The following is a 123,496-nucleotide window of genomic DNA, read 5'->3' as shown; positions in this document are numbered from 1 at the left end:
TCTTTGGGAGTGTCACTGGTTGCCTCTACCATATGGAGATTCAGGGTGGGTAGGTCTTTCCTGGGACGTCCAGTCTCAGATCAGGGGAATTAACGGCCGCGTGCCTGTCCTGGAGCCAGCACTCCTCCTCACCTCAATCGATGTGCAGAATCTGTCAGAGGAGCTTTATGACTCTAAAGGCAGAAAACCACTACCATGCTTGGAGGCTTGACCCGAAAAGGAAGTTGATGAAAATCTAACTGCCTGCCTCAGTGCCTCCCCTTTTGAAGCAGTTGCTGGAAAGTATGCTTTTACTTAGAACTTCTAATCAGCTGAGTTGTAAACTGAACAATTGGAGGAACAGATGGATTCTGGATGGAGCTGTAATCTAGAGGTGGAAACTGATTTCTTTTGATAGTTTCAACCCTACATTTTTGTCAAGAGGAAATAGTGGGAACTCTTCTGGGAGAGTGTTCTTTTGATAGTTTCAACCCTACATTTTTGTCAAGAGGAAATAGTGGGAACTCTTCTGGGAGAGTGGAAACTGATTTCTTTTGATAGTTTCAACCCTACATTTTTGTCAAGAGGAAATAGTGGGAACTCTTCTGGGAGAGTGTTCTGTCCCAGAAAGAGGAGAAAGTTTCTGTTCTGACCACTGAATAAAGGGAGAATTAATCTAGGCAGAAATGACCTGCCTGAAGTTTAGTAGATTTCATTATAAAAAGGCTAGCAGATTCCAGTGGAAGCGAATGTAGGCGATTTGTATTTATAGACAGGGATTAAATAAACCAATCTGACGGGATTCTCTGCAAGCAGTTGTTTGGGAATAAGGTAGATCCATCTGCATGCAAAGAATTGTGAATGAATAAAGATCCATGGCTCAGTGGGCAGGCGGGGCATAGGGGAGACCACCAGTCCAGATAATCAGACATTCACATTTCCCACTGTTTTGTTCTATTGTATCAAAATGTGAGAAGCTGCTTTCCAGGCCCCCACATACAAAGCTCTTTACTGGACTTTACTGAGGCATGATCCTGGCTGTTTTACTCAAACTGCCAACCTCAGAAGGAGCTTTGCTTGATGGCATCTGACAGCTCAGTTGTGCCCCCAAGTAGATTTATGAGCTGAGAAAGATGGTCAAATTCACACCCTAAGCATTCCTGATAGAATTAGAAGGTCGGAGGTATGCCAGCATTTGTATACCACCCTGATGCAGCACACCATCTTTGTGTCTTCCCAGCCCTCCTGGGTGGGGTTTGGAGGGGGTGAGCAGGAGGTGACACCCACAGCCCTCTCCCAGCTGGCAACACAGAGGGTCACCAGGAGATTACAGATGATGTTATTTGGCATTTAACATGTTCTAATGGCAGCATCTCTCAATCAAAAGGACTGAACTCTTTCAGGGCTGGATACCCGTCCATGACTCCCTCTGGAGAGAAAGAACCAGTCTCTTCTCTGGGGTGGGATTGACTCCTCCAACCGTCCTGACAAGTACTGGGGGTGGCCCTTAAAACATCCATTTCAGTAATATTAATTACTGATTGTTGTGCTTATAACAGTAAAGCACATTCGCTGTGCTTTCACATTTACACATTCAACAGTAAAAATCACCCATCATCCGTCCCATTACTTAGAAACAGCTTAGCATTAACATTTTTGTGTATTTATTTACAATCTGTTTTCTATGCATATAGACAGGAAATTTGTTGGTTGTAACAAAGCCAGATCATATTGTTTAACCTGAATCTTTTAATATTATATGCAGAGCATTTTCCCATGTTGCTAAATATCTCCTTTTGGAAAAGCTTCTTTTTAATCACTGCATCCTGTTCTACCATGTAAAGTATCTCAACTTAGGTTGCATTACCCAGAGTAATACGTTTTAATTCAGGGGACAATGTGCATGAATAAGTGTGTGACACACAGCAAGATGCAGTGTCAAGACTCTCCCCCCGAATTTGCACTACCTGATTCTAAAACATATTACACGACTATAATAATTAAAATATGTGCTATTATTATAAGAAGGGACCGTGAAAGTTATTGAAAGAGAATAAAAATGGTATTTCCAATCAATAGGGAAATAATGAATTATATAAGTGTTCCTAATAGAAGTAATTAATTGTTTAGGAAAAATTAAAGTTAAATCTTTACATCATAATCTAAAATAAATTCTAAGTGGATCTAAAAGTCAAATATTTTTTTAAATAGAACTAAAAGATGATAAAGGTGAATATATAATCTCAAGATGAAGAAGCGTAAAAGCAAAAGTTGTAAATCAAAAGATTGAGATGTGATTGCATTTTTAAATTTAAATTTGATATGTAAAAAATACATAGATACAAAAAAAGGAACACAAAATAGATCAGAAATATGACAGGAAAAAAAGTTCAACACTAGAACTAATAAGATGAATGAAAGTTAAAATAACTTATACCAGTTTTATCTATCAAATTGACAACTTTTTTTTTTTAAGAATGATACTCTGTGGTGGAGGTGCTAAAAATGAGTATTTTTTTAAGCTGCTGGTGGGAATGTGTATTGGTGTAACCCCTTTGTAGATTCATTTGTAAATCTGTAAATCATAAAACAGCATTTTCCAGCCTTCCTTTTCAGAGATTAAAAGAAATAAATACCACCTACTGTGAAGTGTTACATATCAGACTCCTTACCTAAATGATAACCATTAATTTTCATAGCAGATCTATGAGGTTTTATCTATAATGATGCCCAATTTATAGATGAGAAAAATGGGGGTTAAATATTTGTCAGCTGGGGACTTCCCTGGTTGCGCAGTGGTTGAGAATCTGCCTGCCAGTGCGGGGGACACGGGTTCGAGCCCTGGTCTGGGTAGATCCCACATGGCGCAGAGCAGCTAAGCCTGTGCGCCACAGCTGCTGAGCCTGCACTCTGGAGCCCGTGAGCCATAAGTACTGAGCCCTCGTGCCACAACTACTGAAGCCCACGCGCCTAGAGCCCGTGCTCCACAACAAGAGAAGCCACCGCAATGAGAAGCCCGCGCACCGCAACGAAGAGTAGCCCCCACTCGCCGCAACTAGAGAAAGCCTGCGCGCAGCAACGAAGACCCGATACAGCCAAAATATAATTAATTAATTAATTTTAAAATATATATATTTGTCAGCTGTATGTATTTCATTGTTCTGACACTAATTCCCATGTGTTGTTATTTTTTCTTTTGGTCTGATTAGACCCCAGTAGAGATAATAAAAGCATTATTCCCCACACCCCCAAATAAAGTTTAAAGGAAAATCCTTATGCATAGTCCTTCACCTGCCTTCTGAAATCTTCAGAGCTGCCCACTAGAGAGGGTGTGGGAGGAGTGATAACTCTGCAGTGTGAGGCCCACTGACTGTAGAACCATCATCATCACAGCAGCACACACTTGGGCCCCCAGTCATAGAGACAAGAAATGACTAGACGGTTATCTGTGTAGTTGAAATTCCACTGGAACCCTCTAAGGAATGGATGGAGGCTATGAGAAAACCCTGTGATTTAAGAAGTTTGGAAAATACTTCTCGATTCCCCAGGACTCTTACCACCAAGGTATTCCATCCTGTCTCGTGGATAAGCCCTGATCACTCTATGGCATGTTTTAATATTGTATGCCTGCCACTGGATATTTTTTAAAGCATGTATTCAGGCTTCTTGTCATTTATTTCAGGATTAAAGTGTTGTTTGTGGTATGAAATGGGGTTTCAGAACAGTGCCCTAGTTCCTAGCCTTGTATCTATAGAAAATACTTTCCATTTTTATGATTCAATTAAGGACTGTCATCTAGGAGTCATTTAGATTGTATTATCAAATAGGAAGTTGTGTAACTCTTGTGTTAGGGGTTCTCAGTCCTGGTTGCCACTAGAATCACCTGGGAAGTTTAAAAAATGCTGCACGGTCCTCACTTCCAGATTCTTATTCAGTTTGCCAAGAGGGGACAATACAAGAATATTGGCATTTTTAAAAAAGATCCCAAGAAATTCTAATGTGCAGCCGGAGTTGAGAGCTGCAGTATTTGATCCCTTGTTCAGTTGCCTTTCCAGCTGGGCTACTGGCTCCATGTAGACAGGGACCATATCAGTCTTGTTCGTGACTGTCTTCCAGCATCCTGCCCAGTGCCGTGGACACATGTTTGAAATGAATGCAGTGGTATCCTTGGGAGTTCATTGATTCAAGGCCTGAGTGGCTTTTGGGAGGATGCTGGAGGCTCTGAGAACCAGTTTTTGCCAAGCTTGGAGGTAACTGGAGGAAGCAGGTAAAGATAAGCACATGATGGGTGACCAGGGTATGTGGGGGGTTTACCAAGGGTTGGGGGCAGGCTCAGCTAGCCTTGAGTTTGAAATGACTGATTTAGTGTGAAAGGCAATTATTTATCCCTTGAAGGACCCGGGGACGTCAGCTGTGTGAGGACATTGAGATGTGGCGCCAGTTACGAGCTTGCAACAGAGACAGGAGTTGGCCGACCCTAGGGAGTTGTTGGGACACCCCCGTGTTCAGAGCTGTGCTTCTGCTTTCCTTTAATTCCAAGCACGAAGTTGTGCTGTAAATCAGAGCTCTGGTGGCTACAGGCCCAGGGAAGATTGATGAGACTTGAGTAAGGGGGACAGATAAGAAAAAGGGGGGATTAATGCTAGCATGGAACAGTTCTGAAGACTAGGAAGCTAGAGGGAAGAGATACTGCTTTGGATTTTCTGCAAGTCGCTATTTGAAAGGATGAAGGGAGGCCCGAGGACTGGCTTCTTTAAAAGAGTGTGTTGTTCTGGCCCTGAAGCAAAGCCATAATGGCCATGCTGGTATAAAGGAGGGTGAAGCCAAAGTGTAATTTTTATGTGTTTGTTTTAAAACATTATTTAATTTGAGTAGGTATTATATTTACATGGTTCAAAAATATTAAAGTATAAAGATATTCAATAAAATCTCTCTTCTATCCCCATTCCCGTCACCCAATTCTCCCACATTAGATAAATGCTATTATTTGTCTCTAGTGTACCCTACCAGAGATTTTAATACATACACAAGCAAATATGAATGTATATATGTATGTACATATTTTAACACCAAAAAAAAAAAGCTTCAGTGAACAGCTATATGGCCATGTCATGTTTTGAATGTGAGTAGACCTGTTTGATCAATTCCCAGAAGTGGAATTGCTGGTCAAAGGGTCAAAGGGAGTGATGGGGGATACCCAAGGGTAGTTTAAAAAAGTAAAATGCACATAGTGAAAATCAAAAGGTAAGAAAAGGTAGAGCATGAAGAGCAAGCCTCTCTCCCAAACCACTCCCTGCCACGCAGTTCCCTTCATTGAAGTAACTAGCATTATCACTTTTCATACATGTATATGGGTTCCTTGTTTCTCTTTTCTTTTTTAACACAAATAGTAGTACACAAGACACCTTGCTTGCTTTTCTCTCTACATTTCTCCAAGATCCTTCTGTATCAGTATCGTGTTCCCTCAATCCAAATTGAGGAATTTAGAATTTTCTAATCCTACTCCAGTGTGCTGCAGTTGTAATCATTCTTTTTTAAAATTTCTTTTCTCATCCAGCTAGAAGGCAGTTTAGCTCAAGTCTGAGACTCTCACACCGTTGAAAAAACTCTTAGAGGTTACATCCGTTTTTAAGACGTGTGTGATTTGGGAGTTGGTTTTATTTGCATCTCCATCTCTGTGAGCCATGGTGTCAGGGAAGAAAGGTGATTCAAGGAGGTAAAACTTTAAATGAAGCCTCGCGTGTGCTCTGCACTCTCTGACTTTCTAAGTCCTGGTGGACACCTGTCATATCAGACTTCCCCTGTTCTATACATTGGTCTTCAACATAACATATTGTTAGAAATAAGGATTTGGATCTGATATACCTTCTTGGATTTCAGAAGAGGGTAGTGAGGCCAAGAGAGGTTGAACAACTTATTTAAGTCCACCCAACTGGTAGGTGCAGGAACAGAACGAGGGTCTCCCAAGCAAGGTCCACACCCTTCTCTCCTCATGCCGGGACCCTCATCCACCTTCTCAGGACAGCTAGTGTCCTAAGTTGACAGCAGAGTGTTTAACCAGATAACACCTGTGAATGTTATCACCACACCACGCAAACCTGAAGAACTTCCTAAAGAGTGGACACGCTAGGCATTCCAGAAGAACCACTGGGAGGACTTCAGGGGAAGGAGGCAGTAGGTAGACATCTGACCTGTCCAGCAGCACACAGGGCTAGTTGGTGCAAGGCCAAGGAAACACTAGACCCAAGAGCTCATAGGAACCACGAATCAAAGTGAAACACTCCGGGGTCTTGTCTGGGTAACAAGTTACCAAACGTGATTCTTACCAGAATCGCTTGGGCAATCTGCAGGTTAAAAATAGTCTCCCCGGTGCTGCCCCAGATGGTCACTTTCGGAAGATCCAAGTGTGGTCCAGAAATCTGTATTTTTCATGAGCTCTGTGGGTGGTTTACAAAGAGCTACTAATGTTCAGCCCAGATTTGAAGAAATGCCATTGAGTGGAAAGAGCACTTTAAGTCAGACATGGGTTCATGGGGCAGCTCTTCCCTACAAGACACTCGCTCCGAGCCTCAGTTTCTCACAATGTTAATTGGGGGAAAAGATCACGCATGCCCTGCCAACCTTACAGGGTGGCTGTGGGGCTCAGATGAGGTCATGTCTGTGAAAACACTTGGCAGATTATAAACCGCATATACATGTGAGGGGCATTACTTCACTGTGCCCAAGTGGGAAAGATATTCGGAAGAGCCTGGTTGATTCTCAGGGCTCAGCAACAGCTCCCAGCTACCCTTGGGCAGACTGCTGCAAAATCCACACTTGTTTTCCTACGAAACATCCTCTCCTTCCTTGTCCATGGGCTTTGCCTGGGACTAGCTTCATTTTAGGTCAGCTTCCATTTTGCAGGGGTTTGTGCTGATAGGTTGGTTTCAGAGGCTCGGACCCGTTATTGCATCAGGTATGGGACTAATGAAAAGAGTTCTCTCTCTCCAGACCATTCCTGGCCCTGTCCCCTCAGAGTCCCCTGGATTGAGGAGCGCCTTTGTGACTTGAATCTAGGTCACAGGATTGCCTTTGTTAATCCCATGGGGTCACAGTTGCACCCGGTGCTTGGAGGAGGAGCGATGAAACGGAATAAACGCCTTCCCTTTGACTTCCCGCTTTCCTACAGAGAGATGCGAAGGTTCCTAGAGGTTAATAAGGTAGAGCACTGTGGGGTTCATTCCCTGGGGCTCTCCTTGAGTGGTGTGACATCATGCTGTTTCCTCGGGGCTACAGTGGGTCTCCTAGAATGTCCGAGAGTAGCACCCCGCCCCTCGCAAAAAAAAGGAGTTCATATTCTGTAGTCTGATCTACTGAAAGTGCAGCCTGCCTCAGCCTGGATTGAGGTTTTCTTCCCCCTACCCCTTTTAAAATGCCTGTAGGCTTGGAACTACCATTTAAAACAAGAGGTAAATTGCAAGAGGCTATTTCATGCTAAGGTAGAGTAGCATCTCAAAGAACGCTTAGGTAGGAGAGCGTGATGGGAAAATCCTTCCGCTCCCTGAGCAGGCAGGGAAGGTGGCCCGTGGACGGAGAGAGCCCTAGCTTCACCCCGCACAGCTTGCCTACACTTACTTAAAGGAATATTCTTTCGAGTGGCCTCCTCCTTAGGCTGTTCATGATTAATGTACTTAATTAATGTAATTAATGTGATTAATTATTAATAATTTTGGCAGGCGTTGTGCTTTTTTTAATAAAGAAGGGGAGCCATTTTCAAGATAGAAACGATAGTCCTTTAACTGTTGCGTATGAAGCGACAATTACAGCATTTTTTCCCCAGTTGTCAAAATGTTGCATTTTGCCTTCTCTTTAAGGAAGGACCTGCCATTGTAAGTTTCAGACCCCAATTAGTCCACCGGCATTCCTTAGGAGGGCCTGGTTTTCTTATACATCCGGATTTTGATTCGCTTTTTCTCCAACTTCAATAGACATTTCCTGAATGTGTCCTAGAGGCAGGCAGCGCAGAGGAGATGGAAACAAGAACAATGACTAGCAACTACTACATGCCTGCTGAGCAAATGTTTTCCTTCAGAAAACTAAAAAACATCAGCTTCCCTCCCTTTGCCTTAGTAATTCCCCCAACTTTGCTATACATTGGGATTACCTGGGTTTTAAAATAATTTTATTTTTTTTTTAACATTTATTTATTTATTTATTTGGCTGCGCCCGGTCTTAGTTGCGGCACGCGGGTTCTTCCTCGAGGCATGTGGGATTTTTAGTTGCAGCATGAGGACTTCTCAGTTGTGGCATGCATGCAGGATCTGGTTCCCCTACCAGGGAACAAACGCGGGCTCCCTGCATTGGGAGCACGGAGTCGTACCCACTGGACCACCAGGGAAGTCCCTTAAAATAATTTTTAAAAACACTGTTGCCAGGCTGTCACCCCCAGACGTTCTGATGTATGGGAGTGTGACCTGGGCCACAGGGATTTTAAAAAGCTCCCCAGGTGATTCTAATGTCCACGAAGTTAGGGAACCCCTGGCCTAACTTCTTTTCTCAGGTTTCAGCTCAGTATTTCTTCTTCAGGAAGGCTTCCTGATTCCCCCTCTCTGACACCTCCAAACACACCCATGACCCTGACCCAGTCCGGTGTCCCTGCAGCACCCTGGGCTCCTGCAGCACCTGGTACTTACTCTTTCATAATACTGGCCACCTCAATCAACGCTCTTCCTCAGGAATACTGGGAGATTCTGGAGGGCAAGACCGGTGTTCCACACACTCTTGAATCCCTAGCGCCTGGGGCATGGTGGGTTCTCTAAGTACTAGTTAAAGGAGTGATTTAATTTTCTATTGGACATTTCCTTTTACTCATTCTGTACATGCCAATTTACTTTTTCTGGTGATAATATCATTTTGTATTGCCCACTTAATCACACTTTCTCTAATTTTCATGGTAATTGGATAGGTGATAAAAATAAAGGATTTACATTATTTTATGTTTTATATATTTTATAAAATAGTTTAGGAAATATTGCCAGCTGAAGCTATTTTTAAAATATGGTTTTTACAGAAAGAAGAATAAATTATTAGATTTGGTGGAGCATTATTTATGAAAATAATATATTCTTTTCATTTAGGTTTCTATAAACTTAAAACCCAGTTCTTCTATTATTTAAAAAAAAAGTTTATATTTTATGAGAGGTGCTTTATAAGATTAGACAAGGGCAAATCAGGAAAAGTGTATCTTTTTTGTTTGATTCATAGGGATTTAATGAAAGGGCGCGCGCACGCGCACACACACATTTCTCAAGTTGTACCACGCTTTATTTCCAAAATTCAGACAAAGGAACAGATCTGCAAACACAGGCCCCCTGTCACATCACGAAAGGGGTCAGATTACTAGGCTAGTCGACGACGGGGGCCTTAAGAATCACGGTAATTGTCTCCACGTTCCTAGCCCATCATTTCTAGATTCTGCGACGACGTCCACAGACTTCTTAATGTCCCGCTTTGTAACCCCCGTCGGGCCGCGTGAATGGTGGGGAAGGTAACGTGACTGCAGAGTGCAGGGTCGGCCCCGGAGGGGCGCGAGCTTGGCCAGTGGGAGGGTTGGATGCGGAGCCGCGACATCACCCCACCGGCATCAGGCCATCGCCTCCATTCAGCGGCGGAATGTGGGCGGGCAGAAGATGCGCGGGCCCCTCGGCCTGCAGTTAACCCTGTGTGCGCCCGCGGTGGAGCATCACCCGGCGCGCGGAGCATCACCGGACGCACAAAACATCGCCCGGGTCGCGGAGCACCGCCCGCTCCCGAGCACCGCGCGCAGTGCTTTGGCTTGCCAAATTCATTTTCCTCTAAAATATACTTGTGTTCGTGGCTCTTTTTTTTTTTTTGCGGTACGCGGGCCTCTCACCGTTGTGGCCTCTCCCGTTGCGGAGCACAGGCTCTGGACACGCAGGCTCAGCGGCCATGGCTCACGGGCCCAGCCGCTCCGCGGCATGTGGGATCTTCCCGGACCGGGGCACGAACCCGTGCCCCCTGCATCGGCAGGCGGACTCTCAACAACTGCGCCACCAGGAAAGACCCGTGGCTCTTTTAGTCTTTTTTTTTTTTTTTTTCAATCTTACCATTTAATCACCATGGTTACATTCCTCAGGACCACATTTTCTCACTACAATTCAAATGTAGAAAACATTTTAAGGTAATCGTGGGGCCTGGGAAGCTTCCGTTGCACAGAGCCCACAGGAGCGAAGCCAGCAAGGCAATGGCTCTGTCTCTCTTACTCTCTCTGTAACTTTATTATATTCCTAAGTAGAGGCGTGATCAGTTTCCAGTTAGTTTTTCTTCAGACTTCCTATTTAGGAAATATTCAAATCTACAGAAAAGTTGAAAATGTAATACAATAAGACAGATGAACATTCCTCTACCCTTCATCTACGTCCAACACTTGTTAGCTTTTGCAATTTAGCTTTATCATATATCTGCATAGAGAGATTTCTTTCTCCTGAATTACAAGTAAACTGCGCATGTCATAACTGTTTGCCCTGAAATAATTCACATGCAGGAACTAGGCATAAGGACGTTTTTCTTCATAAACACAATACTGTTATCACACCTCGGATAATTAACTCTGCTTAAATATCATTTAAAATATAGGCCATATTTAAATGTTCTCAGTTTTTCCCAAAATGCCTTTTAACTAGATTTTTTTTTTTTTTTCGGTATGTGGGCCTCTCACTGTTGTGGCCTCTCCCGTTGCGGAGCACAGGCTTCAGACGCGCAGGCTCAACGGCCATGGCTCACGGGCCCAGCCGCTCCACGGCATGTGGGATCTTCCCGGACCGGGGCACGCACCCGTGTCCCTTGCTTCAGCAGGCGGACTCTCAACCACTGCGCCACCAGGGAAGCCCTAACTAGATTTTTTTAAAAATTCCAGAATCCAGTAAAGTTTCATGCATTGCATCTAGTTATGTTTTTTCTTTTTATAGTAATTTTGTTATATATTATTATTGTTATTATTTTCAGCCTCCCTGGCATATTTCTGGAGTTTAAATTTGTGCACTGTGCCCTACAGTGCAATATGGATCTTGAATATAGTTCCCTGTGCTATACAGTAGGACCTTGTTGTTTATCCATATTACACTTTATTTTTTAATCCCTTAGATCACTGAGAATGAGTGTTAGTCAAGATTGTAATAGAAAATATCCAAATGGAACTCATAGCAGAAAAAAAGCTGAAGGAAAAAAGGAAACAGAACATTTTCAGAGTGATCTGTTTATTTTTTAAACCCTAAACTGTAGGACATGACCATATAAAATGTGCAAATATGACATTAGAAATTCTTTAATGAATATTTAACTACTTTTCAAAACAATGAAATCCAGCTAGAAAATTACTCTCATCAAATCTACAGCTCGAATAAGTAGATGAAGGTCTCTGCGCCTCCAAAGTCTTTACTAAGTGGAGAAGTAATGACTAATCAAAGCAATGAAAAATTTTAAAGAATTATTCCTTTTAAATCACAAATCAAAACTTCAAATGCTACTCTGGACTATTAGCTGATAAAGAAAATTACATTTAAAATATAGGCCATGAAATCGGCAAACTAGATGAAAAAGAGGAGACCTCTGGAACGATTTTGGGGGGTTAGGATCCTGGAAAATGGCCCTCACATCCTTCCAGCATGAGGATGTTCCTAGCGCTACCCCCCAAAAAAGGTTAAGTTCAAGTAAATGATTACCCAAGTTTAATATTTCATTGTACATAAAAATTTCTTCAGATGGAAAAACTGACTTTTAAATTCTAAGCACAAATGCAAAGTATTCTGTAGCTCCTCTTACATGTTTCACAATTATGTCATAATTAGCTTTGACCAATGGAGGGACTTGTGAAAGGACACATTTAGATGCTCTATTAGAAGAACATGACTGTCACTTGTGCATTAAAAAAACAGACACACACAGACATGCAAACCCTAGAACTGAAAAAAAAAAAGCTGAATAAACAATTAATAGTATTTCAATAGCTGATTCACTTTGTTATACAGCAGAAACTAACACAACATTGTAAAACAATTATACTCCAATAAAGATGTTAAAAAAATATAATTTCACAAGGACAACTAAACACCAATATAAAACATCCACATAATAGTCATAAAATAATAATGCATATCCAGTATTCAGCTAGACACGATATTTTTCATGGCACTAACAGCACAATATTTACAGAAAATAACAGCAGGTTTCTGGATTTGATTAAAATGATTTCAAAAGTTATAGCCAGAACAGTCCAAACTAATGTTTCATTAGTTTCACACCTGTTGTAAAAAGCACAGGTTTTCACTCAAGAATTGAAGAAACGAAAATAAAATGTCAACTGTAGGTATTGATTTAAAAGGTTATTGGGGACTTCCCTGGTGGTCCAGTGGTTAAGACTCCAAGCTTCCACTGCAGGGGATGTGGGTTCAATCCCAGGTCAGGGAGCTAAAATCCACCCCCCCACCTCTCCCCCTGCATGCTGCTCCAAGAGGACTAAATAAATAAATAAAATAGGCCTATACCATCTTGGTTAAGGGAAAGATGTGCAAACCAGAATTTTGGACAAAAATCCAGAAGCATTCTTGGTGTTCTACACCAGCACTGTCCAATAGAAATATAATACCAGTCACATATGTGATTTATTTTTTAATTTAAGGGTTTTTTTTGCCTCACCATGTGGCATGCAGGATCTCAGTTCCCCGACTGGGATCGAACCCGTGCCCCCTGCAGTGGAAGCATGGAGCCTTAACTACTGGACCGCTGGGGAAGTCCCACATATATGTGATTTTAAATTTTCAAGTAGTTATATGAAAAAAACAAAAAGAAACAGGTAAAAGTAATTTTAATAATTTACTTTCTTCAACCTAATATCTCTAAAATATCACTTCCACATGCAAGCAATATTATAAAATTTTTTCATGAAACATCTTACATTTTTGTGTTGTAGGGGGAGGGGTACCAAGCTTTTGAGACCCAGTATGTATTTTATACTCTCAGCCCATCTCAATTCAGACTAGCCACATTTCAAATGCTCAGAACCTCATGTGTCTAATAGCTGCTATATTGGGCAGTGCAGTGCATAGTTTGACTTTATTTCAGGAGACAGGGTCTCAACTGTGCTAGTAGCAATGGCATTCTTTGGAACAATTCAAAGATTATATGCTCTATTTTCTGGATCGGCCCAGAGATGTCACATCTTGATGAAGTACATATTAAAATTGACCTTTCTGACACACAATGTTAGAGCCTATGAAATGGTGTTAAAGCAATTGGACTTAAGCTAGATAAGACAGAACATGTGTGAGATGAGTTAAGTGAAACAGATCTTCAAATGAAGAACAAATTGTAGTTGGTGATAGAAAATGAAATTAATTTAAACTGTGCTCTCTCCGTACTTATTTTTGGTATATCACTTGCTATTAATAAGGTTATCAAAAGCTTATAAGAACAACATATAGATTCAAGATTGCCTATTTCACTTTTTAAAAAATTAAAAATACTTTTTTAATTTTAGTGAAAATTGGTTATTTAAATTGAATGAAACCACATGTGACATATGAACAAAAGTGACATTCTAATAAAACATAAGGAAATCAAAATGGAAAAGAATGTTTGCATGACTTTGAAGGAAAAGATTTATTCATAATTGACTCTAAACTAATTTCAATAGAGCCTATTTTCTGGCCTTTGTAGAGCAAGGTATCCTGTCAACTGAAGAGATTTGAACAAATTGGAAACTTTGAATTTGATATTGAATGGTTCTAGATATTGCTTTAAGAGATGAAACACTGAAGTATAAGTGATAGCAATTTATAGGATTAAATTTAAATGTTTTACAAATATATTAAATATTTTATGCTACTTTCTGTAATAATGTTAATTATCATTTGCAATTCCAACACCAGTGCTTGAATGTGATTTATAAAATTTCGGGTTCATTTCTGAATCTAAGAAATTCATTGACAAATTCAGTTGCTACTGCCTCAGCAGAATGAAGTTTCTCAAAATCGAAATGAATAAAAAGCCACCTAACAACTAAGATGACTCAAAAATTATTATGTAATTTGGCATTTCTGGCACAAATCTTGCCGTTATAATCCAAACAGCATAATTAGCAATTTTGCTGAAATGAAGACAAAAAATTACAATATAATAACTTGTGAATTATATAGGTCACTATTATTCATCCATCATTCACCGGCCCATCAAGAGGACCCCAGACATGCACCATGATCATTAAGTTTCATTGTCTTGGACATTTTACCAACTTTCAATCGTATAAAAATTATTGTTTTCATACGTATATATTTATAATTCTGTTGTTCAAAGGTATAGCCAAGATAGGAGAATAGACTATATACATTAGCTTGCGTTACGATTATTTAATATTTAGACATACCATATGTGGACTTCCCTCCATTGGAACTCTTGCCACAGGCCCTGCAAATGTTGGAGGAGGACCTAAAGAGGGAAATGCTACTTGGAGTGATGCCTCTGCCTAAATAATCATAGTATTCCCACCCCTATTTCTACAGCTCTGAGAATCAATCCCTTACTCCCAAGGGGTCCCCTGGTACATTTCCAGAGAAGCTCTAGTGGGACAGACCTTCTTTCAATGTGCTCCTGGGTTTAGTGCAACCCACCCCTCCCTGGGGACCTGGCACGCTTTCCTGGGGGTTAGGTGGGAAGTCAGTTTGAGCAATACCATGTAGTGCAGTGTGCCTTTGATCCCCACCAGCTGTTCCGCCTGGGAGGTTAATAAGCAGCCATTATTCCCCAACACATGCGGAGTTCAGACTTGGGAACAGGCCACCAACACAAGTTCACAAGCTCATTAACCCTTCTCACTCTTAGATCTGAGCTCTCACTTTCAATATTTAACAAGGACCAGGAAGTCTATGAATTTCAATTAGGATTTAATGGCAAACTTTGAGATAAACAACAGAATGGTAAACAAAGGGACTTTTATGTTATTGATATAGAATTTTGTGAAACTGCATTCATTACCAAAATAACGCACCAGTCATGTCTAAATGGTTTTCTAAGTTATTTTCAAAATTCAAGAAGATCATTGACATTAAACAATAGCTATTATTTTTTAACGGCAAATGAAACTTCATGACTATTAAAAGAGAAGGCCTCCTCTACTATTTTGAACAAATTTACCATTAAACAGTAGCCAAATTTCGAGGTTGCAGTCGAAGCGGCTCAGTCGAGGCCCCTTCTGGCCCATCCCCTCTTACATCCTACCATGAGGCTAATTATCCCTCCTGCAAATAACTTCAGCTCTCCAGCCTTCAATCTGCCCCTAGCCTTCCTAAGGCAGCCCACCTGCTTTTAGGCATACGTGCTGTCCTCTTACACTGAGGTCCTTCATTCTCGGTGACTCAAAGTTTTTATAACAGTGTAGGTGCCAGCCATTCACAGTTACTCAAAGTGATTTCACCCTCCAGATTTTCCTGAGGGTTTATGTTGTGGATTTTAACAGGGCTTTGCAGGAACATCCAAACCCATCTGAGAAGCTGGTTGCATACCCACATGGTGGAGACTGCTGGTGTGAGCTAAGGAATGAAAGACGTGACTGTCCTAATCAACTTCTTTCCTCTGGGCATACTGCAGGCAGTAAGTTTTCAAAATACTCCAATCCTCTGTGTGTGTGTGTGTGTGTGTGTGTGTGTGTGTGTGTTCTGTTGTGTAGTGTGTTCTTTTGCTTTGCTTTTTTAAAATTTAATCGAGAGCCCTCCCAAGCCTTAAGTAATAATAGGAAGGGAGAAAAGAGAGAAGGTAAAGAGCTACCTCTAAATGCTGGCAAACATTTCATCCTGTGGCACTCCCAAGGAATACTAACACATGATTAAACATAAACTGTGACATCTCACCCTCTTGGGGATCCCACACTGGCCATCTTCCCTTCACCTCTCTCCCCACATCTTAAAATCAATGCATAAGGGCCCTCTCCCTGTCTCGATTTGGAGAAGAATCGTTCTCATTGTGATCGTTATGCATGGGAACAAAAGAACATATGGATCAAAGGTTTAGGGTCCTCAGCCCCTCCACGATCACATGACCACCCAGCTCAGAGGCAGCAACAGTCAACTGAAGTGCTGGTTGGAAGCTTCTGGCCTTCTATGGAGAGTCCCTGTGGTTACCTAGAAACAGTCCACTCACATCATTTACATTGTTTTGCAGTGTGCTGCCAGCAGTCCTTGGGGAGATTCTATATTTAACCATTTCAAATTGTACCCTTAACCTCAATGAAAGCATCCTTTTTTTCTCACTCTCTGAAACATACAACCCTGCACCCCTCCAGTCCCCAAATTCGTTTTGGTTTTCCTTTGGAATTTTAGAATCAGTTTGCCCAATTCTCACACCAAAAAATCCTTTTGGTAGTCTGTTGTTATCATGTTTAAATGTACAGATTATTTACAGATTGACATTTTTAAATGTTAAGACTTCTTTAATCATAATCATAATCATAATCCACACATGTTTTCATTTACTCAAGTCTTTCTGTTCTGCCCTCAGAAGTATTTCTGTGTTCTTCACATCGCTCTTGTATATTTTTTATTGAATTTATTGAATTGGATTGCTATTATTAATGGCACCTTACATTATCTTTTTCTAACTGCTGTTGTCTGTATATAATGACCACCTAATAATTTTAATATGGCTGAAGCAGCTGTCTTGCTTTACAAAAGGGAAAGGAAGGCTTTGGTCTGCTTTTAAAAATTGAAATGGGGAAGAGTTTGAATGTGGTGAGCCAGAGGTCACAGGAGGGACAAACTTGGGGTAAGTTCATCAAAGCTCTGCAGCTGTAAGCATCGGGCAGGAAATAAGGAGAGATGCTCTTTGAAGTTGTAAGAAAACCATGGAGCTGGGAGGGCAGCTGTGGTCCCCAAGCCTCGAAGACCAGAAACATTCTCATCTCCTTTCAAGTCGTTGTCATCGAAGGACATCACACATACCCTCTTGCTTACGTGTCAGGGATGCGAGCACTGTATTTTGTTCTCCTCATCAGATAATTCTCCCTTCTACAACTACATATTTCTTGCTTATTTCTTTTTATGTGGCTCCCAGCTGAGATGGAGAGTTTCTGATCACCATTTTGTGTAAGTGCCCGGTAAGGCTGAATCCCTTTGGGGAATTCCCTGGCAGTCCACTGCAGGGGGGCCAAGTTCGATCCCTGGTCGGGGAATTAAGATCCCTCAAACCTTGCATTCCTATCTTTAGGGGGTGGTCTCAAGCTACTCTGAGCTTCCTTTCCTTGGCCAAGAGGAATTTTATCTAATGGTCAATGTTACTCAGAATGTGATTCATAAACGTGGCATGAAACTATGGTCAATCTGAATGTTTTGCCAATTGTGTGAAGAATGTATAGAATAGGTAAAAGATAGTTTACATCTTCTAGGGGCTGGTCAGGGAGGAAAAAGTTCAGGAGATCTTCAGTATCTGTAAGATTGTTGCATTTACCATTATTTTAAAGGAGAGGAGGTGAGAAAAACAAAAGGTCAGCCAAAAACCCTTATATCTGGTGGTGGCTTAAATGTCTCATGGGTTCAGCCCTGTAATATAAATGAATAAAGTCAATTTATAAGACATGCAGCAGTGGGAAAACCCAAGAAAATATATCTAATCTAAAGAGGTCAGCCAATATTCAGCATCAGCCAGTTGTTGCAATGTGGAAAGATGTGTCCAATGTCATTAGATCTAATTTTACAAGAGAATTCAGACATCTGGCTTTTTATATGAAATTATCTAATTTTTAAATGCTAGCAACAAATCCCAATTGGGAGGGAGGGAGGAAGAGTGGAAAAATGAGAGAACTGCATGCAGGCCAAACACAGCAATGATAGGACCCAGGGTTTGTCAGTTGGTGATTTTTCTCTTATGCAGACTTGTTCTTGTCTTTCCCCAACAATTCAAGATGTTTTTAGGAACTAACTTCAAGGTATACTCAGAACTAGATCAAATGCAGTCAAAATTTCCATTGTCCTGCCAGTTCTTTAAATCTAGCCATACAGTTTTTATTGAGCACCTAACACATGCAAAGTCTATCATTTCATCTTATTTAAAATGAAATATGTTAACAATTAATTACATGAGACAGAGAGATGACTTCCATAATGGTCCAAATGACTCTGAGATATGTACTTACATTTTAGCTTTTTTAAAAAATACGATCAAATACAAAGAGAATTGTTTTTTAAAACCTACTGGAGCACTCAACTCTTATAATTCACTTCTGAATTTGGAAGGTTAATAGGAAAGTTTCAGAACACTAGGCATCACTCTGTTTAAAAGCAGCACTTCTAAAAGAATTCAAAGGCAATCATGCTGAAAACCTTTTCACTGGAGTCAGTTTTGAGCTCTGAATGGCTTCGATCCCTATAGGGATCATCTATGACAGGAGAGAGCACCCAAGTTCATACTAATTCCTAAAGAGAAAAAAAGTTGGTAATCTTGTCAGCTGAGTAGGTGAGATGGCACTGAAAATTCAACCTGGCTCAGGTTATCAGCTGCTCATGAGTATATTTTAATAGAAATGTGTTGAACAGTGTACATTGTATCCTGCTTCCCACACGAGAGTCACATCACTTTAGTCAATTTTTCCCACTCATTTTTTCAGCCTCTCTCTGTACCCGTCTCTCTTCCCAGTCTACATTTTTTGCACATTTAGGGTATGCCTACTTCTGTTTCTACTAGTTCTTCTGCTCTTAATCAGGGTCGACTCCTTATAATTTTTAACTTCCCTGCTGTCTCAGAGACTCTCCATAGCCTTTATACTCTCATCCCAAGCCCCACCTCCACCCCCCCAGACCCATTCTAGAACCTGGACTCTTCCCCACTCTCTATGCAGTATCTTGTGGCCTAGGATGCCCTTAGCTTCCCTTCCCGGGCTGCGCACAGATCCCCTCCCTCCCTCTCCCCTTCCCTCCCCAGGCCCGCACCCTCAGCCATTCCAGATATTGACAAAGAAGTTGCAGAGGGAATGCCACTTCTCAGCACAGTAGGTCTCCGTGAGCTTCGCGTTCTCGTCCAGCTCGTCGGGATCGGGCCGGGTCCCCAGAGATCGCTCCTCGTCTGGGTTCCAGGCAGCCTTTCTCTTGCCTCCTTTGGTCTTCTTCTCAGAGGGCTTCCCTTTGGGCGGCGCGTTCGGGGGAGGCGGGGCCCCTACGGTGGGGCTGCGCACGGCCTCTCGGGGCTGCCCCCGGCTTCTGGCCCGGAGCTTGGGATCCCGGGGAAAGCCCGCCCCAGTAGGGCTGACGAATGGGGATGTATGGGGCACCAGGCGCAGCTCCGCGCCCTGGCCCTTCTTGCCCGCGCACAGGCGGGCCTTGAGCGGCGCGGGGTCGTGGCAGGGCCGCCGCTTCCTGCGCAGCCCACCCAGCACCTGCTTCCAGTAGTGCGAGCGGCTGGCGGCATAGACCGGGCAGCGCCCCGGCTCCCCGCGGTAGGCACACTGGTGGCGCGCCCCGTCCGGGCCCTGGCAGCGCAGCGCCAGCTCGCTGCCCGCCGCGGGCCCTGGGGCGGGCGGCAGGAGCTGCCAGCTGCACGCATGCCGCTCGGGGCTGACGAAGCGACCGGAGGAGCCGCCCGCGGGGCCCGGGGCTGACTCGACCGCGCTGCCGACCGCCCCCTGGTTTCTCCCGGCGCCCTCGAGGAGGTAGCCACCCGGCAGCAGCAGCAGCAACGAGAGAGACGCTCGCAGCCTCAGAGGACTCATGGCTCGTGGTGTCTGCACTCAGGTCGGCTTTCCAGGTACCCCTGAGCGCTTCAGTGGTAGCAGGCCCAGGATAGCAGCATCCCTTAGACCTGGGGACAGAGGCAGAGACGGCTACGGACTGAGTCGAGCACAGCCCTTGGCCCAAGCACAGGCACCTGCCAATCTTCCTCCCCAGACTTTCTGGGCGTCGGTTTTCAGTGGGCAGCAGCAGTTTGCGAGTGGCCCCTCTGAAGATGTTTCCTGGGAAAAAGCCAATTACTGTCTAATCTTTTCGAAACTATTTGCGCATTGAGGTTTTTCTCCCCATTGCAAATATGATAGCAAAGCGATGCCTGATAATTACCACCTCCACCCCTTCCTCCACCCCCCTGTAAATTATCTACAATGTCATTTCAGATTATTCTTTGGAAAAACGCACTTTTACTGCACTTTGAACTTACCGAGTTCTGGGCGAGGTGGCGGAGCCTTGTTAAGATAGAGGGAATGACTGCAAGAAGGATTATTCTGTTTTAGCCGGCTTCCAGTGAATGAACGTGTTATCAATGGAACGGAACAGGCCTCCCCGACTATGCCCCTCCCAGACTTCTCTCTCTCTCTCCCTGGGAGACTTCCCACCACCGTGCCACACACACACACACACACACACACACACACACACACACACACGGACACACAGACACACAGATGTATGATAGAAGTGGCAATGTAACATGAAATATAAATCTTTTTTGCTTCCAGTGTTTAAAATAATCACGCGAATTTTAACAAATCATTCTTTTCTTTCCTTTTACATATTTTACTTGAATTTTATTTAATTGAATTATAGTTGATTTACAGTATTGTGTTAGTTTCAGATATACAGCAAAGTAACTCAGTTATACATATATATATTCCTTTTTAAAAAATTCTTTTCCATTATAGTTTATTACAAGATACTAAATATAGTTCCCTGTGCTCCACAGTAAATCTTTGTGTATCTATTTTATGTATGGTAGTATGCATCTGTTAATCCCATACTCCTAATTTATCCCTCACCCCCGAACCACTTGTTTTCAATGCTATTTTAAAAATAGGCATTCATAACTATATTTGCAGTATTAGAAAAAAAGCTTGAATAGTGCTTCCTTCACCTACTTTTTATTGAGATATAGTTCATATACCATACAATTCACCCATTTAAAGTGTAAAATTCAATGGTTTTTAATATATTCACACATACGCGCAACTATCAACACAGTTAATCTTAGAACACTTTCATAACCACAAAAAGCAACTCTGTACCCTTTAGCTACTACACCCCCCCTCCTTTTACATATTTAATCATGTGAAGATAGAAGTTAAACAGAAAGATCTAAGTTTTAAGAGTTAAATAAAATGAAATTAAACAAAACAACTGTCAATGTCCTTAACTGGGCACGATTTACACTCTATTTTTTATATCATTCTGAGTTCTATATTTTCACCCACCATTTCTGATAGTTTTTCTCATCCTAATACTCTTAATCCTAATAACTGTTACTACTAATAAAAATGTAATATCCTCATTTATTGATGCATTATAATGTCCAGCATTTCATCCAGCGGTGAGCATTTGGTCTTTTGATTGTTTTTAGGTATTATAACTCAATTACAAACTTCTTACAAAAATTAGAAGTTTAAAAAATTATTTTGATTATAGTGTAATATTACCAATTCAAATGGTTAATCTTTAAGAATCAATGTGTTCTTGAATCTTAAGAATTTTACAGGTAAACAAAGCAATTTTTCTTTTACACTTTAGGATATTCCATTACCTTTTAAAAACTGTTCTCAGTAGTAAATGTGATCTTTTTTATTTCAAGAGTTTATACCTCTGACTATAATTGTTTAATACAAGTATTTTCCTAAAATACTCCCTCAGGACATCAAGAAGTCTCATTATATTTCCTAATGTCTTCTTGTGGGCAGTATTTTCTATTACTGAACTCCCATTGGTATTGTATTTCAACAGTTACAATTGGATTACTACTATAAAAACCAAAATATTTTAGAATTAGAATGTACTTAAATATGTTTTAGCACAGAGCAAATATACGGTAGTGTATATTGACCTAAGAAAGTATGTTTCTACTACTCTGGTGAAATCAGAGAGATTAAAGGACTTACCCAATGTCACACATCATTTAGTGGTAAAGCCACCTGACTTTCAATGATAAATGATCTTTACATTTCAGCTTTGCGTTTCACTATCACTTACAAAGTTAGTTATGTCTTAATTACACAAACTCAATTTATAGTGAAAAACAATTAGTACCAATGAAGTTAATAAACATTAACATAAATCTCATGAACAGAGTAGCTTATTAATACATTTCACAGATGGAAACCTTCTCTTTCCCAGAAAACCGTATTTGTATGAGCAAAGCACTATATACAGGCTTTTATCTGATGCTCTGTAATTACTTATAGCTATCGGCTACTGAACCAAATTGGAATAGTTTTTCAGCTAAAGAGTGACATCTAGTGACATTTTTCCCTAATTACAGTGGAAAAGTTTGCTACTGGAAAGTCATAATTATTAAAGGAGACATTCGAGACCATGCTTTCTGTCATAAACATTGCCCCCAAAACAAACATAAGGGCACACAGATGTGCTATGCCATGTCAGAAAGGGGTAACGTCTTACTAGAAGTTACTTTTTATAAGTTGTGGTTAAATACACATAACATAAATTGTACCATTTTTTTCTTCTTTGTATTTTGTTTTTAAAATTAACTTTTATTGGAGTATAGTTGATTTACAATGTTGTGTTAGTTTCTGCTGTACAGCAAAGTGAATCAGCTATACGTATACACATATCCCCTCTTTTTTGGATTTCCTTCCCATTTAGGTCACCACAGAGCACTGAGTAGAGTTCCCTGGGCTATACAGTAAGTTCTCATTAGTTATCTATTTTATACATAGTATCAGTAGTGTATAGATTTCAATCCCAATCTCCCAATTCATCCCACCCCCAAATTTACCATTTTAACCATTTTAGGTGTACAATTCAGTGACATTAAGTACATTCACACATGGTTGTGCAACCATCACCACCATCCAGCTCCAGAACTTTTTTCTCCTTCCAAAACTGAAACTCTGTACCCATTAAACAATAATTCCTCATTCCTACCTTCCTCCACCCCCCCGGGCAACCACCATTCTACTTTTTGTCTCCATGAACGTACTACTCTGGATAAGTGGAATCATACAGTATTTGTCCTTTTGTGACTAACTTATTTCACTTAGTATAACTTCTTCAAGTCTCATCTATGTTGTAGCATGTGTCAAATTTTCCTTCCTTTTTAAGGCTGAATAATAATCCATTGTATGTATAGTGCAGTTTGTTTATGCATCCATTGGTTGATGAACACTTGGGTTGCTTCTACCTTTTGGCTATTTTGAATAATGCTGCTATGAATATGTGTGTATAAATATTTGAGTTTCTGCTTTCAGTTTTTTTAAATAATTTATTTATTTTTATTATTTATTGTTTTATTTTTGGCTGTGTTGAGTCTTCGTTGCTGTGCACAGGCTTTCTCTAGTCGCAGCAAGCGGGGGCTACTCTTTGTTGCAGTGCGCAGGCTTCTCATTGCGGTGGCTTCTCTTGTTGTGGAGCATGGGCTCTAGGCATGTGGGCTTCAGTAGTTGTGGCACGTGGGCTCAGTAGTTGTGGCTCGTGGGCTCAGTAGTTGTGGCTCGTGGGCTCTAGAGTGCAGGCTCAGTAGTTGTGGCGCACAGGTTTAGTTGCTCCACGGCTGCTTTCAGTTCTTTTGGGCACATACCCAAAAGTGGAATTGCTGGATCATATGCTAATTTTATTTTTAACTTTTTGAGGAACCTCCATACTGTTTCCCATAGCGGCTGCACCATTTTACATTCCAACCAACAGTGCACAAGGGTCCCAATTTCTCCAGATCCTTGCCAATACTTGTTATTTACTTTTTTAAAAATATAAATTTATTTATTTTTGGCTGCATTGGGTCTTCGTTGCTGCGTGTGGGCTTTCTCTAGTTGTGGCAAGTGGGGGCTACTCATTGTTGTGTTGTATAGGCTTCTCATTGAGGTGGCTTCTCTCCTTGCGGAGCATGAGCTCTAGGTGCGTAGGCTTCAGTAGTTGTGGCACGCGGGCTCAGTAGTTGTGGCTTGTGGGCTCTAGGGCACAGGCTTAGTAGTTGTGGCGCATGGGCTTAGTTGCTCAACGGCATGTGGGATCTTCCCGGACCGGGGCTCAAACCCGTGTCCCCTGCATTGGCAGGTGGATTCTTAACCACTGTGCCACCAGGGAAGCCCCTGTTATTTACTTTTTCTGTTTGCTCTCTTGTGCACACGCGTGTGTGTGTGTGTGTGTGTTTTATAATAGCCACCCTACTGGGTATAGTTTTTTTTCTTTGTCTGTGTTGTGTCTTTGTTGCTGTGTGCGGGCTTTCTCTAGTTGCAGCGAACAGGGGCTACTCTTCCTTGCAGTGCACAGACTTCTCATTGTGGTGGCTTCTCTTGTTGCGGAGCACAGGCTATAGGCGCGCAAGCTTCAGTAGCTGTGGCACGCAGGCTCAGTAGTTGTGGTTTGCAGGCTCTAGAGTGCAGGCTCAGTAGTTGTGGCTCATGGGCTCTACAGCGCAGGTTCAGTAGTTGTGGCACACGGGCTTAGTTGCTCCGCGGCATGTGGGATCTTCCCAGACCAGGGCTTGAACCCATGTCTCCTGCATTGGCAGGCGGATTCTTAACCACTGTGCCACCAGGGAAGTCCTGTCATTGATTTTTGAAGCCACCTTTCTGGGGATAAAAAAAAAAAAAATAATAGCTACAATTTATTTAGCATTTAGTATTTCTTAAGTGTATCATGTATCAACTCATTTGCTCCTTACAACAACTTTACAAAGTACAGGTTCATGATCCATTATTTACAATTCTGGAATTGAAAGAGGTCTGAATATGATACTTTAAAAAAATTCATCTGGCAGCAAAACCTGATCTAAACTGCCATGCATCTATATAGAGTTTCTTATTTAGTCCTCTTAGTATGGCTATTCATATGTTTTGCTGCAGAACTATAAATGTACTTGACTATGGGGTGCTGCCCTAGAAGCTGCTAGGGTGTGACATAATATGCACTGGATTACCTTTCAAAATCTAAAAAATTCTAAATTCAGAAAACCATCTCTAGCCAGGGTCTCAGATAAGGGTTGTGTACCAGTACTAATATTATCCCCATTTCACAGCTGAGGAAATTGAGACATGGAAGGTAAGTCATTTGCTTAAGGTTGCATAGTTAACAAAAAGAACGCTCAATGTAGTTAATAATGTTTTTGAGTGCTTAAAGTTTCAGTCACTGGGTTAAATGCTTTATATTCATTATACCCTTACCATAACCCTATAAGGTGCTATTATTGTCCCCATTTCCCAGAAGCAATTGAAGCTTAGAAAGGTTATACAACTCCCTGGACACACAACTGTTAAGTGTGGTGAGGAAGGATTTAAAAACAAGTCAGTCTGACTTCAATATATTTGATTATTACACTATGCCTTACCAATCTGTAACACCAGCCTTTTCTTCTCTTCTATATGTCCTTTAGAACTATATATCTAATTACCTCTTGGATACTAAAGAGTAACATTTTTTTAAATGTATATCAGATCATTTTACTCACATGTTTAAAACCCTCCTATGACTTCCTATTGCTTGACTAAAATCCAAATACCTTACAATGGCCCCTTTCTACCTCTCCCATCTTGTCTCCCAAGATAGCCAGTTTCTCTTAGGTTTTTACACTAGATGTATCCCCTATCTGGAAGGCTCCCCAGGTTTTCACATAGCTGGCTCCCTCTTGTCCTTCAGGCCTCAGATTAAGCTCCTTCTTTGTTTCCCCCTAATCACCCAGTCTGGGGTCTCTAATCACCCTCTCTATCCCATCATTCTGCTTTCCATAGCATACAAACATGATATTTTCTTGTTTATCTGTTCGCTCTCTTTCCTCCCATTAGAATGTAAGTTCAACTAGAGTGGGCACCTTATCTGTTTTTGGTTTCTTTAGAAGCCCTAATCTCTAGTACAGAGTTTAGCATGTGGTAGGTACTTAATTTTGGCTGAATAAATGAATGTAGTGTACAATCAGTAAATGTACCTGCTTGTTAGTTTCAGTGGTGTTAGATGAACTGAGAAGGCAGGTGGGAGGAGGCTGTGAAATATGAAGACATGTGAACATCAGCTTAATCAGATATTGTCTAATAGTATAAAACAGTGCCGAGCAGAGTGTCTGGCATAGAGCAGGGGCCAAATTAATGTTTGTTTAAGAATGAACAGTAAATATTATTAGTAGCTTGGATCTTGGGCAAATTACTTAACCTTCCTGAGCTTTAGTTTTCTCACCTGTAAATGAAGATTAAAACTTACTTTACAGGGTTGGCCTACAAATTATATGAGATAATGCATGCCAAATGCCTAACACATAGGTTCTTAAGTTAGTTTCTTTCCCTTTATGCTTTATAAACTCTTGTAAGCTTTTCTAGATACATGACCTCATTTTATTTCTATAGTACTTCTCATTAGCCTCATTTTATAGATGAAAAAGACTCAGGGTTGAGGCAAAGCTTCTACAGATAATAAGAAGCCAATGGATAAGTTTTATAAGCAGAGGAGTGACACGGTGAAAGCAGTGTTTCATGAAGATTAATCTGCTGGAGGCCTTTAAGATGAGCTCAGTTGAAGCTGGAGAAATATTACTTTGACTACTATCATAAAAATCAAGTTTAAGGTGATAAGGGCCTGCACTAGGTGACAGAAGAATGTTTAAAAGCCTAATTAAGCGACTGAACAGCCACATAAGCAAATAAATAAATACATAAATAAATGGCTGAGAGTTTTCAAATATGCTTGAGAAAATCATGGTACCAACAACACAAGCAATTAAGAAATCAAACATGACAAAATGGTTGACAGAATACCTTCCCTCCAATACCTAGGCAGAACATATGGCAGATAGATGGCAAACATTCGAGCCGTGTCTTCAGTGCCGTTGCAGATCTTTCTGGATTTCACCCCTCCCACTGGCATCGCCACCTGGACTAGAGCATGCTATGGTCCTGTGGATTCTGCTTTCTCTAGAAGCAGTCTGGTGAGATGGGGATCGGGGCAGTGAGGAATTAGAAGCAAAGGTTTTAACTCCCAGAACCTTGGCTAGATCGCTTCTTTTCCTTCCCTAGAAAATAAGTGGACTCATTTCTCCTCTCTCGCCTCGTATGAAGACTACGGACCCCCTCTAGATGAGCAAAGACAGCTTTTTTTGGCGGCGCGCGCCGCCAGGCCGTAAGGGTTCACACTCCTACTCAGCGGCGGAGCGGAGCCACTGGCGGTGAGCGGGCGTCACTTCCGGCGCGCTGACGCTCAGTCCGGCGTGTCGACGCCTGCGTCAGCAAAGAGCGGGGTTGGGGGCACCCGGTTTGAAGTCGTGCGGGTCGGCGGAGTGCTGCCTCCGCCGCCGTCTCAGACCCCTGCTCCCGGGCCGCGGCAGGGACGAGCTCTGGTAGGCGGCGGGGCAGATGCCCGAGGGTCCGCGCCGGGACATCCTGCGCTGCACCGGCCGCTCCTATCTGCTCCGTGGCCTGGGCCTGCGCCGCTTCGCTCCCTGGAAACTAGCGCCTCGGCAGCGCGTCGCGTCGCTCGCGGAGAGCTCCGAACCGCCGGCGCCCGGCCATGGCGGTTTCCAGGTGGGTCTAGCTTCTCCCGAGCGGACGGGAAGGCGGCCCGGGCGAGGCACGGTCTCCTCTCGGAGCCCCCACTCCTAGAAAGGAACGGTTCCTATTGTCACTGGGCTCGGGCGCCTTCCTCCCCAGACTCCGCGGTTCGCCCCTCGGTCTGCGGGGGTTTGGGATCGGGTTACCCTTCGTAAATCGGTTCAAAAATGTCTTTTTTGTTGTTGAATAGACCCTTTGGCGCGTTAGGGCTAGTTTTTCTCTTTCCTCACCATGTTTCTCTTCTCTGGTTTCTCTTCCCCCTTTCAGTTCTGGGAGAGTCTCTTCTCTGTCTGAGCATTTTAAGGCCGATCCCTAACCTCCATTTCACGGGAAAACTTGGTAGCAACTGTCGAAGTCAGGGAGATTTTGAGTGAATATTATCTACGTGGCCTTCTAATTATGTTAAAATTTTGCGTTTACGGCTTTAGGGATATGTTCTTTCCTGAGGACTTTTTCCTTACATTACAGTATAATTCTTCGCTTTGTTTGACAGTACACATTCAGTCGTCAGCATTGTAATCTTTAGCAAATTATTGTATTAGCATCATCCTCCTCACCTAAGGCGTGAAAGATGTATCGCGAGTCTTAAACTAGTTTGAAGCGATGCCCATCGATAGGAAACTGTAGAAAGGCCAGCAAGACATTTATTTGTATGGCTATAGAAGGAAAGTTCTCCTTTCCTCCAATATGAGAGAGTGGGGAGAGTACATTTTGTCAGAGGCTTGAAGTTAGTGGACATGTGTGTGTGTATGTAGTCCCTCTGATAGCAGTCAGGATTCGCCAAGTTTACTGTTAGTTTTCGTGAGAAATGGGTCCTTCTGCCACATAGACTGAAAGGGGAAAATGATGATAGTTCAGAAGACATAGTTTTTGTTCATTTTTCATAGTTAACTGAACACATTCCTGTTTTGCAAATGAAATGATAACCCATCCCTCACAGACTCCCTAGATAACTGATAAAAGAGTGCATGGGAGAAACCCATGGGAGTTGGGTGAAAGGGCTCCTAAGATACCTGTAGTGGGGCATCTAATTTTTATTTCATAGATTAGTTGAATCCGTTCAACGTGAGGAAATTCTTGTTTTGTGATATGTAAAATCGCCTCGAGAGTATACAAGTAGTATTTTCAATTTTTGCAAAGACAGAAAGGTGTACCATCTAATTTGTTACCCCCATATGAATATATAAATACACACTTTATAAATACATTGATATACAAACTTAATATGGTATTCTGTTTATAAGGTGGTAAAACGTTTAAGGGAATGAGTAGCTCTTGAAATTTCGTTCCTGAGTAGACGGTATATGTTCACAGTATTGGTTATAGTTTTATAGAGACAAAATGAAAGATTAAAGAGCGCCTAATCTGCTTGGCCAATGTTAATCTATTTACAGAAGTTTAGAGCACCTAAACTTCTGAATGAATGAGTGAGTTTTGAAAGCAAGTGCTTTTTGTTCTTGACATAGGATTTCAAAGGGTGGTGCTCTTTTTTTCTATAGATCTTTTTTATTTAGCTTGCCAAAATTCTATCAAATTCTGCTGTAAAAAGAAAGCCTGTCATGGTTTTATGAAAGAGCTAGTCCTGTGCTTATTTTGGTAATATAATAGGTTCACAGAAGACACTTTTGAGACACTTTCTGGTTTGGGGATACTGTCAGTCCTTGACTTTTTCATCTGAGGGTTCACTTTGGATAGCAAACTTTAATTTCAAGCTGGTCTTCTCCATGCACTGAGCACCTAACTTTATTAACTAAATTTCCTTTTGGTGTGGAATACAGACTCATTTTAATACTTTATTGTAGAAAAGGTGGAAGATGGTTCAAGAGATAAAAATCATATTTGCTAGAACCAAATCTAAAATATTTTTTGCACTGTTTATATCAATGTGTGTAACTGAAAAGAAACTGTAATGTTTTTAGAACCTTGTAAGTATTTCCAATAGAAGGGAAATATTAAGTTCAGATTGCAAGATCCAGAAATCTAGGAATAATATTTGACTTTGTTCTCCCTTCCTTTCCCCCAGTCTAGCTAGTCCCCACATCCAATCTTGTCAGTTCAACCTTTCTAATCTTTCTCTGGCCAGTCTTTTTCTTTCCATACTAATTACCACAGTCCTCCTCCATACCACTATCATCTCTAATCCGAGATACCTGTAACGGCAGCCACTCTGCTCTTCCTGCCTCCCATGGCATCTCTTTCTAATTTATTCTTCATTTCAGTTATATTATTGTTTGCTAATATGCTAATTTTAATATGGCCTTTTTTCTGCTAAAAACCCTTTAGTTTTCTGTTGCCTTAAGATAAAGGCCACATTCCGTAACCAACACATCTTACCAGATCATTTGTGATCTGGTTCCTGCTTTACCTTTTTAAGCTTCATTTTGTCTCAGGTTCTCTGCATCTCTCTCTCTCTCTTCTCCACTCCCCTTCATTCTGAATCTCTGTTCTCACCTCCAAGTCTTTATCTCTGGAACATTTTTCCTACCTCCCCCACTTCCCCCCAAGTCTGGCTAATTCCAACCTTAGTTTTTAGGTCTAAACCCTAAGCCTATACATATGTCACTTTGTTTGGGAGACCTTCTCTGGTTTTCCTTCATCTGAGCTCTTTGCACCAATGTGTACTCCTATCAGTCATATTTATCATACTTTGTAAGTGATTGTTTAATTGTTCTCTCCCCTGCTTGAGCATCAGTTCTGTGAGAGAAGGGAATGTCTTTGATCTTTCTATCTCCAGGAAAGTGCCTCCTTCCTGGTAGGTGTTCAATACATTTAAAAAAAAAAAGGAATAAATGAGTGCTTTTGTTTCTTGTTTTAATTCCTCTCATGATTTTTCTGTAATTTATATATAGTAGAGTATTTCTGGTGTTTTTCAATGAGTGCTTTTGAGTTTTACAGTTTTCCCTGAGGGAGAAAAACTTTATAGCTTTGACTATTAGCCAGAATTATAATTTTAAAAATATAATAAACATTGTCAGAACTAGTTTTTTTTTTTTTTTTGCAGTATGCAGGCCTCTCACTGTTTTGGCCTCTCCTGTTGCGGAGCACAGGCTCCGGACACGCAGACTCAGTGGCCATGGCTCACGGGCCCAGCCGCTCTGCGGCATGTGGGATCTTCCCAGACCCGGCACGATCCCGTGTCCCCTGCATCGACAGGCGGACTCTCAACCACTGCGCCACCAGGGAAGCCCCAGAACTAGTTTTATAAATTTATATAACATGGTCTTTTATAATGCAAATTGGATATAATGTAACCCTGCATTTTGTGTAATCAAAATTTTTAGACCCCACTTAGTTTTATAAAGGCCTAGTTTTAATGTACTTTGAATTATAAGAATGTAGCAGATCATGAAATGTATGGTCAACTCTTGATCCATGGATGAGTTAAATCTTGCCACAAACAAACACCCCCCCCCCCGAAAAAAACCTTTGTGACTCTCTAAAATTGCAAATACAATGATAGCATTTGAACTTCTCTGTAAAATGCAGTGAAATACTACTGAAAAATGTACGACTCCTTTAGACCCTAAATAAAAGAGAGCATACACATGTAGGAGAACAATGTTGCCCTTAAGATGTGAATACTGGAAGGTCAGCCAAGCTCACTCACTAGCTACTTGACTTGCTCCCATAAAATCAACCTCAGCAAAAAAACAAATTAGTATATATTACAGGCTTTCAGTGTTATTTGCAAACAGTTTGAATTATAATTGTTAAATCTTTGAATACTGTTTTGTAGAGGCTCACAAGAGCCTCTCTCCCTGTATTATCTGTCATCTAGTTGGGGTTGAGTCACCAATAGTAAAGGCAACCTTAGAGGGGTTGTTAAAACTCATGCTCATTACAGAAGGTGTAGGTGAAATGTGTGATGATGTTGGGTTCCATGGCTTAATACAGATTTTTTAAAAAGATTGTTTTTGATACCTTTGCCTGTTTATGCCACAATTGATTGACTGTTGTTATACATTGATTAGCTATTATGAACTTAGTTTTTCCTTGATGATATAGAGAAAATGTAAAAATATAATTTAGAGAATTTTTCCTGAGTGATCTCTGCTGTAAAGTTCATGTCTAAAATGTCGAGACGGTAATTATGACTTGACTGTTTTAGAAGTCGTGCCTTAAGTCTGTGACACATATTCTTTGCATTTAAAAATGATGCAGTGTTCAGAAAAGATTCAGGGGAAAAAAGGGAACATACCCCTTCTGGAAGAAACAAATTGCTACATGTGAGCAGAACTTTGCTGGGTTTTGATAATTCTCTCTGTGCATTGCTGATACTTCAGAGAAACATTGTTTCAATGGCCTGTTCTGCCAAGTAAAAGGAGGTTTCATGATGCGGGGGCAAATTACAGTGGGTCATTGCTCTTGACAGGGAAAATGCTAAAATAATCTTACCTATAGGACAGCACAGGTTGCTTATGTTTGCTAGACCTATTCCTCCATCATTGCTAATTTCTATCCATTATAAGATTGACAGAAGGCACTGTTGTAAATTGTAATGTATCAAATATTTTGTTATTTAAAAAATGTAGGGACAAAAAGCTAGGAAAGGTGGAGGAGGCATTATATGTGTATCCATTTTAATCCCTGTGGTAAGTTCCTCCCTGTTTTAGTTTATTTCTTAAAGTACTACACACATAACAAAATTCACCGTTTTAAAGTGTATAATTTCAAATGAAGTTTTAAAACCACAGATATTTTTCCTGCAAAACCTAGATTTTGTCTTTAAGATAAAGTCATGCAAGAGGCGGAGATTAGAAAAAAATATGGCCTGAAGGACATAACGCAACTTGGTTGTCCTTTTTCAGCACTCATTTAACACGTATTTACAGAGTGCTTTTTATGTTCTAGGTGCTGGAGATACAGCACAGAACAAAAATGGAGTTTCCATTCTCATGGAGTTTGTTTGTGTTCTACAGTGGGAGTGGGGGGAATGTAAATTATCTAGCCACACCTGCCCTTGCACCTGGCTTTGGTGTGGTTTCACATCTTCATATTTGTTCTTAGTGTCCTATGTGGTATTTCAAATTAATCTACTTTCTTGTTTAAAAAACATAACATTAACATAGTTTCAAATAACCCACAGTAGGAACTAGAAGGCATACATTTTAAAACATCAGTCTAGACAATTTCTTGGAAGTTGTTTCTTTTGACCATAACTTCCTTGCTTAATGATATTATGTAGGAATAAGTACAGTGTTCATATCAGCTATTTATTTTCTTATTCCCTAAGTAACGCAGAAAAGTAAAACTTCAAATAGTAAATGTAAAAAATGTATGACAAAATGGACAAACTTCACTGACCAATCCCTTTTAGTTAAGATTACAAAGCCATCTGCGTGAAGTATTCTGCCAGTAGACCTTCCATACATTTTCAGAGTGATTAAATTTATTCTGAGAATATTGAGACTGGAAGTAGATTGAGGAAGTTATATCTTATACTTTTTTTTCATCCTCAAATGGCTTAGGAGTGGAAATGCAATATATATATGTTTATTAATGATGAAGTAGTAATCTAGGACACATTTTATAGTTCAAAATGCATATGATTTCTTTTTATATTTTTACTTTATGAATTATCATAATGGGAACAGCTGAAGTTAGATCACAGTTGCCAGCATAACCTCTACAAACTCCCACGTACTTTCCTTTTTCTAGGCAGTCTTTTTTTTTAACAACATTTTTTTTAAATTGAAGTATAATTAATTTTCAACATTATATTGGTTTCAGGGGTACAACGTTGTGATTCAGTATTTTATAGATTATACATCATTTAAAGTTATTATGTGCTGTACAATGTATCCTTGTTGCTTATTTATTTTGTACATAGTTTGTGTCTCTTAATCCCACACACGTCTTCCCATTCCCTCTTCCCTCTAGGCAGTCTTTAGAGCAGTTTTCTGAAATCACAGGTTTGTAAAATAAACATGAATCATATCTTTTATAGTTATTTCTGTGAATTAAAATCCAAATTGAAAATGGGCCAGATTATCATCATCAGTAGATTCATAACCAGTGGATACTGTCAAATATAATTGCCTTATGTTTTATTAAAATTATTCGTCTACAGTCTTTGGTACCTTCCATTCGGCTTGACATCTGTTACCTCTTTCTCCTCCATCTGTCTATCCTTCGGCGAATGAAGAATGTCATTTTTTTCTATTAGCTGTTATGCAACATAAGATTTAGCCAAAAGAAGTATCGTGGTAAGTACTGTGTTCCCTCAATCAGCCCTTCTTTTAACTTCGTTTTTCTTTTGATCACCTAGCCTTCAGACCTCTTCCTCATCAAGGGCCCTGTCTGCCCTCCAACATAATACTGACTCTGTCTCATGCCCTTTCCTGTCCCCTACCAGTTCATCATACCAGCCTTTTCCATTGTGGCCTGGCGCTGATGCTTACCCTGCTTGCCTCATAGCTGGCTATCTTGGAGTAATAGGTCAGATTGCCCTCTTGTGAGATCCTGGTCTGCACATCCCTTTGTTCTTCCTTTTGTGTGGCATCTAATCTGTTGTCCTGGAGAGAGGAATGGAGAACTCCAAAAGGGGCTTTGAGTCAAGAGGACTAAAGAAGCATTCTTGGGTCCCCATTCCTCTATTCAGGGAGGCAAATTTGGCTATCAAAAGGTGGGAGATGTGAGAATAAACAAGCCTGGAATTGGATGAGAGGGTGAGCTGATCTGCTACCCTCAGGGCAGTTGGCTGGTGAGGGAGCAGAGCTGACATGACATGGCATTGGGATAAAAGACTTCGAAGAAAGCAGGAGGAACTGTGTGGTTGTGAGGCAGAGTCAGCATTAGGGTACAGAGGAGTCGAAGGTCTTTGAGCAGGATATGGTTCTAATGAAGCTGGGTAGCAGAGGACTAAAGGAAAGTTTAGGAAGGGTAGAGGTTATTGAAGGAATACAGTGCCTACTGTGCGGTCTTTTTCCGCTTGCTCTTTGGAGCAAGTGTAACTGCCATGATGTTCAGATTGCTAAAGTACTGCTGTGTTCATCTTTTCACTTACTGAAACATTCATTGCCTTAGCATCACTTCTGTTATTTTTATAACTTGTTTTTATGTAATATAGCTATGACAGATTAAGGATATTTCTTGAAGGAAGCAAAAAAAATTGTAATATAACACCCTCTTTCTTTGCTTAAAAATGGTGCTTAAACCTGTCCCAAGAAACTTGAACTTTTCTTTATCTATAATTTTAATTACAGTAAATACCAAGTATTCAACAAATATTTGACTACTGTGCAAAGACACTGTGCAGAGTATTGTGGGGGACAAAAAAGAATCATTGAAGAAGGTGAAGCCTAACGAGCATAAGACAACATGTGACAAATTAATGTATAATGCCAAAAAATGCATAATAAATGCCAAAATGGTTATTTAAGATGAGAATCCCTGTGGATTTTAGAAGAGGATATGATAGTATAGTAGTCTGAGATGGTTTCAAGAAGGTAAAGGACTTGAACTGAACCTTGATGGGTGGGAGCTAGCTGAAGAATTGGACCAAGAAAGACATTCCAAGTAGCGGAAACAGGGTAGACAAAATTGTGGAAACCAAAATGGACCCTGTTTGGGAGATACTTTTTTGTTTTTGATTGCTATCTGGTAGGTAAGGGTGAGCCATTGAAAGTTTTAGAGTAAGGTAATAATTTGATCAAAGAGTGCTTTAGGAAGTAAATTTAGCAATGAGATCACATTAGTATTGAGTTATGCTCATCAGGCAGTTGAAAGTGTGGCACTGGAGCTCCCAGATGGGCTAGGTTTGAGGATTATTTTTACTGTGTTATAGTTTAAACAAATTACAGTTTCCTACAGGAGAAATGGGTGAGAGATGGGCAGCCAAGGATTGAATCTAGGAGAATGTTCATATTAAGAGTGTTAAGAGTAGGGAAACCACAGAAGGAATTAAGAGTTCAGAGAAGAACAGGGTAACAGAATGTTGTGAAAACTTAGGAAGGAAAATATTTTAAGAATGGGGTACTTGCTGAAATCACATGTCATAGAAGATTCATGAAAATTGGATTTACAAAAAAACACAACAACATTAGATTTGGGGCTTAGAAGTTCATTGGTGACCTTCAGGTGTGCTATTTTAGTAGTAAAGAAGGATAGAAACTTGATTTATAGGGATTAAATTGGGTATGGTGAGGAGATAAAAGAAGTGATTTTAAGCACTTGTTCAAGATGCTTGGCAGCAAAAAGAAAGTGTTCTAGAAGATGGAAGTCAAGCAGTTTATCTTCTCATTAAAGATGGACCTCTGGATATTTGAAGATAGAAGGGAATAGATTACTAAGGCAGTGATTTAAGATACTGGAGAAAGGATAATTGAATGAGGGTAGAAGGAGATGGTAAAAAAAAAAAATAGCGGGACTTTATGTAAGTCTTGAAGAAGAGTGAGGATTGTCTTTTCATCTGAAATTGAAAGAGGTTAAGTGTAAAGACCTTTAGAGGTAGTGAGTAGAGAAAAAGATAGTTCTTGTTCCATAATCTAGAGATCTACTCAGTCCATTCCTTTTTAAGGAATAGGGAATGGCAACTGGGACTTGAGGTAAGTGGAAATGATTGGGGAAAACTATCAATTTTATTTTAACTTTTTACACATGGATTTATAAACAGGTTAGTATTGTCACTTCCTTAGAGTGTTCATTTTGCAGCCAGCTTTGCTTTTAGTCACAAAAGCAGAAACTCCATCATCAAAAAAGGAATTATGGGGGCTTCCCTGGTGGTCCAGTGGTTAAGAATCCATCTGCCAATGCAGGGGACACGAGTTCGATCCCTGGTCTGGAAGATCCCACATGCTGCAGGACAACTAAGCCCGTGTGCTGCAACTACTGAGCCCGCGCACCATGACTACTGAAGCCCGTGTGCCTAGAGCTCTTGCTCTGCAACAAGAGAAGCCACTGCAGTGAGGTGCCCGCGCACCACAACGAAGAGTAGCCCTGCTTGCCGCAACTAGAGAAAGCCCGTGTGAAGCAACGAAGACCCAGCATAGCCAAAAAAAAAAAAAGGGAATTATGAAGTAGTTTAAGTCTTTCCAGAGGTGCAGTCTAGGGAACTTTGCATGAAGTAAGTCAAAGATATGACAAACACTGTGGTGTATAAGGGAAGAAAAACCTATTAAAACAAATACAGTGATGTGAAGCTATAAAATATGGCTAAATCTAGTTTAACCCTACAAAATAAGAGGTTAAGCAAAGTTAAGTGAGCTTCTCTAAGTCTTCTAACAAGTGACAAAAGTAGTGCTTTGTCTCCTAACTTCCAGTCTAGTTTGTTTTTCCATTTTACCACTGTTTTCCTGTAAGAAAGTCCTGGATTTATGTGAACTGTACACATACAAGAGAGCCCGATATTGTTATAAAGAATGCATGCATCATATGCAAATATAAGTCCACTGTTGCATAAATTTGACCTAAGACATAATTTTTATAATAAAACATTTAATCTTTGATAATTTTGCCTGCCATAGAATATAGATTTAAAATGAATATTTGCCTTGATAGAAAGTTGTTTATAGATTATTTAAAATTTCTTTTTGCAAATTTCATTGAGCAGAGGCATTCAAAATCAGAGTCATGGAAATAGGCATTTATTTGTTGCGAAGGTTCTGAGAGAGTTTCAGTAACTTTAACATCACAATCAGTTATAAAGATGAAAATACGTCAAAGAGCATTCTTAGGGTTATGTATGGGATGTATAAGGGAAGACATTTTATGGGGAAGGGATTTGGGGTCTGACTTAGTGTTAGAACTTTAAGAAAACCAGCTGTCAGGAAAATTTCTTTTTCTCCCTTTTGTCCCATTATCTGTGAGTCACTGTTCATCAAATCCTGTAGCAAGGCCTGAAGAATGAATGGGTAAAGACAAGTATTTAGATAGCCTTGAATGGATAAGGAGAAATATTGTGTCAAAAGGTGGGGTGTGTCTATGCACAGTGTATAAAATAAATTGATTTTTGCATGTTTTTTAGAGATAATTTCTGTAAAATCACTCTGTGTGCCATTCAGTATATTGGAAGCAAAAAATGTGTTGTATTACTCTCTTTTTTCCCCTTTATTTTGCTGCCTTTAATTACCTCAGATATTTTTCTTGAAACATGTCCTTCTTATACATACCCTTAACTGTAAAATTTGAACCTCACCTCTTAGTGTTTTGTTCTGAAGCAGTTGAAAAGTTTTCATAGTACCCTTAGCCTTCTTGACTGAAAAAGATCTATTTTAGTTATATATATATATTTTTTACCAGTTACAGTGATTTTGTGCTTATCAGTGACTGGCTAGTTTTATAAATACTACCCCTTCGAAAAGAAAAAGTAAGAAAAGGAAAAACCCTGCTTATTTCATTTTGCCCCCTTATAGCTTTATATTTTCTCGTAAAAGGTTTTTAGAGCTTTGCTTTCTAAGTTTTTAGCTCTTTGTGAAAGAAAAATAATCCCAGAAGTAAAATACGAGTCTCTCTGCAGTTTATTAATACTTAATGCTCATGCTTAACTTTGGGACCTTGCTTGCTTTCTTTTCCTCATTAGATGACATTTATAGGTGTATTCTCTAAATCTCCCCTCATATAGGATTGGGCACAATTAATATAACCTTGCACCTTTTCACCCTTCATCTTGCTTGAAGTACCCATTTATTCTGGATATGAAGCCGCCTTCCTTTCATTACCTGTGGCATCCATTTGCCTCATTGAGCCTGATGAGTACTGTGGTGGAAGGGCTAGATCTTCTACCATGTGGACTGCTGGTGGTAGTTACTGGTTTCTTTGCCTTTTTAAAATCTTAGGATTTTTCTGTATCTCAGAAACAAAGGGACACAGTTTTCCATTTCTCCCCACTTATTCCAGGTATAAGGCATTGTGGTTTTATTCCAAACTGTTTGTTGGATAAGTGGCAGAACTGGGATTTGAATCGTGGGGCTGTGGCTCTGGAATTTGTCCCATTATGCTATTTATCTTTACAAACTCTTTCCTCAGAGATCTTATTGCTGTATCGGTCACTTCTATACGAATGACTCATATATCTATATACCTTTCGTCTTGAATTTCTCCTGAACGTCAGATCTCTATTTCAACTATCCTTTTTGGTCTCCCCCAACTTTCCTGTCCCTGCCACTAATAAACTTGTCATCTTTTCTCAATAACATTTCTTCCACTAGTTATTTCCATATCTTTTAATGATATCTTCATTTCTAAAATTCAGAGTCTCAGAATCCTTTCATTTCCTTGACATTTCATGGAATTACTATACTGTGGTGTTTTACTTCTGCAGCGTTTTCCCCAACTTCTTTCTAGTCTTAGATTGTAGTTCAGGTGTGAAAGTTCTCTGAAAGTTTCCTTCCATTTTACTTCATGCTTCACACTGCTGCCAGACTAATCTCTCTAAAGCATAGCTCCAGTCCCATCACTTTCTTGACCCAAGACTTTCATGGCTGAGCTGTAATTCAAGGGTCTTCACAATATTAGCTGTATCTTCCACTGTTCTCTTAAGTGTACCCTGAATTACAACCAGGCTGTTTTACTCACTGCCCTAAATATAGTCTCCTTTTATTGCTGTTCTCTTCTTATTCCCTCTTCCAGATGTATCTCCCCCTTTTCCTTTTTACCACCTCATCTCCACCAGTATTGAAATTTTTTTCTACCATTAAGGTCCAGCTCATACACCATTTCTTTTAGAAAGCCTTCTCAGTATTATACAGTTGGGGATGTAGTGTTTGTTGCCTCCATTCCCACTCCTCAAAGCACTTTGTACGTCTTTTCTGACATGTGTCTTATTGTATGTATCCATGCATGTACAATACCTGTATTGAACCCTGTATTCTAATTGTGTATTTGCCTTACCCATTCACTCCACCTCCATAGCAAGTTCCTTATGAGTAGAGGTTAGATTATCTCCTGTGACCCTACCATAAATCTTTCTTCATAGGTGCTTAATATGTACATTTACTGACTCAGACTTATACGTATGAAGAAACATTTCAGAATAAGCATTATATTTTTGTTATTTTAGGCTTGACCGTCTTTTTATCTTACTGGATACTGGCACTACTCCAGTTACAAGAAAAGCTGCTGCACAGCAACTTGGAGAAGTGGTGAAGCTTCATCCCCACGAGCTAAATAATCTCTTATCTAAAGTAAGAACTCTTTTTTTTTTTCTTTTAGTATAATACAATTGTAGAAATTTATCCATGGGCAGGAACATAAAAGTAGAGAAAGAAATTGTCTTATTAGTGACACTTTGTGGTCTTCAAATTCCATTAAATATCTCAATATTTCTCCAGATATTTTAAAATACTTGCTATTTTTGTTTGTCACAAGGTTTAAAATATTTTGTTTTTTGCATCAAGTTTGTTTGACAATATAGAACCTTTGGCCTGTGGCACAAATTTGAATCTGATCCAATTTGGTAACAAAGTAAGTTGTTAATCTAGTTTTTTAGTGGTCTGACTTGTTCTTAGCAGCTAATAATTATACTAGTTGGCAGTCTTCAAATGGATGAATACTCATGGGTAATGGTGGAAATATATGAGAAGCTAGTTGTTACATTCTTAGTTATTAGCTCTTTGAAAGTGGAGGCTTTCTGCTTTGGTGGATAAGTATTTTCATAATCCTAGCCCATGTTCTTTCCCTAAGCAATGCTTTATTTTTACTGAACTCTGTGGGCTTGTAGAAGTGTGACTGTATGATAGTAAGCAGCAAATTCCATGTATTTAATTCTCTGGCATGCAAAGTAAAAACAGGAGTGCTTTGTATCTGTGTTTAGAGGGGTGGGAGCGGTGGATAGAGGATAAGGTGGGAAGCACTATGATAGCCCAGATATTGGAAGACTCAATATATCCCTGTTCCCACCAGTCTTATCTCATCCTTTCATTCTGATTTGTCCCTCCCTGCTTCCTATGAGTAGGAGTTCTAAGCCCTTTGTCATCATACACAAACTTGCACTCTGTTGTTCCTATCATAGAGGCTAACAGCGATTCTCATTCCAATGCACTCCCCACTTAGATACTATCAGAACTTTCTAACCAAGATGTCGATGAAGAGGTGGTGATTTGACATCTACAGGCTCCATATTCTCAGAATGGAGAAGGGTGTGTATGAGGCAATACCATACTCATGTGAATGGGGATAGAGAGGTATACCCATTTTTTCTCATCCCAAGGGAAGAGATGGAGGACTGAATGAGCTGAAACTGGAAACAATGAACAAGACTAACTTGTGCTGAACTGAGAAAAGGTTTCTTCTCAACTTCTTAATCTTCTTAACTCAGACCCCACCATATGGCTGCCATCAAGTTATTCCAAAAGAGGCAAAGTTTGTTTTTAGCACCTTCTGACCTCCTATGCCCTCTCTGCCCTCGTGTTTTCCTATTGCCTTTGGTTTTATTTTTTTAAAAACAGCTTTATCGAAATATAATTTACATACCGTACAATTCACCAAGATAAAGTGTACAATTCAGTGATTTTTAGCATATTCACAGATATGTGCAACCATCACTACAATCTAATTTTAAAACATTTCTATCACCCCTAAAAGAAACTTCATGCCTGTTACCAGTCACTCTCCATCACTCCCCCTCACATAGCCAGTCCTAGGCAACCCCTAATCTACCCTCTGTCTATAGATTTGCTTATTTTGAACATTTTATATAAATGTGTGACCTTTTGTGATTGGTTTTTTCACTTAGAGTATTATTTTTAGGGTTCATTCATATTGTAGCATGTTTTGTTTATCATTCTTTTTTATCGCCAAATATTGTTCCATTGTATGGATATGGATAATGCTGTATAGATATAGCACATTTTATTTATCTCTTCATCAGTTGATGGACATTTTGGTTGTTTCCACTTTTTGGCCTGTTATGAATAAAGCTGCTATGAAAATTTGTGTGCAAGTTTTTGTGTGGATGTATGTTTTCATACATGGGTGTATACCAGAGAGCAGAATTGCTGGGTCATATGGTAACTGTGTTTATTTAACTTTATGAGGAACTGCCAGACTGCTTTCCAAACTGGCTCCACCATATTACATTGCCAACAGCATGTATGAGAGGTTGGATTTCTTCACATACTTGCCAACACTTAACTGTTAACTGACTTTGTTTATATCTGTACCAGTGAGTATGAAGTGGTATTGTAGTTTTGATTTGCATTTTCCTGATGACTAATGATGTTGAACATCTTTTCATTTTTTTATTGACCATTTCTATATCTTCTTTGGAGACCTGTCCAGATCCTTTGCCCATTTTTAAGTGGGATATTTGTTCTTTTATTAATGAGGTGTAGGAGTTCTTTATATATTTTAGATACAAGCCCCTTATCAGGTATGGGGTTTGCAAATATGTTCTTCTAGTCTGTGGGTTGTCTTTTCACTTTCTTGATGGTATCCTTTGAAGCACAAAAGTTATTAATTTCAATGAGGCCGAATTTATCTTTTTTTTCTTTTTTTAAATACATCACTTGTGTGCTCTTGAGATCATATCTAAGAAACCTTTGCCTAACCCAAGTTTACAAAGGTTGATCCCCATGTTTTCTTCTAACAGTTTTATAGTTTTAGCTCTTATTTTTAGGCTTCTGGCCTATTTTGAGTTAGTTTTTGTGTCTGGTGTGAGGTAGGGATTTTAAGTCATTATTTTGTTGCTCTAGTACCATTTGCTGAAAAAAAACCTTTTTTCCCATTGAATTGTCTTGGCACTGTTGTTGAAATCTGTTGACCATAGACACATAGTATTATTTTTGGACTCTAAATTCTATTCCATTGATCTATGTATCTGTTCTTCTGCCAGTACAATGCGATCTTGATTATTGTTGCTTTGTAGTAAGTTTTGAAATCAAGAAGTGTGAGGCTGCCAACTTTATTATTCTTTTTCAAGATTCTTTCGGTGATTATGGGTCCCTTACATTTCCATAAATTTTAGGATTAACTTGTCAATTTCTGAAAAAAAGCCAGCTGGGATTTTGATAGGAATTGTGTTGAGTCTGTATTCAATTTAGGGGGTATTATACTATCTTAACGATATTAAGTCTTCCAATCCATGAACATGAGGTGTTTATTTAGGTCTTATTTAATTTCTTTCAGTAGTATTTTGAATTTTTTGTAGTCTTCAATATACAAGTCTTGTACTTTTTTTGTTAAATTTATTAAGTATTTTATACTTTTTGATACTATTATAAATGAGATTATTTTCTTAATTTCATTTTCAGATTGTTGAAAGTGTACAGAAATACAGCTGATTTTTGTATATTGATGTTACATCTTGCTCTCTTGCTGAACTCATCTTTTCTACTAGTTTTATAACTCTTGTATTAAGTAATGGGACTTAATGAATAATATGCACTTTGCTTTTTAGTATGTTAAAAACTATGCTATTTTTAAAATGCACTTAAGCATTCTGTTTTGGCCACTTTGAACAAACAATATTTTTTGTTATATAACTATTTAATTTTTAATTTTTTAAGGTGTTGATATATTTAAGGAGTACAAATTGGGATACTCGGATTGCAGCAGGACAAGCTGTTGAAGCTATAGTGAAAAATGTACCTGAATGGAATCCAATGCCAAGAACCAAACAAGGTGCTTTTAAGTGGAAAAGTAGTTTGCAATAAAAACTACACATTTTATGTTTTAGTAATTTCACTTTTAAGGACTTAATTTTCATGCTTTTTAGGTGCAGTCTTGTCAGGAAATAATAATGAATACTGTGATTTTTCACCATGTTTTAAAAAACATACTAGACAAACAATGTTTTCTCATATATGTTTTATTTATTTTTCTTTATTTTTTAAATTAATTTTTATTGGAGTATAGTTGCATTATCTCACATATATTTTAAATTATTCTACAGTATGCTTGATTTAGAGATTATTACTTCCCTCAAGGATTAATGTTCTAAAAAAAGAAATCAATACAATGTAAATATTTGAAGCAGTCTATTTATTCTTGTTGCTGGGAAAATAGTGTAATTGTTTACTAAATTTAAGCACGATTATGTGTGGATATTTGGAGGGGTCAGTGTTTAGTTTCTTTTATGTGTCTTTTAGATGTCTTTTAGTGGAAATTACTTGTTTTCTGACTGCCTATTATATATGACATTTAAAAATGAACGTATGCTTTTACAAATTGATAAAGGTATACATTTTAATTAAGTGAGAATTTAATATGGTGCAAATGCATTTCGTTTTCAAGTCACTTTGATAACATGACTTTTATCATATGTCTTAGCTCGTCTAAAATTTTTGCTTTAATTTGCCTCACCTATTATTTTGAGGGATTGTGTTAATTTGTCTTCTCTCATCAAAAGAAATATGTAACCAGAAGAAGTTATAACTTGTTTTAGAAAACAACCTTTTCCATTCCAGCCTATTACTCAAATTCTTTTCAAAACACATTTAAAAAAAAAAAAAATTTTTTTTGTCCTTGCTGCGCGGCTTGTGGGATCTTAGTTCCCTGACCAGGGATTGAATTCACAACTCCTGCAGTGAAAGTGTGGAATCCTACCCACTGGACCGCCAGAGAATCCCCAAAAAAACTTTAAAGTAGTTACAGTAGCATTAAAATATATAGTAAGGTTACTTGTTATCATTAGAAAACTTTAAGATATTCATAGCAGTTCCCTTTCACTTTAGCAATTATACTTTAGGTTACAGATGAATTATATGCAAATGCCAGTTAAACAAACTATTAAGTCAGTGAACAATTACAGTACATTTAAAAATTTACAGTGGCATAACCTTTTTGGGGGAATACGGAACATTTTATAGATAGTTTTAGACCCCAGATGGATATTTAATTTTAGCGATTTGCCAGGAGATTGTAATTTGCTTTATATTATGAGAAAAGAGTCCTATTGATTGAGTACTTCCTTTACATCCTAGATATTCCTCAGGTATAGGGAATGATGATGCTCACTAGTTTTATTTATGAATATATTCTATGAATATGTTTATTTTCCAATTTATCACTATGATAAGCTACCTTGGTATTTTTTAACTGTTTAACAGAGAGCACGATTTTTAACATACGTATTTCAACATGGGGATGCATTTCTTCATATGACATTGTGCTTTCATAGTCAAAAAGTTATACACACACCCACTGACATTCTGATACTTTGTAGTAAGGGAGCCACCTACTAAATAATTTTTTCATAAATAAGAGTTGATCATAAGTAAATTCACAGTAGCTTTTCTACTTCTTCCACATTTTACTTTTCTTAAAATACCCTCCCCCCTGCCCCCCTGAAGTGATGCTATTTTCTTTCGTTCTATACTTTGGCTATATAATCAAATTAAATGTTTTTAAACCTCATCTAGAAACTACTTCAGAAGGTGCTATGGAAGATTCATCTACTACAGATCGATTGAATTTTGACAGATTTGATATATGTAGATTATTACAACATGGGGCATCACTTTTGGGATCTGCTGGTGCAGAATTTGAAGTACAAGATGAAAAATCAGGTATGTAGTAGTAGTCCTACAGAAAAAAGTCTGAAATGCGTACATTCAGACCAGTTTGTTACTTGGCGTGCTATGTTATCAGTCATGCAAAATCTAATAGATGTCATGAAATGCAAATTCACTGAAGTTTTCAGTTTGAGGTGTGGGGCATGCAGGTGGGGAAGGTAACCAGAAGCACTTTGTCTAAAGCTACTATAGGAATATTTTTCTTCCCTTAGTTGAATATGTACTATATATATATATATATATATATATATATATATATATATATACACCATTAATAGATACATATTAATATTTCAGTATTTCAATATAGAAATTGTAAAGTGGTACCCAAGAGCTTCAGTTGAATAGATTTTAAAAGCCAGGATTAGTACAGATTGTGGTAATGTTTTCACAGTTCTGGAAATTTAAGAGGCTATGATAGTTTCCTTTTTATCATATGTTTTAAACATTTAAATAATTGGATCTACTTTGATGACCAAAGCAAAAACTAAAAATGAAAAATAAGTCTTAGATAGGTAATTGTCCCATTATCTTTAAACTTACAGAATCCATCTGGATATAAATAAATGTTTTGGCCATTCAAGATTGATGCCTTGAGTGGAAAAAACCTTGATGTTTTTAATGGATTTCTGTAAGTAAATAAGTTGCTTTTTTGACTAAAACCAAAACAGAACAGTGTTTTGTTTTGTTGCTAATTTATCATTAGTCAAAGCATATCTGTCTAAGTTAATGAAGTGATCTTCAATTTGTTCATTTAAAAAAATGTCAAATACCCATTTCTTCTTTCCTAATATACTTTGTATTGAAAGATCTAGTGTAATTATTTATGGAGAGAATTAAGATGAGAATTTGCTTAAGTTCCAGAAAAGCGTAGTTTTTTTTTTTAATAAGGGAGGTAGAAGTCTTCAGAAACTTTCCAATTTGAAAAAGTTATCTCTAAGTTTACTAATTAGTAAGTTTACTAATCTTACTAGTGTACCCATGGACATCGTGAGAGATCATTGGCTCTTATCTAAGGATAAAAGTCAGTGTCACTTTTGTCACTTAAAAAAAAATACGTGTTTGGGTCGTATCTTAAAGATTCTGATTTAATACATCTGTGGAGAGTTTTGGGAAATTGTATATTAAAAGAAAAAGCTCCACAGGTGACTGATATGTAAGCAGGATTGGGAACCCCAATTTTCTTGGAATTCAGTTTTTAATGCTGATAAGTCATAGCATGCTGAAGAGCGCTCATTAAAACCCTCTAATTAGGTTTTCTTTAAATATCTGCTCATCTATGTTGGTCTCTACATATTTATAAATTACACATATATGATTTGCATAGGTGCCAGTCTGAGTTTCCTTTGCAGTTGGTTATTTTCCCCAATAGTACTTTTCCTGGAATGAGAGGACCAATTTTAGGCTCTTTGTAAGTGTACTAAACTTATAATCCAGCAGCCTTTGTTTTGGATGCCTAGTGTTTTTCCCTCTGGGTAGAGTAGCCTTAAATTTTTTTTTTTTAATGTAGCTTTAGAGAGGTATAATTCACATACGATAGAAATTCCCATCTTAAAAGTGTCCAATTCAGTGGCTTTTAGTAGATTCTCAATTGTGTATAGTTAATTTTAGAACATTGTCTCAAGAAGAAACCCTGTATCCTTTAGCAACCACCCTCCTATCCCCCTACATCCTTCCCTTCTCTTCCCATCCCTAAGGACCATTAATTTACTTCCTGTAGCTATAGATTTGCCTACTATGGACATTTCATATAAATTGAATCATATAATATGTAGTCTTTTGTGACTGGCTTCTTTTTACTTAGAATATTTCCAAGATCTATCCATATTGTAGTATATATATTAGTACTGCTTTCATTTTTTTCGTAAGTAGTAGTTACTTACTTACTAAGTAGGGTGTATCAGTTTTTAAATTGTGATAGAATATAGATAACATAAAATTTACCATCTTAATCATTTTTAACTGTACAGTTCAGTAGTATTAAGTACATTCATATTGTTGTACAGCCAATCTCCAGAACTCTTTTCGTCTTGCAAAACCGAAACTTTATACCTATTAAACAGCAATTCCATTCCTTTTTCCCCTCACTCCCTGGCAACCACTGTTTTACTTTCTGTCTCTGAATTTGACTACTCGAGGTACTTCATATACATGAAATCATACAATATTTGTCCTTTCGTGACCGACTTATTTCACTTAACATAATCTTTCATGTTCATCTATGTTGTTGTATGTGTCAGAATTTCCTTCTGTTTTAGGGCTGAATAATATTCCAGTGTATGTTTATACCACATTTTGTTTATCCATTCATCCATCAGTGGACACTTGGGTTGCTTCTGCCTTTTGCTTATTGTGAATAATGCTACTATGTATGTGGGTGTACAAATATCTGTTTGAATTCCTGCTTCCAGTTCTTTTGGATTTATGCCAAGAATTGGAATTATAGGATCATATGGTAATTCTGTTTTTGATTTTTTTTTTTTTAGAACTGCCATACTGGCAGTTCCATGGTGGCTGTTCGATTTTACATTCCCATCAACAATCTATGAGGTTTCCATCTTCTCCACATAACCTTGTCAACGCTTGTTATTTTCTGGCTGAATAACATTCCATTGTATGAATATCACATTTTGTTTATTCATTCATAGGCTGAAGACATTTGGGTTGTTTCCACTTTTTTGGCTATTATGCATAATGCTGCCAATAAATGTTTATGTACAGATTTTTGTGTGGGTGTATGTTTTCATTTCTCCTATTGTAGATACATAAGAGTGGACTTGGTGGGTCATATGGTAACTATGTTTTGCCATTCGAGGAACTGCCAGACTGTTCTCCAAACTGGCTTCACCATTTCACATTCCTCTAGGAGGATACAAGGATTCCGATCTCTCCACATCCTTGCCAACGCTTGCTTGTTATTAACTGACTTTGACTATATCCATACCAGTGACTGTGAAGTGATATCTCATTGTAGTTTTGATTTGCATTTTTCTGATGACTAATGATGTTGAACATATTTTCATGTGTTTATTGACCATTTCTGTATCTTCTTTGGAGACCTGTCTATTCAGGTCCTTTGCCCATTTTTAAGTGGGATATTTGTTCTTTTATTAATGAGATATAAGAGGTCTTTATATATTCTTTGTACAAACCTCTTATCTGATATGTGATTTACAAATATTTCCTCCTATTCTGTGCATCTTTTCACTTTCCTGATGGTAACCTTTGAAGCATAAACTTTTTTTTTTGTTTTTTTTTGTTTTTTTTTTTTTTTTTTGCTGTACGCGGGCCTCTCACTGCTGTGGCCTCTCCCGTTGCGGAGCACAGGCTCCAGACGTGCAGGCTCAGCGGCCATGGCTCACGGGCCCAGCCGCTCCGCGGCATATGGGATCTTCCCAGACCGGGGCACAAACCCGTGTCCCCTGCATCGGCAGGCGGACTCTCAACCACTGCGCCACCAGGGAAGCCCCATAAACGTTTTTAAGAAGTCCAATTTATCTTTTTCTTTTGTTTCTCGAGCTTTTTGATGTCATATGTAAGAAGCTATTGCCAAATCTAGGGTCATTTACCCCTGTGTTTTCTCTAAGAGTTTTATAGCTTTAACTCTTACTCTTAGGTATTTGATCTGTTTTGAGTTCATTTTTGTATGTTGTGAGGTTAAGGATCCAACATCATTCTTTACATTCGGCTATCCTGTTGTCTCAACACCATTTGTTGAAAAGATTCTTCTTTCCCCACTGAATTTTCTTTGCACCCTTCATGAAAACCAGTTGGTGCAGACATATAGTTTTATTACTGGACTCTCAGTTCTATTCAATTGATGTCTTTCTTTAAGCCAGTACCTCTTTGTCTTAATCACCATTGCTTTCTGGTAATTTTTAAAATCAAGAAGGAGGGTGGGAGGGAGGGAGACGCAAGAGGGAAGAGATACGGGGATATACGTATATGTATAGCTGATTCACTTTGTTATAAAGCAGAAACTAACTGACTAAATAAATAAAAATTTAAAAAATTAAAAAATAAAATCAAGAAGTATGAGCCTTCAACTTTGTTGTTCTTTTTCAGGATTATTTTGGATATTCTCAGTCTCTTACATTTCTGTATGAATTATAGGATCAGTTTGTCAGTGTCTGCAAAAAGCCAGCTGATATTTTGATAGGAATTGTTTTGAATCAGTATATCAATTTGAGAAGTATTACTGTCTTACTATGAGGTATTATGATCCGTGAACATGGAATGTTTTTCCATTTGTTTAGATCTTTAATTTTTTTCACTAGTATTTTGTAATTTTCAGAATATAAGTTTTAAGTTTTACTTTTGATGTTATTAGAATTATTTTCTTAATTTTATATTCAAGTTGTTTGTTTCTTTAAATCGTTTTTTCCCCTCCCTGTTCTTTTTTTTTTTTTTTTAAGAAGATGTTGGGGGTAGGAGTTTATTAATTTATTTATTTATTTTGCTGTGTTGGGTCTTCGTTTCTGTGCGAGGGCTTTCTCTAGTTGTGGCAAGCGGGGGCCACTCTTCATCGTGGTGCGCGGGCCTCTCACTTTCACAGCCTCTCTTGTTGCGGAGCACAGGCTCCAGACGCACAGGCTCAGTAGTTGTGGCTCACGGGCCTAGTTGCTCTGCGGCATGTGGGATCCTCCCAGACCAGGGCTTGAACCCGTGTCCCCTGCATTAGCAGGCAGATTCTCAACCACTGTGCCACCAGGGAAGCCCCACCCCTCCCTTTCTTTAGATGAGGGAACTTTGTATAGCTTTATCTTTGAATTCACTTATAAAACTACTATAATTTACTCTTTTCAAGTGTATGATTCTATTTTTTTTAATAGTTTCTGTTTCTCTAATGAGGTATTCTATCTTTTCATCATTGTGACAATATCCTCCTTTACATTTAGCATTGTTATATTAGCTGCTTAAAAAATCTTGTCTTCTACTTCCAACATCTGGGTCATCTCAGTGTTGATCTCCATTAATTGTCTTCCTTTTGGGAATGGGTTACATTTTCTTGATTCTTTGTATGTCAGTTAATTTTGGATTGTATTCCTCACATTATAAATGTTTATACCGCAGGCTGGATTCTGTTATATTCTTCCAAAGAATGTTTTGATTTGTTTGGTTTAGTTAGTTGTTTTTGCTTACTTGTTTTAATAAGCATTTAATTTGGTGAAACTCAAACTCATTCTCCTTTGTACTGGGCAACAACTCAAATCCCAATTCAATTTTTAGCTTTAGTTGGACTGTTTGGAGTCTGCCCTGTGCATGCATAGTTCAGAGGTCAGCCAGAGATTTGGCTGAGTTCACAGAATTTGGGCTTTGTCTCTGGTTCTCTCCTTTCTGGGTTTTTTCTCTCTACCTTCCAGTGGCTATAGTGATCTCTGACTCTCCTCTAATTCTGCAACAGACAGACTGGGTTTTTACACAACTTTTAAATGTAGGGCGTGGCTGCCCTACATACCACGGACTGGGTCTACCTTTAGGCTAAAAACGTTCAAAAATGGGAAACTCACCTAATGTCGTGTCCTTCTTCCAGGTATTGATAACTCCTCCAAGTATATGCCTACTTTTGATCTCTTTCCAGTGCCTTCAGGTGGTTGTTTATTACATTTTAGCTAGAATTTGTTATCTGTGGAGTAGTCCAATAAGAACTTAATCAGCTATTATTGGAAGTTAATCATTATAGAACCATCTCTTGCAACTTAGCTAGTTTAAGCCCAAATTTTTATTTTTAAAATAATACCTTTTGATCTGTTTTCCACTGAAATATTGAGGGATATTTCTTGGGACATTCAAAATCTACTTTTATGCCTTTGTCTTTGTTTTTTGGGCTATCAGGACTGTGTCATCTCAGAATACATAAAGGCCACACTTGGAATAAGCATGTATTTGTTGAGATCTTTTTCTGTAAAATAAAATCTAGATTTGTTTTTTTTAAAGCCTGGTTGGAGCTCTCAGAGAATGTATGAGATTAGCTATAAAATAATAAGATTGGTTTATTTTCATAGGAATAGATCTCATTATATATGTACTTTATGATTGACAGTAGGGCAATGGGGTAATCTCAGTGAATTTTTGTTAGCTAGATTGTTTTGTTAGCTAGAACACTGTTTTCCAAGATCCAGTAAAATATTTACTCTATTAGGTAATAAAGTTTATGACATGTTCAGAGATTGTGAGTGTGGTTTGTTTTATTATCAAGAAAGGTAGTCTAATGGTTAAATTTTTTTTTTTTTTTTGGTTAAATTTTAAAAAAAATTTTAATCGAGTCTGATCTTCACGTATTAGAAAACTGCTTAACTGATTTGAAGAAAATGTATTTCTTCTTTGTTTAAAGGTGAAGTGGATCCTAAAGAGAGGATAGCACGCCAACGAAAACTATTACAGAAGAAACTTGGCCTTAATATGGGAGAAGCTATTGGAATGAGCACTGAAGAACTCTTTAATGATGAAGATTTGGATTATACCCCAACTTCAGCAGCCCTTGTAAACAAACAACCTGTAGGTAAAACCTCTGGTTGGTTGATTGCAAGTAATAATACAGGGGGTTTGCTTTATTTTGCTATGCAATTGGAATTTTAAAAAATGCGTTTTTTAATTCTACTCATTGTTGCTTAGCATCAACATAATTTAGTGTCTTCGTAAGTTGGATTTCTAGTGATAGATTCTAAGGAGACAGAAGTTGCCACCTACCGCATAGACATTGGACTATTAGATAAAAGGTATGGTACATCTTTTAGGAGACACTGGTGTTGAAAAATCCTAGTTGCATCAATTGCTCTTTCTTTGTTCTTCAATGAAGCAAAAAAAAATATTTCAGGGTGGGAGATAGTAAGGGCTATCATAGTCAGATATGATGATACTAGAAATCTTTACAGCTATGGTTCTTTTATTTGAGAAAGTAACAAACATGGTGAAAACTTTCAAACAATGCAAAAGGGCACACAATAGGAAGCAACCCTTTTTACGTTATTTGTGCATTTTTCCTGAAATTTTCTCTGTATACATAAGTTCTTTTAAGCCATGTCCACCTTTTCTCACTTCATATGGCTTCATATATCAGTATATACAGATTGATCACATTCTTTTTTGACAGCTTCATGCTGTTTATATGGCTGTACCATAATTCTGCTCTGTATTTTTCCTGTTCCTCTGTTTTTCCAATTCCCAGTGGATGCCTGTATGCTTCTTTTTTTTATACCATAGACTCTTTTTAAGCTCCAGTAAAAGCTGTGGCTCTCTCCTCAGAAAAATTCACATACATTTGAGATATTACCTTTCAGGGAGTTTAGTGCTCTTTTCTCCTGCCCCTGCAATACCCTTTTAAGGATCTGTGGGTCCCATTAAGAATTCCTGCTTTACATGAAATCCATATCTTCTCATTCCCTTGGCCTTTCCCTTTGCTTAAGAGGAGAAGGGTTCTATTTGCCTTTATACCAGTTGCCCTCTAAACCATTAGAATTTATAAACTAAATTTTTTGGCATTGAGGGGTATGTGATGATGATGGAACTTTTGCCGACAAGGGGGTAAAAACAGATTCTGGAGGGAAAAAGAAGAGTACAGAGGCAGAAAATATAATAACAACCAGGAAGGAATAGAAAGAAATGGGGTACAAAGGGATGCATAAGATGTAAGTAAATAATAAAGAAGACAGGACTTCTCTGGTGGTGCAGTGGTTAGGAATCCGCCTGCCAATGCAGGGGACACGGGTTTGAGCCCTGGTCTGGGAAGATCCCGCAAGCCGCATAGCAGCTAAGCCTGTGCGCCACAGCTACTGAGCCTGTACTCTAGAGCCCATCAGCCACACCTACTGAGCCCATGTGCCACAGCTACTGAAGCCCACGCACCTAGAGCCCGTGCTCTGCAACAAGAGAAGCCACCACAATGAGAAGCCCGTGCACTGCAACGAAGAGTAGCCCCCACTCACCACAGCTAGAGAAAGCCTGCGCGCAGCAACAAAGACCCAATGCAGCCAAAAATAAATGAATAAATAAATAAAATTTTTAAAAATAAGGAAGACAATAGAATAAAATAAAGGAAAACAAAAATGTAGTAATGTGATCACAGTGTGGTATTTCGACATGGTGTAGGGAAATGAATGGGTAGGTGTATTAGAGAAAATGGGCTATAGACAGAATAATTGGATATGGGATGGCAGCAGCAAATTTGAGGTTTGCAGGATCCAAGTTTGATTGCTTTAGATGTCGTGGACCTTTGGGAAGAGTTGCTGAGGTTAGTTGTTGCCATAGGGTCATCACTGCTGCATTGCCTTGTGTATATGCCAGTGGTCCCTGGACCAAGTCTGTAGCAGGGTACCCACACCAGTGAGCCTAATTGGTTGTAGAAGTGTAAATTTCAATTGACTCTTAATCAGTTAAGGGCAGAAAGGATTTTTAGGCTTGCGCTCAAAGCATTTTTGTTCACATCCTTAATAATGTCTCCCATGAATGCAAAAGAGATCAAAAACAGTATGCAGTGAGTGATTAAGAGGGGAAAAACATATAGGCTAAGTTAACTATAGGATGCTGGCCCAGTTACTAAAACTATATGGCTATAGTTATTTTTATTTTTTTCAGTAGAAGATGATTATCATTGTTTAAAAATTGACATTCTTTATTATAACTTTTGGATGGTAGTATGGTTTTTATTTTGTTTTTGCCTGTGTTGGGTCTTTGTTGCTGTATGCGGGCTTTCTCTAGCCGTGGCGAGCAGGGGCTACTCTTCTTTGCGGTGCGTGGGCTTCTCATTGCGGTGCTTCTGTTGTTGCAGAGCATGGGCTCTATGCACGTGGGCTTCAGTAGTTGTGTGTCACATGCTTAGTTGCCCCACAGGCATGTGGGATCTTCCCGGACCAGGGATCAAACCCATGTCCCCTGCATTGGCAGGTGGATTCTTAACCACTATGCCACCAGGGAAGTCCTAGTATGGTTATTTTGAAGTCTCACCTCTTCAAAGCCCTCACTGGGGTCGGGATCATACATTTTTGCCTTATCTGTGACAAATGAGCATTTCCTGGCAATTGAAAGAATAGGGGAGAAGGAAGAAGAGAGTGAAATTATGGTACAGTCATACAACAGAATAGCATGAAGCTGTCAAAGCAGAATGTAATCAATTTCTATATAGTGAAATTTACAGACTTTAGTCCCCTTCTGAGGCCGAGACTATGGGTATATATTCTAACTTCAGAAGTTCAAATTCAGCATTCTTTATTCTTTTAGACTCTCCAGGCAGCTGAATTGATTGACTCAGAGTTTCGAACAGGAATGAGCAATAGACAAAAGAACAAAGCTAAAAGAATGGCCAAGTTATTTGCAAAACAGAGATCCAGGGATGCAGTGGAAACTAATGAGAAGAGGTAATAATCTTTTTCTGCTTCTTTAAAACAGTAATGTTGGTTAGCTTAAATCTGGGTCTGCTTGATTTCTAAAAACATTTTGATGACATTGTCTTTGGCTGTGGAGTACCATTTGGATTGTCTTTCTGAATTGTCAGAGAGTATTTACTATTACTAGGGACTAGGACAACTTTCCCAGAAAAATCCATGTATGCACATTTTTTTTTTCTTAATAATTATGAGCCCTGAATGAGGATTGAAGATCTCCCAAGGGGAGTGCATTCCAGGTAGCAGGAGCCAAGTGTAAATGCCTTAATCATGGAATATTCAAGAAACAGAAAGAAAGGCTGTATGACTGGAATGAGTAGACAGAAGGAAAAGTAGTAGAGAATGAAGTCAGAGAGATGGCCTGAGGACTACAAGTTAAGAATACTACATTTATAAACAGGGTATTATATCACCTGTTCCCTGGCTGGGGGCTAAGCCAAATAGCGGGTAATAATCCAGGCTTGTTTACCTAATTCTGCTGTAGGAAAGAACTCTGTGGGTAAAATCACTGTCCTCACTTTCTTAATGAGTTCATAAAAATGATACCTGTGTGGCTTGGAGTAGCATTTCTCAAGGAGTGGTTCAAAACAACCCCCTTCATAAACATTTTGAGAAGCTTGTTAAAATGTAGATTCTTGGGCCCCACTTAACTCTTAAATCAGAATCTTTAATGGTGTCCAAGAAATGTTTGAGGAAATGGTGCATTCATAAACACATGAGAGCCTATGAAAATAAGCTTTTGTTGCAGATAACAGAACTTTTGTTATTCTTTCCATTCATATAAAGCTAAAAAGTTAAGTGTTTACAGCGTTTATTTAAAAGCTAGGCATATGGTGGGGTAAACAATAAACATCTACTTGGTATAAATTTTTACTTGAAGTTGTTTTTTTAAGTATAAAATCTTTATTGATCTTGTTAACTACAGGTTTTTTTTTTAAGTTAACAGCTCATTAGGATCATGTAGTAACCTAGTAAGTGTTTTTACTGACTTGTATTCATTTAAGACTTTTACCCAAATATCTGAATATTGGAAATAATAGACCTTATTTTTCAGAGCCCATGACTCATTCATTACACAGATATTTATTAAATACTTTTTATGTGCCAGATACTGTTCTACACTCTCATGATACAGTAGTGAATAAATTAGGTAAGCACTCCTGTCTTCGTGGAGCTTACATTCTAGAGGGAAAGATAGATGAGGAATAAGATAAATAATTATATTAATGTAAGGGTTAAGAAGGAAAAAAGAGGTAAAGCAAGGAACGAACAAGTGAAATGTTTTGTGGGGAGGGAGTTTTAAATTTTAGATAGGATGGTCAGGGAGAGATTCACAGAGGTTACTTTTCAGTAAAGATATGAAAGAAGTAAGGTTGCTAGCCAGCCCTGTGAACATCTTAAAAAGACATTCCAAATAGAGGGAATAGCAAGGACAAAAGCCTGGAAGTAGAAACATGCTTAACAAGTTCAAAGACAGTAAAATGACCAACCAATGTGACTAGATTGAATTAGAAAGAATTAGAATAATAATAGTCTCCGATTTCTTTCATCACCTTACAGAAAAAATTGTTGGCCAAGATTGCACTATTAAGGTGGAAGGTGGGGCCTGGTGGATATCTATAGAAAATAATGCTGTGTATACCTTAACAATGCTAATTCTTTCTTTCTGTTAATAATTCAATAAAGCAGTTACTTGTCTTCTCCTTTGTAATATTTTGTTATTAGTCTAGCCTCTGTTTTTGTTCTTTTAGTCATAAAATTTTCCTCAAATTTTCTGCATACATTTTTCATCTTCTAATAGTCTTATCTCTATATTTTTCAAGAACTAGTAAGATTATAGTATGTTGCTCAGTATATTAGTTTTTTTCAGGGTACAAAAGTCTTAAAAAAAAGTTGTGCTGGGCCAGATTTAGGTTGTTAGGCCAAAAGAGTTTAAAATAAAAAGGAGAGGAGCTGGTTGTAGAGAGAAGGGGAAAAAAGAATACATTGTTAAATTTGAGATCCAGTCTGAAAGCAAGACGTCTTTGACCTTTTTACATTTATCAGTAAGAGTAGTAGGATAAAGTTTGCTCAAACATTTTTAAGCAGTTAATCTTAGTTATTTGATACATGAAATTGTAAGTAAACCATATAAGCAGAAAATGGCAAAACATTTGTTCAAATGATGGATTCTCTTACATTCATTATGGTTAACATTATCCTTTATTCACTTTTTTTAAATGCTGACTTTTTTTTTTTTTTAGCAATGATAGCACTGATGGGGAACCAGAAGAAAAGAGACGAAAAATAGCCAATGTTGTTATTAATCAGTCTGCAAATGATTCCAAAGTCCTGATTGATAATATTCCAGACAGTTCTCCCTTAATTGAAGAGGTACTATTGAAATGCCCTAAAGTGTCCTTTGAAATTATTTATAATTTTTTCATACTAATGTGTTAGTAGATGGTATATAATAATCTGTCACTTGAGAGAACTTTTATTATTAAAAATCTAAGTATCTTCATTAGTAAAAATTGTTAATTATTTAAAAATTTTAAAGCCTGACTATTATTATTAGTCCTACAAATAAATACACCGTATTACTTAAATTATTAGCATAAGATAGATCTTTTAAATTAGTAGTAATTCTGTTTTTCTTATTCAGACAAATGAATGGCCTTTGGAAAGCTTTTGCGAAGAACTTTGCAATGACCTTTTTAATCCCTCCTGGGAGGTAGGATTTCTTCATTACAGTTTCTCTCAGCTCTATTTTCTTGGCTAATGATAAGAACCATGTCAAGCACAATCTGTTTTGTCAGAATTCCTGTTCTTGCCCTGTATCCTTCTCAGAACCACTGGTCAGGGCACTTCTTATCACTCGCCTCTTAAATAGAAAGCTTTAGACTGATTTTCACCTTTCATACCCCTTTTGACATATTTCTTTAGTGAATTGTTCATTTCTTTTCATTCTTTTAGCTATGATATAAAGAGTTGCATATCTTCCAGACAGTAAAAATTTCATCTGGAAGTGGACAATTTTGATTAAGACCAGTAGTTTCCAAGCAGTAGCTTAGCCTCAGAAATATTTCTTCAAAGAAAATCTTGAACAGGTCTCATGTAAAAGAGATGAACTTGAAGTTCCTCTGGTTGAAATTGAGGGTTGGTAGTCTCAAACGATTCTGTCTCACTTCATTTGGCTTCTGAGTAATTTTAAAACACTGTTTTGGAATACCCTTTAGCACTCTTTCTGCTCCTTGATGTACTTCTATTTAAAGCTATTCAAGTCTTAAATGGGGTCTTGAGTAAGTGGGTGCAGTGTCAGTGGCATGTTTCCTCCCTTCCAGATGACACTGCAGAAGGCTACAGGGCTACAGTAAAGTATTAGTCATGAGACATTTTATTTGAATTGTCTTCCTTTGATGCTTAACACTGGTAGCTTTGGAACTTAGTATTGATGTATTTATTTCTAAAATATTGGTGTTTGTGCTATAAAGAACATTATATGATGCTTTTCTCTCCTTTCCTGTGGATGATGCTGAATGCAAGTAGAGGTTAGAGGAGTGACAGCCAGGTGGATTAATATCTCAGAAGGAATTTAGAATAGCTGTTTTCTTGCCTTGATTTTTAAAAAAATTCCACATAATCAAAACTGTGAAATAAATATATGTAATTCTTCTTGGACAATAGAAGAAAAACACATTCTTGTGAAGTACTGCTTAGTTCCAATTTCTTAAAAATCTAATATCCCTTTTTCATATTGAAGCAAAGGTAAACACTGTTTCTTAAGCATTTAACCTCTGATATTTGCTTCTTGGTTCTTATTAGGTTCGACATGGTGCAGGCACTGGACTTAGGGAAATCCTTAAAGCTCATGGGAAAAGTGGTGGTAAAATGGGAGACAGCACTTTAGAAGAGGTAAGTGTAAGTGTAGAAAATCAATAATTATCACCAAGTTTCAGTAGGTGGCCTCTCTTTCCAAGACAGGGAAGTAACGGAGCCATGAAGCAGAAATGAGAGGTAAATAATAAGAAACATGGAAAGGTGAACATAAGGAAAAAGATAAAAAGGTTAGGAAGAGATTTATTTATATTATTTATAGACAGGAAGAATGAGTTCAAGGGAAAGATATGTCTGGAAATATTGAGTGGAAAAATATGTAGAAGCACTAGTATTTGAGCAGGATATAAGGGATTAGAATGTAGAGTAAGGTGAATGAAAGGATAGTTTAAAGGTCAGTAAGTAATATGGTGTTAAAATGGAGACACTGGTAATAGGCTAGATAGTAGATACATGATAGATATAATTAATATCAGAGCAGCCTTAAGTGGTTTCTTAATTTCTCTTGGAGTGCAAGTAAAATAATAGAATTCATGAATTTTAAAAATTTTGGTACAGTATATAATAATCATCGAAGAGGATGTGATTAATACTAAAGATAGTAATTGGGACTATTCCATATTTTGGTTATTGTTCCTACAGCTAAAATAATCTGTCCCAGTATTTTGTTTCAGTTTACTATACTATAATAGTTTAGTTTTAGTTTTTGGACCTAATATGTTTCCCTTAATATGTTTTAATACGTTATTAAAAAGTGATCATTTTAACAGATGATTCAACAGCATCAAGAGTGGTTGGAAGACTTGGTTATTAGACTCCTTTGTGTGTTTGCATTAGACAGATTTGGAGACTTTGTTTCTGATGAAGTAAGTATCGCCTAAGGGAGGCTTTACCCAATCAAATTTCAGATTCTTACAAAATAAGTTTTTTTGCAAATATGGGTTATCTTACTTTCTCATTTGTAGGTTGTGGCACCAGTTCGTGAAACTTGTGCTCAGACATTAGGTGTGGTGTTAAAACACATGAATGAAACAGGAGTTCATAAGACTGTGGACGTGCTGCTTAAATTACTTACACAAGAACAATGGGAAGTTAGACATGGTGGTCTGCTAGGAATAAAATATGCTTTGGCAGTTCGTCAGGTAAACACTTCAGTTTTTGAAGCATGTATGGGAGAGTTTTTTCCCCCTCTTAGTTTATTTTCATTAATTAAATGAATTGGCCCTAGATTCTTAGTGTTACAGGTAAGCCAGTCCTTCAAGATTTGCCTTGTTGAGGTAGTATCATAGAGATAGGTGATGCTAATAAGAATTCAAGTACAAATTAAAAGATAGGCTTGGAAACCTGTTTCTATTTCATAGCAAGACCAGTTCTCGGTGAGATTCCTAGTGTATGATCACAGGAGTAGCCTCTGGGAGCTGCCTTTATTGGGGCGATTGAAAAAAGGGTAGTTTGGAGTAATGAGAAGCAGGAAGAGATGGCTTTCTTTTCCCTCTTCTCTTGTATTCCCTTTGGTTGTCAGTGGTGTTGAATGAGAAATAGAAGTTAAGGTTCTAGCACAGGGGTGTGTATGTGTGTGTATTCACACTGGGAATTCATAGTCCCGCCTTGAAAACATGTTCTGATGTTTCAAGTCACAATGAAAAATGAAGTACTTGATACTGTTATGTTCTTTTTGAAATGAGATTAGTTACATAGGCATCTGTTGATGTTATTTTTCGTTTCCATTTACGTGATTCTTTTAAAATAAATATTGGAATTTGTGCTTCCATATGTAAATTTAATAAAAGATGTTTAAGCACAATAATTGTACTATAGAAAATTAATCTATTTTGATCTACTCTTTTACAGGATGTAATTAATACTTTATTGCCTAAAGTTTTAACTAGAATAATTGAAGGACTCCAGGATCTTGATGATGATGTGAGAGCTGTTGCTGCAGCATCATTAGTACCTGTGGTAGAAAGCCTTGTGTATCTTCAGACACAAAAAGTAAATATTTTTGCATTTTCTTCATGTAGAGCCTGTTTACATTTGAGGTGTAGCATGTTAGGAAAAACAGACTTTTTTCGCCATTCTCCATTTTTCTTATGACAACCCTCTGATGCATGGAATCTCGATTATATATTATCCTTGGGAAGAGTGAACTGTGTCTATTTATCTTTCCCTTTCATGTACAGAATATGTAGGGAACTTCCTGGAGAAGGAAGCAACCATCCCTTCTTCATTTCATTCCCAGTTTTTAGGCATATGAGATTTTTGTTTGTTTTGATTTTGGTTTTGGCTTTTGGTTTTTTAATCTGGTTTCATCTTTGAAATGCCTCTTTTAAGATCTATCTGACTTCCTTTTGTATTATCAAAACTGGAACACATGTATTTGGGAGTGTGGCAAGCAGTACTTTGAAAGCTCAGAAACTAAATTTGTCCTTCCATGATGATTAGGAATGTATTAAATATATTAAATTACTTTACTCAGAGAGTCCTGACATGTGTGTCTACACTGTATTGGTTTCAAAGTTTAGTTTTTTACATAAAATAGAGTATTGGATAACTTATTTCCTGAATTCTCCATCCCATTATGAGCCTCATGAGAAAGGGCAGTGCCAAAGTAGAGTTGAGTGGCATTAAAAAGAGAGGTAGAGAATTGTTAAAGGCTTCTTAACTTTGCTCAAAACTGGCATTATCCAGGGTCATTGGGATTGTATATGTTGTTGAATCAGTAGTGACTCCTGAGATACAATTTGACACGACTCGGGAATATTTCTTGCAAAATTAATAACTGTTTTCTTGATAATTAATCTTACAGGTACCCTTCATTATAAATACATTATGGGATGCTCTTCTGGAACTAGATGATCTAACAGCTTCAACAAATAGTATTATGACTCTTCTTTCATCCTTGTTAACTTATCCTCAGGTTCAACAATGCAGGTAATTATTTCTATTCAGTGGAAAAAGTAAAAAGTGTTTACACACATTTCCAGATAATTAAGCCTAAAAATACAATAGTCTAGCACCGTTTAGAACAGTACGGTGAGTTGGGGATGCCAAAGACAGTTATTTCCAGGAGGACTTTTCTTCTTGACTGTCTAGCCACCAGCTCTTTTGGGGCAGGAACTTAGGTCATATTCTTGGGTTAGTTCATTTATATAATTCTTCGATTTGTTCATCCTGTAATAGTTAACATTAGAAATACAATTATTACATATTATTTTCACCTCTAGCCCCAGACTATGGAATTTTAGCCTTTGTGACATTTAGTTAATAGAATTACCGTTGAACATCAGTTTTATTTTTTCCAAAATTTGCTACTCTGTAAACTTTTTCTTTGTGATGTTCACTTCAACTCTTGTTCTTGATTTCAATAATCAGTCGTCAGGAAGGGAATACATAATAATGTAATATAATGTCCAAAGGCAGAGTCTGGGTGAAGCCAAAACATAAACCAAAAATTTAAAGTGTTGTTTATTTTCCTATCCTGATATTTGAAATGAAGCTCAGCTAATTAATGTATTCCCTACCTTTTAGACTGGCTCCTGAATATTATTTTCTATTAATAGTATCCTTGGAGATAGAGAAGAAAATCGTATGCAACTTAAAAAAAAAAATCACAGATGAGAAAGTTATTCTTCTTAGCCTAGTGAGAGTGTTCAATGAATGTTTATGTGGTTATGATTATAAATGATTTCTGGTTCTGTGAGTGCATCTATTTCCAATGAAAATCATCAATGTGTGAAAAATGTTTCAAATAATACTGACCTGCTGGTAGTCCTTCAATGTTAAATTTAGGCTAGTAGGACAGCTCACAAATTGGAGTAGCAAAATAAATGCCTATAAAATGAAGAAAAAAGTTGAAGTGGTAGTGCATATATGGCGTTTCTTAATTTTCAGATGCTTTCATTGGTATAAGGATTAAATCAGTTAATCTATATGAAAACCCTTCTCAAGCTTCAAAATGCAAGAGTTCTTAATTACTCTATATCAGGGGTTGGCAAACTTTTTCTGCCCAGATAGTGATGTTTTGGCTTTGTGGGCCATATGATCTCTGTCAAAACTACTCAACTCTGCCATTGTAGCACAAAAGTAGTCATAGATAATACATAAAGGAATGAACATGCCTGCGATCCAATAAACTTTATTTTAAAAAACCAAGTAGAGTGGATTTGAACTGTGAGCCTTAGTTTGTTGGCACCTGCCCTAAATAAAGACTTTGGACTTTAAAAAAAAATAATCAAGTGGACAGTGTCTGGAAAGCTAGATAATGTAAACAAAAATGAAAGAATGTAGTGAAAATTCCGTTAATTCAATGAGAAATAATGTAGTTTTTGATTTTTTTTTCAAAATTGCCTTAGAAAATTTGCTTCATATGTTTTGATATTTGGCAGATACTTTCCAGCTTATGTAAGAAGAAATGCAGCATGTATTTGGAGCATGAACAGTTACACTATTAACAAGACCTGTTATAATGCTTTTATAATACATATTTGACTGTTTTATGTCCGTGTGTGCATGTGTTTTAAGTTATAATTTTATAAGTAAATTTACTAAATGTGTAAATAAATTTAAGAAGTGATGTTCATACAAACCTGCAAGTAATGAAAATAGCATTAAAAGATGGACCTCCTGAGAGGAACCAAAAGAACAGATAAATAGTTACAACGACGTATTGTTTTTTCCTCATTTCTTTTTCTACAGAGTTATATATTTCAAGTGCTAGTTATAAATAATTTCCTAATTTGAGGTAACTTTTATAAATGACTCACGGATGTGACAGGAATCTTAGTCCAAGTTGTTAGCCTACGCGTGGCTTTGCTTGCTTTCCCATTTAAAATCTAATCTGTGAGGGGCTTCCCTGGTGGTGCAGTGGTTGGGAGTCCGCCTGCCGAATCAGGGGACACAGGTTCGTGCCCTGGTCCGGGAAGATTCCACATGCTGCGGAGCGGCTGGGCCCGTGAGCCATGGCCGCTGAGCCTGCGTGTCCGGAGCCTGTGCTCCGCAACGGGAGAGGCCACAACAGTGAGAGGCCCGCGTACAGCAAAAAAAAAAAAAAAAAAATCTAATCTGTGAGAAGGAAGATAATTTGAATTTTCCTAACTTAGTAATGCTAGATCAGGATAACATATTTCAAATCTACTACCATACCATCTCTTGTTTCTTTTGATATGTGATAGAGATGGCCCCAAAGGGGGTTGTAAGTTATGTGCACCTATTGGTTACCCATTGGGGTTAGCCATGGGAAAGTAGTAAGGATTAGCAATCCTGATTTTGTGTAGGCTGACTACCAGCTAAGATACATGCCCCCATTTTCCTGAGTAAGAACAGACTGAGAATAAGTGCAGTTATATTGGAAAGTTCTAATTTGATAAAGGTTAATTCATGGCATTAGTGCCACAGAACAACCTAATGTTAATATTTCTACTCTTCTTTATGACCGCATTTGCTCTGTCTGTACTGGTACTATATAATAACGGTTTTGAATGAGGGTGTTAAGCGAATGTTCATATGAAAATTGTATTGTCTTTTTAGAATTTATTCATCAAAAAAGATGCTAGGTCCACAAGGAATTGATACTTAGATAATGTATCAATAGAGCTTCAATTGAGAATGAGTAAGATTAATTTGTGTCTTCTTTATTAGTATTCAACAGTCACTCACAGTTTTAGTTCCACGAGTCTGGCCTTTTTTGCATCACACTATATCATCAGTTCGAAGAGCAGCATTGGAAACTCTGTTCACTTTATTATCAACTCAAGACCAGGTAAGAACTAATTACCATAGTAATCTTGAAATTTATATAAATTAATTTTGTAAAATAAATATGATCACCAGGTTACCCTTGCTTCACATAAAGATCAGGAGAATGCTAGGCCTAGTAAAATTGTATGGTGACTCTGTAGACACATAAGAATGTAATCACCATAAGGGCGGAAATATTTTAATATTTTGTTGTAGGTTGTATTCCCAGCACTTGGAATATTGCTTAACACATGGATGGCCCTCAGTGAGTATTTGTCAAATGAAAGATTGATTGAATATTCCCTTCTTGTCAGAGACTTGTTGTTCATTCTTTTCTTGCTCTGTGTGGTTGACAGTTGGATGACATTTGAAGCTCTGCAGTATGACTCTAAAGACTGATAATAAAATTGCTAGGCACTTACCTTCTCTTAAGGATTACGCAATCTTAAGAGCATGGTATTTCAAAGGATAGTATACTTCAGGAGTAACACAATGAAATGCCTACAGAGAACCTTCAGGTAATAGCACTGTGTGAATGGAATCTGTTAATGAGCTGAGGAGTCCTTGCCCTGTCTGTAAAAGGCTTCACATTCCTATTTTAAAAATAGCCCTAAAGGTCAAACAAAATACTAGAATTTAGGGAAACACCATAAGGAATCTATTCTTCTATCATGCTGTTATTTATAGGTACTGCAGTTTGAGACGGTTGTCTTCAAAAAGCAGTGATTAATTTTTTAGACAATATAGTAGGGATAAATGTCTCTTTTGTGTTCACTAACCATGCATTCATATGTGAATTAGGAATATTCCATGTAGACCTACTTTAATCTACAACATGATGTTGTGTTGCACTACCATGAATCAATGTTTGTAAAGTTTCGTTTTACATTATCTTTTTTGTCTAATCACAATCTTCTAAGGAAAAACTATCAGGTCTGTTTTATAATCCTTAGTTGATAAGGCATGGGTTCATATGACAAAACCGGCATGGGTTGTTCTGAGTTTTCACTTCATTTTTGTTTTACTTTTGTGAGTTTTGCCTAAATGTTTTTGATGTAAATATTCTTAAATTCACTTTCGGTAGACCTCTTGAAGTTATCAAATTTCTTCCCTTCATGTTGTTGTTGTTTGGAGCAGTTTTAAGTTTATAGAAAAACAGCGAAAAGTACATAGTTCCCATATGCCCCTACCCATATGCACACAGTTTCCCCTTTAGCTAAGATCTTGCATTAGTGTAGTACATTTGTTACAGTTGATAAACCAATATTGATATATTATTAACAAAGTCTACAGTTTACATTAGGGTTCACTCTTTGTATTGTAGATTCTATGGGTTTTGATAAATGTACAGTGGTATGTGTCCATTAGAGTAACATAGAGAATAGTTTCACTGCCCTAAAAAATGCCTGAGCCCCACCTATGCATTTCTACTTTTCCTCCCTTCAGAGCCTTAGCAACCACTGATCCTTTTACTGTCTTCATGGTTTTGCCTTTTGCAGAATGTCATATAGTTGGAGTCATGTAGTAAGTAGCCTTTTAAGAGAGGCTTTTTTTCATTTAGCAATACAGAAGTAAGGTTCCTCCATGTCTTTTTGTGACTTGATAGCTCATTTCTTTTTATCACTGAATAATGTTCCATTGTATGGATGTAACACAGTTCATATATTCACCTATTGAAGGATATTTTTGTTTCTTTCTGTTTGGGCCATTATGAACAAAGTTTTAAACATTCACTTGCAGGTTTTTGTATGGGCATAGTTTTCAGTGAAATACCAAGGAGCATAATTGCTGGATCATATAGTAAGAGTATGTTTAATTTTATAAGAAAGTGTCTTCCAAAAGTGGCTGCACCATTTTACATTTCCACCAGCAGTGAATGAGAGTTTGTGTTGCTCTACATCATCTCCCAGCATTTGATGTTGTCAGTGTTGTGGATTTCAGCCTTTCTAATAAGTGTATAGTGGTATCTCACTATAGTTTTAATTTGCAGTTCCCTAATGATATATGATGTTAAACATCTTTTCATATGCTTTTTACCATCTATATTTCTTCTTTAATGAAGTGTTCAGATCTTTTCCCCATTTTTAAATTGGGTTGTTTTCTTACTGTTGAATTTTAAGATTCCTTTGGATATTTTGTATATGAGTTCCTCATTATTCTTTTAAGCCTTTCTGTTCTTTATAAGGTGGTTAAGCCACCTGCAGTCTCTTTTAAACTTAACTTTTGTGGCATTATTTCTTTAGTAATGTCAACTTTATTTACATTATTAGGAAATCAGGTATTTCATATAAATCAGTTTTCTAAATAGTTGAAACATACTTTTTTGCCACCAAAAATAGTTACCCATTAAAATCATTGACAAACCTGGTTATCATCTTAAAGTATATTAAACATAAGTTAATTTTTTTTTTTTTTTTTTTGTGGTACGCGGGCCTCTCACTGTTGTGGCCTCTCCCGTTGCGGAGCACAGGCTCCGGACACGCAGGCTTAGCGGCCATGGCTCACAGGCCCAGCCGCTCCGCGGCATGTGGGGTCCTCCCGGACCGGGGCATGAACCCATGTCCCCTGCATCGGCAGGCGGACTCTCAACCACTGCGCCACCAGGGAAGCCCATAAGTTAATATTTTTTGATGTATGAGTCACCAAGATGATTTATTGGTCAATAGTGTGCTTGCTTATTACAGTATACCATGGGAATATTGAGATACATGAGTCACACTGCTTCTTTTTCAGTTGCTTTTTCCTAGGTGTTTTTTTTTTTTTTTCCCTCTCAGCTGTCAATTGTGATTTCTCACTTTTGTCCATCTTAAAATCTGGTTCCTCCTCTCATGTTTCAAAATTTTTTGATCCCAAAATTGCTCTAAATCCCCTTCAAAATTGTTTTAGCCCCTCAGTGATTGGTTTGTTTGTTTGTTTTTTAAATAAATTTATTTATTATTCATTTTTGGCTGCGTTGGGTCTTCGTTGCTGCGTGCAGGCTTTCTCTAGTTGAGGCGAGTGGAGGCTACTCTTGGTTGCAGTGCGCGGGCTTCTCATTGCGGTGGTTTCTCTTGTTGCGCAGCACAGGCTCTATGCGCGTGGGCTCAGTAGTTGTGGTGCACGGGCTTAGTTGCTCTGCGGCATGTGGGATATTCCTGCACCAGGGCTCAAACCCGTGTCCCCCACATTGGCAGGCAGATACTTAACCACTGTGCCACCAGGGAAGTCCTCAATGATTGTTGATATTGGCTATTAAAATTATGTGGTTGTGAAAACATCTCTACGGTGTTCTGTGATGTTGATTTCTTTTTATTCGGGGCTTTATTTATTTATTTATTTAGGTCCTTTGACCAAATTTGAATTTGCCTTTACTGGCTTATAAATGAATGCTTTGGCCTTAGCATATGTAAAAGATTGATGATGATGACTGTCATTTCTTATACCAGAACTCTATTGTGTTTGTATGTGATTTGTGGTACGTCAGCCATCACTTATGCATAGGCCCTCAATATTTGTTAAATAAATTTATATAAAATTCAGTTCAGGGTGTTACGGGAAATTATCAATAAGAAAAAAATCCTACATGGTTCTTACTTTGAAAAAATTTATGGTATGATTGTGATAAGACTCTTATGTAATAAGTTTAATAACCTCTGCAAATAAATAATGGAAGACCAGAATAAGACAGGTGTCAGGAAGCAGCATTGAAGGCTAGACTAAGTGCTGAAAGATCAGGAGGATTTGGGTTATAAGGTTAAAAAAAGTCATCTTCCCTTACTTCTTCCTATTTAACATCTAATATCTTTAATACATACTTCTATAAGCATCTCATTTTTCTGAATAATATGTCAGTTTCAAATTAGGCAAGTTATACAGACTGTATTAAACAAAAGAGCTTTTCCATTCTCCTCCTTTTAGACATTTAAATCTATCCTGCTTCCATATCTTCTGTCCAGTTATTCTGATATGTGCATAATCCTTTATTTTTCTAGGTTTTAATATTTATTGTATTTCCTGTGTCCTTTTGTGTTTGTTATCTATGCCTCTTCTTTTTCTCTTCTTAAAAAAATTTTAATGGTGTCACTAATGAAATTTCCCATTGTTACTATCTATCCTGTATCTTCAGAGTGTCTTTTTACTAAAAGCATTGCTGTCAGTGAAACTTAATATTGATGCATGTAGATTATTTTGTGCTTTGTCACTGCCCTGAGCCTTGCTCTCCAGTAGCCTCACCATTGGAGGCTGTAGTTATGGTGCATATCACCCACTCTTAGTACATTCCACTTTTTGGCCCCCACATATATCCTTTACTATTTTGTTTGATTTTTTGTTCTGTTTTTTCCCAAAATAATACTATAAAGCCAAACCCTTTCAGATTACTTTTCTTACTACCACCACCTCTTTTTCATTTTTTTAATTTTGGGAAATTATTTAAATAGAAAAAAGAGGGAATTATAAAACAACATTCATCTATCCACTATCCACACTTGGCATTTGTTATAATTCTTACTTGCTTCAAGTTTTTTTCATGAAAAATATAAAGAATAAATGGTAACCCCCTTAGAACATCACCTATTTTCTAATTTACCCATTTTCTTTCTTCTGTATATTTATAAAAAAATATTATTGTCCTTTCCCTAATAGTTGGCTCTTTAAGGTTTGGAATCAGTCTTTGTATATTTAGTTTCTACGCAGTCATAGTATTTTTAAAAGGGGAGAATTTGAGTTAAGTCTCAGGATAATTTGGGGGACCATAGCCTCATTTACTTGCAAACTTGTTAGTAATTTGTCATTGCCTACTACATTAGAATTAAATTCCAGTCTTTCTTGTTCTTCTGTTATTTCGCTCTTGTCAGCCTTTTCCTCTGCTATTCCCTAATATTGTCCACGTCTACCCCTGTATCCCAGTTGTAACCATGTTACATTCTTTTTTTTTTTTTTTTTTATAAATTTATTTATTCATTTATTTATTTTTGGCTGTGTTGGGTCTTCGTTTCTGTGCGAGGGCTTTCTCTAGTTGTGGCAAGCGGGGGCCACTCTTCATCGCGGTGCGCGGGCCTCTCACTGTCGCGGCCTCTCTTGCTGCGGAGCACAGGCTCCAGACGCGCAGAGCTCAGTATTTGTAGCTCACGGGCCCAGCTGCTCCGTGGCACGTGGGATCTTCCCAGACCAGGGCTTGAACCCGTGTCCCCTGCATTGGCAGGCAGACCCTCAACCACTGCGCCACCAGGGAAGCCCTACATTCTTTTGATGAGAGTATCTTTGTACATGGCTCATCACCAACACTACCTGCCCCCAGCCACACACACATTTTCTCTCCTAAATATTCGCTCCGTTTCTTCCTCGCTGTAACTTTCCTTCAGGAAACAGGTCAGATTTCTAGGGCCATAAAGTTATTCTGACTTATACAACTCACTATGATTTTTCTTTATCTAAAACATTATTTAAATAAAGTCATTATGCAGTGAAAAGCATTTATTTAATGGTTATTGTTAATCTTGTGATTTTGGCAACATTATTTGCTTTCTGAGAAGATAGCAGAGTAAACCATGTGTGATGCTTTTATCTGTTATTGTGTTCCTCCCATGGCATTACCTGATAGTTATTATAGACTGATTAATAGCTATGCACAGACTCTTGTAATGCAAGCCCATGGTCTCTTACCTGCAATTTTGAAATCCAGCACTTCTGTAAGTTGGGTCAACTTATAAAACTACTTATTTGGCAGAAAAACCTGACCATTCTGAGTAAGTCTTTATCCTACCTAATGTGCCTATTCACAAATTTTGCTGCAGAAATATTAATATATTTTATTCAAATGCTGCCTCAGACTCTATTGAGGATATTACATAACATATGGTATATACAACCTCATTACTGTTCTAAAATTTGAAAAAATTCTGAATTTTAAAACATATTTGGCTCCAGGGAATTTGGACTACAGATGTTAGGCCTGTTGTGACAATAAAATATACCTTCATATAGCTTGCCTTACTTTTTTCTGAGCTGCATTCTATCACTGTTGTTTCCTCTTCAGTGGTTTAATGAAAAGATCCCTTAACTAAACAGAGAATCTGGGTTCTACCATTTGTTAGCTTTATGACCTTGATCAAGTTTATTTAACCCTCTGGTGATAATCTCTATTGATCCTTTTTCAGAGTAATATATTGACCAAGTAAGATACTGTATATGAAAGTGCCTTAATTCTGTACAAATACAAATTATTAATAGTACAGACATAACAATAATAATTAACACTTACACTTCTTGGAAATCTTTCCTAACAATTTCAAAATCTTATTTGTATTCTAGGGTGTAAGAATGATATGTAATTGTAGTAATAATAATCCAGGCTATTATTGAGAGCTTAACTTTATGCTGTGAATTTCAGTAAGCACTATAAATGGGGTGGCTATTGCCATTCCTATTTTGCACATGAGGGAACTGATGATCAAAAATTAAGAAACCTTCCCAAACTCACAGCTACACATCTCATAGTAAGCGACTCAACTCAGATTTAGATCCAATTCTTGCTGACTTTCAGCTTCTAGTTTTAGAAGACAAAATGGAATGTGTCTCTTGCATTACCTTCCCATTTCTGAATATGAAGTCACCTTAAGTCCAAAGTGAAAAAAACTTCAGAGCTAATTTACTAGTTAGCTCTGTTTTGGTTTCAGTTCCTAGCTTCTCAACCTATTCCCCTCAATAATTCCAAGGTAATTTGGTGATGCCAAACCTCACTGTAGCTCAGTGCATCAGTACCTCATAAAGGCTGATGCCTCTGTTCCATTGGAAGTATTTTGATTATCTTTAGTAATTTTGTGTTTTGTTTTGCTTTGTAAAACCAGAAGACTTTATAAGAAGATATCCTAAATCTTAAAATTTATCCGATCGTAAGTGTGTATACATAGCACAGGGAGATCAGCTCGATGCTTTGTGACGACCTAGAGGGGTGGGATAAGGAGGGTGGGAGGGAGGCTCAAGAGGGAGGGGGTATGGGGATATATGTATACATACAGCTGATTCACTTTTGTTGTACAGCAGAAACTAACACAACATTGTAAAGCAGTTATACTCCAGTAAAGATGGGAAAAGAAAAGTGCATATGCAGATATGCTCATCTCTAAAATGTTTTTGTGTAGAATCACAGTTAATATAGTTATTTATGAAATAATAAACTCTCATTTCTTTATTTATTTGGCTGTACCATGCAGCTTGTGGGGGATCTTAGTTCCCTGATTACGGATCAAATCCGGGCCCCTGGCAGTGGAAGCACAGAGTTCTAACCACTGGACTACCAGGGAATTCCCGAAATCTCATTTCTTTTACACTTCCATGTGACATACCTTGGCATCTGTGAAAATAAATTGTTTAATCCCTGTGCCTTTATCTCTGTTGTTAACATATGAAAGTATTGGCAAGCCTGGCTTCTCAGGGAGTATGAAATAAGAACTCTTAAGCAAACCAAATTAATTTCATTTGGTAATGACTTAAAATCAAGATGTAACTTTTTTTTTTTTCTGAACTAGGAGCTTGACAAAATGAAGTAATTGATCACTTGCTTTTCCTTTAATTAAAGTATTTTTTATTGGAGTATAGTTGATTTACAATGTTGTGTTAGTGTCTGCTGTACAGCTTGACAAAGTGAAGTAATTGATCACTTTTCCTTTTATTAAAAAAGTATTTTTTATTGGAGTATAGTTGATTTACAATGTTGTGTTAGTTTCTGCTGTACAGCAAAGTGAATCAGTTATACATACCCATATATTCACTCTTTTTTAGATTCTATTCTCATATGAGTCATTACTTGTTTTTTCTTTCTATAGACTATTTATTCATGTGAGTTTATCTATGAATGTATATGTCTATCAGCGAACTACTTTACTGGAATGTCTAGATTAATTAGTCTTGATAACCACTATCTGTTTTAACCAGAACTCGACTTCACGATCTAGGAAAATATGCTTCTGGACATTAATCTAGTTTAGCCATGTTTTGTTGACTGGGTCAACTTTTCCATTCCATTTGCATCAGTCACTTTGTGAGTCAATCCAGAATTTCAATACATACAGTATTGATTTTTGTTTGAAAGGCAAACATTAGCATGACGCTTATATTTAGCATGAAGACATACATGAGATTGAGTTGGAATCTGGGGCATAGTTAGTCCAGGATGTAAGAAAATTTAACATATGCATATGTAGAGAAGGAAAGAAAGACCAAAAGAATAGAGCTAAAACTTTGGCATTTGAGAACATTAGCATAATTAGGTATTGACCAGGTTTTATAAAGGTATGAAAAGAGGATAGCAAAGTTTATATATTTAGTTGACTTTCAATAAATATTGGTTGGACAAATAAATAAAACAAGGCATTATAAATTGTCTAAATATAGAATTGGGTTTGTTTTTGTTTTTGGCAGTGGGCCAAAATAGGATTTCAGACCCAATTAGTGGAAGAACATAGAACTCAGTATGATTCATCACTTTGTTGTAGCTTCTTTCCAGATTTTCTTCCCTGCAACCCCAGATCATTTGATATGGAGATAGAAATGATGATGCATTTGCCTGCAGGCAGGAATCAGGTGTTCATGGTAATGATAATCAGATTGCTGCTTTTTTTTTCCACATCTGCCCACTTTGTGGGTGTGCTTGGGGGAAGATAAAAGAGGGGGCACAGCAAAATGGTACAGGCAAGATCTTATCCCACCTAAGATGCCAATTTTGCCAGTTAGGGATTTATTGCCAACTACAGTTGTGGAAAATTTTGCATATTACCAACTATTCCCTGTGACTTTGGACCATTCCCCTAAGCAAGGTAGATTTAACAGATATTTTAGTGCCTACCATGTGCCTACAATTTTCTAGATACTTATTGGTAAGAGACAAGGTCTCTGCCCTTCTGTTGAACTTAAGACAGGAAACTAAGCAAGACGGGAGAAGACAACTAGACAAGCCCTTATAATTATATAATGGTCATTTCATAAAACTATCAATACATAATGAGGTAAGTATCTGGGAGGGGAAGAAGACAGTGCTACTGGGTCCCCACTAGCTAAAAGTGAAGTTGAAACTGAGACCTGAAGGATGAGTGGAATTTAACCAGGTGAAGAGCAGGGTAACAGTCAGAGGAAGGAACGTGTGTTAAACTCTGGGAGTAGGAGTGAGCATGACGGCACTAAAGAGGAAGTGAAAGGAAATTGGTCCGGCTGAAGGATAGAGTGTAAGGGAGTATAGATGGCTAGAAGTTTAACCTTGATTTTCTGGTAGAGTGACGTGTCTGATAGGCTTATTTTTGTTTGTCATCAGCTTTCCTTATTAGTTCCATGAAGGCAGAACACAGGAGGGAACACCAATCTGAATAAAGGAGCTGGAAAGAGACTGCCCCATTCTCATCAAATTAAATAACTGTCTTTCATTCCCCTGAGTAATTCCCATAAATGCCCTCCCCTCCATCTGACCCTCACTATAGAAATGTTGGGGACCACATTTAGCACTAACATAAAGCGCTAGTGCTAATATCATGTTAATTATTTAACACAAAACAAAAGAATATTTTTAAAAGCCCTCTTAAAACATGAATTTACTTATAGCTTGAGTTGTGGTAGTCCAGGTTATAGTTAATTTAAACCTGGTGAAGTAAACAGTCTGTGGTAGGAATTTTTCTGTATTTTAGATTGCACTCTGTATTTCTGTATTTTAGATTGCACTCTGCTAGACTAATACTAAAGTCATCAGAACTTTCCAGACTTTGCCTAAGATTAGGAAGGAAATTTTTGACTAGTAGACTCCTAGTTAGTAGCATACTAGAAGTCTATTGACTATTTTTTTAAATTTTGAAATGGAAAATCCCAAGGTGGATAATGTCTAAAGGACTGAAAGTACTACACCCCTCACTGTACCCTACTCCCCAACCAATTTAATTTAATAAACTATAAATAAAAACAACATTAGGTTACCTGCCTAATAAATCATTGTCTACTGGAAGACAGGCACAAAATTAATGAAAGCAGGTGGACGAATTTTCAGATTTGCAGGAGGCAAGTTGACTCTGGATGGGCCAAATTGTACTTAGTGATACTTTGAGAAAATACTAATAGTGAGCTAAAGCATGTAACTTTTTGCAACCATATCTAAAAGGAGATGCTTGCACAGTTGTTTAGATGGACTGAATTTGGCCTACGGCTGTTTTCCCAACTTGTATTTTGTATCTTGTATTTTCTGCTAGGCAGACTTTATGTTGTGCTACTGGAGAATATGTGTTTTTTAAAATACTGGTTCCTGTGATGATGGTGATCTGCGTATGCTGGGTTGGGTTTTTTTTGTTTGGTTAGGTTTTTGGTTTCTCTTTATTTTTTTAATTTATTTTTTAAAATTTATTTATTTATTTTTGGCTGCGTTGGGTCTTCGTTTCTGTGCGAGGGCTTTCTCTAGTTGTCGCAAGTGGGGGCCACTCTTCATCGTGGTGCGCGGGCCTCTCACTATTGCGGCCTCTCTTGTTGCGGAGCACAGGCTCCAGACGCACAGGCTCAGTAGTTGTGGCTCACGGGCCTAGTTGCTTCACGGCATGTGGGATCTTCCCAGACCAGGGCTCGAACCCGTTTCCCCTGCATTAGCAGGCAGATTCTCAACCACTGCGCCACCAGGAAAGCCCTATTTTTTAAATTTTATTTTTCTGTTTATTTATTGACTTCACTTTTTAGAGCAAAATTAAACAGAGTACCCATCCATATACCCCCTACCCTCCCCCAAACACACCTTCTCCTACCATCAGCATCCCACACCAGGATGGTACATTTGTTACCGTCAGTAAACGAACGTTGACATTATCATTATCAGCTAGTTCATAGTTTATATTAGGCTTCACTATTTTTTTTTGGCTGCGCCACGCAGCTTACAGGATCTTAGTTTCCCAACCAGGGATTGAACCCTGGCCCTTGGCGGTGAAAGTGTGGAGTCCTAACCACTGGACTGCCACGGAATTCCCTAGGCTTCACCCTTGATGTTGCACGTTCATTCTGCTGAATTTGACAAATGTGACATCTCTCCGTCATTATTGTATCATACAGAATAGTTTCTCTACCCTAAAAATACTCTACCCTGTGCTCTTTCATCCCTTTCTTCCCCTGGTTGTTTTTAATAATTATAAAGTAGAATTTACTACAGTTAGAAAGATTATAGCCTGAGAAGGCTACTACAATTTATATTATATTCATTGTTTGTAAATATAGGGGAAAACGCTTCCTCTATAGGTGTGGCTTTGGGATCTACAAGCAACTATTTGGATTTCCAGTGATGGGGTTAGGGGAGAATTAAGAGAGTTGGTAAATATGGTGGGGAGAAATGAGAAGAAATTATGGGAGAGTAATATCAAATTATTTGGTTATTGCTGTTACAGCTTTCCTAATTCTATTAAGATTGTCCCTAATTCTCTCTGCTGAGAAAAGAAAGAGAACTTTTCTTCTTTCCAATTTCCCTTTCCCTTTCAATGGAAAGTAGTTAAGGCATAGCAAATCAGTGAGTAGGCTCCCCCAGCTGTTGATTTTGCAGTCTGTTTTAAACTTCTTTCAAACCATTTTGAGAAACATATTAAAAAGATAGGACCAGGGTTGTTAGTTTTCCACTGGCTAGAAAATTATAGGTAGCTTTCTGAGTTATACATTATCCCTAGATCTTCTCGCTTTCTGGAATTTCAGTTAAATTTTTCAAATTTCTCTTCAGTCTCTTCCAGACAACACAGTTTTTGCTTTAAAAAAAAAAAATTGTGTAAGGAGGTAATGTTAAGTACTGTGAACTAGTTAATAGAATTTTTAGCTCTCAACAAGCTTGTAATTTTGAACAATAGACAACATGTGAGATTCCTTTTCTTAGAATTTTAGGCACACAATAGATATTTAATTAAGCACTATTTGATTGCTTGATTTGGGTTGGCTTTTGCATTCCTGAGAAATTCCTTAGATTAAGGTTCTAAACCTGGGTTTAAGGAAATCCCTGAACCCTCTGAAACTGAAAGCAAAATGTTACACCTAAGTGTGTATATAAGTGTATTTTTTTCAGAAAAGGTTGCGTATAGTTTTTTTTGTTGTTGTTGTTCAAAGATATCTGTATTATCAGTGTCTATTTTCTCCATACTTTTTTTCACACACACACACTGTATTTTATTTCTACAACAGATAAATAGACTGACACCAAGCATTGTAAATGGATGACCACAACAAAAGCAACAATGATTGCAATTACCAAACACGAAACACACTCATACTATGTCATAACATTGACATTCAGTCCAGTAATCCTCCACTGTAACAGCTCCTTTACTTTGCAATGAAAATTGATTTGTATATTTTTTTCCTCTGAGTCCTTGTGGGATTTTTTTTTTATTCAAACAGAAAGTCACAAAAGTTATAATCATCCTCATCAGTTCACTCAGTCCCATGTAATTAATTTTTTTTATCTTGATCTATTGTTAGCACTTTTATGAGTTCATCAGTTTTCCATTAGAGTTCTGAAAATGCTTATTCATCCAGTTTAGCAGTATAGTCAGTTACCAGAAACCTGTACTTGTCAGAGTCTTTTCCATGAATCCTTGAAGACGAAACCCTTTTATAGGAACATACTTGCAAAAGCATCAGAGTACACCCAGAACTGTCGGTAAATAACAAAAGACTTAAAAATGACCACAGTTAAAGATTTGATGAAAGTTCATAAAATGCAATTGACGAGGAAATTTAGTTACTTCTGAGATATACATTTTAAAGTAATAACTACAATTATGACTTATAACATTATACCAGAACATATAAGATTTTTAGAAATTTCAAGTAATGCCTGAAAAATTTATATTAACATATGTCCATACAAATAACCCAAAGAAAGTTTAGTATTGTTTTTTGTTTGTTAGTTTGTTTTTTTATACTGCAGGTTATTATTCATCAATTTTATACACATCAGTGTATACATGTCAATCCCAATCGCCCAATTCAGCACATCACCATCCCCACCCCACCGTGGTTTTCATCCCTTGGTGTCCATACGTCTGTTCTCTACATCTGTGTCTCAACTTCTGCCCTGCAAACTGGTTCATCTGTACCATTTTTCTAGGTTCCACATACATGTGTTAATATACGATATTTGTTTTTCTCTTTCTGACTTACTTCATTCTGTATGACAGTCTCTAGATCCATCCACGTCTCAACAAATGACTCAATTTCGTTCCTTTTTATGGCTGAGTAATTCCATTGTATATATGTACCACAACTTCTTTATCCATTCGTCTGTCGATGGGCATTTAGGTTGCTTCCATGACCTGGCTATTGTAAATAGTGCTGCAATGAACATTGGGGTGCATGTGTCTTTTTGAATTATGGTTTTCTCTGGGTATATGCCCAGTAGTGGGATTGCTGGATCATATGGTAATTCTATTTTTAATTTTTTAAGGAACCTCCATACTGTTCTCCATAGTGGCTGTATCAATTTACATTCCCACCAACAGTGCAAGAGGGTTCCCTTTTCTCCGCACCCTCTCCAGCATTTGTTGTTTGTAGATTTTCTGATGATGCCCATTCTAACTGGTGTGAGGTGATACCTCATTGTAGTTTTGATTTGCATTTCTCTAATAATTAGTGATGTTGAGCAGCTTTTCATGTGCTTCTTGGCCATCTGTATGTCTTTGGAGAAATGTCTATTTAGGTCTTATGTCCCGTTTTGGATTGGGTTGTTTGTTTCTTTAATATTGAGCTGCATGAGCTGTTTATATATTTTGGAGATTAATCCTTTGTCCATTGATTCATTTGCAAATATTTTCTCCCATTCTGAGGGTTGTCTTTTCATCTTGTTTATGGTTTCCTTGGCTGTGCAAGATCTTTTAAGTTTCATTAGGTCCCATTTGTTTATTTTTGTTTTTACTTCCATTATTCTAGGAGGTGGATCAGAAAAGATCTTGCTGTGATTTACGTCAAAGAGTGTTCTTCCTATGTTTTCCTCTAAGAGTTTTATAGTGTCTGGTCTTACATTTAGGTCGGGAATCCATTTTGAGTTTCTTTTTGTGTGTGGTGTTAGGGAGTGTTCTAATTTCATTCTTTTACATGTAGCTCTCCAGTTTTTGCAGCACCACTTATTGAAGAGACTGTCTTTTCTCCACTGTATATCTTTGCCTCCTTTGTCATAGATTAGTTGACCATAGGTGTGTGGGTTTATCTCTGGGCTTTCTATCTTGTTCCATTGATATATGTTTCTGTTTTTGTGCCAGTACCATATTGTCTTGATTACTGTAGCTTTGTAGTATAGTCTGAAGTCAGAGAGTCAGATTCCTCCAGCTCCATTTTTTTGTTTGTTTTTTGTTGTTGTTGTGTTTTTTTTTGCGGTACGCAGGCCTCTCACTGTTGTGGCCTCTCCCGTTGCGGAGCACAGGCTCCGGACGCGCAGGCTCAGCAGCCATGGGTCACGGGCCTAGCCACTCCGTGGCTTGTGGGATCTTCCCGGACTGGGGCACGAACCCATGTCCCCTGCATTAGCAGGCGGACTCTCAACCACTGCGCCACCAGTGAAGCCCTCCAGCTCTGGTTTTTTCCCTAAAGACTGCTTTGGCTATGCCGGGTCTTTTGTGTCTCCATACAGATTTTAAGGTGATTTGTTCTAGTTCCATAAAAAATGCCATTGGTAATTTGATAGGGATTGCATTGAATCTGTAGACTGCTTTGGGTAGTACAGTCATTTTCACAATTTTGGTTCTTTCAATCCAAGAACATGGTATGTCTCTCCATCTGTTGGTATCATCTTTAATTTCTTTCAACAGTGTCTTATAGTTTTCTGCATACAGGTCTTTTGTCTCTCTAGGTAGGTTTATTCCTAGGTATTTTATTCTTTTTGTTGCAGTGGTAAATGGGAGTGTTTCCTTAATTTCTCTTTCAGATTTTTCATCATTAATGTATAGGAATGCAAGAGATTTCTATGCATTAATTTTGTATCCTGCAACTTTACCAAATTCATTATTAGCTCTAGTAGTTTTCTGGTGGCATTTTTAGGGTTCTCTATATATAGTATCATGTCATCTGCAAACAGTGACAGTTTTACTTCTTCTTTTCCAATTTGTATTTCTTTTTCTTCTCTGATTGCCATGGCTAGGACTTCCAAAACTATGTTGAATAATAGTGGTGAGAATGGACATGCTTGTCTAGTTCCTGATCTTAGAGGAAATGCTTTCAGTTTTTCACCATTGAGAATGATGTTTGCTGTGGGTTTGTCATATATGGCCTTTATTATGTTGAGGTAGGTTCCCTCTATGCCCACTTTCTGGAGAGTTTTTATCATAATTGGGTGTTGAATTTTGTCAAAAGCTTTTCTGCATCTATTGAGATGATGATATGGTTTTTCTTCTTCAATTTGTTAATATGGTGTATCACATTGATTGATTTGCGTATATTGAAGAATCCTTGCATCCCTGGGATAAATCGCACTTGATCGTGTTGTATGATACTTTTTTTTTTGTATGATACTTTTAATGTGTTGTTGGATTCTGTTTGCTAGTATTTTGTTGAGTAATTTTGCATCTATATTCATCAGTGATATTGGTCTGTAATTTTCTTTTTATGTAGTATCTTTGTCTGGTTTTGGTATCAGGGTGATGGTGGCCTCATAGAATGAGTTTGGGAGTGTTCCTTCCTCTGCAATTTTTTGGAAGAGTTTGAGAGGGATGGATTTTAGCTCTTCTCTAAATGTTTGATAGAATTCACCTGTGAAGCCATCTGGTCCTGACCTTTTGTTTGTTGGAAGATTTTTAATCACAGTTTCAATTTCATTACTTGTGATCGGTCTATTCATATTTTCTGTTTCTTCCTGGTTCAGTCTCGAAAGGTTATGCCTTTCTAAGAATTTGTCCATTTCTTCCAGGTTGTCCATTTTATTGGCATAGAGTTGCTTGTAGTAGTCTCTTAGGATGCTTTGTATTTCTGCAGTGTCTGTTGTAACTTCTCCGTTTTCATTTCTAATTTTATTGATTTGAGTCCTCTCCCTCTTTTTCTTGATGAGTCTGGTTAATGGTTTATCAATTTTGTTTATCTTCTCAAAGAACCAGCTTTTAGTTTTATTGATCTTTGCTATTGTTTTTTTTGTTTCTACTTCATTTATTTCTGCTCTGATCTTTATGATTTCTTTGCTTCTGCTAACTTTGGGTTTTGTTTGTTCTTCTTTCTCTAGCTCCTTTAGTTGTAAGGTTAGGTTGCTTATTTGAGATTTTTCTTGTTTCTTGAGGTAGGCTTGTATAGCTATAACTTCCCTCTTAGAACTGCTTTTGCTGCATCCCATAGGGTTTGGATCGTCGTGTTTTCATTGTCATTTGTCTCTAGGTATTTTTTGATTTCCTCTGATTTCTTCAGTCACCTCTTGGTTATTTAGTAACGTATTGTTTAGCCCTCGTGTGTTTGTGTTTTTTAAGTTTTTTCCCCTGTAATTTATTTCTAATCTCATAGTGTTGTGGCCAGAAAAGATGCTTGATATGATTTCAGTTTTCTTAAATTTACTGAGGCTTGATTTGTGACCCAAGATGTGATCTATCCTGGAGAATGCTCCATGCGCACTTGAGAAGAAAGTGTAATCTGCTGTTTTTGGATGGAATGTCCTATAAATATCTATTAAATCTATCTGGTCTATTGTGTCATTTAAAGCTTGTGTTTCCTTATTTATTTTCATTTTGGATGATCTGTCCATTGGTGTAAGTGAGGTGTTAAAGTCCCCCACTATTATTGTGTTACTGTCGATTTCGTCTTTTAGAGCTGTTAGCAGTTGCCTTATGTATTGAGGTGCTCCTGTATTGGGCACATATATATTTATAATTGTTATATCTTCTTCTTGGATTGATCCCTTGATCATTATGTGTCATTCCTTGTCTCTTGTAACATTCTTTATTTTAAAGTCTACTTTATCTGATATGAGTATTGCTACTCCAGCTTTCTTTTGATTTTCATTTGCATGGAATATCTTTTTCCATCCCCTCACTTTCAGTCTGTATGTGTCCTTAGGTCTGAAGTGGGTCTCTTGTAGACAGCATATATATGTGTCTTGTTTTTGTATCCATTCAGCAAGCCTGTGTCTTTTGGTTGGAGCATTTAATCCATTCACGTTTAAGGTAATTATTGATATGTATGTTCCTATGACCATTTTATTAATTGTTTTGGGTTTGTTTTTGTAGGTCTTTTTCTTTTGTTTCCCACATAGAGAAGTTCCTTTATCATTTGTTGTGGAGCTGGTTTGGTGGTGCTGAATTTTCTTAGCTTTTGCTTGTCTATAAAGCTTTTGATTTCTCCATCGAATCTGAATGAGATCCTTGCTGGGTAGAGTAATCTTGGTTGTAGGTTCTTCCCTTTCATCACTTTAAGTATATCATGCTACTCCCTTCTGGCTTGTAGAGTTTCTGCTGAGAAATCAGCTGTTAACCTTATAGGAGTTTCCTTGTATGTTATTTGTCATTTTTCCCTTGCTGCTTTCAATTATTTTTCTTTGTCTTTAATTTTTGCCAGTTTGATTACTATGTGTCTCGGCGTGTTTCTCCTTGGGTTTATCCTATATGGGACTCTCTGTGCTTCCTGGACTTCTGTGGCTGTTTCCTTTCCCATGTTAGGGAAGTTTTCAACTATAATCTCGTCAAATATTTTCTCGGGTCCTTTCTCTCTCTCTTCTCCTTCTGGGACCCCTATAATGCAAATGTTGTTGCATTTAATGTTGTCCCAGAGGTCTCTTAGGCTGTCTTCATTTCTTTTCGTTCTTTTTCCTTCAGTCTGTTCCGTAATTCCACCATTCTGTTTTCCAGGTCACTTATCCGTCCTTCTGCCTGTTGATTCCTTCTAGTGTAGTTTTCATTTTAGTTATTGTATTGTTCATCTCTGTTCATTTGTTCTTTAATTCTTCTAGGTCTTTATTAAACATTTCTTGCATCTTCTCGATCTTTGCCTCCATTCTTTTTCCGAGGTCCTGGATCATCTTCACTATCATTATTCTGAATTCTTTTTCTGGAAGGTTGCCTATCTCCACTTCATTTAGTTGTTTTTCTGGGGTTTTATCTTGTTCCTTCATCTGGTATATAGCCCTCTGCCTTTTCATCTTGTCTATCTTTCTGTGAATGTGGTTTCTGTTCCACAGGCTATAGGATTGTAGCTCTTCTTGCTTCTGCTGTCTGCCCTCTGGCAGATGAGGCTATGTAAGAGCCTTGATGGGAGGGACTGGTGGTGGGTAGAGCTGACTGTTGCTCTGGTGGGCAGAGCTCAGTAAAACTTTAATCCACTTGACTGTTGATGGGTGGGGCTGGGTTCCCTCCCTCTTGGTTGTTTGGCCTAAGGCAACCCAACACTGGAACCTATCTGGGCTCTTTGGTGGGGCAAATGACAGACTCTGGGAGGGCTCATGCCAAGGAGTACTTCCTAGAACTTCTGCTGCCAGTGTCCTTGTCCCCATGGTGAGCCACAGCCCACCCCCGCCTCTGCAGGAGACCCTCCAACACTAGCAGGTAGGTCTAGTTCAGTCTCCCCTGGGGTCACTGCTCCTTCCCCTGGGTCCCGATGTGCACACTACTTTGTGTGTGCCCTCCAAGAGTGGAGTCTCTGTTTCCCCCAGTCCTGTCGAAGTCCTGCAATCAGTTCCCACTAGCCTTCAAAGTCTGATTCTCTAGGAATTCCTCCTCCTCTTGCTGGACCCCCAGGTTGGGAAGCCTGATGTGGGGTTCAGAACCTTCACTCCAGTGTGTGGACTTCTGTGGTATAAGTGCTCTCCAATCTGTGAGTCACCCACCCAGCAGTTATGGGATTTGATTTTAGTGTGATTGTGCCCCTCCTACCATCTCATTGTGGCTTCTCCTTTGTCTTTGGATGTGGGGTATCTTTTTGGTGAGTTTCAGTGTCTTCCTGTCGATGATTGTCCAGCAGCTAGTTGTGATTCTGGTGTTCTTGCAAGAGGGAGTGAGAGCACATCCTTCTACTCCGCCATCTTGGTTCCTCCTCTGTGTATAGTTTCACCAGATTTTCAAAGGGTCCCTAACCCAAAATAGATTAAAAACATTTGCCTTGGGGCTTCCCTGGTGGCGCAGTGGTTGGGAGTATGCCTGCCAGTGCATGGGACACAGGTTCATGCCCGGTCCGGGAAGATCCCACATGCCGCGGAGCGGCTAGGCCCGTGAGCCACAACTGCTGAGCCTGCGCATCTGGAGCTTGTGCTCCACATCGGGAGAGGTCGCGGCAGTGAGGGGCCCACACACCGCGATGAAGAGTGGCCCCCGCTCGCCGCAACTGGAGAAAGCCCTTATACAGAAACGAAGACCCAACACAGCCAAAAATAAATATATAAAAAAAAAAGAACAGTTGCCTTAATTTTGTAGTGAACTCAAAGTTGAATTTTCTAGGTTGGATATCATCTTACAGTTCATTACTTGCGTTAATGGTGAGCACACAGAACTTAAACTGTTTGTTTAGCACAGCAGCAGTAATCTGATCATTTGTCAAATTTCCCTGACTGAGCAGTGATATATAATGTAACCAAAGAGTTGTTGCTGGTTAGAGCTTGCTCCCATATAGAGGATGATTTCAATTTATTAGAAGCACAATTCAGTGTTGTTAATCATAATCAGACTTTCTCCAGCTTCCCAGCGATTGTGTGCCATTTAATTTCTCCAAAGCATTGGAATAGTAAATGCGGTATTGTTGCTCCAGAATCTTGTCAAAATTTATCACCAGTTGAACATTATTGATGAAGTCATACAGTCTTTTCATGGTAGTACTTCTGTTACTTGACTTACAGCTTTTTAAATAAGCTAACACCAAAGAATTATATGCTATAATTTTGATTTTGTTTTTGTTTTTAGAACTCTTCATCTTGGCTTATACCTATCCTTCCTGATATGCTTCGACACATTTTTCAGTTTTGTGTTTTAGAAAGCAGCCAGGAAATTCTGGACCTCATTCACAAGGTATATGGTGAATATATCTGTACTCCTTTCCCAGTATCTTGGTAGATGTAAAAAAATTTTCATAACTCTGTACTGTTGTTGATCAGGGATTTTAAGAAATTAGAAATCATCCAAGAGATTTGAATAGTCTGGAGATCTGCAAAATGAGACAAGGAAATAGGCTTCTTATGGAATATAGTAGTTAAGTCCTGGTTAGCCCTGCTGCTTGTGTGACCTACCTGGCAAACGTTTTAAGCGCTTTCTTTATAGCCTCAATACAGAAAATAAAATGAAGGAAAGGCTGCTTTTCTCCATCCCTCATTTTGCTGTTTATCAGCATGCTTATTGATCCTGCAGAGCATCTTTGGGATTTATTGGTAATATATAGAGTCTGATTGTCATAGTTTAGACTTGTACTTTTTTATTACTTAGCAAGATTGTTCATATGTGTTGGAACCTTTAAAGAATAGACATTTGGGGCTTCCCTGGTGGCGCAGTGGTTGAGAGTCCGCCTGCCGATGCAGGGGACGCGGGTTCGTGCCCCGGTCCGGGAGGATCCCACATGCCGCGGAGTGGCTGGCCCGTGACCCATGGCTGCTGAGCCTGCGCGTCCGGAGCCTGTGCTCCGCGACGGGAGAGGCCACAGCAGTGAGAGGCCCGCATAGCGCCAAAAAAAAAAAAAAAAAGAATAGACATTTGATGTATTTAATAATATTTATGGGAGGAAATGGCACTGTTGTACCTTTAAAACCTGTTAAGTTAATCTTGAATCACTGACCTCTGAGGTGGCTCATTGTTAACAGCCTTGGGTTAACATTGGTATTATTTCTACATGCTGGCCCTAGCCCATTTAATGCTAGGCATCAAAAAAGGTGCTTTATTGAGTAAGATCATGAATCAAGACTTATACTGTTCTTAATTTATACTAGGATATCACTACCTCTGAATTTAGCAGAGGTTATTTATAGGAGCTATTATATATTGAAGCAGTGTTGAATATAGGACTGCATATTGAGCTTTATGATACATACAAAGGATTTCAGAGACTTACTGAGATTTTGATAACTTATTTTTATGGGTATCTTTTTTTTTAAGTGATTTTCATAAAATACTGGGGAAAATACTTTGTATTCCTTTTTTAAAAGACTTTCTCGTGTATTACTTTTTTTTAGTATATGAACCTACCTACCCAAAAACAGTATTTAAAAATAAGCCTCTATATTGAATTTTTAAATTAATCTCTGTGCTATTTCCTACTTTTTTTTTTTTTTTTTTTGATTCAGTATCCCTAAAAGTAAGTATTAGGTTTTTTTAGGCCTTGCTAGAAAAATTTCACTTTCTTGTTCCCTTTTCATTCTGCAGGTTTGGATGGAATTGTTGAGCAAGGCTTCAGTTCAGTATGTGGTAGCAGCTGCTTGTCCATGGATGGGTGCTTGGCTTTGCTTAATGATGCAGCCTTCTCATTTACCTATTGATTTAAATATGCTGCTTGAAGTAAAAGCTAGAGCCAAGGTAAGTGTAGAGGGACATAATGTATTTGTATGTTCAACTCATAATTATTATTATTTTTTTCAACTCATAATTATTAATACAGTAACCATGTAAGAAATCTGTATTGCTTTATTATAAGCATGATACCATTATTGTAACATAAGGAAAAATTATATCACTAGAACCTTGACAAAATGCATAGCAATTTTTATCCATTAAAATTTTGTGAAAAGAACTGTATTTTACTGGGATTATAACAAATGAGAGTGTTTTTGATGTTGTCAATTAAATTTTAATGGTTAATCTTTAATTATTGTTTTCTTCCCCCTTATTCCCTCTAGGAAAAAACAGGTGGTAAGGTGCGTCAAGGCCAAAGCCAGAGTAAAGAAGTACTTCAGGAGTACATTGCAGGTGCAGACACCATCATGGAAGACCCTGCCACCAGGGATTTTGTTGTTATGCGGGCTAGAATGATGGCAGCCAAGTAAGTATACATAAACTCAAAAGTCATTTAACCAAAAGATTCCTGTGATGTGTCTGTCAGTCTTTCCTCCATCACACTAGTTACAGAGTAGGGAAAAAATTAAAGCATAAGAAAAAGTTTCTAATTTTTTTGAAGTTTTAAAAGTAAGATTTATATATTTTTATGAAGATAAGATAGGAGTTATGTCTTCCTTGGGAAAAGTTATAGCTTCAATAGGGGAAACTTCAAGCAATTCTATAGTAACTTCTTTTTTTCTCCCTCTTAGGTTGTTAGGAGCACTTTGTTGTTGTATCTGTGATCCAGGTGTAAATGTGGTAACCCAAGAAATTAAACCAGCTGAATCCCTTGGCCAGTTACTACTCTTCCATTTGAACTCCAAATCTGCCTTACAGAGAATTAGTGTAGCTTTGGTAATCTGTGAATGGGCTGCTTTACAGAAGGTAAGATTTTGCCCAAAAATAAATGAAGACAATTTAAACCAATTTCCTTAGCTGTTAGGATTATTTTCATTATATTTTACAAACAGAAAAGTGAAAATTTTCTCTGTATAAAGATCCAGCATTTATAGAAAAGTATTCAAATTATATTGCAATATTGTTTCTCATTTGCCTTTAACCCTAGACTTTTTTCTTAGAACCCCCAGTCTTGTACTTGAGAACTACAAAAGATAAGAGGCTTTGAGTGATAGAAATCCATTTTTATGACTAGTAGCAAGGGCAGATTTTTGGTCACAGGAAGAATAAAATCTCCACATTTAAACCCAAATCTTTATGTTTCCAAATAAGCCATTCCCTTACAGCCCCTTTAATTTTTAACTTCTAGTAAGACGTATGATTTTGTGTAAGACTTGCTTCTGTAAATCAGAGAAACTTCCTGCTGGCTTTGTTTATTCCATTGACTGGAATTCTGGAAATTTAACTGTCTGCACTTGCTGTGAGAGCTGCTTGTTACTGCCTCTTAGCAGTTTGTCAGAGCTGTGTCTAAAAGTAATTGAGCCATGCTCTATTGCAACTGAAACCCCAGCTTTGCCTCTGGAAAGAAGCAAGGCTCATCTGTTTTTAGGCAGGACTCGGTGTGCTGGAGAGGCAGTGATGCTGTGTTTTTGTGCCTCTCAGACTCAGCAGCAAGTGTTGACAGTTCGGTTTCTGGACCCTCACAGAGCTTCTCTGGACTTACTCTGTGAAGCCCAGGCTGATCACCCAGATCCCACAGAACCCCTCATGGCTCACCACTGAGGTCATTCCCCCTCTGGTTGGGGCAGGCAACAACCAGAGAGAGTGGGAAGGGTTAGTTAAATTTGGGGGCAGGTAAGTAGCCTTTAAATTATATATCCATTTCTACAGTATGGCATGTGAAGCTGTGGGTTCAACTGTTAAGAAATCTAATGAGTTTTTAAATAACATTTTTAGTGCATGCTAAGTGTTCTTTTCTGGCTGATTTCTTTTTACAGTTGTATATTTTAAAATCTGTGGTATATAATATATATGTAAACTTGGAATAAATTCAGAATAAAGTAAGAGTAATTAAGTGGAAAGTTTAATGGAATTGTAATAGTTCCATGTGCATGTGCTATAGTCATTCATATTAAAATTTTAGAGTAGTTTGGGTGTGATACCTTTTCTCTGTGCAACTAATAACTATGTTGTTCTGGGAGATAAGAGAATATAGGTTCAAAATCAATAGAAATTTAGACTTGGTAGTTTGCAAGCGAAGATTTATGCATTTCTGGAATTATGTTTGCATATTTGCCCTGAATATTTGTTGTCTGTTATATTTTAGGAGTGTAGAGCTGTTACCCTAGCTGTGCAGCCACGTTTACTTGATATCCTTTCAGAACATTTATATTATGATGAAATTGCCGTTCCATTCACACGAATGCAGAATGAGTGTAAACAGCTTATTTCATCATTAGCTGATGCACATATTGAAGTTGGTAATAGAGTAAACAACAATGTTTTTACAATTGATCAAGCTAATGACCTGGTGAGTAAAGAAGTAACCTTCTTAATTTTAGAGCATGAAATAAGGATAAGAACTTTGTCATGTCATGTTTACCACAAAAACACTAATTTGTTGAATCTATTTATGGCTTGGTAGCCTGTCATCACTACCCTTTAGAAAGGTTATTTCATTGTATTGACTTTCCTTGAAATAAGAGAATGGGGAAGGGATTTTTTTTTTTATCTCTGCTTTGACAAACCAATATACCTTTATTAGAAAAAACTGTTACATTTTTGTCACTTCTCAGTTTTGCTTAAGACTGGCAGAGTATAGAAAAAATTGATTCTCTAAGTTCTTGAGTACTTCCCCCCCCTTTTGCCAACTTACAATGAAAATATTCAAACATAAGAGAATTACACAATGAAGTCTCATATACCTACCAACTAGATTACACAGTTAGCATTTTACTAAATTTGCTTTATCACATATATATGCAACTCTCTACCCCTCTATTCAACCATTAATTTTTGGTGCATTTTTAAGTAAGTTACAGACAGATATCAGTACACTTAAACTAAAATTCAGTTTTTATGTTTTTTTCTCTTTTTTTGTGTCATTAACTAAAATTGAGTTATGTTTTTTTGTTCTTCTTTGAGGTAAAACTTATGTACTATGGATTGTACAAATCTCCAATGGAACATATGATAAATTTTAACAGAAGCAAATACCTGTGAAACCCAAACCTCTATCAAGATACAGACAGTGCCATAACACTTCCCAGTCAATCCCCTGCCCTCAAATAACCATTGTTCTGGTTTTACCTTCACCATAGATTACTTTTGCCTGTTCTAGAATTTCATATACATGGAATCATACACTCTGTGCTGTTTGGTGTAAGGATCTTTTTCAGCACGATGTTTTGTAAAATAATACATGTTGTTATATGTATCACTAATTCATTCTTTTCTATTGCTGAGTTTTCTTTCATTGTATAAATATACCACAACTAGTGTAAGCCCTTCTCTGCTTGATGAACATTTGGGCTACTCCAAGTTCTTAGCTCAGAGCTGCTATAAACATTTTTGTACAAGTTTTTTAAAGACATATTTTCATTTCTCTTGGGTAAATACATAGGAGTGGAATTGCTGGGTCATAGGGTGAGGTGTTTATTTAGTTTTATAAAAAATTGCACTTCTCCCAAAGTGGCTGTATCATTTTACCTTCTAATCAGCAATATATGAGAGTTCTGGTTGCTCTGCATCATCACCAACATTTGATGATGGTCACTCCTTGTAAGTTTTGCCTTTCTGGTGGTTGTGTGATAGTGTCATTGTGGTTTTAACTTGTGTTTCCTTGATGACTAATATGTTTAACACTTTTTTATGTCTTATTGGCCGTTTGTTGATTTTCCTTTCTGAAATGTCTGTTCAAATCTTTTGTCTGTTGTCTTTTTATTATTGAGTTGTAGGAGTTCTTTATATATCCTGGATACCAATCCTTTGTCAGATAGATGCTTTCCGAATATTTTCTCCCACTGTGTGGCTTGCCTTTTCATTTTGTTAATGGTGTCTTTGGATGAGCAGATATTTTTAAGTTTGATGAAGTCTAGTTTATCAGTTATTTTCTTTTATGGTTATTGTGTTCTGTGACCTAAGGTACCTTTTTTTATCTCCAAGTGGTGAAGTTATTCACACACATTTTCTTATAAAGCATTGTAGTTTTAGTTTTTGTTCAATCATCCATATTTATGTTTATATATAGTGTGAAGTAGAGATTGCGTTTTGTTTTTCATATAGATACCTAATTTTTCCATCATCATTTATTGAAAAGATTTTTCTTTCGCCATGGAATTTCTTTGGCACCTTTGTCAAAAATTAATTGAAATGTAAATGTGTGTCTGTATATGGGCTCTATTTGTTCAGTCTATTTGTCTGTTATGCTAGCACCAGTGTCTTGATTACTGTATCTTTGTACTTAGTAAGTCTTTGAGGTTAGGTGGTGTAAATGAGTTCTTCCTTTTATGAGTTCAAGAACCAGAAACTCAGCTGCTTCACTTGTGTTGATTGCTGTGAAAGAGCATGCTTCATTTCTTATCCCCCTTTCTTATTGAAAAAATAATATAGTTGAAATTTTTTTTGTTCTCACCTGTGAAAAAAAGCTAAAATTGCTTCAATTTTTTTTCTGAGTTTTTCTGATTGTTGTTTTTCTATAATTTCTCCTTTTTGCCTCCCCTCCCCCATATTTTGCCTTCCTGGAATAAAACCTCAAATTTTCTTTAAGGTCTGGGTTCCCTTCTTACTGTTTCTGACAACATTTCTTTCTAAAGCTATTACATGGACTCTTAAAGCTTTTCTTATTCAAACCTCTCACTCCCCAGTGAAACTCCTATTCTGTTTCATCAGCTTCCTTAGTCCAGTGGTTTTGACCTGGGATATCAGAGTCTCTAGAAGAGCATATTTGAGGGAAGAGCAATTTTAAAAGATTAGTCTTGGCCTTGGCTAAGAGCCACTGCTCTTTGTAACTTTCTTTGCATCCCTATTTTATTCTTACCTGCAACATATAGGCATTTCCTGAAGGTCTTCCTTTGTCTGTCACCATTCTCACAATTTAGTTCTTAACCATGTACTGTGCTATCTTCTCTTGATCTTTTATGTTCTTCAATTAGGCATTTTTGCTTGGATATCTCACTATCATTTCAAACTTAACACAACCAAAATTGGGATTTATTTTTTAACAGAAAATAACCCTTTATAAGCACAGTCTCAAATCTTGTTAACATTTCCTTTCAGAAAGTTTCATATGTTTATCCTTTCTCTGTTTCCATCACCACAACCCAGTCAAAGGCCTTAGTACTTTATGACTAGGTCCTGACTCATCTCTAAGGCTCCAGGCAGTCTCTGGTTCATTCCATCCTGCTTGCTGTGCCACACTAATGAAATTCTTAGTGCCACTCTGAACACATCCCTCCCCTACTTAAAAACATTATTTTCTTTTTCCTTGATTTTAGTTTTTTTCTTACTTTCAACACCTTCTCTAAATTCCCCATCTCTTTTCTCCTCATTATTCTCAAACTTCCTCCACTTAAGCCTAGTTATTCTCTTGCAGAAGTACACCACCCTCACTCACTTTCTTTGCTTCACTCATTCTCACTTTGGTGTCTGAGCTCCTCTTTCCTTTGCCAGAAATTCCCTACCCTCCAGCCTCTATGCTCATCCCAAGTTCATCTCTTGACATTCCTTCATCGCCCTGTGCTCAGGCCGTGGTAAGCTGTTGTCAGTTCCTTGGACAGTGCCTCACTTTGCACTCCCTACCTCACTCTGTTTGCCAAGATGTCCCCATAACTCCAGACTTATCCATTGTTTAAGAATCTAGCATAAGTGTTAACTGCCTCTGGCAAGCCTTCTCTACTTTTGTCTCCTCTAAGAAGAGTTAAGCTATCCTTGTGCTACCACAGCAACTTGCACCTACCTCAGTTTCATGTTACATTGTCTTGTTTACTTACGTATCTGTCTCCCACATTATTCTCAACATTTTTTGAGTGTATGAAGACATTGATATTCATCTCTTAGTATTGCTCATTAAATATTTGTTGAGTGAATTTGGGGTAATTGGAAAGCTTTTCCTAAGTTGCCTAGAATCATTGAAAATTGACAGAAGCATAGTGTATTTAGGACAATGTTTTTAAACTTTTAGTAATGAAACCTGTTTCAAATAATCTTATGCAAAGCTTGAACACATAAAATAGACAAAGCAAAGTGGAGAGTATAAGCTAGAAGTGGTATGTGGTCATGTTCCTTTGTAGAGAACAGATCAAGATGAAGCAGATACAGCTCAATTTAAAGTCTTTGGTATTTTATAATGATAAAAGAAGATCTTATTTGTGTGCCTATTTTGCTTTTTATAATAGAGGTTGGCATTATCAGTCTTGTCCATAAGGGAATTGATTATTTCTAAGTCTGAAAAATTGGGTTCTCCATTAAAAAAAAAGGTAGGTTCTTTAATGTTACAGGCTTTTCTGACCAACATTGATCAGATTGGATTTATGGAGCCCCTTTATGATTGCAGTTACCCATCAAACAAGAAAACTATTTTTGTTGTGTAATCCATCACACAGTCTTTAAATGGTAATTTAAAAAATGTGTGCACAGAAACTTGTACATAAACGTTCATAGCAACATTATTCGTAATAGCTAAAAGGTGGAACCAACCCATCCATTCATCAACTAATGAATGGAAAAATGCAACTGATATATCCATATAGTGTAATATCATTTGGCAAAAAAAAGAATGAAGTTATTATACATGCTACAACATCAGTGAACCTTGGAAGAATTATGCTAAATGAAAGAATCTAGTCACAAAAGATTACACATTATATTAGTCCATCTATATGAAATGTCCAGAATAGGCAAATCTATAAAGATAGAAAGTAGATAAGTGGTTACATGGGGGTGATGAAAATGTTCTAAAATTGTAGTGATGGTTGTACAACTCTGAATATAATAAAAACCATTGAATTGTACACTTTAAATGAGTGTATTGTATGTGAGTTATATCTCATAAAGTTGTTTTAAGAAGATGTATTGAACAGTCTTTTAATGGAGCTTGTAAAGTAGTCTGATGCCATAGTCTTACAGCTTTAAGCAGCTCTTGGTAATTAAATAATTAATGACTATTGTACCATCCTCTCTTAACTGTTGGTTTATATTTGCTTACAGCGTTCTCATTTCACTATATGGGTATTGTGTGTGATTTTTCACTCAAACTTATTAGATATAATAAGTCTCTCAAGAAACTGTCTTTCTTAAACAATATAATACTAATGTTAAATTAAGTCAGATTAAAATAAAGTTTAGGGCTTCCCTGGTGGCGCAGTGGTTGAGAGTCCACCTGCCGATGCAGGGGACATGGGTTCGTGCCCCGGTCCGGGAGGATCCCACATGCCACGGAGCGGCTGGGCCCGTGAGCGATGGCCACTGAGCCTGCGCGTCTGGAGCCTGTGCTCCACAACGGGAGAGGCCACAACAGTGAGAGGCCTGCGTACCACAAAAAAATAAATAAATAAAAAATAAAATAAAGTTTACTTGGAAGGTTTTAGACATTTATTTAGTTTACTGAATACTAAAATAGTACTAGATATCATGGAACTTAAAATTGAAACAGAAAGTTTGTTGTCTGCCCTTTAGGAGTTTACAGGCTATTTGGGGTTGATGTCCTTAATGATTTTTGATTTCTCTTTTTTAATAGGTCACTGCTGTTTTTAATGAAGTCACATCATCTTTCGATTTAAATCTTCAAGTGTTACAGCAGTTAGATAGTAAACGACAGCAGGTCCAAATGACCGTTACAGAGACCAACCAGGAGTGGCAGGTGTTGCAGTTGAGAGTGCATACTTTTGCTGCATGTGCAGTTGTAAGCTTGCAGCAACTTCCGGAGAAATTAAATCCTATTATAAAACCATTAATGGAGACAATTAAAAAAGAAGAGAATACTCTAGTGCAGAACTACGCGGCTCAGTGCATAGCCAAACTGCTTCAGCAGTGCACAAGAAGGACGCCCTGTCCCAATTCAAAAATTATTAAAAATCTCTGTAGCTCACTTTGTGTGGACCCATATCTAACTCCTTCTGTCACGTGTCCAGTACCAACACAAAGTGGCCAGGAAAATTCTAAAGGTATATATCTAAAGTTTTATTTGGGGTAGAGAAAGAATTAACCATTTAAATTTGTTTATAGTCACTTACAGGTATAATTTAAGCACAAATCCAGTTTATGTTGGAGCTTTTTCCCATTTTGAGAGAATTTGCACATATTGCTAATAAAATCACAACCTCTTAACTTAAATAAGTTATTCATAAAAGACCTGATATATAAAATGACTGAATTCTATGAGACAGGTGTTAACGCTTAACTTCTCTTTCAAGACCATAATTATAGGGTTTACTGTTAACAGAGCTAGAAAACTTAATTATATCCAGTGGTGAATAAAAGTTCTTCCTGTAAAATTCTGGTTTCTCTAATTTAGTACATGTCTTATGAGATAAGTGGGCTCTGTTACCTTTAGCAAATAATGCTTAAACAGCTTTTCTATTTTCATCCAGAAAATTTATATGGAAAGTAACTGCTCTTTGTAGGCTAATCTCAAGGACCAATGTTTCTTCACATACCTTAGTCCTAAATTCCCCCATCCCTGTCCCTGAGAGCTATGTGAGGCAGCAATATTTTACAGTGGTTGGTGTTTCTGAATTCATGGTAACTATGGACTTTTTTTTTTTTAAAAAGAAAACTTACTTGCATTGTTTTTTAATGTTTCTTTTTATGCCTGGAAGCATTCATTTTTAAAGAATTAATGTACTTTTAACTGAAGGTACCTTCGTTCTTGCATGTAATATTTCTTGTTGTTAATATGATGCTGCAAATTTGGTTGTATTAAGTATGGTCCTATGCAAATATTAAAGCATTCAATGGTATAAATTATTGATTTTTGTTACCACTTCATTGTCTAAAGAAAATATTATTGGCCTATAAAAATTGAGGCTTAAAAGACAATTTTAAAATGTGTTGTATCTCTTTTGGAGCAGGAAACATTTGGTCACCTATATTATGCTTTAAAAGTTATTTAACCTTTTTCCTTAATAGGATCCAACTCTGAAAAAGATGGAATGCATCATACTGTCACCAAGCACAGGGGTATAATTACACTCTATAGGCATCAAAAAGCTGCTTTTGCTATCACAAGTAGGCGAGGTCCTACCCCCAAAGCAGTAAAAGCTCAAATAGCAGATCTTCCTGCAGGAGGTAGTGGAAATATCCTTGTTGAACTTGATGAGGTAAATAGTTTTCTTCTTTGAATACTCTGATTTTAAAACAAATATCTTACAGATTGAGAGCTAAATTGTCATATCAGCTTCTAGAATTGTATTTTAATATTTTTAAGTGAAGGAACTGGGGCTAATAACTTTTTGGAGTACTGCAGCAACAGGGTCCAGAAAAACTGAAAACTTCTTCAAATTTCTCATGCCTCTTATTATTTTTACCAGCTTAACTTGATGATTATCTTCCTAGGCAAGAAACCTTCTCAGTAGTGGGTACAAGAGTCATTCATGAATATAAACTAATTCCTATAACAGTGACTACAGAGATGTTAAGTAATAGTGAAAGCTAACTTTTCCCAGTCCTATCAGTGTCAGGAATTGCTGTTGATATTCAGAGGATAAGTTTATACACGTCAGAGTTTTACCTATCTGACTTTTAGTCAACTTGTATTAACTATGTGATGTGAGGGAGGTAGGGATCTAAATTTATTTGCCCACATGAACAGCCAGTTTATCCCACCGTTGAATCTTTTCCTTCCTGGTTTATAATGGCACCTCTGTTTTATGTTATGCTTTGTATATATAAGGATCTCCTTGGGCTCTCTATTCTGTTTCATTGGTCTACTTATTCTACAGTACAGTCTTCTTTAAAGATGATTTTAAAAAGTGTTTGGTTTTGGAAAATCTTACAGTCACATTGTTAACAATGGAATGAATGCTCTAGGTAGCTCTTTTGGTTGCAAGACATAGGAACTTAACCTGAGTTCAGCAATAAACTATCAATGCTAAAAGACATGTGTTTAATATATTTCTATAAAGTATAGGCCTATTTTAAGTTTCTTTTTTTAAACCAAAATCTTAGCTTATTGTGTATATTTCTTTTAAAATATTCTGTGAATGAAGGTTTTTTCACTATCTATATTCTTCCCATAATTTTAATCAAAAATTTATTGTAGTTTTAATATCTATACTTACATGGTTTACATAGTTCCTTCATTTAAAAATATATATGTATCTTTCTCGGGGGACAGTTTCTTTTCTATTTAATTATAATTAAATTACTGGGCTTCCCTGGTGGCGCAGTGGTTGGGAGTCCGCCTGCCGATGCAGGGGACACGGGTTCGTGCCCCGGTCCAGGAGGATCCCGCATGCTGCGGAGCGGCTGGGGCTGTGGGCCGTGGCCGCTGAGCCTGCGCGTCCGGAGCCTGTGCTCCGCAACGGGAGAGGCCACAACAGAGAGGCCCACGTACTGCAAAAAAAAAAAAAAAAATACTGCTAAGTAAGAGGTTATTAATCTTGTGGTTAAATTAAATAGATGCTCATATTCTATCCCTTAAGCAAATATAAATAAGGGCCCATCATTTTATCTCCTTTTCCTCTCTCTACCTGTTTCTTTGGGGTGGAGAGAAGAAAAAAACATGTTACTTAGAACTGTCTCTAGAAACAGCACATATTTGTCTATTCCTTATCTCCAACCCCCCGAAAGTATTTTACTTTGGATGTGAAAATCTAGTTAGGGATTTTATGCCCATGTAAGTTTAATTATTGAGAAATGTTTATAGTTATGGTAAATATGTCCAGTAATTGCTTAATTAGTTAATGGTAACACTGTGAATTCTTAGGTAGTGACTTTTAAATTATCTTAATAACATTTCAAATGCATTATACTTTTTTCTCAAATTTCGTTTTCAACTAACATTGAATTTTAGGCCCAGAAGCCTTACCTGGTACAACGGAGAGGAGCTGAATTTGCCTTGACAACTATAGTGAAGCATTTTGGTGGTGAAATGACAGTGAAGTTACCACATCTCTGGGATGCTATGGTTGGTCCATTGAGGAATACAATCGACATAAATAATTTTGGTGTGTACATATTTTTCCGAGTTGCATTTTAAACAAATTTCAGTATATATTCATTACGTATGTCCTTATAAAATAACAATGCCTATACCTGTTTATCCCAGGCCAGCTGGTAAGTTTTTAAATGGAAGGTTGGTACAAACATTTAATTTATTTTCATGTCATTTTGCATACTTTTTGCTTTTTACTTTTTCTATTACATATTTAGAAACAGATATTTGAAATGGATCATTATGTTAAACATCTTTAGTTGCTTTAGGTGTAGTACCTCAGCAGTTAAATTAAGGGCATGGTATTTCATTTTACATTATAAAGCAAAATAGACTCTCCCACAGTACCTGGGGGAGTGCTAAAACTTTCTGTGGGCTCTAGATTTTAAAGAATTATTTGCAAGGTAATATGCACTTAAATCAATATGTTTTAATAGATGGAAAGTCCCTCCTGGAAAAGGGAGATGGCCCTGCCCAAGAACTGGTGAATTCTCTGCAAGTTTTTGAAACAGCAGCAGTGTCAATGGATTCTGAGCTTCATCCCTTGGTAACTAACTAATGCAAGTGTAGTTTTTTTTCCTAGTAAAACAAGTAGTCTTATTAGACTTAAGGCTTGAATGAAAAGTGCAACTTTGATGTCATCTCTTATAATTGCATTTTCTTTTATATGCTATATCTAGATTCCTTCTTTCCTGACAACTCAACTCTTATGGGCTTTGAGGCAGAGCTGGGTGCATGAATGATAGAAAACCCACTCTGGGAGCTTAGAATACAGGGCAGTAGGGACAGGGCTCTGATGACACAGAAGCCAGGTGTAAACAGGAAAGAAAGCCGCATCCCTATTCATCTATACCATCTTAATAATATAGTCTAGGAAAGGAAGAGTACATGAAATAAAACCTCTTTCCAAGATAAATGTAATGGTAGAAGGAAGTTACCTCTCAGAGATGAAACTAGTCAGTGGCAAAGATAGAACCTGGGTTTATTTTTTGACTGTTAAAATATCTCTTACCAAAAAATTGGAACCGAGGGAGGAGGAACATAGACTAGAGAATTAATTGTCTGGTTTTTCCATTGAAGAAAGTATTACTCTTTCCGTATAACTGCAATAGGAAGCTCTCTGCAGTTTATAACATTGTGAAGGGTGCTATCTCCAATTCTCTATTCCCATCTAATATAAGAGGGAGAATCTAGGAGAGAGTAGAGAAGAGTGAAATTTTTCTGTTTATATAGTAATAAAGCATATTCTTGTTAAATTTTGCGGATTTATCATTAGTAAAGAAGGGAAAAAAAAAAAAAAAAAAAAGAAGGGCAGAATCCTTTATATGCTCACCCTCCGTGATCAACAGCATGCATTCAGCTGAGCTGTAAGGCTAGTCTGTTGAGCAAGTACCTGGATCTCATGAGCATTAATCCTGGCTTCCATGCAGCAGACATTTAATAATGGGATATGTTGTGGTCTTGTGATCATATTGCCTTTGGTAAGCCAGGAAGTTAAAGTGGAAAATACCTACCAAAGTATAGTGCCCAGAACAAAATCGAGATCACTCAACCCAGTGAATAAAAAAGTATGTACCTAAAACTAAGCCATATTGGGAGGGGGCTGATGATGTGTGGTGTCATTTTCCCACCCTTAGTAGGAGATTTTTGCAAGTCCCTTTGATGCGTTCCCTGCTAATTTTGGAAAGAATTGAGTGTTCCCTGATGCCTAAGAGGATATTGAACAGGGGAGAAGTTCTGCACCTTTCTATTCTTTTTAAAAGCATTATAATAACAACTTAGATTTAAATTTTTATTGAGGAAGTTTTGACAGTAATGTTTTGAGGTAATTGGAGATATTCTTGGATTTAGAGTTACTTAGAATATTGAGAGCCTCTGAGTATGGGCCGTTATAGTTATATTTTAAACAGTAGATTCCCTAATGAGTGTTCTGATTATCTTAAACTTTTTGTTTTTAGTTGGTACAGCATTTGCCTCATCTTTATATGTGCCTTCAGTACCCCAGCACTGCAGTGAGGCACATGGCTGCTCGTTGTATAGGCGTCATGAGCAAAATAGGTACCATGGAAACAATGAATATTTTTTTGGAGAAGGTTCTTCCATGGCTGGGAGCAATTGATGACAATATCAAACAAGAGGGTGCAATTGAAGCACTTGCCTGTATCCTTTTTTATTTTGACAAACTATTCAGAAATTATATTCATTTTATTTAAGGATGACTAAAATAAAATTTATTCAAATATGCACAGGGATTCCCTGGTGGTCCAGTGGTTAGGACTCCATGCTTTCACTGCTGAGGGCATGGGTTTGATCCCTGGTCAGAGAACTAAGATCCCGCAAGCTGCGTAGTGCAGCAAAAACAAAACAAAACAGAACAAAAACAAATACGCACATAACCTGCCTTGTTCCAAAAAGAAACCTACTTTTTTAGATTTTATTTTGAAGTGTATTTTTATTACATTGTAATACATTATAAATATATTTACATTTGATTATGAAAATATTCACACAGAAAGTCTGAAGAATTACTATTAATTTTAAGAGATCTTTTTACAGGCAAAAATTTTATGTACCTCATGAACTATTTATCTAGTAACTAATCTGTTTATTTGGTTTATAATCAATTTTTTAAAATATTAATCAGATATAGGTAGTTCTTATAAACATATTATGTTTGCTTTGTTCATTACTTGGGTAGAAAATGACTAAGTATATACTAAATAACTAGAAATATACAGGCAAGCTTATTTATTTATTATTATTATCATTTTTTGCGGTACACGGGCCTCTCACTGTTGAGACCTCTCCCGTTGTGGAGCACAGGCTCTGGACGCGCAGGCTCAGCGGCCATGGCTCACGGGCCCAGCCGCTCCACGGCATGTGGGATCTTCCCGGACCGGGGCACGAACCCGCGTCCCCTGCATCGGCAGGCAGACTCTCAACCACTGCGCCACCAGGGAAGCCCTACAGGCGAGCTTTTACCAAGGGTATGGCATCCACTGACATTCTTTTCTCGAAATAACCCGAAAGATATTTCGGTATAAGAGCAAGAAAGACGGGTGGAGATCAAATCAGTTAGAAACTCTGGCTCAGAAATGCTAAAGATTACAGGAGGACTGAACTCACTGGGCCTGCTATGTCCAGTTTAAGATTGTTGAGATGTTGGTGGGAAATTTGGAATTAATCTTTGACGCTGAGTTGTGCTCCCTTGCTTGCAATTGTAACTCAATTTTGGTATGGGAATTCTAGAAACTTGTAGGAATTTCTCTATGGAAAAAAGTCTTATTAATAAAGTTACCTCCAGCCTTCCTCAGGTGAAAAACATCATTTTATCTTCTTAATCATGAGAAAGTTACATAATGTTCACAAAGGAGTAACATTATACAAATGCTGTTATAGTTGAATCATAGACCTTGAGGGACAGTCAGTTCTTCATAATACAGGTGAGAAAATGAGGAACTGTTTTAGAAGTCATGGTCTTAGTTTGTGAAAACATCTACCTTGGAACCAGTTGGAAATTTCCTTAATAACTTACTCAGGTGTAATGGAACAACTGGATGTTGGTATTGTTCCATATATTGTCCTTTTAGTCGTGCCTGTGTTGGGAAGAATGAGTGATCAGACGGACAGTGTAAGATTCATGGCTACACAGTGCTTTGCAACACTAATTAGACTCATGCCACTTGAGGTAAGTTGAAGATACTTGGTTTATGGACTTAATGTTTTCAGTAACTTCATAGTAATTGTAACCCTTTTTAAAGAACATGTCAGGTTTAAAAAAAGATTTGAATATGTTTATGTTATAAGTGTTAAGAATTTTATGCTTTAATGGGTAATTTTTTTTTAACACAGTGTTTTACATAAAACTATGGTTCTGGGACTTCCCTGGCAGTCTAGTGGTTAAGACCCCACTGCAGGGGGCACGGGTTCAATCGGGGAACTAGGATCCCACATGCCACACGACACGGCCAAAAATTTAAAAAACAAACAAAAACTATGGTTCCTAAAAGAATGATAATTCAGTGATGCTCTTCTAGAAATAGAATTGTTCCTAAGTATCCCTGGTAACATCTATGTAAAGATTCTGTTCTGAAGTTTACGTGAAAGGTAAATTTGAAAGATAGTAATTGAAAGTGTAAAAAGCAAATGATGTCTCTGTTGGATTATGGAGAAAGCAGACTAGAAGGCTGAAGTTGGAGAATTTTGGAGTATATTCATGCTACAGAAATAATATATGTGGCCAATGGGGGAAATAGAAGTGCCTTGAAGCAAGGGAAAAGCCAGGACCCTTCCACTTAGCCACTTACATATTTTTATGGGATTTTTGTAATTCAGGAAGTAAGTATATATGCAGTTCATCCGTGTTGTAGTATGTCAGTAGCTCCTTTTGGATGTATTATCCTTTTGGGTGTGTTTAGAGTATTACTGGCCAAATAATACTCTATTTTATGGAGACACCACATTTTGTTTATCCATTCACCAGTTGATGGACATTTGGCTTATTACCAGCTTTTGGCTATTATGAGTAATGCTGCTTTGAACGTGCACTTTATGCACTTATAAAGTCTTTGTGTGGATGTATGCTTTTATTTCTTTCCTTTAATTAATTAATTTATTTTTGGCTGCGTTGGGTCTTTGTTGCTGCGCGCAGGCTTTCTTTAGTTGCGGCGAGCGAGGGGCTACTCTTCGTTGTGGCGCACGGGCTTCTCGTTGCAGTGGCTTCTCTTGTTGCAGAGGACAGGCTGTAGGCACACAGGCTTCAGTAATTGTGGCACACAGGCTAAGTAGTTGTGGTGCACGGGCTTAGTTCCTCTGCAGCATGTGGGATCTCCCTGGTCCAGGGCTCGAACCTGTGTCCCCTGCATTGACAGGTGTATTCTTAACCACAGCGTCACCAGGGAAGCCCCAGAACATGGATTCTTAACCACTGGGCCGCCAGAGAAGTCCCTGCTTTTATTTCTTTTGAGCAGATATTTAGGAGTGGAATTACTGGATCATATCATGTTTAACTTTTTAAGAAACTGCCAAACTATTTTACCCAGAGTAACTCTACCATTTTATATTTCCACCAGCAAAATACAAGCGTAAGTTGGATGATAGCCTCTCTGAAAAAAAAAAAAAAATTGGCTATATCTGGTAAAGTTGAAGATTCCCATCCCAATGACCCATCAAATCTATGCTAGGTATATATCCTAGAGAAATTCAGAATACATCCAAGACACACCTTCAAGAATACTATTTATACCATTATTTATAGTAGTCTAAAACCACTGAGCTACTCATTATCTGTAGAGTAGATATGTTAACTGTGGATTATTATACTGCAATAAGAACGAACAAAGTACAGATACATACGACAATTAGTGAATCCTTAACGTAAGATTCTATTTTTATGACGTTCAAAAATAGGCAAAAGTACATGGGATGCATACCTAGGTGATAAAGGTATAAAGAAAGGTAAAAAAAGAAACTGCCATGAAAAGTCAGTAAAATGATTACCTCTTGAGGAAAGGAGAGTGGGTTATCACTGGGAAGGAGCTCACAGGATCTTGTAGGATGATGGCAGGGCTGTTTTTCTTAATCAGGCAGTAGTTAGAGAGCTGTTTGTTTTCTAATTTATTGATCTGTACATTTGTTTATATATTTCTCTGCATGAATATTTTTTCCACAATATGTTAAAATAACCACCGTGACTAAAAAAATACTAGACTACTGTATCAAAAGACCCAAGTGACATTTCCTGAATTGTTTCCATCCTCTGCTTCCTAGGTCTTATTCATATCCTTTAACTTTTGGGCCTTGCATCATCTTATCTGTGAACTAAGTTGATTATGCTTTGTCCCTTTGGTCTTTTTTGGCATTGAAATCAATGAGTGATGAGAAACCATCATGTGTTCTTTGAGCAAAGGAGTAGATGATGAAAGCAGTGTTTTAGGAAAATCAGTTTAATAGCTGTTTGAATGTGGATTAGAATGTAAGTGCCCCCAGAGCCCAGATCCACTGTGAGGTGATAAAGAGTCTAAACTACTTTTTTTTTTTTTTTTTTAAACTACTTTTTTTTTAAGGGAGAATAACAGTACTTGATAACAAGTTGGCAAAGAAAAGAGATTTTGAACTTTAGAGATTGAGAAAAGATTGATAAGATTCCCTTTGATAGATGTGAAAATTACAAGGATGTGATGCATATTTTGCTTCCAGCCATGATAAAACAGATTTATCCTCCTACCTTAACTTAGAAAAACAGACAAAATGAATGAAACAATGGATTTCAGACATTGAACAACAAGGGAACAAATGAAATGCCCTAGCTTACTGCCTGGAGTGAGTTTCCAGACCATAGGACAGGGAAGTGAAACCTAAACAGAGGCTAGCAGAGTCAGAGTGCAGAGAGGACAAGATGGGTAGAATTTGCAAGGCAGAGTACCTGAGAGGAAGTAGCTGCACAGAGAGGAAGCTCCAGAGGTCCACACAAAGGCTGAGTATTCATTCATCTGTGCATATGTATGAGAATATGTTTGAGACTGGGGGGAAAAATCAGAAAGGAGTAGGTGGAACAATTCCCAGAGCTCACACAGGGTCAAGAATAGGTATTTCCCCCAAGCTGAGTCAGAGGACTTACCATATAGGGCACTGAGTACAGTCCTTAGAAGTATATTGCCTGAGTAGCAGGGCCAAATTAACCCTTGACAGAAGACTGATTTGAACGCACCTTAATAAAGCTTAAAAGCAAGCCTGAAAAGGATCAAATTGGTTTCAGGTAATTTAACTATATCCCCAAAAGAAAAAACTGTTTAACCCCCAAAAGTTCAGCACCCAACAGCGTAAAACTTACGACGTTTAGCACCCATCAGAAAATTGACCAGAGGGAGTTCCCTGGTGGCCTAGTGGTTAGGATTCCAGGCTTTCATTGCCATGGCCAGGTTTCAATCTCTGCTCAGGGAACTGAGATCCTGCCCCCCCAAAAAAAAGTTAACCAGGAGAAAAGTCAGTCAATAGAAGCAGACCCTGAAATGACCCAGATAATAGAATTAGTATACAAAGACATTAAAATATGCTCCATATGTTCAAGAAGGTAGAGGGAAAGCATGAGTGTGATAAGGAGCAAAATGGAAGACATAAGAACAACCCAAATTGAACTTCTTGAGTTGAAAGATATAATTACAAATAAAAACACACTGGATAGGATTAATAGCAGATTAGATGCTATGAGTTTGAAGATGCAGCAATAGAAACAAGAATGTCATGCAAGTTAATTCCTGTTTCACTTTATCTTGATTTGCTCTGCCCCATCTTCATAGGAAGAATCATGTACTTTTCAGTCAAGGATTCAGAGAATATAAACCAGTGGTTTTGATAGAAGCTTTAATTCCTTGCGCTATTAGTAACTCTTGCTGCTTTTATAGGAATTGGGGTGAGGAAGATACTCAAAGGAAGGGTTCCTGGCACTAAACAGTATTTATGAATCCTAATCGTTGTTAGGAAATGTCCCTATTGTATGGCCTTATATCTGGTGGTCATTTATTAAAAGGTCCATGAGGATAAATGTTTGAAGATTTCTTACTTATAAAGCACTGTGCAGAAAGGCTTCATTTTGATGGTTGTCATTATGGTATTAGATGTGTTAAAATGTTAGTTTCTATCTTACTTGACAAAGTTGTTAATTCTAAAACCTTTTGAGGGAATTCCCTGGCGGTCCAGTGGTTAGGACTCTGCGCTTCCACTGCAGGGGGCACAGGTTTGATCCCTGGTTGGGGAACTAAGATCCCTCGAGCCCTGCAGCGCAGCAAAAAAAAAAAAACCTTCTGAAAATATAACATGCAATCATCTTAAGACTCAGTGTATACACCTCACTCCTGATACTATTTCTGGTATTATAAGGAACATATATTTTAATTGAATTTAATTGAAGTTCTTTTCTGAGAATTTTACATTTCTTAACTTTCACTTTACATTTCTTTTTTTTTCTTTTTTCTTTTTTTTTGTGATACGCGGGCCTCTCACTGTTGTGGCCTCTCCCGTTGCGGAGCACAGGCTCCGGAAGTGCAGGCTCAGCGGCCATGGCTCACGGGCCCAGCCGCTCCGTGGCATGTGGGATCTTCCCGGACCGGGGCACGAACCCATGTCCCCCACATTGGCAGGCGGACTCTCAACCACTGCGCCACCAGGGAAGCCCCCAAGGACATTCTTAAGTGAAACCAACTTTAAAAAAAAGCTGGTGTTGACCACCTAGAGGGGTGGGATAGGGAGGGAGGGAGGGAGGGAGACGTAAGAGGGAAGAGATATGGGAACATATGTATATGTATAACTGATTCACTTCGTTATAAAGCAGAAACTAACACACCATTGTAAAGCAATTATACTTCAATAAAGATGTAAAAAAAAAAACCTACAGCAAAAAAAATATATATATAAAAAAAAAAAAAGCTGGTGGATGGCTGTGAGGAATACTACAGTGACTGCCAGTACACTTGGTGACATCGCCTTGATTATTTCTGAGGCACAAGCAGTTTTGCCCATTATTTTTGTGCATCAGAACAAATGTCAACACAGTGAAAAAAGTAGTCTTTCTTTTGTTATGAAATAGTTGACGTCAATAACCCTTTGAAAAGGTCTTAGAAATCCTGAGGGGTCTGCAGACCACATTTTGAGAACCAATACCCTGGGGTATCATAACACTAAAATTGAGAAGCTCCAGTAACAGGATTTCACTTAAAATAAACTGTACAATTTTATTTGCCTCTTTATCAAGTAATGCCATGGTACTGGAAAAAATAAATTGTAGTTGTGTTCTTTAAAATATCTCAAATGTGTTTATTTAGTAGTCTCATTATAGCACTTTTAATACCTGTCAAATTCTTAAATATTTGTCTTCCAGTCTTTAAAATCATACTATTTTTGAATTGCTTTTTTCTCTGCATTTATATATATATACATATATATGTTTTATTTTTGGTATTCTTTATAATTGAAGTATAGTTGGTTTACAATATTGTGTTATCTCTGCATTTGTATTTTGACAAGATGTGAAATGATTTCATAATCTGAGGATGGAAAAATTAATAAATAGTAGCAAATAGTTTTAATACACTTTAAAAAACAATTTTAGGCAGGCATTCCAGACCCTCCAAATATGTCAGAAGAATTAATCCAGTTGAAAGCCAAGGAACGACACTTTTTGGAGCAATTGTTAGATGGGAAAAAATTAGAAAATTACAAGATTCCAGTACCAATCAATGCTGAACTCAGAAAATATCAGCAGGTAAAGTTTTATACTTATAAATAGTGACTGTTCCTTGTAAATGTGCCTTAAAGAGTTTAAAAATTGATTTATTAATTCAGTTCTTCTGTCTAGTGTCTTATACCCATTTATTTCTCATTGCCTGTAAAAATACAGATTTTTTGGTCTGTGTAAACATGTTCTTTACAAGAAAAAATTTGTTATGATCTGTTCACATTTATCATTTTTCTTTTTCTCCCAACCTTTCAGGATGGTGTGAACTGGTTAGCATTTCTTAATAAGTATAAGCTTCATGGAATTCTGTGTGATGACATGGGTTTAGGAAAAACTTTACAGTCCATCTGCATTCTAGCAGGAGATCATTGTCACAGGTAATTTTAAATGTTATTTTAAAAGAAGGCTTTCAGGTGCTGAGCAGTTTAAACGAACTGGTTAATTCCTTGTGTTTTGCTGTCTAAAGGGCCCAGGAATATGCAAGATCAAAATTGGCAGAATGTATGCCACTTCCTTCCTTGGTGGTTTGTCCGCCAACATTAACAGGTCATTGGGTGGATGAAGTAGGTAAATTTTGCTCCAGAGAATATCTCAATCCATTGCATTATACTGGACCTCCCACTGAAAGAATAAGGTAAGAACTATCCAACAAAAAAATGTTTTATCTTTTGCTTTAAGTAGTTTGGAAGAATAAAATCGATTAAAAATGAATTCTAGTTAGCTTTTTTGGTTGTCAGACATAGGAACTTACTTATTTAAGAAAGGTGAGTGAATAATAAAGATATAATCAGTGAGACTCATCAAAATTCAAGGACTTTAGCCATTGTTAAAAATCAGTTGGGCTTTCTAAGTTTTGGAGCCAGGAAACTGTCAGGAACCAAAACCATTCTCTATGCCTTTCTTGGAAGTCTTCTGATCATAGTATCTTCTAGGTGCTTCTGTTGTATCGTCATTTTCTACTCACTTTCCCGAAGTGCTCCCTCTTTCTTCTCTCTCCTCAAAAATGCTTTTTGGTCCACAGTGGCTTGCTCTAGTTGCCCTGATACCACAGAAACGCTAGAGTTCTATTAGTTTTACCGTCTTTCTATCAACTAGTACATCTCTGTTCCTAAATACAAATGTTGAAGGGTGGTATATCATTGATTTCAGTTCATCTTTTTTTAAAATAAATTTATTTATTTATTTTTGGCTACACTGAGTCTTCGTTGCTGCACACGGGCTTTTCTCTAGGTGCGGCGAGCAGGGGCTACTCTTCGGTGTGGTGCGTGGGCTTCTCATTGCTGTGGCTTCTCTTGTTGCAGAGCATGGGCTGTAGGTGCACAGGCTTCAGTAGTTGTGGCTCGCGGGTTTTACAGCGCAGGCTCAGTAGTTGTGGCGCATGGGCTTAGTTGCTCTGTGGCATGTGGGATCTTCCCGGACCAGGGCTCAAACCCGTGTCTCCTGAATTGGCAAGCGGATTCTTAACCACCGTGCCATGAGGAAAGCCCTGATTTCAGTTAATCTTTTAAAGCTTGGATGGTCGTAGATTGCTGATTAGTCCATAGATTTGTTGCCCTTCTGTTAATAATAGCTAACATATATTGAGCACTTACTGGCTAGGCATTATTCTAAGCAGTTTTATTTACATTTAGGTAAAATTGTGTATTCTCATAATTACCTTATTGAGGTATGGGTACTATTATTCCCAGTTTGCAGATGAGGAGTCCAAGACATGGGGTCTGGGAAGAAGGTCACTCAGCTAATTAAATGAAGATTGGAACACAGGCAGCTCAACAGCTTGTACTCTTAAAGAATTTATTGTAAAAGAATTCATCCATTTACAAGTGGTAGAAGCTCAGCTCAGACTAGCTTAAGCAAATGGCAAATTCATTAATTAAATTGAGAATCTCAGGGGGTGAATTCTTGCTTCAGGTACATCTAATTTACTATTCTTCCCCACGTATAACTTGTTCTGTCGATCTCTACTGGACTTCAGTCTACTGTTGGTAGGTAAGATGACCATGGGCATTCTCCTAGCTTGGCAACTATAATAAACAGAAATCTTCTCTCTCCCATCATGAATATATCAGTACCTGAGATGACTGACTGGCCTTGACTGGGTCATGCCCCCAAACCAGTCTTTGTGGTCAGGGGATAAAATATTGTGAATGGCTTGACCTGATTAAAATGCTTCATCTCTTTGGTGACTATGAGGACGTGTGATTGATAGCTCCCCCTCTACCCCCGAGCACAACATGGAATGGTGAAGGAATAGTGAGTGCCTCCAAGGAAGAGGTGTTGGCAAATAAAGTTAAAATGACCTCCACATTTTGAGTCAGGTACCTGTCTCTTTTCTAATCAGACTGAGTTAGGGCAACAAGGCCAAGTCATAAGAAGAATGGCCTTCAGGTGTCAGGGTCATGGATGTAGAGTAAGCAGAAGGGAATATTGGGCTTAGTAGGTAGATTGAAAGCACTTTATACAATGGCATCTGTGGTTTTCCCTTTGAAAGCATATTATAAACTTTGCAGATTCCCCATTTTGTAATCTTATGTATTTTTAAATACAGGTTACAGCATCAGGTGAAAAGGCACAATCTGATAGTGGCTTCATATGATGTTGTGAGAAACGACATAGATTTCTTTAGGTAAGAATTAAACTTTTTTAAAGAAAGACTTAGTATCAAATTCAGAGAGACTTAGTATTTTCCTGCCTCAAAGACTTCATATTGTTCCTGACATATAGTAAAAGATGCTAACATTTTTGTTTTTCTTCAGAAATATTAAATTTAACTACTGTATTCTTGATGAAGGCCATGTCATCAAAAATGGAAAAACAAAATTGTCAAAAGCAGTAAAACAACTGACTGCTAATTATAGGATTATTCTTTCTGGAACACCAATCCAGGTAATTATTTACCTTTTTTTTTTTTAATATTTGCCATGTGGAGAGAAGGCTTGGCATTTGACAGTGAATTAAAGAGGTTTTTTTAGTTTATAGGAATGATAATTTCCAATAATTATCTTGCTTTTATAATGGTTCATTTGGTATGTAGCAGTATGTGAGCAAACTAGGTTTTAAATCTCATATTTAAAATGTAATTTTAGGCTATGTAAATATAAGTCTTATAAGACATAAGTCTTCCACATTGGCCATCTTCCTTCTGCAGTATAATACAATCTGATTTAACATTGAGAAGCTAGAGATGATTCAGAGGTGACTCATCATATAGGAGAGGTATGAATACCTGAGATTAGGAAGCAGTTGAAGGAAAGAGATTGTAACAGTTTATCTTAGAAAAGGAAGGAGATGGCTGAGTATGTAGATGCCTTTAGATATTTTTGAAAGATTCTCTTATCTTCCAGAGGAATTGGTTGCAAATGTTCACATCTAGCTTGGATAGCCAAGTCTGATGGGAAGATACCCTCCATCATTCTCCAGTTGGCAGGAGGGTAGACACCAAGTGACCTCTAAGATTGCTTCTGACTCTTAAAAAAATGATGGTTCTTTATGTATTTGTTACTTTTCTTTTAAATTTATTTTTGGTGATAGACTGACTACTAAAGTATTATGGTTTTGTCTATTAAGTAAACACTTCAGATTTTAATAACCACAAGAGAGAACGTAATTACAAACATATGAAAATTTAATGGAAGTAAGAAAAAGTACATTTAAAAGGGAAAAAGGGACTTTCCTGGTTGTCCAGTGGTTAAGACTCTGCCCTCCCAGTGCAGGGGGCATGGGTTTGATCCCTGGTTGGGAACTAGGATCCTGCATGCCACATGGCACAGCCTAAATAAATAGATAGATAAATAGATAGATAGATAAATAAATAAGAGGAAAAAAATCACTCTTTAGGTTTGTTTTTTTGTGTGTGTGTGTGGTACACGGGCCTCTCACTGCTGCAGCCTCTCCCATTGCAGAGCGCAGGCTCCAGACGCGCAGGCCCAGCAGCCATGGCTCACGGGCCCAGCTGCTCCGCAGCATACTCTTTAGGTTTGATATATCAAGATTTGTTTTGCTTATATGGAAACTTCACAGTATTTTAAAATTGATTATAGCTTTCACAACAAAAGAAGTATTTGTTTGCTTAAAGGCTCTCTTTTCCCCTTCCACACCTCAACAGTTTAGCTCTGAAGCTGTAAGGTGGGTGGGTTTCTGCACCAAACAGCCATGGTAGCCCATGAGTCATGGGGCAGAGCCTAGGTGGGATTAGAAGGGTTTCAGTATAGAATGGCAGCCCAGCATGGTGAGCCACTGCTTGAGCCTGGTGAGGAGGGCTTCTGGAAGGGGTAAACAGATGGGATGGTACCTTAGGATCCACACATACTGGGAAAGCATCTAAAATGAAAAGGTGTTGATTTCTTTTTTTCTTTTTTCATGAAACTCCAACAGAATTGGAAAGAACCTGTGCCTGTTCCTCATGACCCATAAATACTGGGTAGACTTGACCTATAACCAAACTCTTCTAGGTTTTCCTGTGTTGAAGAAATGGTGGTAATTGGCCAAATTTCTTAAATCTTGCTGCTAATCTGAGTCTCAAAGTTAAAAGAATCAGACATGTATTCATCTTTCTCTTCTATTTACTACTTGATGGAACCTACCAGTAGGATTTAAATACCACGGACCAAGGCTTATTCTGGTGGAAGAGACTTGAAAGTTTCCTCCAAATAGGATAGAGTGTTTTCTCCAAATTTTACACGTTAAAATATAGACTTATAGAGACTTCCCTGGCTGTCCAGTGGTTAAGACTTTGCCTTTGCAGGGGGTGCGAGTTTGATCCCTGGTCGGGGAGCTAAGATCCCACATGCCTCACGGCCAAAAAACCAAAACAGAAAACAGAAGCAATATTGTAACAAATTCAATAAAGACTTTAAAAGTGGTCCACATCAAAAAAATCTTTAAAATATATGTATATATAGACTTATACCCAAAAATGTGGTGATAATCTATGTCATCACAGTGGGCTTTCATTAATGTTCCATTTTTAAGTGTAAGGAAATAATCCTAGTACACAAGATAACTGGTGTTCCTTTCTTATATTCAGAACAACGTTTTGGAGCTGTGGTCATTATTTGATTTCCTCATGCCCGGATTTTTGGGGACTGAACGCCAGTTTGCTGCACGATATGGTAAACCTATATTAGCAAGTAGGGATGCTCGAAGCTCCAGTCGTGAACAAGAAGCAGGTATGAAAAAGAGATACAGTTATATGCTCTGTGCAAGTGAATATAATTTATATCAACTTTTGGGAAGCCATTTAATCTTATTATAAGAGAAATTAATAATAATAATAAATAGAATTAAGTTAACTCTCTTATTATTAATAGGTGTTCTCGCGATGGATGCACTGCACCGCCAAGTCCTGCCATTTCTTTTGAGAAGAATGAAAGAAGATGTTTTGCAGGATCTACCGCCCAAAATTATTCAAGACTATTACTGTACTCTTAGTACTCTCCAGGTTAGGAATCTGGTGATCGCAATTGTGGTTCTTGGTGGTATGTTTATTAGGGGAATGTTTTGAACAAGCCACAAAAGTATTGAATAAAGGGGATTTAGCCTTTGGTTTATCACTCTGATCTAGCTTCTACTTCCTTAGACTTCAGGAATACTCAGTTTCAAACAGGTGTAGATAAAACCTAAATGAACCTGTTTGGATATGTAAGTACACATTTGGGTATGTGCATTTTGAATATAGCATTAAAACAAAATCCAGTATCATAATTGCTTTGTTATATATGTCTAGTTAATTGAAAAAGTTGAAAGGTTAAAATGATATAGAAGTAAGCCAATGTTTTATAAGGGCCAGAAGTCTGCCTATAATGTCATATCCTTGCAGCAGCATTATAGGTGTATACATCAGGGCTGAGTTGGGAAGTGGGACCTTGTCCCTTTTAAAGTATTGCCAGTAAATTTTCAAAATAAGTATTGGCTTCTGCACAGTTCTGATTTTGTACATAGAGACTATTATCAAAGGAATTTATTGTATGCCTTTCCTTGTGCAGTAATTTTGTAAGGGGAAACTGTCTCTTGTCTTAGTAAGATATGGCCTATAAGCAGAATTTTCTGTTTGAACGTTTACTTTGTGTTCTAGGTTAGTGAGCATCAGTCTGTTTCAGTATTAGAGTTGATTTAGTATGGTCAAATGAAAAAAAGATATACAGACATACCTGGAAAACTGCTGCTTTCCCTCCAGTGTATAGACATTTAACCTTTTAGTATTTATCTGTACAACCTGAGTTTAGTGGACAGGACACTAATTTAGATGCTAAGAGCTCTGTGATCATTTATATTATCTACCTCATCTCTCTGAGCCTCCATCCCTCATTTGTAAAAATTGGATTAATATTTCTTGAAGGAAAAATTTTTAGAGGTAATGAAATCAAGACTTTTTAAAGTTAAGTATAATAAAGAGAAGGTGCCGTATGAAAAAACCTGAGATGATATCCTGGTGGTGGTATTATAACATCCTCATAAAACACATTTAAGTAGTCTGGAGGAAGGGGGCTGGGGAGGGAAGTGACATTTGGGTTCGCTTTGCACCTGCAGGTTTTTATTCTCTGACTTCTGTTCTCTAGCACTCTAGATTCTCTTCCCTTTCACATTGTTTTAGCATATACAAGGCAGGAACCCAGACTCCAAGATAATACTTTGAACTTGGTATGGGTTCTGCAGTTAGTATCCTTTTTTAAACTTGGTCTTTTGAAATATACCTATTAGGGTCTTGACCACATAACTTCACTTAAGGAAGATTTCCTCATTTACTTGTAAGGGTTAAAGTTCTCTTTTATTGGTAATGTATTTCTCTTCTTGAACAGAGTGGAAAAATTGGGTCTAGGACTATTTGACTATTTTTTTTTTTTTTTTTATGCGTTACGCGGGCCTCTCACTGTTGTGGCCTCTCCCGTCGCGGAGGACAGGCTCCGGACGCGCAGGCTCAGCGGCCATGGCTCACGGGCCCAGCCGCTCCGCGGCATGTGGGATCTTCCCAGACCGGGGCACGAACCCGTGTCCCCTGCATCGGCAGGCGGACTCTCAACCACTGCGCCACCAGGGAAGCCCCTATTTGACTATTTTAAAAAATATTTTAGCAGCCAAACAATGTGTTAAACTTGTTTTCTAAATGTAATTTAAAAGGAATTTACCAAGATGCAGTGGATCATCTGTAATCAAGTAGTGAAATATAGGTATCATAATTTATTTTCTTTGATGAGGGCTGATTTAAATTACTGCTTTTATTGGCCTTTGCTAGTTATGTGGGGTTTTTTGGGGTTTTTTTTTTTTGCGGTACGCGGGCCTCACCGTTGTGGCCTCTCCCGCTGCGGAGCACAGGCTCTGGATGCGCAGGCTCAGCGGCCATGGCTCACGGGCCCAGCCGCTCCGCGGCATGTGGGATCCTCCTGGACCGGGGCACGAACCCGTGCCCCCTGCATCGGCAGGCGGACCGTCAACCACTGCGCCACCAGGGAAGCCCGCTAGTTATGTTTTGAACAATTGAAAATAATTATACTTATTGCTTTCATGGGGGGAATTTTACAGGTTCAGCTCTATGAGGATTTTGCTAAGTCTCGTGCCAAGTGTGATGTTGATGAAACAGTTTCTTCAGCTGCACTTTCTGAAGAAACTGAAAAACCAAAGCTTAAAGCTACAGGCCATGTATTCCAGGTATATATTACAGTCCACTTTTTAAATGTTGTTGAACAATGTTCTTCAGTGCAGCAGTTTTTACATGGGACACTGAAATACGGATTTATTTAGTTTTTTTCAGTATTGTGTATACATTCTTGAAAATAGGTAAAAGTACCAATTTATTTTCATATTCATAATTAGTAATTAATAAGTAATTTAATATTAAAATTAAAGTAAAAACCACAATATATGTTTGTATATTACATTAAAAGAAGGGTTTTAAAATAGAGAAACTTATTTTCTATTCAAAAAATATTTGAACATCTACCACAAGGCAGTAATTTTTCTATAACCTCAGGGGTTAATTAAAGCAGTGGACAAAACAGACCCCTTCCCTTGTAGAGGTGAAAATTGATTAAGTAAGTAAAATATATATATCATGTAAAAGAAAATAAAGGCAAGTATGGGGTTATACAGTATAGGAGTCACAGTAGGTTGTGGTTTTCAATAGAGTGATCAGGGATGTCACTGAGAAGGTGACATTTGAGGGAAGATCTGAAGGGAGATTGAGGCATGCAGATATGTGGTGGCGGGGAGTGATTCCAGGCAGAGGATACATAGAGCACAGAAGTCCTGAGACACATGATGAATGTGCTTGAGAAAAAAGAGTATCAACTCACTTTTTTTCTTTCCCTTTTGAAATATTCCACTGTAGAATACCTTCCAAACCCCCTTGTCACCAATAAATTAAATACTTGTAGCAGTTTTAAGGATAGAAATGGGAAAAGGTGATTTTGAAGGCTTATACCTCTCCCACAGTTTCTGTCATAGTGCTTACGGATACAGTTGAGACCCAAACTATAAGCCAAGTAAATGACAAAAGACAAAGGGTATGGCTGAATCAGAGAAAGAAAAAAAAAGACCTGAGGGGGTTCTGATTCTCAAACACAACCACTTGAAACACAACCACCTAGTTCCACCTTACCTTTCCCACCACCAGACCTGTTGAATCAAAATACTGTGTAGAGGGGAGAGATTTACAGATTTATAAGGTCCTCAAGAAGTTTTTATACCCACTGAAGTTTGAGAAACCTTTCTTTAGAAAATGATGTCTAGTTCTAGAATCATCTATCAGCATTATCAGGCACTTTGAGTGGGAAAGAGTTAGCTAGGAGCTAATAAATAAGACATTCTTTCACGAAAAGCTCATTGTCTAGTGGGGGTGACAGACATAAACAGTACAATTTATACAAGTTATAAATGCTGTCACAAAAATAAATACAAGTTGTGTAAGATGAAGACATCACAGATGAGGTACTTGAACTGTTTCTTGAAGAATGAGCAGAGGAGTAGTGAGAAGGAGAAGAAAGGCATTTTAGATAGATGGACTAGCATAGGAAAGATACTGACATGAACATTTGTGGCACGTGAAGGAGACTTGTATATACTTTCTTCCCCTTTCTTAAAGGCATTACAGTACCTGCGTAAACTGTGCAACCATCCAGCATTAGTCTTAACACCTCAACACCCAGAGTTCAAGAATACTACTGAGAAACTCACGGTTCAGAATTCTTCTCTCCATGATATTCAACATGCCCCTAAACTCTCGGCTTTGAAACAAGTAAGTAGGTCTTCTAAGTGCTTAGATGTGTGTTGTACATTCTTGGTCTGTAACAGTAGGTAAATTTGCTTTTCCAAAAGATTACTGAGGTGTTTACTATTTCTTTTATTTTAAAATTTGGCTTGTTAAATTTTTGATACAGCTTTTTAAAAAATTGTGGTGAAATATATAACATAGTATATGCCGTTTTAACCATTTTTAACTAGAATTCTATGGCATTAACAACATTCACAGTGTTATGTAACCATTACCACTATTTATTTCCAAAATTTTTCCATCAACCAAATAGAAACTCTGTACCTGTTAAGCAATAACTTCCCACTCCCCTTTCTGTAACCCCAGGGAACCTCGAATCTACTTTCTGTCGGTATGAATTTGCCTGTTCTAAATATTTCATGTACGTGGAACCATATTGTTGTTCTTTTGTGGCCGGCTTATTTCACTTATTTTCAAGGTTCATTCATGTTAGAGCACATATCAGCACTTCATTCATTTTTATGGCTGGATAATAGTCCTTTGTTGTTGTTGTTATTACCACCACCAGTACATTTTGTTTATCCAGTCATGTGTTGATGACACTTGGGTTGTTTCCACCTTCTGGCTATTGTGAATGCTGCTGCAATGAACATTAGCTTGTTTGAGTCCCTCTTTTTAGTTCTTTTAGATATTAGACCTAAGAGTGGAATTGCTGGATTATATAGCAATTCTATGTTTAACTTTTTCAGGAACTGCCAAACTGCTTTCCACAGTGGCTGCAACATTTACATTCCCAAGCTATGTGCCAGGGTTCTGATTTCCCTACACCCTCACCAACACTTATTTTCCTTTTTTTTTTAGTATAGCCGTCACAATAGGTATGAAGTGGTATCGCATTGTTGATTTGATTTGCTATTCCTATTGACTAATGATGTTTTCATGTGCTTATTGGGACATTTGTATATCTTCTTTGGAGAAATGCCCGTTTAAGTCCTTTGACTGTTTTTTCATTGGGTTGTTTGTCTTTTGGTTGAGTTTTAGGAGTTTATATTCTAGATATTAAGCCTTTATCAGATACGTGATTTGCAAATACTTTCTCCCATTCTGTAGATGGTCTTTTAACTTTCTTGGTCATGTCCTCCATGGTATCTGATGAGAAAAGGGGTGTTCATCTCATTGAGAATCCCTTTTACATGAAGTCACTTTTGGGAATTCCCTGGCAGTCCAGTGGTTAGGACTTGGCGCTTTCACTGCCGGGGCCCGGGTTTGATCCCTGGTTGGGAGACAAAGATCCCACAGGTCGTGTGGTGGTGGTGGGGTGGTCACTTTTCTCTTGGTGTCGTCAAGATTTCGCTTTTTGTCTTTGTCTTTCAACAGCTTGATTATATGTGTCAGTGTGGATCACTGGAATTAATTTTTCTAGGAACTGCTTGCTCTGCCATTTGCTCATGTCACTCTTGGCATAACTGTTAAAAATGGAGTTTTAAAAAATTCTGGAATTTGGAAAGCTTAAATTAAAGGAACCAATTTCAAGTTAATGTAAATGTTAATACCATTTAGTTTTTCTAGCCTTAAAAATTAAGATCTTATTGTAAAACCTGGACTTTATTGTTTTAGCTTTTTGTAGTTATTCTGGCTTAAATTTTATTGAGAATAAATAACGGATGAAGATTTTAGATTTCACACGGGCTAGTGTAGAAAATGTTATAAATGAGAGCCCCAAATGCTAATCTGCTTTTCAGGTCACAGGTAAGTTAACCTTTTCTCACCACAAAGAGAAATATTTATTTTGGTGAGATTGACTGCCTACTTTTATTGGACATCTGTGTAACAATTGATTCTTTTTTCAAGTTGCTGTTGGACTGTGGTTTGGGAAATGGCAGCACTTCCGAGAGTGGCACAGAGTCTGTTGTAGCCCAGCACAGGATACTGATCTTCTGTCAGCTTAAAAGCATGCTTGATATAGTAGAGCACGATCTTCTCAAGCCTCACTTACCCTCTGTCACTTACTTGAGATTAGATGGTAGCATACCTCCTGGTCAGAGGCATTCCATTGTTTCACGGTGAGTGGCTTCTAAAATCTTACAAATCAAGTTATAGTCAATTTATTATTATTACTTACATAGAAGTTTGCCTCATGAAATATCTTCTTTGGCTAGATATTTGCAAATGTGTTTTTTTTTGTATAATTCAACCCAACTAAACCTTTACCTTTTTAAAATACAGAACTGCAGAAATATAATTGAATAGTTTGTTTAGTTAGGGGGAAAAAAGTGTGACTGTATTAGGAAAGCACTCCTAAGGGCATGAAAGAAATTTAAGGCATCAACAAAAAACAGAGGTAACTACTTTCCCCTCATCTGTTTATGGGAGTTGGGGCAAGAGGAAGCAAACAAGTGGCTTAACTAGCTCTTTATCCTGATCCCTCTGTCTCTGCTGAAAACAAGTTGGAAGCTGGCCTAGCTTGGAAGCAGAATCACTGAGTACAGTGTTCTTACGTGTGGTCTGCTCCCTCTGCACTGGAAATCGCAGGGGTTCATTTTTAAAAATGCATATTCCTAGGTTCTGTCCCAGGCCTGCTGACTTCAAGAGTGGGCATTTTTAACAAGCATCCCTAAGAGATTTTTAGGCACAAAACAGAGACCCACGAAGGGACTTTGAACCCAGGTTTGACTCTGACTCTACCATTGAGGCAGTGTTCTCTTGGGCCTGTTTATTATCCACACAGCCTGAGAGTCTCTCAAATAACAATAACAATATCTTATAGAGCTATTGTAAGAAATAACATAAAGCATATAAAGTACAAAGCCCATTGCCTGACTCAGAGTGAGTAATAAATGGTAGCTTAGTAATGTTAGTTTTTCTTTTTCCTAGAAGCCACCAGATGTCCTTTGTCAATATCTTCTAGGACTAGTACAATTTTAGCAACCCTCAGCACGCTAATCTTCTACCTTCCCTGACTGATCTAACCTTTCTCTACACTCTTCTGTCTCCATATGTTAAAGGTTCATAGTTGGGTTTTGTCTTAATTATAATTAGTGTTCCATTTTTGCATCCATTTTGCAATTGGACTTAATTGCTAGGTATGAAATTTCTGACATGTTCTAGAATACCTTCTTTCTACTACTAAAGATGTTATGTATATTAAAAGAAGATAGTCTGAACTCAGGTGGTCACAGAAATGTCTATGTCGTGGATTATAAAGCAGTGTTCTCATTTGTGCTCTTTAATTTTTATTAAACAGTTCAGTTTCTGTTACTTGAACTTTAGGAAGAAATGTACTAATTTTATTTTTTAATATCTATGTTTTTAGGTTTAACAACGATCCATCCATAGATGTTCTCTTACTTACAACTCACGTTGGTGGCCTGGGGCTTAACTTAACAGGCGCTGACACAGTGGTATTTGTGGAGCATGACTGGAATCCCATGCGTGATCTACAAGCCATGGACCGGGCCCATCGCATTGGGCAGGTAAAAAGTCAGCACTCACAAGTGTTAACTTGTGCACTGGGAAAAATAACTCCCCCCAAAAGACAGGAAGCCTTGGTTTAAGTTCCTGCTCTTACGTTAGTAAGGGTTGTGACGTTAGGCAAGTCACTTAATTTTGTGGCACCATTTCCTCACGTGCTAAATGAGGTGCCTGGGCTAAGAAAACCTGGGAAACTGTCCGTTCCTAATATTCTGTGATCGTCTACAAACATTTTAAGGTCATGGGCACAGATAAAGAAAACACAATCCTAATTCAATGGTAGTTAAGCACTTAGTACAAGTATGCAAGCCCTCTGACTTGGTAAATCTCAAAACTTACTTACCCATTTATTCATGCTACAGTTGCTTAACTTCTTTTTCTCATTCAGAAACGTGTGGTTAACGTGTACCGATTGATAACCAGAGGAACGTTGGAAGAGAAAATAATGGGTCTGCAGAAGTTCAAGATGAACATAGCAAATACTGTTATTAGCCAAGAGAATTCCAGTTTGCAGACTATGGGGACAGATCAGCTCCTTGATCTGTTTACTCTTGATAAGGTAAAGAACTTCTTATACAATTTGTTGTATCTTTAATGTATTCACAGACTTCCTGGGACTGCTTGGTAAAAGTATTAAAAGGAGCAGCAAAAGCCATTCACTTTAGTATCACCTAGACAACCCTTTGAGGGAATTTTTGATGTCCAGCTAAAACTCTCCAGGATACTAGGGCATGTTTGAAGGTCTGACATTCTGATTGATGTCTCCAGTGTCTTCCCCAGGTTTTCTTTCTTAGTCCCTACCTGCTAAAGGACAGCTGTTTCTGGAGTCAGCTAGACCTGGGTCCGTGTTTCTTGACCTGCCTCCTATTAACTGGCGACCTTAGGCAAATTAACTTCTCTGACCATCTTCAGCCTTGGCAGAATAACAATGCCTATGTTACTAGAGTTATGAAAATAATAAATAGTAGCTATTGTTGTTAATGTGGATGATGGAACTAATATATATCAGATAACAATCCATTATCAAAGGATGCACCAGCTGGAAATATTGGTTGGTCTAATAATGTAAAACTAATAGGGTTGGATTTAAAGTCCTGTGTAGGTTCAGAAAATCAACTGTACACTCTGTATAAATTAGGGTGAGAAATGGCCTTATATAATGCAATTAAACCAGCTGTAGTAACAGAATTATAGTGTCCAAATGTGAGAGAAAGTAGTTCCACTCTACTCTGTGTGTGTTAAGCCACATTTAGAATACTGTCTGGTTCTGGGTGCTGCATTTTAAACAGTAACAAATCAGTGAATCCCCAAAAGATGGCCAGAATGGAGAAGAGTTCTTCAATCATGTCACATAAGGGAGATTGAAAGAACAGGATCTGTGTAACCCAGAAAAAAAGGCTCAAAGAAACATGGATTGCTTCAAATGTATTTTATTCCATTTGAAAGAACATTCTTATGGGTGACTTTCAGTGAGCAGAAACTGGGCTCAAGGGGTGTTCCAAGGAAGCAAGAACTACTGCCGTAAAGGATCTTATTGGCAAAATTTGAATATGGACTACATATGAGATCACGTTAATATACCAATATTGAATTTCCTTAATTTGATCTTTGTACTTTGGTTATGTAAGAGAATGTCCTTGTTCTTGGGATAAAGGGGCATAATATCTACAACCTACTCTCAGATGGTTTTGGGAAAGGCTGATAATTTAACTATATATCTAACATATACACAGGTGTGTGTATATATATACACACACACACAGGGGAGAAGAATGACAAAGCCAAGTGACACAGTTAACAGTGAATTCTTTGCAATGTTCTTAAAATTCTTCTCAAATACAAAGCGTAAAATGATAAATTATTAGGGCTGTGGGAAAATAGGCTATTTTATGAGTTCACGAACTTCCCCATATTTTGAAGTGTTTGTTTAACTCTTGAAAAAGTGCAATGTTAGAAACAACTATGATATTTTAAAGGAAAATAAAATTTCTGAAATTAATCTTTTATTTTATCTTTCTGCCAATTTTTCTTAAGGACGGCAAAGCAGAAAAAGCTGACACCTCTACTTCTGGAAAAGCAAGTATGAAATCAGTTCTTGAAAACCTGAGCGATCTGTGGGATCAAGAGCAATACGATTCAGAGTACAGCCTGGAAAATTTCATGCATTCTCTCAAATAACTATCAGATATTGTAAATGCAATTGCTGCTAGTTCAGTAACATTTCTGCTGATATTCAGCAAATTTCAAAGTTTATGGTGAACTTTTTAGCTCAATGTGTAAATAGATCTGAAGAATATTCAGCATAACGCTGGTTCTTGTTTCACTGGGGGGAACAGGTTATTCTCAAACATTTGCACTGTATTAAATTTAAATGTTGATGTGAGTGGTTTAAATTTTACACATGCTGAATCGCTGCAGAGCCGAGGAACCAAACCAGTTTACATGTGCTACCATGAGGTGTTCCTACCTTTACATAGCAGTCACTTTGTACAGGATAGTATCCATGAGTACGTTAGTGTTCATGTACATTTTTCCTTTTAAAGAGAACTTGTTTTTATAAATGATTAAAACTAGGGCTTTTTTTTTTTGTATAAAAGCCTTTAATGAGCCATAATTTTAAGAATAATGACCACAATACTGGTCACTCTTGGAACATGAAAATCTTAGACAAGTAATTGAACCAAACCTTTGGTGGAAACGTTTATATATTTAATGCAATGGCATAGTGTTGTTCAAATCTTTAACATCATTTTGTTAACTTTTAAAACATCAACTATTCTAAATACAGGTAATGTTCTATTTAAGGCTATCATAACATCCTATTAAGAGGGTGTTCTTTTAATTTATCTAAGGGCTAGGATATAGCCAGATTCTGAGGACATATCTACTCAATAGGTTTCAATCGTATATATATATATATATATATATATATATATATATATATATATATACACACACATATATATATATATATATATATAAAATATATATTTTTTGTAACTATGAACCTATACAGTTTTCCAGAAGTAGATTTTACACTGTTTAGAATTTCAAAACCTATGGTGAAAAGACTGTTTATCGTAGTAATGCATGACTGTAGCATAAAAGGGAGAAATGATTCCTTTATACACACAAACATACATAAATACACATATCTATATGCACAGATGTACCTATCCTGCATCCGAAAGGGTGCTTGGTATTGGCACTAAAATCGTGTAGTTATACCGGGCAGCAATAAGTGGGCATGAAGCTGATTAGTGTTAGAAAAGTGAGCTCAATAGTGAGGGTGGGTATATGTATATAGATATGCATGTATGTGTATGTATATAATTTTATATATTTCACACATAAATTAATACATGCCTGTGTGCATATATATGTATGGGATATATTTGTATATACATGTACAGGAAATAAACATCCCCCAGGTTTGTGGCTGGCCATACACATAGGCATTGGTTTCAAAACCATCAGACCTCAGCTGTAAAATAACTTTTTGTTAAAATAAAGTTATATTGTTCTGCAGCATTTAGACATGGATATGTGTCACATTTCAGTAGCTTTGACAACCATACTGTAACATTAAACATAGCATTCCACAAGAGAATAAAAAAAAGATTTAACTGTAAAAATATGTGCAACTGTGTATTATTTGTAGGAAATGATCACTAGAAAAAGCAAAAGATTATTAGTTTAGATATGGTCAAAAAATGCTCAAGATCTTTTTTCTTACTAATTAAATGGTTATTTTTTCATTATTTAGGATTTACAGTCAAATTTGGTGGAAGACAAAAAGGAAATTCTTGACTTTATACAGAATATCCACTGTACATAGCACAGAGAAGCTGTTTGGGAATGTGACCACTCAGAGGCAAAAGTGGGGGGACTATAAGAGCATAATAGAAATGACAGAAAAGTAACAGTGTTGCATCACATATCTGTTCCAAATATTTAATCCCAGTACAATTGTATACCTCCCGATTAAAGATAGACCTCCCACTTTCCCAGAATACATGCTGGCATCAGTGGAATCTAAGTGAAACTGATTGCAGGAACATCTGTTTTCAAGTGCCAGGGTACTCAGTGTGAACCTACGAAGCAAAAACTTGAGTTGTGTCAATAAACAAAATATTTGCTAGTCACACAAATCAGTCTCAGACATCAAAAACTGCCTCCTGCTTAAAGAAAGGGTTCCCACCAGTCTCTAGTAAATTCCCTTAAACCAGTGAAGTTCTGTTGAAGAATATAGGGGCTAATATCCTACTACCTGTGTAGGGACAACAGCCATGGTTTCAGGCTCACAGGAGAAAGTGGAGCTATAACTTAATCCTCTCCATAAAGCCACAAAGAGTTCACGTATTGAAACAGGACTAGTAGAACTGTCCAAGAGCCCAGAATCACAAAGTCATCTATGAGAAATCAGAATCCCAGAATACCTGTACCAAAGGTAAGTAAGGTTGGGTTATTTTAAATGTATAGCTATAAGAACTACAAATTAAGAAAATAACATATCAACTCTGGGACCCTAGCAGAAGCAAACAAAACTGCCCTATAGGAACAGTTTCAGATAGGGTCCCTTAGGATTGCCACAGGGAAAAGCTTCTAAGATTAAACTCACACACACACAATCTACAGGAGGCAATGAACTACCAGGAGGAAGAGTCAGCAGATGCAAATAGGAAAATTCGTTATTTCAAAACTGCAAATAGGGACTTCCCTGGTGGTCCAATGGTAAAGAAACCACCTTACAATGCAGGGGACGAGGGTTTGATCCCTGGTCAGGGAACTAAGATCCTACATGCCATGGGGCAACTAGGCCCGCGCCACAGCTACTGAGCTCACGCGCCACAACTAGAGAGCCTGCGTGCCACAAACTACAGAGCCCACGTGCTCTGGAACCCACGAGCCACAACTACAGAGCCCACATGCCTGGAGCCTGCACACCACAACTAGAGAGAAGCCCACGTGCCACAAAAAAAAGCCCATGTGCCACAACGAGAGATCCCGCATGCCTCAGCGAAGATCCTGTGTGCTGCAGCTAAGACCCAGTGCAGACAAAAATTAAATAATCTTTAATAAAGTTATTTTAAAAAATAGAATAAAAACTGCAAATAGAATAATCTGAAAGACCATAAAGTAATGATTAATTAGATATGAAAATAAGGAAAACATTATTTAAAAGTTAGGCAGGGCTTCCCTGGTGGCGCAGTGGTTGAGAGTCCGCCTGCCGATGCAGGGGACACA

At 37.8% G+C, this 123,496-nt stretch overlaps 2 protein-coding genes across 2 annotated transcripts; one reads left to right on the top strand and one right to left on the bottom strand.

The window, feature by feature from the left end:
• Positions 1–18,949: 18,949 nt before the first annotated feature.
• On the bottom strand, positions 18,950–19,723 carry FGFBP3 (fibroblast growth factor binding protein 3). The gene has a single exon (XM_065894919.1). It carries the CDS (start codon positions 19,721–19,723, stop codon positions 18,950–18,952), a length of 774 nt encoding a protein of 257 aa, XP_065750991.1.
• A 19,754-nt stretch (positions 19,724–39,477) lies between these two features.
• On the top strand, positions 39,478–120,427 carry BTAF1 (B-TFIID TATA-box binding protein associated factor 1). The gene is made up of 37 exons (XM_065894472.1): positions 39,478–39,597; positions 42,919–43,033; positions 44,773–44,919; positions 51,260–51,423; positions 54,142–54,278; positions 56,549–56,678; positions 56,950–57,018; positions 58,110–58,199; positions 58,892–58,987; positions 59,087–59,263; positions 59,973–60,113; positions 60,928–61,052; positions 63,759–63,879; positions 83,678–83,782; positions 85,124–85,273; positions 85,594–85,736; positions 86,002–86,176; positions 87,516–87,719; positions 92,925–93,351; positions 94,316–94,506; positions 96,201–96,354; positions 96,779–96,888; positions 98,300–98,501; positions 99,881–100,029; positions 105,448–105,600; positions 105,829–105,950; positions 106,040–106,207; positions 108,122–108,199; positions 108,330–108,459; positions 110,600–110,741; positions 110,883–111,013; positions 113,092–113,217; positions 114,650–114,802; positions 116,630–116,841; positions 118,092–118,251; positions 118,638–118,808; positions 120,284–120,427. Exons 2-37 carry the CDS (start codon positions 43,015–43,017, stop codon positions 120,425–120,427), a joined length of 5,316 nt encoding a protein of 1,771 aa, XP_065750544.1. The 5' UTR covers positions 39,478–39,597; positions 42,919–43,014.
• The last annotated feature ends 3,069 nt before the right edge of the window (positions 120,428–123,496 follow it).

Source organism: Phocoena phocoena, chromosome 16 (assembly GCF_963924675.1).
Source record: "Phocoena phocoena chromosome 16, mPhoPho1.1, whole genome shotgun sequence".
In the NCBI taxonomy this organism is placed as follows: domain Eukaryota; kingdom Metazoa; phylum Chordata; class Mammalia; order Artiodactyla; family Phocoenidae; genus Phocoena; species Phocoena phocoena.
The sequence above is the reverse complement of the archived record's forward strand: the minus strand, read 5'-3'. Positions and strand labels throughout refer to the sequence as shown.

Bases quoted from the DNA above. Each gene is read 5' to 3' on its own strand.
- FGFBP3 (XM_065894919.1), bottom strand. From the start codon at position 19,723: ATGAGTCCTCTGAGGCTGCGAGCGTCTCTCTCGTTGCTGCTGCTGCTG.
- BTAF1 (XM_065894472.1), top strand. The intron at 51,424-54,141 runs GTAGGTAAAACC...TTATTCTTTTAG, and splicing joins CCCTTGTAAACAAACAACCT to ACTCTCCAGGCAGCTGAATT. The intron at 94,507-96,200 runs GTAAATAGTTTT...ATTGAATTTTAG, and splicing joins TCCTTGTTGAACTTGATGAG to GCCCAGAAGCCTTACCTGGT.